The sequence below is a fragment of the Chenopodium quinoa genome, unplaced genomic scaffold (genome assembly GCF_001683475.1).
Source record: "Chenopodium quinoa cultivar QQ74 unplaced genomic scaffold, ASM168347v1, whole genome shotgun sequence".
Taxonomy (NCBI): Eukaryota; Viridiplantae; Streptophyta; class Magnoliopsida; order Caryophyllales; family Amaranthaceae; genus Chenopodium; species Chenopodium quinoa.
The window spans coordinates 15,896-148,610 of record NW_018742669.1 but is presented as its reverse complement, the minus strand read 5'-3'; the positions used below and the strand labels follow the sequence as shown (position 1 = coordinate 148,610).

At 34.6% G+C, this 132,715-nt stretch overlaps 11 protein-coding genes, 1 long non-coding RNA gene, 1 other non-coding gene and 3 pseudogenes across 18 annotated transcripts; 10 read left to right on the top strand and 6 right to left on the bottom strand.

Annotated features, from left to right (window-relative positions):
• Window positions 1-3,295: 3,295 nt before the first annotated feature.
• On the bottom strand, window positions 3,296-5,710 carry LOC110722287. Its single transcript, XR_002511566.1, has 3 exons — window positions 5,339-5,710; window positions 4,640-4,695; window positions 3,296-3,539 (listed from the first exon to the last, which is right to left on the bottom strand). It is a non-coding gene; the product is annotated as an uncharacterized LOC110722287 (long non-coding RNA).
• Window positions 5,711-6,771: 1,061 nt separating this feature from the next.
• LOC110722302 (protein HESO1-like) lies at window positions 6,772-14,339 on the top strand. The gene is made up of 9 exons (XM_021901575.1): window positions 6,772-7,358; window positions 8,745-8,908; window positions 9,283-9,447; window positions 11,345-11,523; window positions 11,602-11,697; window positions 11,907-11,976; window positions 12,802-12,926; window positions 13,237-13,347; window positions 13,442-14,339. The coding sequence occupies exons 2-9, from the start codon at window positions 8,770-8,772 to the stop codon at window positions 14,006-14,008; spliced, it is 1,452 nt and encodes a 483-aa protein (XP_021757267.1). The 5' UTR covers window positions 6,772-7,358; window positions 8,745-8,769; the 3' UTR covers window positions 14,009-14,339.
• A 136-nt stretch (window positions 14,340-14,475) lies between these two features.
• LOC110722301 (probable methyltransferase PMT11) lies at window positions 14,476-22,817 on the bottom strand. Its single transcript, XM_021901574.1, has 9 exons — window positions 21,946-22,817; window positions 20,190-20,339; window positions 19,797-20,067; window positions 18,596-18,706; window positions 18,017-18,176; window positions 16,316-16,573; window positions 16,057-16,179; window positions 15,636-15,713; window positions 14,476-15,149 (listed from the first exon to the last, which is right to left on the bottom strand). Exons 1-9 carry the CDS (start codon window positions 22,612-22,614, stop codon window positions 14,942-14,944), a joined length of 2,028 nt encoding a protein of 675 aa, XP_021757266.1. The 5' UTR covers window positions 22,615-22,817; the 3' UTR covers window positions 14,476-14,941.
• Window positions 22,818-24,559: 1,742 nt separating this feature from the next.
• Window positions 24,560-30,232, top strand: LOC110722300 (BTB/POZ and MATH domain-containing protein 3). Of its 2 annotated transcripts, none has more exons than XM_021901573.1 (4): window positions 24,560-25,281; window positions 25,870-26,218; window positions 27,607-27,915; window positions 29,585-29,677. In XM_021901573.1, exons 1-3 carry the CDS (start codon window positions 24,860-24,862, stop codon window positions 27,892-27,894), a joined length of 1,059 nt encoding a protein of 352 aa, XP_021757265.1. In that variant the 5' UTR covers window positions 24,560-24,859; the 3' UTR covers window positions 27,895-27,915; window positions 29,585-29,677. The 2 variants fall into 2 exon arrangements, with proteins under 2 accessions (XP_021757265.1, XP_021757264.1); XM_021901572.1 differs by having other exon boundaries at window positions 24,561-25,281; window positions 27,607-27,877; window positions 29,585-30,232.
• Window positions 30,233-43,929: 13,697 nt separating this feature from the next.
• Window positions 43,930-49,308, top strand: LOC110722299 (ultraviolet-B receptor UVR8-like). Of its 2 annotated transcripts, none has more exons than XM_021901570.1 (11): window positions 43,930-44,756; window positions 45,210-45,283; window positions 45,375-45,459; window positions 45,547-45,678; window positions 45,777-46,013; window positions 46,258-46,500; window positions 46,750-46,793; window positions 47,817-47,999; window positions 48,156-48,246; window positions 48,714-48,757; window positions 48,846-49,308. In XM_021901570.1, the coding sequence occupies exons 1-11, from the start codon at window positions 44,531-44,533 to the stop codon at window positions 48,966-48,968; spliced, it is 1,482 nt and encodes a 493-aa protein (XP_021757262.1). In that variant the 5' UTR covers window positions 43,930-44,530; the 3' UTR covers window positions 48,969-49,308. The 2 variants fall into 2 exon arrangements, with proteins under 2 accessions (XP_021757262.1, XP_021757263.1); XM_021901571.1 differs by having other exon boundaries at window positions 44,151-44,756; window positions 46,264-46,500.
• Window positions 49,309-50,030: 722 nt separating this feature from the next.
• LOC110722285 lies at window positions 50,031-53,027 on the top strand (annotated as a pseudogene).
• A 2,878-nt stretch (window positions 53,028-55,905) lies between these two features.
• LOC110722298 lies at window positions 55,906-59,531 on the top strand (annotated as a pseudogene).
• Window positions 59,532-62,490: 2,959 nt separating this feature from the next.
• Window positions 62,491-66,435, top strand: LOC110722297 (mannose-1-phosphate guanylyltransferase 1-like). The gene is made up of 5 exons (XM_021901568.1): window positions 62,491-62,624; window positions 64,576-64,734; window positions 65,017-65,079; window positions 65,183-65,422; window positions 65,515-66,435. The coding sequence occupies exons 2-5, from the start codon at window positions 64,624-64,626 to the stop codon at window positions 66,184-66,186; spliced, it is 1,086 nt and encodes a 361-aa protein (XP_021757260.1). The 5' UTR covers window positions 62,491-62,624; window positions 64,576-64,623; the 3' UTR covers window positions 66,187-66,435.
• Window positions 66,436-69,154: 2,719 nt separating this feature from the next.
• On the top strand, window positions 69,155-71,193 carry LOC110722296 (uncharacterized protein At2g39795, mitochondrial-like). The gene is made up of 3 exons (XM_021901567.1): window positions 69,155-69,525; window positions 70,156-70,508; window positions 70,611-71,193. The coding sequence occupies exons 1-3, from the start codon at window positions 69,247-69,249 to the stop codon at window positions 70,768-70,770; spliced, it is 792 nt and encodes a 263-aa protein (XP_021757259.1). The 5' UTR covers window positions 69,155-69,246; the 3' UTR covers window positions 70,771-71,193.
• Window positions 71,194-71,499: 306 nt separating this feature from the next.
• Window positions 71,500-81,335, bottom strand: LOC110722294 (delta-1-pyrroline-5-carboxylate synthase). Of its 3 annotated transcripts, none has more exons than XM_021901564.1 (21): window positions 81,034-81,335; window positions 79,432-79,506; window positions 79,211-79,314; window positions 78,811-78,913; window positions 78,569-78,703; window positions 78,426-78,479; window positions 77,875-78,152; window positions 76,998-77,148; window positions 76,727-76,891; window positions 76,503-76,580; window positions 76,230-76,319; window positions 73,864-73,950; window positions 73,620-73,706; window positions 73,440-73,536; window positions 73,228-73,331; window positions 73,053-73,128; window positions 72,825-72,981; window positions 72,654-72,722; window positions 72,365-72,431; window positions 72,206-72,276; window positions 71,500-71,845 (listed from the first exon to the last, which is right to left on the bottom strand). In XM_021901564.1, exons 1-21 carry the CDS (start codon window positions 81,082-81,084, stop codon window positions 71,764-71,766), a joined length of 2,181 nt encoding a protein of 726 aa, XP_021757256.1. In that variant the 5' UTR covers window positions 81,085-81,335; the 3' UTR covers window positions 71,500-71,763. The 3 variants fall into 3 exon arrangements, with proteins under 3 accessions (XP_021757256.1, XP_021757258.1, XP_021757257.1); XM_021901566.1 differs by having other exon boundaries at window positions 78,462-78,479; XM_021901565.1 differs by lacking the exon at window positions 78,426-78,479 and having other exon boundaries at window positions 78,542-78,703; window positions 81,034-81,334.
• A 6,282-nt stretch (window positions 81,336-87,617) lies between these two features.
• Window positions 87,618-95,674, bottom strand: LOC110722293 (protein YIPF1 homolog). 2 transcript variants are annotated; one of them, XM_021901563.1, is made up of 6 exons: window positions 95,158-95,674; window positions 94,666-94,684; window positions 94,466-94,549; window positions 92,405-92,570; window positions 89,256-89,514; window positions 87,618-88,244 (listed from the first exon to the last, which is right to left on the bottom strand). In XM_021901563.1, exons 1-6 carry the CDS (start codon window positions 95,209-95,211, stop codon window positions 88,053-88,055), a joined length of 774 nt encoding a protein of 257 aa, XP_021757255.1. In that variant the 5' UTR covers window positions 95,212-95,674; the 3' UTR covers window positions 87,618-88,052. The 2 variants fall into 2 exon arrangements, with proteins under 2 accessions (XP_021757255.1, XP_021757254.1); XM_021901562.1 differs by having other exon boundaries at window positions 94,645-94,684; window positions 95,158-95,670.
• Window positions 95,675-95,818: 144 nt separating this feature from the next.
• LOC110722292 lies at window positions 95,819-96,976 on the top strand. The gene is made up of 2 exons (XM_021901561.1): window positions 95,819-96,159; window positions 96,423-96,976. Exon 2 carries the CDS (start codon window positions 96,426-96,428, stop codon window positions 96,903-96,905), a length of 480 nt encoding a protein of 159 aa, XP_021757253.1. The 5' UTR covers window positions 95,819-96,159; window positions 96,423-96,425; the 3' UTR covers window positions 96,906-96,976.
• A 4,247-nt stretch (window positions 96,977-101,223) lies between these two features.
• On the bottom strand, window positions 101,224-101,297 carry TRNAV-CAC. Its single transcript has one exon. It is a non-coding gene; the product is annotated as a tRNA-Val (tRNA).
• A 760-nt stretch (window positions 101,298-102,057) lies between these two features.
• LOC110722290 lies at window positions 102,058-103,540 on the top strand (annotated as a pseudogene).
• Window positions 103,541-104,576: 1,036 nt separating this feature from the next.
• Window positions 104,577-115,024, top strand: LOC110722289 (folylpolyglutamate synthase-like). Its single transcript, XM_021901558.1, has 16 exons — window positions 104,577-104,812; window positions 105,033-105,175; window positions 105,362-105,427; window positions 105,758-105,867; window positions 108,196-108,256; window positions 109,588-109,671; window positions 109,792-109,848; window positions 109,935-109,995; window positions 111,136-111,182; window positions 111,501-111,578; window positions 112,063-112,227; window positions 112,319-112,615; window positions 113,092-113,170; window positions 113,559-113,708; window positions 113,922-114,082; window positions 114,165-115,024. The coding sequence occupies exons 1-16, from the start codon at window positions 104,803-104,805 to the stop codon at window positions 114,222-114,224; spliced, it is 1,629 nt and encodes a 542-aa protein (XP_021757250.1). The 5' UTR covers window positions 104,577-104,802; the 3' UTR covers window positions 114,225-115,024.
• Window positions 115,025-115,352: 328 nt separating this feature from the next.
• On the bottom strand, window positions 115,353-127,411 carry LOC110722291 (serine/threonine-protein phosphatase PP1). The gene is made up of 4 exons (XM_021901560.1): window positions 127,009-127,411; window positions 119,278-119,837; window positions 118,958-119,189; window positions 115,353-115,835 (listed from the first exon to the last, which is right to left on the bottom strand). The coding sequence occupies exons 1-3, from the start codon at window positions 127,220-127,222 to the stop codon at window positions 119,001-119,003; spliced, it is 963 nt and encodes a 320-aa protein (XP_021757252.1). The 5' UTR covers window positions 127,223-127,411; the 3' UTR covers window positions 115,353-115,835; window positions 118,958-119,000.
• Between the last annotated feature and the right edge of the window lie 5,304 nt (window positions 127,412-132,715).

Genomic DNA, 132,715 nt, shown 5'->3' with positions numbered 1-132,715 from the left:
TATCATTTTGGAAAAAAAAAAAAAGTGAGCTTTGTTCATATCAACATGGAAGGATAGTTTCCATGAGAAAAATTCATAAGAAAAGTATTTTTATTTTTGTCAAAATCAATTACGATAAACTGATATCCCACCTATTTTATTCAATAAAAATTAGTAATAAGTCTAATAAGTAATAACCAACAAACTTATAAAACAATCTACTTCGTATATTAGAAACAGCATCAACCACAAACATTAAACTATTCAAGTGAAATGATAAAAAAAAATACATTTTTCTTACCACTTACAAAACATTAATTAGTTCAATCACAAATATTCGTTAACTATTCAAAATTTCCAACCACTAATTTCTATCCTTTAATCCTCAAATTCTCATGAAACAATCCATTTAAACTTTATTGTAGTACAAAATACAAATTATGATCAGTTACCAACCAAAATGTTTGTTTTTAAGGTGCCAACAAACTTTTTTTTTTAACAACATTTTTGTCTTTATGTCATAATCTATATTATCTAAGGTAAAGCTATTGTCTGAATAATAATTAAAATTAATATATCAAACCTATCATTTGTAACCCTTTCGCCACTGTCAATCAATATGCTTCCATCTTTATTATTTTATCTTATTTAACCAATTTACAAAAATTTGATTATCTAGCCCATTGCACAGTAACCCTGAGTTTCAAAGAAGTCATCAATTCCAACAATAAGAAATAACAACTAATTAACATAATAAAATATTATAACAAAGCAACCAACGATGCAAAGGCTTATAATTGGTTTCTCTATAATTCATCAGCATATCAACACGACATTGATACAAATGTCCCTAATCGGTAAAACTCATTAGCTTTTTATTATTATCTAGAATAGCAACTGCATACATCATGTGAGATTGTTCATACAAAAATATATAATTTGTTTACTTGGAAGAAATTAGCACCATGACCAATGAATTTTTCGTTTAAGTACTTAATCCACGTATTAATATCATCCTCATCCTTATTCAAAATTAAATCAACATTAAACAAAATATATTAAAAGTATTCATAAATTAACAAATTACGTGAATCTACCTATATATTATATTGCACACATAATTATGTTAATCATGTTTATTAATAGGTTATTCCCGATTTTATACTTAAGAAAATCTTTTAATTTAAATCCAATATATTAAACCTAATATAACCTGTGGGTCTTGTGTGTATTCTGGCAAACATATTTGAGACAATTCATTTTCTTGCTATTGAAGAATTGTTCATGATCAAATGAGCCAGGAGTTTTATGATTACATAGATTCTGTGAAGCTTACTGTTAATGTCAGAATTTAATACATGCATGGAGTCATTTTAGTTACTGTATATTGTATTATCGGGGGACGAAAATGTTTGGGAATATACTTGGAAAGATTATATAACTGTGGAATTCACTTTATTAATATTTAATTATTAAAATTTCTACGAGTATGCAATGAAAGATATTAAGAATGTTTTTTTTTTTGGAAAATAAGCTTCGTCAATTACTCAATTATCTTGAACTTATACCCGCTTATCTATGTAAATATTAATGTTGGTTTACCTAAATCTTTAAGATTCATTTAAACATTTATTTACACAATTTTGTATAATACGTTTATCTTATTTCATAAACTATAAGTACATCCCTTATATATTTACAGATTTCATAAAATTGAAATGATTTCCTTCAACGAACAAACGAATTTATGTGATTATCGAGAATAATATTTGATTTTTTTGGTTGAAATTTCTCATATTTCTCAAGAAATGGTCAAATAATAAGAATCAATTTTTTGTTGTCAATGATGTGAAACACACTAGTAGCTTTTCATCGGAACTCGAACCATTATGATGATCAAATTATCTTTGCGCAAATACTATGAACTCGTTGAGATGAATTTTTTTTTCCATCTCGTAACTCGTGAGTATGAAAGTGGTAGAAGAATGGTAGTTGATTGAAAATTATGTATCAATTTATTTATTTAGTGAAATTACAAAGCAATTAATGAGAGTTAAAAATCCTAATTGGAGAAATTAGCCGATTATTTGCCTTTTGGGTGATTTGTTTTATATATATTTTTTTTCTTTTTCTTTCTTCTCTTTCCTTTTGGACGATTAAGGGCATGTCTAGATTCGCTCAACTAATTAAGATTGTAAAAGTTAAAAGGGAAAATTTTAATCAAGGAATAATTACAAGAAAATTTTAATTAGATGTAATTCAATTATTAGATTTTCTATGATATAACTAGTTCTTTATTGAAATATATAATATACTAATACTTAGTTAATTGACAAGATTAAAGTAACACATTTGTTTTTCACAAAATCATATCAATTGAATTTGTAATATGTTGACCAAGCCAACTACTACTTCTAACTGGCAAACTTTTTCTCTAATTTCGCTGAAAATTAAGAAACACTAGAAAATATGAAGATTTTTTTTTATTTTTATTTTTTTTTTTACAGGAAGAATAATATCATTAATAAATTTTTATATTAAATTATACTCCTTTCGTGTTTTAATTAGTGTGAAACACTTTGATCGGCGTATAGTTTTAGTTAATTTAATTGATTTGAATAAAATAAGAGGTAAGTGAGATAGTTGAAGTGCTAAAAAATTGTAAAACAAAAATAGTGAAGTTAAATTATTGAAAAATAATGAATGTGAGAGGAAAGAAATAATAATAGTAGTAGTAGGTTTGGGTGAAAACCATAAGAGGTAAAAGATATAATATTAAAATGTAGTTTTTTTGCCAAAAAAAGAAGTGTAATACTTATTAAAACATGGCCGCATTTGGTAAGTGTAACACTTCAAAAAACACAAAGGGAGTAGAAAACTGGTAAAGACGATGGAGTGAACAAAGCAAAAAAAAATTGAATTAAATTAAAGAAAATGTATGGTTGAAAATAATCTAATTAATTTGTTCAATATTTATGGCCTAAACGAAAAATAAATAAATAAATAAAAACCTAAAAGAAGAGAGAAAAGGAGAGCCGAAGAGGGGCGGCTAGTTTTTCTAGCTTTAACGTCATGTTAGATGAAGGATAATTTCCATGTGAGAAATTATTCAGTCCATTTTTTTTTTCCGTCTAAAGTTAATTATAATAAACAAATACAAAGTTCTAACACCCTAAAAATTCCTTTCCTTTAAAATATCTGTTTTGCCCTTTTAAAAATATGAAGTAGGAAAATCTAAGACATTACCGCCACCGTGAAAACGACTAAGGCAAATATCAAAGACACACAGCGGAAGACTATCTTTTAAAAACTCAAATGAAATAAAGTTTAATAAAATCAACTTAAATTTTTAAACCAACTTACACTAAAATAATAACTTGGAACCATTAAAGGCCCTTTAAACCAAAGTAAATATAAACATTAACTAATGTTAGTGTTAACAATTACATAAATGATTTAATACAATAAATAATAAATAAAGAAACATGTAACCCTCTTTGCTCAACTCCATTATGCTTGATATGCTTCATCACCTGAAAGCTTTTCTCTACTTGTCCCCACTACTCGCCATTAGAAATGGGTCGTTGTAGGGCCAAGATAAAGACAAGGTCAAACAAACATACGAACACACAATCAGCAATGCTGAGTACATACGCGTAATAAAACACACAGTCAGCAATGCTGAGTACATACACGTAATAAAACACACTAACATGCTTTCACCCTAACATCACACAACTTACCGTGCCGCACCTGTTTACAAGCATACAAAACATTCAACACCTAACTAGACCAATACCAATGTTCATTTAATTTTGATTATACATCAAACGGGTTTCCAACCAAATTCCTGCCTCAAATAAATTGAGGTAAACTACACCGGGAACTAACCGGGTAGGAAAATGTCACATGAAGTGTCTGGACGTCCTGCGCATAAGATAAATAAAAAGGACAATATAGCGTCCTATACTCGCAATAGAAGTCTTGGTTAAATATAAAACCCCATAATTCTCCCCATATATTCATACTCAAGGTATATATCTTCTAAGAGTTTTGGTCTTCACTTTACGTTGTTTACATATTATTATACTTAGTGATGACTCTCAAACCATAGCGCAATCAAGCATAATAAATCATTCAAGCAATCAAACATACCAATTTAATTCTTGAATAATTAGTGTCCCCATAAATTTAATAGTTGAACCCTTTTTAATCTACCTCAGTGTCAAAGACACCTTAAAAGCATAATGCGCCGCAAATCCTATCCATCGGTGTTAGAAACACCTTAAGTGCACGTAGGCACCGCAATATAATTTATTCCTGTGTATTAAGACACTTAAATAGCTCATTCCTCATGCTTATGCATCAATAAAAATTATATGAACCATAATAAAATTTCCTTTTCATATTCCAAACCAAATTAAACACTTAGTTTAATTAAACATGCTCATAATAAAAGTGTGGTTCATAACCAGATACCAACATAATTAAATCCAATCACCAATTCTCCATAAATAATTCATACATCACAAATCATTCACCAACATCAATCCAATCAACAAATTCCAACCAACACCTATCATGATACTACTTGGAATTAATTAAACAAAGTCTAGCATGCCTCTACGCATTCACATAATTACTAAGTACGCGAACGTACCTTAAATCATCTTTTCAACTAGCCACAATGCTTGAAATTACTCAACTTAAAGTCTCCTATAATACCAAATACATAAACTCAATTACTTCTTTGATTACACAAATTTCCAGCAATTTTTAAACATTTTAAAACCTCTCCAATAAGCTAAAATTTTGGTTTAAAACCTTTAAAACTCTTTCTTTAAGTGGGTAATTAAAACCACAAAGTAAAAACTCATTCATGGTGTTTATATAAAAATTCAAGCACACTTTTTTAAAATTTAAACCCCTCAAATAAATATGAAAATTCCATTAAAATCAATTAAAACCTTCTCTACTTATGAGTAATCAACCCCTTTTTATTAAAACACAAAAGTAGAGCTTAAAATAAAATTCTAGCAATATTAATTTATTAAAAACTCATTATAACTCCATAAAGATACAATCTTTAGCTTTATTATCACTTACAATCAATGGGTATATAAAACCCCCAAATTAATTGCAAGTTATAACCCTAAAAATCAACTCTTTTATAATTAAAACCCTAACTTTTAATACTTTATAAAATCTGAAATTAAACTCTTTATAATATGAAATTTATACTCTTAAATCATTAAAACACAATTATAAAACATACTAATCATAATTTAAAATTAAAACCCAAAATACACACTACATAAAACAAATAAAAAAAACAAGAGGAGAGAGAAGGGAGAACCACCGTGGGTTGTGCCGACCGGCGGGGCGGCGGCATGTGTACGGGTGGTCGGAGTTGTCGCCGGCGAGGTGAAGTGGCAGCAAAGTGGGCCGGTATGATGACATGGGACCAAGCTTGCATGAGGTGGCAATTTGCTCACCAATTCTCACGCACAACATCAGGGGAAACAAGGGAAAAAAAAGGAAAGAAAAAGAAAAAGAAAGAAAAAGAAGAAAAAAAAAAAGAAAAGAAGTACGTAGTAGTACTTCTACGTGAATCCAAAGAAAAGAAAGGAGGAAAGAAACAAAAGAAAGGAAAAAGAATAGAGAAAAGATAAAGTTACCTCTTTGACTTTTGTATGGGAAAATTTAGGGGTTTTGGGGGATATTTATAGAGTAGAGTGTAGAGATTAAGTTTGGGCCTAATAAGTAAATGGACTTTATTCATGAAATATTTGACCTATAAGGGTTTAAATAATAGAATTGGACTTACTTAAATGAAATGGGTTGGTCCACTAGGAGTATGTAAGGATTGTTTACATACTATTATTTGAACGAGCTCAAACAATTAATAAACGTTTAGTCCAAAATATATTTTACTTTTTATAAAACTCAATAATTTAAATACTTTAGCTTTTTAAATATTTAATTAAAATACTTGAGCCCTTAAAATATATTTTATAATTAATTAAATAATTTATAAAATACATAAAAAAAATACGGAGTATTACAAGAGTACCTTTCTATCTATTAAAAAATGAAAAAAGTAATACATAGCCTTTAGAGCTACATATAAGGAGCTAAGAATGGAAAAAATAAATGAAAATATAACATTAATTACATTGATTTACGTGTGATTTTGTCATGCATTACTCACAAATTCTCCAAAAAGACGGGTGTATATAAATTTATTGTAAAACGAGTTAAAGTTATTATAAAAGTATTTAAAGTTACCGTTTATACTGCAAGAGTTAAAGTTATTATTTTTTGTAATAATAACATTTATCTTACAAAAAATTTATAATGTATTAGATTAATCATATTAGCCTTTATAACATGTAATCATGAATCTATAAGAAATTACACATTAAAATAAAATTCAAACCAACGAAAAATTTAAATTTACTCTTTAAGTGGTTAAAGTTATCATAAAAATAGTTTAAGTTACCCTCAAACTGACCGTCTTATTATAAAATTAACGTACACCTGCCTTACACAAGAATTAGTGTGTATTACTAAATTTATACAAAATTAGGAAAGATAATAAATGTTTTTTCTTAATTTTTACTACCAGGGCTACATATGACATTACTTATAAAACGGTATTTAAGTTATAAGCTCGTAAAACAAATTACCCTTTTCGTACAATAATAAAAAAAAATAACTACTCCCTTATATATTTTTACTTTCACAGTCTCTATTTTACTTTTATTATCATAAATTATTTATCCATTTATAATATTATGTCAGTATTCTAAAACTCGTGCAATCACAAGTGTTGCATTTAAAAAAATTACTGTATATTAGAGAAACAAATATCAACTACTATAATTCAAAGTGAAAAAAAAAAAAAACATTCATCTTAGTTCTCACACTAGTTCAATCACAAAGATGCATCACTTATTCAAAAACTTCAACCACCAATTTCTTTCTTTCAATCCTCAAATTCTCATTTTAGTCAAGAAATGATCTATCTAAACTTAATTATAGTGCAAATTTCATGTGTTTATGTCTTAATCTACATTATCTAAGGGAAAAAAAACACTGATTTCCCCTTCTCTTTTTCTTCACAATCTGTCGAACATTTCTTAAGAGTTGTAATCACTTTACTTAACCTGAGAAAAAGAAGCAAAATTTATCATCTTTTTTCCCGCCCCACATTAAAAACTTTTATTTTCCCCTTGAAATTTTATACTAGTCCCATTTTTTTTGGGTGTATTACTTGTAGTGTGTTCAGAGTTCACACTTTCAGGGAGGAGGAGAGAGAAAGAGACCCACTCTCAATGGCGCTACTGCGATCAATCTAACCCTAACAAAATCTCTGAGTAAGTTTTTTACTTCTGGGTTTTGATTGAAACTTCGATGCATGCAATTTTGCTATTGCCCATTTAGTGTTCGATGAATTGTTTGTGTGAATTTCTCGAATGGATGTTCTGATGTTGGTTCAATTTCTGAATTTTTATTATTGCGGGAGTCTAAATTATGTTCTTATTGCTTAGTTGAACAGTGTTTCTAACTAATCAATTCTGGGTTTTTTTGATCGCTGCCAACTTCTTTGTTTGATTGATTGTTGCAAATTTATGCAATTTCGACTCAATTTAGAAACTGTCCGTAGTTTGGAATCGTTTACTCCGTATTTGTTTTGTTTTGTTTGTTTTTTTATTTAATTTTCTGGTTTAAAGTTGACTTCAAATTACTTGAATGTATTGCCTCGTTTTAGGGTATGAGATGGGAATTGTCGCTGTTTGAGAAGATATAAAGTATATTCTTAATTTCATACTCAGCTTAAAGTCCTACATTTTTATTTTGTCAATTGAGTACTAGATTTTTTCTCGAGGTTAAAGGAAAAGTAAACACTTCTAATTAGTTCATAGGAGATGCAAAGACAAGGTTAGAGATAACATAAATAGGGGAGAGGGGGTTGGGGGAATCCGAACGCGAGACCTACATATGGCTCCAAACCTCAGTCTTAATCATGAACCAAGACCTTATTGGCACTCTCAATAGTTTTGTCTCTACAATTTATTGTTAAAGTTAATAGCGTTGATCTGTTTGATACATTGATCTTAGGTGAAATTATCCATAACGCAGAGTTATGAACGAAGGGGTCCCTGTATGGCTGTATATATGTGAAAGTTAGTACGGAGTAGCAATATAACTGGGTATTCCTAAGCCAGTTGGTGGGCTTAGATATTCTCCGTATCTAATTTGTGTGTCATATAGTACTGAAGTGAAGTGTACCTAGTGCATTAGGGTGCATCCTATCCACAAGTTTTATGGTGTTCAAGCATTCCGGTGTCTTTTTGTAGCGAAGTATTCGAAGCTCAGCTGTCACCTGATATCATCCTCTTTTCATCTAGATCAGTCTAGCAGCTTTGCGTGCTTTTAGGTCCTTAATGGTTGGGGTCTCTCACGAGTATCAAATCAAGACATTCAACCGCTGAAAGATGATTAGGCTTTGACTTTATCTGAAGTATTCATCCGCTAATATTATGTCGTTGGGAGAGAAAATGCTATTTGAAATTTGATTTGCTTGATTGGATTTTGTAATTATTGAATGCATTTGGAATCGGGAGATTTGATAAAGGAAGCAGGCTACAATTATGTGTTGCTTGTAATGAGATTGTACGAGTAATGATTATATTCTCATGTTTGACAGCTTAAAGGTTATAATGCTTGAATTTCTAAATAGCCTGATGTATCACCTATAGGTTCAGCATCTTTTAGTCCTTTGAAATGGGCTCACAAAGTATGTTGGAGCTTACTCTCAATGAGATTCTTCATGTCATCAACCCCTTGAGAGAGGATTTGGAAACAAGAATGCAGATAATTGAGGAGTTACGGGTTGCTGTCAGCACAATTGAAAGTTTGAGAGGTAAGTGTTGGAATTTAGAAGGGTTGTAACCGTTCTGCTTCTATACTTATCTGTGTAGCTAATACAATGTTTTCTTATGCTCGGAATTGTTCTGCCTTTGTTCTGCCTCCCCCTTTCTTCTGTACTCTCCTTATTTTCATGATCCTTGCTTGCTTTTTTGGACATTAAGATCCGTGTGCTGTAACAGTAGTAAAGTTCTCTGCTTTTGTTTGGGCGATTAGGTATTTGAATGAACTGCTCAGAAAATAGTGGTTGATAATAATCTTTAAATCATGTTCGCATGAGTTGTTCTTTATCATTCTTAAGTACATATGTAGTTAGAAATGTTGGATTTTTTTTAGTTTTACTGATATGGGCTGAATTCCTGCTTTTAGGTGCTACTGTGGAACCATTTGGGTCTTTTGTGTCACAGCTATTTTCTCGCTGGGGAGATCTGGATATATCAATTGAGCTATCCAATGGATTATACATTGCAGTTGCTGCCAGGAAGCACAAGCAGGCTTTATTAGGGGATGTACTTAAAGCATTACGGAGGGCAGGTTATTTTCTGTAAATCATACTTGATCATCTTCATGTCTTTGTTGCTGATAGTGAACATCTGCATATAGGCATACGTATCTCGCTAATTATTGGATGCAATAGTTGCACAGTGGGCAATCTGTTGAAAGTTAGGTTATGTTTAGTTCATCTTATTTTTTCTTTTTTCTGATCTGATTGCTTGATTTGACTAAACTTTGACTTTATATGTACGCTAATCCATAAGGAAAAAATATATCAAATGGGGTCTTATTGGATTTGTATTAATGTGTATTTTTTAAATACTACCTCTGTTTCTGAAAGTTTGACTCACTTACTATTCATGGGGTCAAAATAAAATAACTTTTACCACATTCTATGTCTTATACAATATAAATAAATTAACATATGAGATCTTATTAGATTCCACTTATTATAAATTTTCCAAATATAAACTTTTTATAATTTTCACTTATACATAGCCGAAAATATTCATGGTCAAAGATGTTCATCGGAGACCGTGCAAATGCAAAGTGAGTCGAGCTTTCAGGAACGGAGGGAGTATGTTATATTCTTTTTTTTTTTTCATTATGGAATTAAAGATATTTAGCAATGAAAAATCGCACATAAAACAATGAAGTAGATCTAAACTTTTTTTCTTTTTCCTAATTTGATCTGTTGAACTTTGTTTTTTGGTTTGATATGAAATAAGCAACAAGTCCTTAAATAAAGTGAACTAAACATAGCCTTAGTCAATAACTAGCAATGGAATCGACAGTCTGTCACTAAAAGGAAATAGATTTGAAATTATGCCTGTAATTTTGAGTTCATTGAGAAATCAATTCAATGCAAGAACATCTAATTCTTTATTATGTGATGGCAGCGTTGCCAAGATCTCATAAAAGACAACCCATCTGTTAAATTGAAACTTGAGGCTTGCTGTCTAGGGTATATGTTACTCATGATAATAGGGAGAGGCTTGTTAGTTGTTACTATAATTATATGAGTTTGTTGTTTAGTATTTGACAGTATCGGATTGTTTAGGGGAAAAGAGTTTTTCTTTGAGATGTGAAATGCATATTACTTTGTATTAGCCTTGTGCAAAGTTTGTGGACAAGTAATTGTCTGATGAGTTTGGGTCTTTGGGATTATGGTCTTTATTTTGAACTCATATTTCACAACCAACAATTTATTAATGAAAAATAAGCTAAATGCTAGCATTCTAATTTTGACAATTGTTATGCTATATGCTGTCATATATAATGCTTACACGTGGACTTTTTTTTTTCTTTTCTGTGATAGTTAGCAATGGGTTCCATTTGGGAAGGAATTTTGGTTGTTGCTTTGCTAAGTGCTAATATCTATAAATGCAACTCGTGTTTTATAACGTCTTGACCTTGGCATCACTTGGGAATTGGGATCATATTGGGTTTCTGTTGTCAAACTAACTTTGATCTATGTGATGTAGCCTTAAGGCAAGAAACCCTGTCCTATGTGGAAAAATAAGTTTGTCTGAAAGTTGGCCATTGATAGATGATCATGAACATGTTATACAAAATCTCATAGTGTAATGTACAAAATGTAATAATTGACTCTCCTCTTAAAAATTATCTTACACTGAATTTACACCAGCCGCAAGGTCTTTGGGCAAATCTGCCCATTTGAGTAACCTGAAGAAATATAGTCAACACGTATGAGATTGATATAGAGAACCTGAAGAATTGTAGTCAACACGTATGAGATTGATATAGAGAACTTGTGACTTTGACTCTCGACTTTCTATGCCATGGCAGATTAGGCTGTGAGTTGCTGAGTACTGCCTATCGTGTATCTTAGTAATATAGAATATGTGAGAATATTGTTAGTGTAAGACGCTTGTTTATTTACCACCTTTTTTATATAGGAAATTTTGTTTTGCAGGCAGCTTTAGAAGATTGCAGTCTGTATCCCACGCCAGAGTTCCTATTCTGAAACTTGAGAGCAAATATCAGAACATCTCTTGTGATATTTCAATTAATAACGTGTCAGGGAAGATGAAATCTAAATTTTTGTTATGGATCAGCCTTATAGATCAGCGTTTCAGGAATATGGTTTTACTGGTATGATTGTTAACTACTTGATAGCTGTTTTATTCATGGAAAGAACCTTAGTTACAGGCATAAGACCTTTTCTTGTAGGTCAAGGAGTGGGCAAAAGCAAACAATATCAATAGTCCAAAAACTGGGACTTTTAACTCATATTCACTGTCCTTACTTGTTATCTTCCATTTTCAGGTATGCTGGTTTATTGAATTGCATGAATAGGTCTTTTGGTCTTGAGGTTTTAACTTTCATATCTTTTACGCACAATTACAATTAATTCATGCATGACTTTATATTACTGTGTTTGACTGTCTTGTCTAGTACAAGTAATTCACTATCATGTATGGGCATTACAGTATTCAGCAGACCTTGTAATTTATTGTTGTGGCCTTTTTGTGCAGACTTGTCTTCCAGCAATTTTGCCTCCACTCAAAGACCTGTACCCTGGGAACATGGCAGATGAACTTATAGGTGCTAAATAGTGTCTGTCTGGTATTTTAATTATTGAAACCCTCACCCGAACCCCTTCCAGCACCTTGAAAAGTTTTCCAGTCATATTATCATCTTAGAAAACTGATTTTCCCTCCCTTACTATGTATTTATTGGTTTTCTTGGAAACAAAAGCAAGCTATGATGTTGAGTATCGAGACCCTTTCACTTCTTTTTTCAGTGACATACTTTTTTAAGTGAAGAAAAGAAGGGAGCAGAATGGACTTAATAAAATCACTGTCATGTTGATGTAGAGTTATTTCTCAAGTATCTATGGCTTGATGGTTGTTCCATATTTCCGGATGTTAATAAGGATTCTGTGTCTTTGCTAAGTATAAAGTCAACAGTGTGAACATTGACCAAATTCCAGTACCTTCAACGGCTGTTGTCTTGGATAGGTTAAACAACCTTATCCTTGCAATGATGACCGGGTAGTTTCCGATTGACCCTTGTAGACTTATAGTGATACACAGAAATTGTAATTTTGTTTTTTGAGATACTCTAAAAATCTAAAATGGGTGATGATTTTCGGATGGGGGGTGACTTAGTTTGTTAGGGGTTTATGGTTTTTGTGATATGTTTTGGACCTATTTGCAAAATTCCCTGTTGTTTGCTCCCTATAAACGAAAAGGGAACAAAGAACAATTTTTAAGAACTATCTCTTTCTCGTTAGATTCTTTAACGTCTTTTTAAAACCGTAGTCAATTAGTAATGTACCATTTTAAGTTTTTGTCCTGAAATATAAGTTCACCCATAAATTTTTTATAAGTTCCCTGAGGGCATGTATATGTATTTATCTTTCTGCAGGAATAAAGGCTGATGTAGAAAGGCGTATTGAAGAAATATCTTTAAGTAATATTTCCAAATTTAATAAAGAGAGAAGAGTTAACCACAGCAGTTTATCTGAGCTATTTACCTCGTTCCTGGCAAAGGTATGATATGTCACTGATATGTGCCTCTGCTTCTTTGGACCTGTTGGAAGATTCACTGATTTTTTCATACCTAGATAATTTGGATTTCTACAGGAGGCAATCCCTTTTGCTCTGTTTTGAGCAGTTCTTGTTAGTCATTTCTGTATCAGGCCTTGGGAGAAGAATACACAAACTTGAAATTTAGACTTTTGCATCTGTTCTATGATCTTCATTATTATTTGAAGCCATCAGTATATTTCATTTGAGGTTAATGAGAAAAAATTTGGTTGGTTTTTCTGTTGATATATGATTATCTGGCACTGGTGTGCAGTTTTCTGACATTAGTACGAGGGCAACAGAGCTAGGCATTTCTACATACACAGGCCATTGGGAAGACATAAATACAACTACAAGATGGCTTCCTAAAACATTTGCCATTTTTGTATGCTCTCTGTTATTTCCCTTCTCTCTTTCTTCTTGTGCAGCTCTATCAAGAGGGGCTTAAATTTATTTATTGTCCTTATTTCTGATCACAGATTGAAGATCCTTTTGAGCAACCTGAGAATACTGCAAGAGCTGTTACCAACACTCAGCTGACAAGAATAGGTGAAGTGTTCACAAACACCTACCACAGGATTATTGCTCCGAATCAGACTCGAAATACTCTTATCCCCAGTTTAGTAAGGTATGAAATTTCCCATTTCTTCCCTGGAGCGGCGTTTGCAAGTCCAATGGCCAATGGTAGGGCTTATCCAAGGACGAATCACAATGCACGCTATAGCAGTAGCAGCAACTCATCCCTGCAATTTCAGCATCCGTTTCAGAGGACAAGGCAACTGAGTCACCCCAACAACATGACTCCACAAAAATCTAATCAAGTATTTCAAGGACAAGCATCTGCAAACATCCAACGATTTCCAAGGAATAGCCCTCGAAGTCAGCCTAAAAGAGTGGCCAGAGAAGCTGCTACGCCATCTGAAGGACTCGCTCAACCACACACACCACGGCCTGGCCAAGTCAATAATGTGGCTACACAGAAACCTGCTAAGGTATCTCAACGGCAAACCCAGCAAATTTGGCGGCCTAAACAATCTGATAGTTAGCAAGTTGGAACTCCCTTCAGTTTGATTTGGTTGATCAGGCTATTAATGCATTATCAAATTTGCATTCCACAGTGAAGAACCTTGTTTATTGCAGTTAGGAATGAATAGTGTTCATACGAAACTACAGTAAACTGATGGGAGTATCAAATTTTGGGAAGCCTTCCCAATAATAGTTCATAGAGAGGGGTCAATGTTATTTGGAAAAATTCCCATTAACATTAATCGGAATATAATCAGTGTGGCAGTGTTAAGGTCCAGAAACTTTTTTTTTGTACCCGTGGAATCTTGTTAGTGTTGAAATTTTGAATATACAGAGTATTTTTGCCTGGTACAAAATTGTTATTGTGAAAGCCATTTCAATTTCCCCAAGTTTTACAGTATCTATCAAAGTTGAAGTACTTGTAAAGCCATTTGTTTAATGACAATAAAATCCATGTATTCTCAATGTTAGGTAAAATAGACCATAACTCAAGTAGACAAATGGCAAGAATAAACTTATAAGTATCAAATTCATTTCAGGCATAAAGTAGTGGCTCGTAGATATTTTTACAAGGTTTTCCTAATACTCAATTCTAAAAATAAATAAGTACATGATTAGAAGAATTTAAATTGAGGTACAGGTTAAGCAATAGTTACACGATAAACCCCTGGCCTGTCGCCCTTTGGGCTTTTGAGTGTAATCATTCCTCACCAATTACAAAGAACTGCTCTATATAAATTAACTCATATACACTAGCTATTACAATGATCCTTTTGCCTGTTTTATCTCTATTTCTGATCATTTGTCAGCAATCTCCCAGTATGATTCCTGGACAGCCCGCAGCAACCCCTCATTAGGTCTCATAGACAAGCATGACAATTAACAGAGCTACCAGAACTTCCCTTTTTCAAACAAAATTTACTAGTGGTAATTTTTACTTCCTATACAGCTGACTATCTGCGCAACAGTTGCTTATCACATGCCAAGACCTTATAGCTAGCATGAGGTCCTTCAGACGTGTCATGGATAGCTGCTCGCCAACCCATTGCCTTTGCAATTTCTTGAAGTTCTTGGACAACAGAGATAGTGTCACGGATATATACATGACCACCAGGCCTTAGAATACGATCCATCTCAAGCATGATGCTAGAAACGTTGCACCTGAGATCAACAAACAATTGGCTGAGAAAAACAGACAAATTCATAGCTACAGAACTACACAAACATTGATCTCAAAAAACTGCTGAGAAGGGGACATTAACAGACATCAGACAAAAAGAAACGAGAGGTGAAATAATTTGCTTGCATAGGAAAAAAAATTACTTGCATGCTGGAAAGTCTAAAGAATCTTAACAGCTTGCTTGGCACAATATCATAAATTGAAAAAGTGGTATCATATGATGGGTAATTGATATGTAACTACTAGGTGGTGATTAATGTTGATAAGAAAATAAATACAGACACTATACCATGGGTCAATGAATAATAAATGCCGAAATTAATTTTCATCTATGTCCATGTACCAAACGAGTTGTAAAGGTAAGAGGCCTTAGAAAGCAAAGGAATTTGGGACATATTGTTTCATTACCAACAGCAAATTACAGTACAATTTGAGCAAATGAGCTAACTAATGGAAATGGGGCATACCTTTTCCGTTCTATGGCAAAGAGACCAGAGGCATGTAATAGATCATAAGTTCTTGGATAAGTGTCAAAGGGTTCACACCTGCAGAAGAATCATGCAAGTCATGATGTATCAGTATCACCACTGATATGTCAAATCCAGTAATGCTAATAACCAATGCTACAGTCTTTGCCCCTCATAAAAGGGGATGTAAGTAAGAAGATGCTACCAATTTATTCCTAGCTGAAATCTATACATGGCAAATTACAATCATAAAATCGCAGAATTAGCTCCAAAACAAACTCTATTATCATACCACAAGTAGCAAAATTGCCCTCAACACCACCCAAATAGATTTCCATATTACAATTGGCACTTAGATACCCATTAGAAGTTTTAGGACCAATAACATATAAACTGCAAGGTCAGCAACGATAATACATACCAGTCATGCATGACTCCAATCAGTCCACGGTCATTGATAACAGGCAACGTATTTGGCCCACTGACAGGAATCACATTCATAACCCAGCAATCTATACCAAAATCAATCAACGCAGCTGCAAATCTGACAAAATCATAGGAAAAAGAAAAAATTAGAGGAAAAATGCAATATGAATCAAAGTGCTCCAATCTAAGATCAAATAGAGCAAAAGGCTGATCAGGATTCCTGGAATTAAGAGAGAGAGAGAGAGAGATAATACCCTCCATAGCCGGCCCTCATGTCCAAAACATTTCTAAATTTTAAATTCTTCCAATGCCAAGCACGAACATAGCTTCCTATAATTTCATTCCAATATTTTGATTCAGCCTTGAAGAGCTCTTTCCTTGATATGTAGGCATCAATTTGGATACTCTGCAGTCTATCAGGCGGGGTGTGCAATCTTTCAGGCCAGTTAGTAGCATTTCCACCATAACCATTCTCTGGAAGACGAGTGATGCATGGCTGTAGATTTACATACCTAGTATGATCACAAGAACCATTGTCAAATAGTGGTTACAGGGAGTACCATATGAGGAGGATAAAAAAAAATAAAAAATAAAAAAAAGGCTAGAGAGAGAATACAACTTTTATTTGAGAAGTTATGCAGACACAGAATACTAATAAAACTAAGCTACAATCTAACCATCAAGAATATTTTGACAAATGAACAAATAACAATTGTCTTAAAACCCCCCCTTCCCTAAAGGTCCCTGCTGGCCAGTTTGATAAAGTAAGAAATGCATACTACAGAAATTTTTTGAAAATGATATATCCATCATGCCTCAGCATGATTGCGTCTGCATATATATTAGAAAAGATGATCTCAGCTAGATGCCTCATATGTAGGCTAACCATGCCATGCACTGCTATAATTGCACATAATAGTCGAGGGTTACATCTATTTGCTGGACAATGGTTATATGGAAAAGAAGCAAGTTGGCCATTTGGACAGATGAAAAAGGGAAAAGACAGAGGAATAAACAATGCACTAACTGCTTAAAATCAGTAATTCAACCCACCCACAGCTTTTTTTTTTTTCCCTTATATCCTACCACTGAAAACCTTTTTCAAAGCCCATCAGGCCATCAGCTTCTTCTCTTTAGATATGTGGAACTACACATATTACTTTCAAGAAGAAAAATAACACAAACGTAATTGGAACTACATATTAACAAAACTGATGTAATAGCAATTCATATCATGGGATACATCTGAAGGGAATATTAAACTCAATATGTCACCTAGTTGCTGCTACAGACAATTCTACATTCTCCACCCAGTACACAGTACAGTAGTACACACTAAACAATTTGTAAGGCAGTAAGGATATGCAGGACTATCTCAACTTGATATGCTATTCTCCATCCTCCACTCTCTCATTTAAAACCATACCTCTCATTCAAAACCATGTCTCAAGTGACTAGGCAAGATGAAAAATAGCTTGGGAAGGGGAAAAGCTCCAGTACAAGAGCTCACCAAGTCTATGTAAGAGCTCCTCAAAATACCCAATTTCAGGCAAAATTGGGGATCTCAAGAGTTTCACATGTAGAAATATTCTTGGAAAGCCACTCCAACTCTCCAATTGCCCCATTGCTCATAGCCTAAGCAACATACAAAAAAATTCTGATTCAAGAATGAAGTAACGTCTCATAGCCTAGGTAGCCAAGGGGTAACATTCATACATTTAATCAAGATGCAAAACATATCGCAGATGTCAATCACTAATTTCTTGTACATCATTTTGACGAGTTCATGCATGAGCACAAAACAATTTGACAGAAGACCTAGAGATGGGGTTAAAGCATCAGTTGAGCCAGTATAGATGCCAAAATAACCAAGACTCTGATATTTGCACATTAGAAATAGCGAACCAAACATTGTCTAAATTATCAAACCAAAATCCCAATTAAATCATACATACCAAACATTATCTGGATCATCATCTTTGTCACAGAGAGGAGGGAGAGTTCCAGCTTCACGGCTCAGATAGCAACTGTTATTCAAGGGCTTTTTCCATATCGCAATATATCCTTCCTTTTTCACCAGCTCCCAGCAAAGACGAGTAGTAAGGTTAACCATTTCTGGAGAAAGGGAAAAAGGAAAAAAAAAATAAAAAATGGCTTCAGATCATGGAAATAAGGGACTCATTCCTATATAGTAAAAATGCAAACATAAGAGAGGTATATATAAAAGGTAAGCTGCTCATGCTTTATTTAACAAAAAGGTTCTTTATAATGATAATTATTTTGACCACTTTGTCAGCCATATCAGGTTCCTACTTTCAGGAGTACAATTCTATATTACTGCTATAGATATAAGACAGCAAAGTTCCATCTGTCGGACAAACTACTTCGGATGAAGTTGGTATTAATTTGTATCAGATAAAACCGTTGTGCCATCTAAATGATAGAAAGCCTCACTGACATTGGAATACAATTAATTATTTACAGCAATTTCGAACCATTGTAGAGAAGGATTTCTAGGTCCTTAGGCCTCATACCTTTCCATTGTTCTTCTAAAATCGGTTCATGCTTATAAACTGGCTGTGCCGCCCATGCAAAGTAGCCTCCAGCCCGCAACAACCTATTGACCTCAATTAGAAGAATTCCATCTGTAACACACACACATTGACAGAAATTCAGACTATTAGAGACAAAATTCAAAAGTATCATAGCAATGTTACATGAAACAGTTTCATGAAAAATTATATTATCAGCTTCCATGCAAACGTGTTCATGCATTTCTCCTCTCTTAACAATTAGCATTGAGTTAAAGAGTGTGTTTCAACATCCCAGAGGACCCAGATCTGGAAAGCCTTTTGCACCAAGAGTCATACTCCATAACCCAAAATAGCACTTAAATGGTCTATAATGCATACCATCATGCCTTCAAGCAAGACCTTGCAAACGGAAATTCTTTTGCAACAAGAGTCTTAAGTCATAATTGCATATAGATTTTCTGAAATGCACCATCATGCTTTCATGCAAGACCCAGCTTCCACACAAACATACTGACACATTACATATACATAAAGATAGCAGTATATTTGTGATTGTAGTCATGCATTTAAAATACTAGCCTAGAATACTGATTTATTTTCTATTTTTGTTTGTCTCTAAAAGATGGCAACATTTCCTTTGCAGTTAACATTTTCTTCAATACAATAAGAGGGCGATGGGGAAATATATAAGGGATGTAGTAATTATTTATTTAGAGCACAGCCTAATATTTTGATCAGAAATGAATACTATTTCACATACAAGTAGCATATAACATACAATTATAGATTTTCTTTCCAGAAAACCACTACATATTGACAATTCTTAGAATTTCCTGAAGCCTTCTTCCAAACAACCATTTGAAGCAAAGCATTTAAAGCACAATGCTATCTGCACAATTGCACCAGCTGCAGCACAGCATAACTAGTTATATATAAACACTTCCCAGTGGGCCTACCAAACAGGTTGGTCAGGTAAGTTCCGGGCTGGGCACATTTAAATTCTAAGCAGGTCACATTTTTTGGGAAATAGTTAACACGATTCACAAAAGCTGCACATTGACGGCTAAGGAGCCACAGAGACATTACACATAATGATACTAAGGCTTCATGTGCTTGAGAGATAATCAGCAAAATTAATTATAAGCAATGTATTTGCAATGGATCATAATACCGTCAACCAGGTACTGAGGAAAATGCTTACCATCACGAGTCCAATTGATTCTGCATCTTGAGCAATGTATCAAATCATAAGCTTGACTTGGATATGGTAGGCGGCGAGTAGTAAAGGCAGCCACCATTGCTGGTACTCCTCGCTCAAGTGCGAACTGAATTTGATTCTCATGGACATCCTTAGGAGCAATTGATAAAGTGGTCACATTTCGTGACATTAGGTAAGCACCAAAGCTTGCAACACCGCATCCAACATCCAGTACAACACGGGTATGTTGGCCAAATGTAATTTCAGGGATCATCTACATGTATATAGACCGAATCAGACCAAAAAGACAGAATTTTTTTTATTTTTAAAATTTAGTTTAAAAAAAGAATTACTGTACTACATCACATGGATGTCAAAAACTGACAAGTAAAGCACCTGAGAAATCTGATCCAAGTATTGATCAGCACCATGTATAAATTGTGTTCCACCTCCAGGAAACTTAAATTTGTCCTTATCTCTAATCATCCAGTTTTGACCTCCTTTATCTTCGACAAGACGTGTATGAGGAACATTAAAATACCACACCTGCATTGTAACACATGACTTCATTATTAGACATCAGAACTCCTAAAATTTCAGAGAAAAGAAGAAAAGTTCCTATGTGCTATCATCTAATCAGGTAGCTTATTAACAAGCCATCAAGCCTCAATGACTGGCTAAATAAAACTTGATGAATGGATGGGAAACAATAAGTCCATAGTGTCTTGGAAAAACATTTATTTCTCTAATGTACTTTCTCCATGAACAGTTACACCAAGACCCTATCGATGTTAGGAGTTTCAGATATTATATGTTACTCCATTTGAGCATAGTCTTTAGGGCTTAGTTATATTCTAAAAATAAAAAAATAAAAAAAATAAAAATAACAAAAATAAAAAATAAAAACTGTATCTATCTATTTATTTTCTCCTAAATATATCATTTACTCAACCTATCATTAGATCAGTTAACATAAGATGAGAGGTGTCGAAGGAATTGAATTTTGATGATTGCCATGCATTCCTGGACACCAGCACTAAAGGCAACCTAAGAAAGTTCATTACAGGACCCCTTCAAGCCAATGAACTGAATGAAGTCAAAATCAAGGTAGATATTACTATCTTGATTGTTCAAGAGCACACTAGCAATTGACAAGCCCTAAAAAAAGGATTGTAATTTTCAGCAGGGCTATGAGACTCCCTATGAGCCTACGAGGTAAGATTTAGAGTATTGCATTCTATATTTCTACAGGATTAAATCAAAACTTCAAAACAAGATTTTGATATCTCCTTTCCTGACTGGAGGTGAAGTGACAGATAGTACAGGTCTTCCTGAACAAGGAGTAGGGAAACAGGCTGCCTAAATTTGATACTTTCTTTCATGAATTGTAAATGGCACCAAAGTAACAGTAAGATATGGATATCATGGGGCAAGGTTCTTATATGAGCCTTCTACAAGTTGGCCAGATTGAATTACATACTTTCCTACCAATGCCAGTTCCATCATATCACAAACACACCCTACAGGCCTACACTTGTTGTAAGTCATAGTAAAATGTCAGAATCCTTATAGACTAATACAATTCCTAGCTCTTTTAATCATAAGCCTTCCTTCATGGTCCTTAATTTCTAAAATCATTCTCATTTGAACTGACCTTATTAATCCAATTATCCACTCAGCATTCTCCTTTCCTCTAATAGAGAACGCCACCACTTCTACCCTAGTTCACCCCAAAAAATAGTACTCATATCATATCTCCACAGAATATAAGTTTATAACAACATGCTCTTCTGCCTAATCTGCCTTAGTTTGATTCTTCCCAACGAATCCAGCATTCTCTATTCGCTCACTCAGACTAAACACGAACTGCAAATATGTTTAGAACTTACTCAACACTGCTTCCTAAACTTTAACCAGATAGCTGAGGCATCATTCTTTAGAAGATAAATCGCGCAAACATGATTCATTCTAATCTGTTTTCTAGTTGTATCAAATGCAACAAAAAATCCAAGACATAATAACACAAGTCTGCAATTAGATATTCCTAAAGCACATCATCAAACAAAATTGCAATGTAGACTAATCAAATTAACAACAGCAATCCTAATCAAAAAAGCAAATCTTCGGAACTTAAATGAGATAAAAACCGAACCTCATCACGGCTTCTCGGCCAAGGGATCGGAATCTTGTAATTCTTCAGCGCCGGTATCAAACAATTCAACTCCTTACCTTTCTCCGGACAATGCCGCTCAAACTTCTCACCTTTCTCCGTCGAAACCAGTCGTTTAATCGCTTCTTCATTATCCATACAAGGAATATACTCTTTCAATTTATCATCACAAATCAGAAACTTCGAAACTCTAACCCTAGTTTCCGATTCCACAACCTCAGAATCACTTGAATTCCCCCAACTCTCAACCACACTCGGATCATACTCTCCGATCTCAAAATCCTCCGTCATTGTCCCATTCTCATCAACGATCCCGAATCTCTTCACCGGCTCCTCCGCCGGCGGCGGCGGAGACAACATCAATGACGGAGACTCAGAACCGCCGCGAACCGTGGTCGAAACGGCGGAAGGAGACGGAGAAGATGAGTTGATAAGAGAGACAACATCGAACGATTTGTTGAAATTAGGAGAGAGAGAAACAGAAGGAGAAGACGAAGAAGTGGAAGAGAAGAAGAGGAGCTGATTGTAGCCGACATCAGAGTAGTGCTTACCGATGTAGAAGAAAGCGATGGAGATGAAGAAGAGAGCAGAGATCTTGACGCATAAGGGCGATTTGAGAAGGTCGCCGCCATTGTTGAGAGCTCCTTTCATGGTTGAAGGTATGGAGATGGAGAGAAGAAAGGGAAGAGTGTGAGCTACTCTATCTGATTTACGGCAAATAGAGTGTGGTAGAGTTAATAAACAAAGTGGAGGAGAGAGAAAATGAGGGACTTGGGAGAGATGATGGTGGCACGTGGCGTTTTAAAAGCACCGCTGAAATCTATGCGGAGTACTTCGGTGATCCGTTCGCAGGATTTTGCTTATGACATCGTTCTGATAAACTCCGTAATGGTCAAATCGGAAAAAACTTGGTTTATCCATTAGGCTAGAATACTTGGCTAGTTCTCCGATTTCTAGGCATGAGGTCAGGGGTCAAATCTCACTAAACACATTTTATGATGGATTTCCCTTACGTTTAATATTCCTCTTACTCTAAATAAAATAAAATCGAGTAGAGATGGTAAAATCTAACAATAGGATTAATTATGATATTTTAGAGTAGATATAACATTGCTCAACCTCCAAAGTGAACAATTTTACTTACCTACATATTAAATTAAGAGGTCCTTAGTTGGATTATTTGAAATACGTTGGAATGGAGATTTCTACCAATTATGCGTAGATAACCTTTGCACATCTTTAATAATTGATGTTAAATTTGCATATATATAAATAATGCACGGAGTAGATTTTTCCCCCAAACTAAAAATAAAATGTTCAGCCAATAATACTAAAGTTAAGTTCAAATCAGTTGGTTGGTTTCCAGATTTACAATAACGATTAATGCATACAAAGAGTTAATAATTGTAACAATAATCACCCAACAAAACATTAACATATTATTAATTAAATTTATTGACTGTGTAAATATGTAACCTTTTAATAATTGTATTTAACACAATAATAGTAACAAAAATCAAATAAAAAGACAAATAAATAATGAAGGTCAATTAATTTGATACTTAATTAGTAAGAAATGATACAAAATAGGAAAATTTAACAACAACAGACCAACATTTGAGCAGTTATCTCATAATTGATCAACTATTAAATCTTCTCAAATTAAACACAAGTTTCATTTTTTTCTCCTAAAATGAACCCAATAGATCACCTTACCTGTTATACCAGGTAAAAATTCACTTGTCATTAAATCACTGGCCAAGTTTTTTATTTTTTTTATTTTTTAATTTTGATGATTTTTACAAAAAAAAGGAAAAAAAAAGTCGGCACCCAACCAATTCCCCCGACGCCGACGACCTTCAACTCTGTCGTAATTTTCGCCACCTACACCTTAACCTTTTCCACCATCACTTCCACCCACTGCACCACCACCAGCAACCATAACAACCAACGAAACCACCATACCAACCCACCGAAACCACCATACTAACCCACCGAAACCACCGTACCAACCCACCCCACTACCACCAAGATCCAAAAATCCAATTGTTTCCTACCCGAAAGTGATTTGGTTGAATGGTTTGGTTTACTCCGGAGGCAAGGGGAGTAGGGCCAACGGAGAAGGGGGTTTGCTCCAGCGGGGAAGAGGTAGTTATAGGGGGTTCCGGTGGTGGTGGGGACTGGTTCACGTGGGAGATCGGAGAAGGGAGAGGGGTTGATTCTTTTTTTATTTTATTTATTTATTTTTATATAGGTTTTTATTTTAAAAAAATTAAAGTAAAATTTAAAAAATGATCGTTGTACATGTTATCGGTCATTTGGGTTCATTTTGGGAGGAAAAAAATGAAATTTGGGTTTTTGGGAAGATTTAAAGATTGGTTCGTTATGGAAGAACTGCTTAAAAATTAGTGTGTTTATGTTAAATTTTCCTACAAAATATAAAATCAAATTACAAATCTCGTGTCCATTGTTGCCGAATGTATAATGTGATCTTGGACAACCATTAGATAATTGTTCGACAAATCGTGCCCACCACACCAACGCGGATGCAAATAGTATATAAATAAATCCCACAGGATCTCTCTATCTCATCTCATCTGCCCGTCTGCCCCTTTTCTCTTCTATAAATACGGAGTAACATTTTTGTCCCATTTCTTTTTTTTTTTTTGTATTTTCACAGTTTCCAACCTTTTTCAAAAACCCCCAAATTCTCCCTCTCTCTCTCCCCCCGATTCACTGTCGATCATCTAATTTCTCCTCAATTCAACGATTTCGATTCAATCTCCTCCCTTTAACCCTAGAAACCCTTAATTGTTTTCTCCCCTTTCCCCAATTTCGTATGCTAGGGTTTGATCAAAGGGTTTTACCATCGAAACCCTAGAATTTCCATGAAATTATGGTTAATTTCGATGCCGGCGAAGTTACTACTCCTTCTTCAGACCTCAAACGAACGGAAAGCTCCGATCTCTCTTCCTCTAAGTCGGTAATTGAAACCGTTAATGGGTCCCATCGTTTCGAAATCAAGGGGTATTCTCTTGCCAAAGGCATGGGTGCTGGAAAATACGTTTCGAGCGACATTTTTACGGTTGGTGGGTATGATTGGGCGATTTATTTCTACCCAGATGGGAAAAACCCAGAAGATAGCTCAACCTATGTTTCGGTTTTTATAGCGTTAGCGAGTGAAGGGACGGATGTTAGGGCGTTGTTTGAATTGACATTGGTGGATCAAACTGGGAATAAGAAACATAAGATTCATAGTCATTTTCATCGTGCTCTCGAAGGCGGGCCGTATACCTTGAAGTATAAAGGGAGTATGTGGTATGTTTGCTCTTGATTCTTGGTTATATTGTTTAAGTTTTGGGCTTTTCTTGGTTTATTTGTTCTGTTTGTGTTTTGAGTTTTGCCAATTTGAATTTTTTTTTTTACTATTGATGTGGGAAATTGAAGAAAATGTTGTATAATTTGGGATTTTGGTTCTTGGATGTCAAGATTGTGAAAGATTGATATTGGCAAAACAATGTTGGTCTGAAACTTTGCAGTCAGTTGCTTAGTGGCTCAATTACACCAAAATATTGAAAATTTAAATTAGAGCATTAGTTATGTTTGAAAGTTTGGTGCGGTAATATGGACAATTAAACAAGTAGCAAATATAGTAACTCAATTTTGGTTTAATTTACAGCTTATTGCAGTTCAAGATGATTGGTAGGTGCATTGTTTTATTAGCTTTATGTATGGATTGGTGATTGGGTTTGTTTTGAATTTGATTACAAAAGTTAGGAAATGTACAAATAATTCTGTGGTGGTAATTTTTCGAACCTTTGTATGATAGGGTCCTGCTTATGCCTTCTCTCGGTTCAGAGGCATGTTTTCTTGCCTGACCAGTCGTGGGATTTTCACAATTTTCAGGGGGTACAAGCGTTTCTTTAGGAGAGCTGCTTTGGAGCAGTCTGAGTTCCTGAAGGAAGATTGTCTGCTATTGGAATGCACTGTTGGAGTTGTTAGAAGCCGGATGGAGAGACCCAAACAGTATAGCATAAACATGCCACCATCTGATATGGGTAGTTCTTTTAAGGATTTACTTGATAATGAAATTGGGTGTGACATTGTTTTCAAAGTTGGGGATGAGAAATTCAATGCCCATAAATTGGTGCTTGCTGCTCGTTCTCCTGTGTTTAGAGCTCAGTTTTTTGGACTTGTTGGAAACCCAAAGATGGATACAGTGGAGGTGGAAGATGTTGAGCCTTCTATATTTAAGGTATGTTTGTGTATAATTGTCATTTCAATGTTTCAGCAAAGTATAAGCACGTGTACTGTATAAGCCCTTTTGTTTTCTTTATTGTCGCGTGCAAAAGTTAGTGCATTTTTGTTTCTATCATGTTGGTTGTCGAATTGTGTCTGCCCTTTAGCGTTAAATTAGTGTGGTGTGTGTGGAATTCTTCTTTGTCAGCCTAGGTATCGAACTTGATATGGACGTGATGTGTTATCTAATTTTGTTTATAAAATTTGAATATTAAGTACTTATGTGGGATTTGCAGATCTTTACTAGAATACTAGCCAATGTACATTTTGCACAAGTTCAACTTTTCTTCACACCTTTTTTTGGGTAGCTTGACTCTTACTTTTACTTTTACTTTTACTTCTTTTTATCTAGTTAAGTATGGCTTACATTTAAATCTAAACTGTGTAGTTGTTAACAGTCATTCAGATTTATTTCCATTTAAACAAAATGAGGGAATATGTGATCGACAACCTCAGTACTTAATCTGCCTACTTTAGCTTTCCTTCAAGTATTTTTAGAACTTGCAAAAGTAGGGTAAGATATTAAGATTATTACTCTGTAGTTACTACACAGGAAGGCCTTACTATATTCCTCATCTGGGGGCTGTTTGGGATGCTTTTCCTGTATTTATCTCGTGCTTGCTAGACTAAGGACTTACATATATTGTTCTTCATCCCTTCATTAGCCCTTATTTGACCTGCCTGTTGTTGAGTTTTGGGCAATAAAGTGATATCATTTGTATGAGTATATGACTATGTTGTAGCTATGTTGCGCCACATTGTTGCCTAAGTAGATCAATGGTGATGATGAAGTGTCAATTTTGACTTGTGTCAGTACAATGTGTTTGTGTGTGTGTGTGTGTGTGTGTTGGGTTGGGGGGGGGGGAGGGGTGGGTGTTGGGGTGTGTGTATTGCCAGACTACTATGCTTTTCTGCTTTAGAAACATAATGTGGGTCGTGATGAATTCCTTATATCATAGAATGGATATGGAGAGTATGAAATAGAAGAAATTAGTGTTGACAATGATGTTCTTTGGAATTTACTTTTGGTGGATGTGGAAATGAGCTTCTGTTGTCAGGGTTGTTGTAAGTGTAGCTATTCATGTTCTATTATTGAATTATTTGTAGCCTCATATAGGAAGGAAATGATTAATAGGGACTTGAATAGGTAGGGGGAAAATGCCAAGGATGACTGAGCTAAGATGTCTATAGATCTTTTTTTTTTTTTTTTTTTAAATGTCAATTGTTCTTATTTTGTGTTTATTGTGCACATAAGCTTTTTTTGTTTTTTTTTTTCCAGCGCTGTGTCATCTTGACACTGGTCCATTTAACCGTCTTTAACTTGACTTGTCATCTGATTTGCAGGCCATGCTTATGTACGTATACTCTGACTGCCTTCCTGATGTATTTGATATAATGGGCTCAAATTCATCTTGCTCGTTTGCCATCATGGTGCAACATTTGTTGGCTGCTGCTGATCGTTTTGGTCTAGACAGACTGAAAATGTTATGTGAATACAAGTTATCTGATGAAATTACTGTTGAAACAGTGACTACAACTCTCTCGCTGGCGGAGCAGCACAGATGTGTGCAGCTGAAGAGAGCCTGTTTAAAATTTGCCGCAGCAAATTTGAATGGTGCGTCTACCCTGTAGAATCTGATGATCTTGTGTCAGGTCAAATCTTTTTAGATTGCTTTAATTGTTTATTCAATGGTTGTTTGCACCAAAGTGAACAAACAGATCTGAGTGAAGATTCTCAACGTTCTTAATATTCAGTGATGGTTTACTGTAATCAATCAATCAATCAAAGCCTTAATCCCATAAGTGGGGTTGACTACATGAACCAAAAGTGATTATTCCGTAATACATCCTGTAAAGGAAACTGAATTGCACTAGAGAGGTTGGAATTTTGGATGTTCATTGGGTTTATATAGTGTGTTGTGAATTGCCCTCGGATCCTGTACAGGTAAACAATCACGGTTCCAGGTTTTTTTTTTTTCTATCTAGAGTTCCTGTTCCTTGAGAGTAAAATAGAAGTATTGTAGGTTATTGGCAGTATATTCACCTAGATGTTAGGTTTCTTTTGGATCAGTAAACAATTTTCTACCAAGCATATAGTTGATGTAACTGGGTAGATATGTTGAAAGCCAAACCCAACGGCAGGGGTGATGTTATGTTGGAGGATGTGAAAAATAGAAGATAAAGGATGATGGTTGGCACTAGATGATTGAGTGGCGTTCAGACTAGGATATGGTTGCCATGAGTGATGAAGAGTTATGTGTATAGGTGATGCTAGATATTAGAATTATGCTATTAATGTGAATTCTCCATTATTGGATTGAACTGACCTTCAGTATCCTTCTCAGTGGTCCCCTGAAGCTATTTAACTGGTTCTCCAAAAAATCTTAATCTTCTAACAGCATAGTTTTTGGTTTTTTCTTGTTTACTTCTTTTATTTGAAATTGTAGTGCTGGAGCCTGGGAATTGATATTGTCAATCCCTTTAAAATCGGGGTTGTATAAATTTATGAGTTCGAATGCATGTGGGCAATTCTTGTATGGTGGAATTGTGGTCAGAGGGTCTTGATGACAGAATATGCACATTCAGTGAAGAGTTTGTAACTTAGCAGCCCTTATTTAATACTGGGAGCTTCATGGCTTGCGAAGGTGCCCCTTAGTCTTCTGATGTTTTTGAACTGTACAAGCCAAGCTGGACAACTATGGTAAAAACACCTTTTGTCGTCATGGTTTTGATAATATATCTAAGCTTTGTGCAGTGCTCTCTGAATGTGGTTCTCATTTCTTTGTCGTTATACTTGGCTGGATCAGTTCAAATTGAGGAATGCTGCTTTAAAGAGACCATGTGCTACTACTTGAAGTTGCTCATATTGGCTGTTATTGTTTGGAGATGGTGCTCCTGGCAGATGAGAGGGGAAGAGGGGGCAGCGACTGGGTGATCATTTAAGGTTTTATGGGTATTTTAATTAAGAGGTTGCTTATTTGTGGGAATATAAAACTGTGAAATCATTTAGGTTTGTTATAATGGTTGGAGATGGAGTTCTGCTGGTAGAAGATAAGGTGTGGTAGGGAACTGGGTGATCATTTAGGGTTCAATATATATTTCATTAAAAATTTATTTTTGCATAGAAGCGGCAGATATCTGAAGTAAGTGAAAATAAGGTGTGCAGAATGGAGTCGTGAAGTGGAACAAAGCCTGTATGATTTAAGAGTGGAACAGAGCCTTAAGTTGTGTTCCTAAGTTTCCTACTGTTTCTTTTATCTTTCTTTTTATAGGCCCTAATATTATTTACAAACGTGCTGTTTAAATTTTGTCTTTTTTTCAGCGGTGATGCATTCGGAAGGGTTCAGGTATCTGGAGGAGAGCTGTCCTTCATTGCTTTCAGAACTGTTGCAGACCGTCGCCTCAGTGGATGATACTGGTTTGCCCTTGAGCAAGAAAAGGAGCATCAGCAGCGTGTTTGCGCTAGATCTAGCTGCCACAGATAGAGGAATTCCTGCAGAATCAGTGAATGGCAGACGTTTCAGGAGACGCCTGTAGTACAAACCCTGCCGTAATAGGGCACAGATTTTAGTAACTTTTAGTGCTTTCCTTACCATCATAGCAATGAAAATTAAGATGGTGTTAATAGCAGGTTAACTTGGATGATGTCATGTTAATGCATCGGGTCTCTAATTTACCCAGTGCCCTGGTTTCAGTATAGAAAGTTTCTTCTTTTTTATTTTATTTTGTTGCAGTTTTTTTTTTTTTTTTTTTTTTTTTTTTTTTTAATTCGTTCCTTGGGTAAAAGTAGGATCGTGTTTTATATTTTTGTTGTAGATAGCAAAGGAGACAGTTTCTGACTGTTGACTTGATGAAGCATAGATGAGAAAATGTTACTCGTCGCAATGATCTTCTCTGTTTATCATATATGAATACGTTTGGTTGTCTGTCAAATATTTTTACTACTACTATCATCTTCTCAATTTGTTGATCTTACTAGTATTATCAATGGAATGTATTATTGATGATTCGACTAATCCTTATTTTGCCAGTGATGAGAATGTAAATGTGCAAGTATTTATAGCAATAGCAACATATTATAATTGAAAAGAACCAACATTAACAAAGAAGTTGAACCATTACCTATTACATTCCGCTATGTTTGGAAAAGTAGTTGAACAAAAAAAAAAAAAAACACTTTTATCCTTCTTGATGTTTTTCCATGGAGATTATGGAATATACGATGATGAAACACATATTGCCAAAGCTACCTAGCTAGTTGTATTTCTTGCTTTCGCCTAGTTAGACCAAAGGAAGGTGCCCATTGCAAACTCTCTCTTAAAAGCGACATCGCCTTTCACGGAGAGTCCATACTCAGCAAAAAGCCGATCAAGAGTAGTTTCAGGCATGTGTTGATAGTCATCTCTGGTGTACCTTGGGTAGTGAAGTGGCATTTGGAAGAAGTAGTTCTTTACCCCATTATTCTTCTGCCTATTGCTTTCCATGATCTCTTCTCAATTTCTGCTTACTGCCTTTATGTTTTTTTCCCCCTTTCTCTCTTTTGTTTATGAAATGATCACCATTTAAATTATCCTTAGCTTGTTGATTATTATATAATAAAGTGGTTTATTGGTCTCTATAACCATGCATGAACGAATGTAAAAGGCTCAAAATGCATGAAATTTTGTCACAAAAAATGGGTGTTGTACCATATATCTCTACCTAGCTCTTAGGTGCTACATGTATTGTACCATTTCATGCAAATTATATGTTTTGTTACCTTCTCGAACACACACATGCACGTATTGGAGCGAGAGAGGAAGTGTACTTTTGTGTGTGAGAAACATAAGTCTTACGTAGTATTCATTTGATCTTCAAGGAAAAGCATATATTTAGTCTTTTGTTTATGCTTTTTTAATGTGATATTGTAATACTTATCAAACTCGTTCAATGCATAATAATATTGAGTTTGATCTTCTTTTGTAAATTTGAATGTTATATATTGGTAACCTTTAAATTGGACCATTTCTAAATTTTTTTGGTCTGGTCAGGTTCGATACCAACTAGCTAAGTCTATTTTTATATTTGATTTGTTGTTATTATTATGGATTGGTTTGTTTATGAGTATTCCAAGTCCAACTACAATTATATTGTCTTTGCAACGTATCAACTAATAAAGTACATACAATTGGTATTTCATGCACATAAAACATAAGATTACGTAGTTGTACTACATAATAATAGATGTAGATTGGTGGGTCCTATAAAAGTTTCTTGTCGTACGTACAATTTATACCTCACCAAATGCGCTTTGGAGTGGAATTCCCTTATTTTTCGACCTCTTTCTTTTAATTAAGGGTTCGTTCTTGCCTAATAAATTCTTTTACAGGTAGGATTTTGGTCCCACGACACAATTCATCTCTCCCTCTAGTCCTCTACCTTACTAAAAAAAAATAACTATTTGAACCCTCTATTATTGAATACTAGATGGAATCCCGTGCGATACACGATTTTTTCATCTAATATTTTTAATTATTTAATTGATTGTATTTAATAATTTCGGACAAAATTACAAAAGTTTAATATTTTTTTTACTATAATTTATAATGAATTTATTAAATATAAATAAATTGTAAATATGATATTTTTTCCGTTATATAAAATCTTTAATGTGAAATGATAAATTTTTAATAATTTAAATCCTAAATCATTATTCATTGTTTTACCATATCTTTTATTTCGATAGAATTACCAACCTCGTCCACAACCAACCTACTACATCAATGGATAAATTGAACCGTGAAATGTTAGCCAAACTGAAATTGATATAAATTAAATCTATACATTTATATAATATAAATCAATATATTTACCAATAAATGAAAAATTGTTGCGATATAAAATCAAATCTATGCATTGGAATTTTTTCATCATCTCCAAAAATAACCAAAGTCATCCATATATTAAGTATACAACATCTAATCGTATGTCATTACATAAACAAATAATCGTTAAGTATCCTAATAAATACAATGTAACTAATAATTACAAATATAAATTTAAACATAAGATTTTAAAAATTACTCGGACATTGATGACCTAAAACTAACACAAAATTCACTTGATGGGGTTTTGTATTGATACGAAATTTTATTTGTGTCGCATGATGTGTTAGATCTGCATGTAAAAAAACATTTATTAAATAAAACATAAACATATAATCGTTGAGTATCCCAAATTAATAGCCATTGATGACCAAAAATTAACACAAAATTACTAACACAAAATTCGCTTGATGGGTTTTTTTTTATTGATACGAAATTTTGTTTGTGTCAATTTATAATGGTAGGTATCATAAATTTTAATTTAATAATAATTAACGAACAATTTGTATTTCTTATCATACATATTATCAAAATTTATCTTATAATGATAGGTATCAAACTTTATCATAAGCGTTTATCATTTAAATATTTCTTAGTATATTTTTTTTGGATTTCTGTAGTATTGAATTAATAAATTTATTTTTTCCTATATTTTTACTTTATTTTTTTGCATTAAAATAATTTAATTCGTGGATTATAATCTACGTGGCATTAAAATTTTAGATATATCAAATCTAATTCGTTACTTTTATCTAGGTGGCGACATAATTTTTTAATTCAAAAATAAAATACAAATCTTTCTTCATATTGATCGAAATAAGTATATTTCTTACATGGCGCTCCCAATGTTATTAAAAAATGCCTACTTTATATATATATATTTCTACTTTATTAGATTTTTGGATATTGAATACATCACATATCTCTAACACACAAGCTATACAATTCTTACTTATTTTAATTTATTTGAGTCTGACAATAATTTGAGTCCTACAATAATTTATGCAATAGTATGCATCACAACATGACCTACAAAATTCAATCGATATCAAACAGAGAAGTACGAATTGAAACGTCGTCACTTAATGCCTGCAGTATCGTGGTGTTTCCATCACAAATTTAACAGAAAATTGGCAATTCATAATAATATCATATAATTCATTTTTGATGACAACAATTTCATATGAGGAAATTACATCATCTTAGAAAATGGACAAGAAATTTATTATTGCATAATTAATAATAATTGTATGGGACCTTAGCTTATTTCTTCAGTATATAAATGGACAAGAAAAAAAAACTGTTCCAAATATTGACATACAATATGAGAATTGAGAGCCATAAACTATATGTTACATTATTTCACCACAAAAATGTTACATTGCTTAAATTTAGTTAGACCTTTCAATCATTGAAACCCTTATTTGAACCACAAGAAATCTTTACCAAATTATATATGGGCCAAAGAAAATGCTTCCTTTGCAATCGAATGATAAAATCTATGAACACGTTATGTTTTAAGGGAGTATAGTTATGGAAATTGATCGTACACATTCTTGTACCAAATCATTTAAGCCACGTACATGATCTCTTTACCAAACCATGTATGCATGGGCCTAAGGAAATTATTCTTACAAGTATGTACGTGAAATGCAATATTAGGTAACCCTTCTTGTAATGTTTAGCGTCAATTCATTCTTAAAAAGTACTCCCTAGATTTTTTTAAAAAATAGTTCTAATTTGGCAATGTGGCATACATCACATAAAATTCCACGTAATCGTGTGGGTACTTGTAAAATTCATTTTAATGTATAGTTTTCAAATGCGAGTATAATTTTTTTTTAACTTATATTTGTTGATAATTAAATACTTATATACAGTGTATTATATTGGTCAAAGTTTCATGTTGGCATAAATGTTGGTCAGAGTAGGCATTAAAAAAACGAGTATTTTGTTTTTCTTATGTTAATATTGGCCGTAATATTTATTAGTTTATGAGGGGAAACACCAAAATATAACTTCTTTTTTTTTTAATATATATATATATATATATATATATATATATATATATATATATATATATATATACTGCTTATACTCCCTTTGTTCCTGAAAGTTCGACTCACTTTGCATTTGTACGGTCTCCAATGAACATCTTTGACCATGAATATCTTCGGCTATATATAAGTGAAATTTATAAAAAGTTGGTATTTGAAAATTTTATAATAAGGGAATCTAATAAGACCCCTCATACTAATTTATTTCTATGGTATAAATTATAATATGTGGTCAAAGTTATTTTATTTTGACCAAATGAATAGCAAGTGAGTCGAACTTTCAGGAATGGAGGTAGTATATATTTTACTCTATATTATAGCATATAACTAAAAATATTGATAGTGAATGGAATGACCGGGAAGGCTGTATAGATATAACTTTATGTTTAGTGTGCCAATACTAAAAATATTAAAAAGAATGATGTCACTACTCTATCGCCTTAAATTCGGAATCTCTTTTACATTGCTGCTTTGCTATTGTGGCATTTCCATCCAACAATAATACGAATCAGAATAATACCAAAGGCAACCACTTGAAAATGAGTGGCTCCCAATATATTTACATGTTCCTGGGGGTCTAACTGTGCAAATTTTAGACTTTAGCTTTAAGGTGTGACTCACTCTTTTTTTAATTTTCTAGTCCCCACTCTCTCAATTTCAATTAATTCCATTTTTCTTGTGGGTTGATGATAATCCATGGAAATGATTGAATGCATAAGTTAGTGAATGTGACTAAAAAAATTTCAGGTTGGGCCAATGGGACACGATACAGGTTGTTAGAAGAGTTGGATAAAGACCAATCAAATTGGTGATTTAAGGTTATATTTTTTTAATTATTTACTCCCTTCATCTCCTTTTGTTCTTCCTAATTTTCAAAAATACTATATACACGTAAAATCTTTATTGTTTTTGCCCAAAAAAAAAAGAAAAAAATTAATCAAGATACCCTTATAAAACTTTTGTAATTCCTCTCAACTTTTGTAGGCAAAACAGTTACAAAATAAAGCTATATTGTCTATTTTAGGGCAAAGTGGACGACTTCAATCATTCAAATGATTTCCCGTGGTGTTGTGGGGGGGGGGAAACACTTTGAGCTCTTTCTTTTCCGCGTCTGAAAATTTCAAACTAGTAAAAAATAAAGGCTATAATTCCCGCTTTTGGAAAATTTTGGAGGTTTTACAACCCAGTGTCAAAAAATCTTGGAATTGCAGAGAATACATCTAGTGGTCAAATAAAATTGTTTGAAATCACATATGACCAATAGTTTGTCATATAAAGGCTCAGGTGGCTTTGAGTTAATTGAAGGTGTGTACAAATGAAAATGACTAAATTGACGGTTTGACGGCAAAGTGGATGGTTTCAACCACCCAAATGACCTCTCAAGGTGTGTGTTCCATGAAAAAAACTTTGACATCTTTCCTTTAATTTTCGGGTTCAAAAAAGTCTAAATTTGTCTTAAACTAAAGTCTATATAATACACAAAATTGAACCAATTTCAGAGATTCAGGACCCGATGTTGGAAAATCTCAAAATTGTAAGGGATGCATATCAGGGTCATATAATATTGTTTGATACCATATATGAACACCAGTTGGTCATATAAATTCTTATGGCGGCCTTAAGTTATGTTAGGATTTACAACGATTTTAATCAAGAAAATCACTTAAAACAATGTGTAGGACAAATCCTAAAATATATGATTACAATAAAGTTGTAAATATCATATACAAAACAATGTATTACAATCAAGTATTAGAATTGTCAATGAAATTATTGAAAATTTACAAAGACTACACTAGTGTGAAGAATCAAACTTGCTTTTCCTCCAAGCCGACAACATCAACCATGAATATGAGAATATCGATTACCACGTAAGTCTCAAACCTTGATACACTGTCAAAGGCGTGTATACACTTTCCTAAAGAGGTTTATTTTCCCCACACGGTGCTTGGGTTAAACCGGAAATCCTCTTTGAGATACAATTGACAGCCAATTTCGTTCTTAGCACTAGAAACGAAATACAATGAACAAATCACAAAGATGGCTAAGTTTCAATAATTTTTCTCAGAAAAGTTTGCAAGAAGTTTGAGAGAAAATGTGGAGAAAATTTTGGGAAGAATTCTGTAATCTGAAACTCTGTATCATTTCGATAAAAAACGAAAGCAATTAAAAGCCGAGAAAATAACCGCAAAAACCCGCAGACAAAGGAAGCGGCGCGGGGGCGCGCCTACCCAATTATGCCAGAATTTTGCATCTTTCCAGAGAGTTGGCGCGATTTTGACGCGGTTTTGTCGCGGGCCGCGCCAACCTTGCGCGGGCGCTCCACTCTGACTCTCTAAATCATCCAAAATAAATCAAATGATCACAATTCTCTCATACACTCTAAATCATTTAACAATCCTCCCCCATTTAGAGTGTATACCTTTTAAAACATTCTCCACTTCTATTCACTTAGCCACATCTCATGCATCAATGTTAATGTCCCTTCGGATTGAATTAACACCTAGTACAACACACTTAACGATGATCATATCCCATGATTTCCATATGGATTGAATCACACGGATATATCTAACCATTCGAAGGTGAAGTACACACCAGACAAATCGAATTAATCATCACTTGACACTTTTATACAGCCATGTGTTCGTATCTTTCATAAGTTCATCAAAGTCTATATGTCCATCTAGACTTCTTGAAACGGCTAAACTTCGAACTCATATAGGTAGGTTCTCATATACGTTATGGTGCCCTTGTGATAAGACACTTTCATTTAGGGCTCCTAAACTCTAAATCTTTAAGAACTTTAAATAGACGCTACCTTACACATCACAAGTAACATAGCAATATGGGTCATCAAATATTACTAACAAACAACAAAAATGCAATTCAACCACATTGAATCTAAGACTTGATGTTTCTTTAAGTGTTAGATTGGGTTTCACAAATTCTTGTTTTTGGACATAAACCCATTCCATTCATAGAAAATATGATGGAATGCCTTGGCATTGCCCTTGTAAAGCAATCTGCCAAATTCAATTTTGTTAGAACATAGTCAAGACTTATGACCCCATCATTGATAAGCTCTTTCACTAGGCTATGCCTAAGTGAAATATTCCGAGACTTACCATTGTACACTTGACTATAAGCCTTTATCAACGCTAAATTAGAATCACAATGGATTGCCACCGGTGGCATTGGCTTTGGCAATAAAGGCAATTTTATCATGAGATTCCTCAACCACTCAGCTTCCTTACTAGCTGAAGCAAAATCTATAAACTCCGCTGCCATAGTGGAATCTGCAATGCAAGTTTGTTTCTTGGAAGACCATGAAATGGCACCTCCCCCATACATGAATACCCAACCACTTACAGAAGAGTCATCCTCTTTGTAAGTGATCCAATTAGCATCCGAAAATCCTTCTAAAACCGAAGGAAATCCACTATAAGTTAGACCATAATCTAACGTACCTTTAAGGTACCTCAAGACCCTCCGAACTGCAAACCAATGTTGTGCACCCGGGTTACTAGTAATTCTACTAAGTTTTCCCATAGCCAATGCAATATCTGGTGTTGTACTTGTCATGTCATACATTAAGGATCCAATTATCCTTGAATATTCCAATTGGGAAACCGTTTTCCCTGAATTCTTAACCAATTTAACATTAGGTTCCATGGGGGTGTTCACGGGACACTTATCAAACATATAAAACCGTTTGATCATCTTATCAATATAATGAGATTGACTTAAGATAAGTCTTCCATTGTCCCTAATAATCTTGATGCCCAAAATGACATCCGCCTCCCCCAAATCCTTCATCTGAAAAGATGAGGATAAGAATTCCTTGGTCAATTCTACTTGTTGTAGACTTGTACCAAAGATAAGCATACCATCAACATATAGACAAATGATGACACCGTGACCTTTGTCATCAAATTTGCTATAAATACACTTATCAGCTTGATTCACTTTGAATCCAAAGGACAAAATCGGTGCATTCAATAATCTTATGGAGGTAATTCTTGCAATCGGTGCATAGGTATCGAAATAATCAACACCATGCTTTTGCCTAAAGCCTTGGATCACCAATCTGGATTTAAATTTCACTATGGAGCCATTCGGTCTCTTTTTCCTAGTGAAAATCCACTTGCAACCAAGAGGTTTACAACCGAGAGGTAAATCCTCTATGACCTAAGTATTATTTCTCATGATGGATTCCATCTCATCATTTATAGCTTCCTTCCAATATGCACTATCTTGGGAAAATATGACCTCGCTATAAGTCTTTGGGTCACTATCCACGTTGAAACAATATGGAGTAGTGGAACTAAGGACATCCCTAGACCCTTCTACTAAATATATTATGAAGTCATCTAGAGGATTCCTAATTTTCCTTTCCCTAGAACTTCTCCTCACTTGAGGAGTTTCAACATTCTCATTATCGAATGTACTTCCATGAGTTTCAAGTTGATCATTCAACTCTACTTTCTCCCTATCATTGGCACTGATCTATAGATCTTTCGGTCTACTCATTGATGAAAATCGATTTTCATCAAAAATTGCATCTCTTGACTCAATATCCGAATGAATCGATATATAGTCATTTTGTTCTTTTACATATAACCTATAGGTTTTGTATGCTCAGCATAACCTATAAATATGCAATCCAAGCCCCTTTCACTGAGCTTTCTTTTCTTTTGCCAGACACTCTCACGATTGCCCTACAACCCCAAACCTTGAGATACTTCAAGTTTGGCTTTCTTTTGTACCATAGTTCACAAGGAGTAGATTGTTTTCCCTTAGTGGGAACCCGGTTAAGAATGTGACAAGCTGTCAACATTGCTTCACCCCAGAACCCTTCACTCAAACCAGAGTAAGATAGCATGGAATTAACCATTTCTTCAAGAGTTCTGTTTTTCCTTTCAGCTACACCATTTGATTGTGGTGCATAACTCGTTGTTGTCTCATGAATTATACCCAAAGATTGGAAATAAGCCGGATCATAATATTCCCTTCCCTTATTAGTTCTAATTCTCTTAATTAATGATTCTACTTGCAGTTCTACTTCTCTTTTATAAATATCAAACTTTGTTAAAGCTTCATCTTTAGAATGCAAAAGATACACATAACAGAACCTAGAAAAATCATCTATAAAATTAATCATGTATCTTTTGTTCCCCAAAGAAGGAGTACTATGAAAATCACACAAGTCACTATGGATCAGTTCTAAATATTAGGACTTCTCTCAACTCTCTTAAAAGGAGTTCTAGTGATCTTGTTCAATATGCAAGTAGAACATTTATTAGGAGAAATATCACAAGAAGGAATCAATTCTTTCCTTGACATGAAAAGCATTTTATTGTAATTCACATGTCCTAACCTTGAATGCCATAAATCAAACAAATTCAAATCAACTTGATTAACATTGTCAACAACATTCAAACACATATCATCCATAACACAACTCTCTCTCAATGAGAGTTTAAACAAACCATTATCCAAATAACAACGACCTATGAATGTTACACTCCTAGTAATTATGCATCTATTAGCTTCAAATACAAGCTTATAGCCAAGACTATTCAGGGTAGGCCCAGATACAAGATTCCTACTAATTTTAAGAGCATACAAAACATTCCTAAGAATAATTGCAGTCCCCGAATTAAACACAAGCTCAACTTGTCCTCTTCCAAGAACCTTGATGGTAGAGTTGTTCCCCATGTAGAGGTCGTCTCCATCAACAACCTTTTGAAAGGTTTTTAACCAGTGTTTACTCTTGCACACATGCCTTGAAGCCCCCGAATCAATCCACCATGAGTCATCATCCTGCACCATAAAAATGTTAGGATCCATTGCATTTAAATCCAAACCGGAATTAAATTCAACCTCATGAATTGGATTACCTTTGGTGGGTGGGTCCTTGCTATCAGTAGCACGACCCTCCTTGGCTTTCTCCATCCTTTTCTTGAAAGAAAAACAGTCCTTCTTGCGGTGACCAACTTTACCGCATTCCCAACAAGCAAATTTGTTATTGTTTGCTTGCTTTTTGGATTTTCCTTTGGAATAATTATTATTCTTCCTCTTTCCACTAGTAGATGCACTAGCTCTCCCTTCATCTACCATGTTCTCAGTAGATGTAATAGGATTTTCATCCTTATCTCCTTCCATGGCACGAATCCCTTCTTCAATTTGAAGATGGGTGGCCAAACCGGACAATGTCATGTCCTCCTTTTTATGCTTTAAATCATGCTTAACATTTTTCCAACTAGGGGGTAACTTATCAATAATGCTAGAAACAACAAACAATTCATTCATAGCTATTCCATGTTGTTCCAAGCTACCATAGATACGTTGCAATTCATGAAATTGGTCCATTATGGATCGATCATCAACAAATTTAAAGTTATTAATATTGCTAACTAAAAAATTCTTACTTGAAGCGTCTTCCGCCATATACTTGCTTTCTAAAGACTCCCAAAGCTCCTTAGCCGACTTAATATTTTGATAGACATCAAATAAATCATCCTCCATACCATTCAAGATATGACCACGACAAATAAAATCATCGTTGTCCCATTTCGATCTTTCCCGAATGTTTTCCAAGGTCTCATTCTCATGTTCACCCGGCCTTGGAGTACTTATCATATAGGCAACATTTAGAGATGTAAGAAGAAAATACATTTTCTTCTTCCACCTTCTAAATTCAACACCATCAAACTTCTTGAGTTTGAAAAAATTTGTTGTTAATTCCTTCACACTAGACATACTTGATAAATTCTAAATTAAACCTCTTTAGATTGTTAGGATTTACAGCGATTTCAATCAAGAAAATCACCTAAACCAATGTGTGGGAACAAATCCTAAAATATATGATTACAATAAAATTGTAAATATCAAATACAAAACAATGTATTACAATCAAGTATTAGAATTGTCAATGAAATTACTGAAAATTTACAAAAACTACACTAGTGTGAAGAATCAAACTTGCCTTTCCTCCAAGCCGACAACATCAACTATGAACATGAGAATATCGATGACCACGTGAGTCTCAAACCTTGATACACTGTCAAAGGCGTGTATACACTTTCCTAAAGAGGTTTATTTCCCCCACACGGTGATTGGGTTAAACCGGAAATCCTCTTTGAGATACAATTGACAGCCAATTTCGTTCTTAGCACTAGAAACGAAATACAATGAACAATTCACAAAGATGACTAAGTTTCAAGAATTTTTCTCACAAAATTTTGCAAGAAGTTTGAGAGAAAATGTGGAGAAAATTTTGGGAAGAATTCTGTAATCTGAAACTCTGTATCATTTTGATAAAAAACGAAAGCAATTAAAAGCCGAGAAAATAACCGCAAAAACCCGCAGACAAAGGAAGCAGCGCGGCTGCGCCACAAGGGGGCGCGGGTGCGCCACCAGGCCGCGCTGGCACGCTTACCCAATTCTGCCAGAATTTTGCATCTTTCAAGAGAGTTGGCGCGATTTTGACGCGGTTTTGTCGCGGGCCGCGCCAACCTTGCGCGGGCGCGCTGAACATTGGCGCGGGCGCTCCACTCTAACTCTCTAAATCATTCGAAATAAATCAAATGATCACAATTCTCACATACACTCTAAATCATCTAACAAGTTAATGGGGAGTGCATAAGTTGTAAACGGGTAAATTAGTAGCTTAAAGGCAACAATAAATAGTTTCAACGACCGAAATATATTTTTGGGGTGTCTTGGGGTCTACGGGAAACACCTCTATCTATTTCTTTTTGGGACTAAAAAAGTCAAAATTGTCCAAAATTGAATAATATATATCCACGCTTTTGGCCAATTTGAAAATTTTTGCAAAATTGAAGTGAATGCGTAGGGTGTCCCTTGGGGTCATATAAGTTGGTTTGGAATCATTAAATCTATCAATAGGTCTATAAAGTCCCAATGATGAGTTTGATTCATTTGTGTGGTTATTTTTTAATTATGTTGCTTTACTGGTAGTATATCTAAATTTAAGATCTTTATATTTTATACAGAGTCTTTTTTTTAGAAAATATTTAATTCGATCGATCGAGAGAGATATGTTATTGGTACAAGTAATTATGTTGATTTCTAAGTACATATGATATCATTTCTCATTAAAACTAATGGTTTAGAAAATATTTAATTCGATCGAGAGAGAGATATGTTATTGGTACAAGTAATTATGTTGATTTCTAAGTACATATGATATCATTTCTCATTAAAACTAATGGCTAGTTTGGTTCTTTAATTTACTACTATGATTATGAAGATTTGGTGTTTGATATACTATCTCATATCTTGATTCATTGCTGGTGGGGGTGGGATAAAAACTTCTCCACCTTCTGATATAAATTTCTTTTCTCTTTTGGAACGATATGACCTTGCTTATGACTGGTATGTTGATTATTTTATCCGCCTACACAATAAGAAGTTATTGTAAGGTCTCGGACCATCATTTCTCAACTAGTTTTTTTTAGTAAATTCCCTTTAAGAACATCTGTCAAATACTTCAATCTATCTATATCTATCTATACTAATCTATTAAAAAGTATTTGACTTAGTAAATTCCCTTTAACTTTTATGATTTGACTTAGTATAGACTATTTAAGATCTATCTATACTAATCTTATAGATAGATATTTTTATAAATGTAAAGTGAGTTGAACTTTCAGGAATAGAGGGACTATATTAATTAAAGGGTAATTAATGCTATATAAGCATTAAATACACTCTTAAAAATTGTATAAAATTAGGAATTCATGACAAAAACACGTGTAAATCAGTTTAATTAGTGTTTATATTTTTATGATTTCCTAAATATATACAATTTTTTAGTGTGTATTTAATGCTTATATGAACTCATTTCAAAATATGACACAAAATAATGAGATACTCATATAAAACAAAGAGCATGCAACTATATTTAAAGTTAATTTTCCTACGTATATGGTTTTTTTTAAGAACTTAATTTCCTTTTACTTTGTGTTATACTCGTAATTGTAATTACTTTGCATTTTAAAGATATCTTATATAGATTTTGTGTAAATATCAGTTTTATAGCACTCCTTAACACCGCATGTTAATATATATCCACATCTTATCTCTAATCCTCTATTACGTACCCGACTAAAATTTAACTAATTGACCATGAAATTAAGCTTATTATCTAATTGATATGGAGTTTCCATTGTACTTTTTTGCATCACCAAATTGGGCAAAAGAATAACTTTGCAAGAGTAAGGTGTCACACCCACAAAAGTCTTATACCCCCAAATAACATCGAAGTCTTACCTCAAAACAAGATTAATTCAGGAGATATTTTAATGGGAGAAAAGTTATGTACCTATTGATACATAACAGGGGCATAATAATAACTTAATATAATAAAAAGGTGATGGGACTATATATTTTCACTTTAATTTTCAGGGTTTAATTATACCACTATAGTCATTTTAATACCATTACAATTTACAACTACTATTATACCATTTGGCATAATTTCACAATCTAGTGAATTAGTGGTATATATATTAGTTTCAAAAGTATACCATTATAACAAACTTTAGTGTAATTTTAACTATTTATATTACTATTATAAATAACAATGATACATTTCACATCTCAGAATATCGATATTAATAATTAAAATATTTACAAATTCTCGTGTTATTCCTCATTAATTCACCACCACCAGCTCACCAATTGACCAATTAATCCATCCTTTTACACGTGTCGATTGCTGAGCCCTCCAATTTAACAAATTAACTAATTTTCAAGAAAAAAAAAAGTAAATAACACAAGTACACAACAAAAAGCACATTAAACAAAAAAAATGATTGGAATCAGCTTGTGAACATTCAACACGTGTCAAGATCTTAGCTAAACTAAGCAGGTCGGCAGTCAGTAAAGTAGTAGTAACTCTAGAACGTACTCCACCCACTCTTCCAGAAACTTCTGGGAAACTCCTGGTCAGAATTGATCGAGCAATGTTGTGGCTCAGAATCTGCCACTTGTCATAATATTCCACATCACTATCCTACGTGGCACACGGGTTGCTCCGATAATGATACGCCCCCCTTTTTATTCGTCTCCTCCACCCCCAATTTCAATTTCTCCTAAATTAGGGCACACTTTCTCTCTCCTCTGAAATATTTATTTTTGCTCCTGTAAATCGCAAACTACAAAGAAACTGAGGTTTTTGCTGGGTTTTTTTGGTGGGGTTTTGCTTAAATTTTTTGGGGATTTTTTTTAATTTGATTTTTGGCTGGATATTCTGTTTATAATTTTTTTAGTTGGGATTTTCTCTGTTATCGATTTGGGGGGAGGAAGAAGGGTGCCATGAATGGTGGGGAGGGAGAAGGAGGAGGAAGTGAGATGCAAATGGAGGTAGAAATGGGGGAGGAGGAGAGAGAAAGAAGGGTGTATATGTGGGGGTATTTACCGGGAGCATTGCCGCAAAGAACGCCGTTACAGTCGCCGATTATTGTGAAGCTTCCGCCGTCGATTGGAACTTTCTGGAAGGATGTTTGTGGTGGTGGTTGTGGTTTCGCCATGGCCATTTCTGGTGCACTTTTCTCTCTCTTCTTTCTTTCTCTGTTTTTTTTTCTTTGTTGGAATTTGATCTTAGTGGATTTGATTAAAGTTGAGTGATTCTGCTTTCTAATGATGTTGAGCTACTCGGTTTTGATCTCGATTGTAGAGTTAGGGTTTTTGAGTTTGAATTTGTTCTGCTTTTGGGTAAAATGTGATTAAAGATGCTGGGAAAATGGCTGGATTGAGCATTTGGGTTAATATGAATTGACTTTTTTATGATCGAATTTAGCTTCTGGGTTAGTGAGGAATCGTAGAATTGATTTGGGTCAGCTAATTTTATTCAAAAAATGTGCAATTTTAAGAAAAAAAAAATGAGATTTGATTTGAGATGCAATAAAGTTAATTTGTATATTTTGATGTTGAATTTTGCAATGTGGGTAATTGTATGTTGCATTTTAACTGTTGAGCTGTGTTTTGAATCCAGATACTGGGAAGCTGATAACTTGGGGGTCTACTGATGATTTAGGGCAGAGTTATGTGACTTCTGGAAAACATGGGGTAGTGCACTAGTTTCTGATGCCCTAAATGCTACATTTTCTATTAAGATTAAGAATTTGTATTAAATGGGTGTAAAAATGTATTTTTCAAGGAAACGCCAGAGGCTTTTCCACTTCCTACAGAAGCTCCCATTGTTAGGGCAGCTGCTGGTTGGGCACATTGTGTTTCAATTACAGGTATTACTATTCTTTTGTGTTTTCGGGTTCGTGTTGGATCTCTATTTGAATGTATTGTCATTTAAGTTTTGGCCTTCATGGATTCAGACGGCGGAGAAGTTTATACTTGGGGATGGAAGGAGTGTGTTCCCTCGGGGAAGGTTTTCGGAGATTCTTCTTCTGGAGGAGGTTTAGAGAAGGAGGCGCTTGAAAAATCAAGTTCGATGTTTCCCGAACAAGGTAACTATGGATGGTTCAATTATTTATAGTGTAACAAAGAGATCCTGCTCTTTTGCTGGTTGAATTATCAGATTTGCTTCATAGATGATTTTTGGCAGTTAGCCCCCGAGGGTCAAAAAATGCTAGTGGTAGTGGGTTAGGAACCGGTTTTGACAATAAAGGAGCAGGAGAAGAAACTGCGAAGCGAAGACGAGTTTCATCAGCTAAACAAGCTGCTGAAAGCTCCACAACTAGTGAAGAAACTCTCTCAGCATTGCCCTGTCTAGTGACACTTAGCCCAGGAGTGAGAATATCAACTGTTGCTGCTGGGGGCAGGCATACTCTAGCATTGTCAGGTAAAATTCGAGCATGATCTTGCTTCTATATTTTCGGGTGTCATTGCAGAAACCAAAATCGAAAAAATTAGCTTGTTTTTATTGATTTCAGTCTTTAAACATAGAAAAATATACTGATGTAACCGGAAAGAATGATAGTTGACTAGTTAAACGCTTCGTTTGTTGTTAGCTTATTACTTTTGCAAAATTATACCTTAACGTATGTAATGTGATGAGACTGCTGATGGGTCTTATTTCCCTGAAGCTTCAGATGTAGGACAAGTGTGGGGTTGGGGCTATGGAGGAGAAGGACAACTGGGCTTGGGTTCAAGGATTCGAATGGTATCATCTCCACATCCTGTACCGTGTATAGAGTCTTCTTATAGGAAGGACGGACATTCAGGGTTTTCTCAAGGTGGCTTAAACTCGGATGGCCATGGATTTAGAGTTCCTGGGTCATACATCAAGGGCATTGCCTGCGGGGGACGACACAGTGCGGCAATAACAGGTGAGGATCATATATTTCACAATTATTGTCATCATAAATATGCAATGTGAGTATAAGTCAATGTGGACACAATTAGGGAGGCGTTCTACTGATTTCATATTTACTACTGATTTCATATTTACATAGCTAGTCTTGTAGCATTTTAAACATTATTTCTAGCCTAACTGCACAGTGGAGAGCAGCAGTTTGCCTGTACAGTATCGTTTTCTTCCTATGTACTAAATATTTCTTTTCGGTTATGTTGAATAGATGCTGGAGCAATCCTAGCCTTTGGTTGGGGCCTCTATGGACAGGTATGTTAAGAGATGCCTACTCTTTTCCTTACGCTTGTTACTGGAGTAGAATTATTGCTTCAGAAGCTTTGAATTATTTGTATTTTATGTCAGGGTGATGTATATGTACCTAGTGTAAAAAAGCTCAACTTTGAAAGTTGCCATGGTGAAAATCAGAGTTACTTATTTTGCAAGCACTTGTTATGGTGCCTTCTTGTAGTAGGGCATACTATTCTTTAATTTCTCTAGAAAGATTACGGTTTATTAGTTGGATAATTCATTTTAGCTGTCAAGATATTGCTTTGATTAGTGAAGCTATAGTAACCTTACAAAGCTCTTGTACATCTATGAGCATGTTTGGTGTAGAATGTAGTTGTGGAATAAATAACATGTAGAATTAAATGCTCTATGAAAAAGAGAATAGATTTCGGTTTAAGTATTAGATGTGATTGTTGCAGAGTTCTGAGTGATAGTGACAAATATGATTTGGAGAAGTATAAGAAAATAAGCTTGGGGTAATAAATTAAGAATGGAGCAGCCACTTTGGAATCTGCAACACCCAGATTGATGCATTGATCCTTCATTGTTATCAAACTTGTAGTCACCAGTTGACAGTGAGATCCTGTTTATTCTTGAAAAACTATTGTTCGAAACTGTTGCTTTGAATCCACTTTGACTAGCTAAGCCTCGCCTGAACAGAACTGTAATCTTAAATGGGTAATTAATGTGTCATTTTGTTAATGGTTATCAACTGTTTATTAATTCATGAGGGCATTTAACGTATCAACTTTTGCTTCCATTTTTTTTTATTATCTGTTGCATCAACTGCAGTTTGTATGATTATGTAGGTAAATAGATTTGGTGGAGAAAAAAGCAAAGTAGATGTTCAAGATGAAGCACTCTCTAGCAAGGGATCAGATGATTATATTCTTCTAACTTTATTGCTTTACCTTTGTTTTTATTGTTAGAGGGAAGGGAAGTCAATGGAATAATTGACTGCCTCTCTCGAGACATTCTTGACAAGTCATTACTGTGCTGTTGCAGTGCGGGCAAGGTGCCACTGATGATGTGCTAAGCCCTACTTGTGTATCCTCGTTGCTTGGTATTCGAATTGAGGCAGCTGCGGCAGGCTTATGGCACACACTCTGTAAATCTACGGAGGGCGATGTTTATGCCTTTGGAGGGAATCAATTTGGGCAGTTGGGAACTGGTTCTGACCAAGCTGAGGTATATCCTTTTCAGATAGATGATATATTTCCTTATGTTCATTATTATATTCATTCCTTTCAGATATGCTTTACTGCAAAATTTTGTATCTATTTTACATCTCTCCTGAACCAGTTTGTTTAGCATGTTTCTTATGATAGCATGTGTCTCTTTCAGACTCTCCCAAGGCTGTTGGATGCACCAAGCATAGAAAGTGTTAATGCAAAAATAGTATCTTGCGGGGCACGTCATAGTGCCATAGTTACAGGTATTTATTAAGTTGGCGTCTACTTTTTGCATCGCTACTGTCAGTCTTATCGCATGCCATTTTGCATTTAATCATTAGCCAATAGTCAGCGATTCAATGTTTATAGCTCTCAAGGTACTGGAAAGTTGTGAATTATGGAACATTCTTTATATTGTAGCATAGGTTTCTGTAGGAAAATGCTGCAATTTAGACAAAACCAGTAAAGATCTAGTGCCTCTTTTTGCATACCCTTCACAAAGACTTCTTGAACATTAATCTTAAACTGTTTCATCTGTTATAGCCAGTCAAGAGCGACTTGGTCAAGCTGCCTAATGCATTTAACTACCCATGCTGCATTTATATCTTGGAATGAACATATTATAAGACTAAGGGGCTGTTATATATAAGTATATGTTTCTAGTGGTATAGTAATAGTTATTATATTTACAGAGAATTATAATTTCTAATGTTGTGCTTTTTTTTTGTAGAGGACGGGAAAGTTTTCTGTTGGGGCTGGAACAAGTATGGACAGGTAAGAAATCTCGTCATTGTAGTTTACTATAGGATGAACGCTGGCCATCTCTTACTCCTTAAATTAACTTCTTGATAATGTTATGTAGCTTGGATTGGGGGATGCAATTGATCGCAATATTCCATCTCAAGTAAAGATTGACGGTTGTGTGGCGAAAAACGTGGCGTGTGGCTGGTGGCATACACTCTTACTAGCAGAGTCTCCCACTTGAGCTAGGGAACTTAGCTAGCCGTGGCTCAGTTTTGTTAGGTTAGCAGCTTAAGTTAAGTGATTGGGGTATTAAAGTGATTTATATGAATCTCTGTAAATAGGGAAGCATAGGCTCCGTTTGTATACAGTTGTGCGTGTGATCATTCTTTTCATGGGGTAGGCTTTGATATTTAGCTTCAGTCTCTTTGCTTTTCTGATGAAGACCAATGTACTATAGATTTTGGTCAATCCTGTACATTAGCTTATCTTGATTTGGCAACTCATGAAAACGCCATTGTAATCATGCAAGGGTGTAAACTATTGTCTGGGATTTCAATAAAGAGCACTTCTTGTACTAGTAAGGTTTTCTTCTTTTGTTAGAGGCTTGATGTACTAAGTAAATTTCATACCAACTTTTTATATGAAAACCAATGTTATAATAGTATGAAGTATCACACGATTATGGTAATAATCACAGAAAGTATGGTTGTCATCCATCCTTATTTGTGGCAAAATCGAATGCATCTAGCAGACTAGCACCCATGTTGGCAATGTGCACCTAGGTATATGATTTTATGACCCATATGTGTTGGCAATGTGCACCTAGGTTTATGAGCTGCCCTAGCTCAACATACTGTGGTGGCAGCAAGCCATTTCATGGTCTCAGATGCGCCATATAAATTTGTACGATCTTGGATGCGCAACGTGAAATTTCTACGTTCTAGAATCTATTTTCTTTATCTACTTTCGTATGCTATAGGGATAACAATTTTGTGTAATTATTGAATTTTTTCCTTTTCTAAACTTTAACAAACCATTCCGAGAGAATAATCTCGAGGTGTTATCTCGAAATTTTTTTTTTTTTTTTTTTGAGGGAATTGTTATCTCCAACTTTCATAACATAGGTGGTACAAGAAGGAATACCGATGTAGATGAAAGAAAGATGAAAGAGATTACTCCTTCCATGTTTTAATAAATGTTACAGTTTGACCGACGCATAGTTTTAGGCTTGACTTAAAATAAAATAAGAGGTAAATGAGATAGTTTATGTATTAAAAAATTATAAAAGAAAGATAGTGGGGATAATAGTTTATTAAAAAATAATGAATGTGAGAGAAAAGATATAATAAAAAAATAGTAGTGGGTTTAGGTGAGACTATGGGAGAAAAGAAATATAATTCAATGCGTAGAAATATAAACCCTACATTCCAAATTCATGGAATTTCCTACAATAATTCAATAAACTCCTAAAAAAGTAGCGTAAAATAAAAAATTTAGAACCTAAAATGCGTAGGAAAAATGGGGTTTGATCTAAAGGTGAAGTCTTGAAGAATAAATTTGTGAAGATGTTTGGATGTCAGCGCATGAATGGGAATTATTCAATCAATCTTTCTCCTTCTTTCACTAGTTTCTTATTGCCAGCTCCATTGCCTACCTGGCCTCAAGGTTTGTTTCTCAACTTTGTTACTCTTTTTCATGAATTAAATTCTCGTGTAAATTTTATGTTTAGTCTTCTTCTATAACTAATTTTGTATAATTGAGCACTTTTGTTGATGTTGAAAGTGTGAAATTTAATTGTAACTTTTAATTTTGGACAAATTTGGTAGACTTTAATGAATGATACTTTGAATATATTTGATTTTGTAAGAAATTTTCGTCGCAATATCTTGGCACTCCATGACAAAGTAATTTTTAAATCTCCAACCAGATACCATCTTTTAAAGTGGTAATAGATGATAATGAAAATTTACGGACTTGGGTGGAATGTACAAACATTATTGTGTATATAGTCATTATTAGACTATCATTGTATGTATAAAATTCATTACCACTACTACCATTTTATACCACGTGTCTACCAAACGGATTGTTAGAGTATTAGATGTTGTAAATTAATTTAACAAGGATGAAAGTACGCACGCTACGAGTAGTTTTGTATACTAGGTTAGTAATGTGAATTTCGAGACTCATTGTGGTTTAGAAATTATCTATTTTTCACTAACGATTGAACTGGTGGAGATTAAAATGTCATTAATGCCAAAAGTCAGCATAGTAAGGAAAACAGGATTTGAGAGAACTAGATAGAAATGATCAGTTCATAGTATTCTTATCAATTTGATGTGAATTAACTATTGTTCTTGTTAGAATCTGGCTCATACTAGAGTGTCGATTTGACATCAATCGTTGATTTTTTTTTACTAGGCCGAGGATTTGCCACTGGAACAATTAATCTAGGGGAGCTAGAAGTTGCAGAAATAACCAGGTTTGAGTTTGTTTGGGGCTCTCATCTCTCACATGACAAGCGAAAAGGTGTTTCGTTCTATAAGCCTTTAGGCTTACCTGAAGGATTTTTCAGCCTTGGTCATTACTGCCAACCGAACGGCAAGCCTTTGAATGTCTATGTTCTTGTGGCTAAGGATTCTGTGTCACATAATCGTAGCAGTGACTCTGATTCCATCTACTCACCAGCTCTTATGATGCCTCTTGACTATAGTTTAGTTTGGGTTTCGGATGATGGGATGGGGATTCGTGATCAACCTGGTCACTTTTGGCTTCCCATTCCTCCTTCCAGTTATAGAGTCCTAGGCTTTGTTGTGTCAACTCTGCCGGGAAAACCTGAGTTGGATGAAGTAAGGTGTGCAGAGAGGACCTTGTTGATGATTCTGAGACTTGTGGTTTATTGCTTGACATATTTTCTAAATTCCGAAAGATCTCTCTCAAAGTTTTCGAGACTAGGCCTTGTAATCGAGGCATGCTAGGGAAAGGTGTCTCGGCAGGAACCTTCTTCTGTAGTAGTACCCTGTGGACTGCAGGAGAAGAAATGCCTATTGTTTGTTTAAAGAACAAGAACTCAAAATGGCAGCAAGGAATGCCAACTATTGATCAAATCCATACTCTAATTCATCACTATGGTCCAATCATTTTCTTTCATCCTAAAGAGGTCTACTTTCCATCTTCTGTCTCATGGTTCTTCGTCAATGGAGCCTTATTGTTCAAATCAGGGCAGTCCACCGGCGAACCCATCAGTGCTGATGGCTCTATTCTGCCTTTTGGTGGAACAAATGATGGAAAATTCTGGATAGATATTCCTTATGATGATCGAAGAAAAGTTCTCAAGCATGGAGACCTTGAAAGTGCCGAACTTTATGCTCATGTGAAACCGGCTTTAGGAGGTACTTTCACTGACATAGCAATGTGGGTGTTTTCGCCTTTCAATGGACCAGCCACCCTAAAGGTTGGACCAACTAACGTTCCCTTAAAAAAGACAGGCGAGCATATTGGTGATTGGGAACATTTTACTCTTAGGATAAGCAACTTTACTAGTGAACTTCATAGAGTGTACTTCTCCCAGCACAGTGGTGGTCAGTGGATAAGTGCTTGTGATTTGGAGTTCATAGAGGGAAACCGAGCTATTCTCTACTCATCGAGGAGCGGCCATGCTAGCTTCCCTCATCCAGGGACTTATCTCCAAGGCTCCTCAAGTCTTGGTATTGGTATAAGAAATGATTGTAGTAGAAGCAACTTTTATCTGGATTCTAGTACTCAGTATCAGATTGTTGCTGCTGAGTATCTAGGAAATGATGTTACCGAGCCTTGTTGGCTACAGTTTATGAGAGAATGGGGACCAAAGATCGTATATGATTCGAGGAAAGAGTTTGACAAGATAATCAAACGACTTCCACGAGTGCTACGGGGTTCAGTCACTAACTTAATTGGCAAGTTGCCCGCGGAACTCTCCAAAGAAGAAGGACCAACAGGTCCAAAGGAGAAGGACAATTGGTTAGGGGATGAAAGATGGTAAAACATCAAAAAAAAAAAAAAAAAAAAAAAAACAACTTGTCAAAAATTATGTAGCTAGCTTAGCATTTGCTGTAATGTTGTCAATATACGTTAATTACTCAAATGATTTCACATACATAATTTATGCACAGATATACTTCCTCTATTTTGTTATTAGTTGACACATTTCATTTAGGCACGTTTACCAACGCATACTTTTAAATGTAAATATCTTTAGTTACGTATTAGCAAAAATTATGAAATTTCGATATTTGGAATATAGATATTGAGATGAATCTAACAAGATCCCACATGACTATGTATTTATTTAACGCTAAATCATAAAACAAAGTCAAAGTACGTAATATGAATAGTGCACAAAGTCAAAACGTGTCAACTAAAAAAAACGAAGGTAATATTGGCTTAGGTACATAGCTTAATTTAGGTCTTATGAGTCCGAGTGCATATTTTTGTTTTCTTACCGTGCTCTTTTAGTTTCTTTTTCATGTTCTTATTACCCTTTTAATTTCCTACATACTTTGCTAATTTAAATTTGGATATAATAATAATGATGTAAACGAGATTCGATTTTTGTGGTTACTTGAACGCTACCCGACTAAAGCATTACCATCCAAGCTACTCAACAATAATTTATTGCATTTAATTTTACATTGAAAACAATTAAATTATTCATTATTAAGTCTTGGGAATAAAGAAAGATGAAAGTTAGTCTATGGTCAATGTTCAACTTTGTTCCATTTCAAAGTGTCAATGATGCAATATTGCAGTATGACGCTAATAAAGGGTGTAGGATGAAAATATAATAAATTATGCATCAAGTCAGATATTATGGATTATGGTTAATTTTAATGCATGATACTTCATACGGAGTAGAGAATACTATAAATTCTCTCACATAAATATAACGAGTATCCAATTAAATTGTATCCTCAATTCGTCACTTGATGGATATGAAATGATGAAATGGGACAAAAGTGGTTAGGCTTAACTTTCAAAAGTCAGAATTCATAGATGGAAATCTTATAAATCATCACCCATATTTAATTAATCAACTACTTTCAACAAGATTAGTCAATTTGCATTGGATGTAATTAGATTAAGATATACGAAGTAGTAGTCAACATGAGCTAATAAGGTTTATGAATATTCATGTTTAGCTGTAATTCGTTTCATATGTGTCCTCTTTCAAAGATTAGGTGAGTTAAATAAATGTATACAGATATTATTATTTATTTTTGGTACATTATTGATTTCTAGTTTAGAAAAAGGTCAACAAACGGTGAAGCTATAAGTCAATGAACTTAAAGTGGGGTGATATATATTTGTGGAATACAGAATAGATATTCTTACCAAATTGGAATACAGCATAATGTGGGATGCAAGTTTTACTACAAACTTAAAGATTTCATAAGCGGCTTTCATGGTTGAACAAGCGTGTGTTTAATTTGACTAATGATTATTTGACTTTTGAGGTAATCAAAGTACCTTATTGGTCATTATTCAAATATGTGTCATGCTCTTCCAATAGATTAAACTAATTTGTAAACAACTTTGCTTCAAGTAAATGATGTATTGGTGTTTATAACAATGGATCGTTTATTAGGAGCAAGAAAAATGATGTATAATGATAATGAATTTGCTTATAACTTATTAAAGAATTGCCTCGTGATGATTAAAAAGACTTATAAATTATTGTTGTACATCGGAATCTTTAGTAAAATGGTGTGAAACTCTATGATGGTACGTAATCAATAACCTTTTTTTCTACTCAAATACATTTGAGTTCTAGAAAATGTTAATTTGAGATAAGTTTTCAAATGAGTTATTGATAATATATTGGATGTAAAATCAATTCCATGATACAACTGTTTTGATTGTTATATAGACAAAAACACAAAACTTATAAATGTAAATTACAATTAAAAAAAAAAAAGTTTCTTCACAAAAATTAAATTTTGCATCCAATGCTTACCAATTAAGTATGCTGGGATTAATATACCCCTAATTTAGAAAATAATATATGCACATGTATATTTGTTTTGCACGTTAGAAGTGTATCAAAATCAGTTCCCACTATTTTTTGCAAATTGTAGACGTAGAGTAAAGGAAGATATATTCCGCCATTAACTTATGTGCCTAGAGACTAGAACGTCCCTAAATACATTTCTAGAAGTAAACTAAAAATCTACTCACATTCAAATTACAGGTATTCCATACTAACAATAGTCATCCTGTTTTACTCTCCCCATTTCAATTTAGCTTATCTACTTCCATTCTTCATCCATCCCGATTTTAGTTTAAAACTGTTTTTAAAAGACAAAATTGGCCTCAACACCTTAAAATAATATAGATTGGGTGCAACTAATACTTCGGATGTTAACTAAGAGTTAGAACACCACCAACTATTGATTTAGGTGCAATGCGTGCGTGCCATTAATGGGTAATTTTGGGCACTCGAACTGAAATATTTCTGGTAATTGAAGGGCAATTGATGATGGTATGTGTTGCACCCCAATCAACAGTTGATGGTATTTATCTACTAGTCAATGTTTGAAGTGTTGACTGCACTCAAACTATAATTCAGGGTGTTGTGTGCTGTACCAATAAAATCATTTTTAAAATTCAAGTACCCCCACCAATAATTTGGATTGAGACAAAATAAATTCAAAACTACTTCCTACCTCAATTTCTTATTATTTGCAACAATTTAACATAAATTATGAGTAAAAAATGTATAATCGTTACAAATAATAGGAAGCGAGATAGTATATTAAATCTTACGCATCAAAAGATTTTGTACCACTCTAGGAGACTAGTAGAACCTTAAGGCTTTGTTTGGTTCACCTTATTTTTACTGATCTCGTCTGGTCTGATCTGATCTAATCTGGTCTGATCTGATCTGATTGTCTGATTTGACCAAACTTTGACCTGAAGTGTACGATAATCTATAAGGAAAAAATGTATCAAGTGGGATCTTGTTAGATTTGTAATAATGTGTAGTTTATTAATATGTAATTTTCACAATTTTTTTCATTACGAAATTAAGAATATTCAACGATAAAAAACCGCACATAAAACGATATTTTGATCTAAACTTATTTTTTCTGATCTGAACATACTTTTTTCTGAAATAAGTAAAAATAAGTTGAACTATACAAGGCCTAAATGTGACAAAAATTTGACTGGTCATCAACTTTCAAAAGTCATATTTCATAGAAAAAATAATTCTATAATCTATATAAACCTTCATGCAACCCATTTCATTTCATTAGTAATTTAGTACCACCAACTCACAAGAGTCGCAACATTTCCATCCCCAAATTTTCTCTCCTCTAAAATGCTCCACCTCCTACTGACGGTGGCGCTCCTCCTCTCCTCCGCAACAACCACCACATCATCCCGCGAATGCCCCCCGTGCGGCACAACCCGTGTTCCATACCCACTTAGCACGGCCCCCTCGTGCGGTGACCAAGACTACAAAATCCAATGCAACAACTCTACACTCTTATTCCCAACCTCCAACAACACTTACCCAATCACTTCCATCACACCAAACAATCAACGCCTAATAATTGCGCCCTCACCTTTCCTCCCCAACACCTGCATCACATCAGATATCTCCTCCCAAGGTGTCCAACTCAACCAAACGGCACCGTTTAACGTCACGGGTGACAACACTATTATGTTCCTTAACTGCTCCCAATCTCTCTTGGGGTCCCCACTTAACTGCTCTTCTAACAGCCTTTGTCACGTGTATGTTAACTCCACACGTGAGGCTTCCGCGTGTGTGAGAGTTCGCCTATTTGTTGTACTTTTCGTGCTGGGGGTGGAACGACGTCGTATTCTATTCGGGTCAGGGAAGCGGGTTGTCGGGCTTATAGAAGTTTTGTGGACTTGAACCCGAATGAGCCCGTGGGCCAGTGGGGTCAGCCCGGGTTGATGATCTAGTGGATGCTACCACAGGAACCAGTTTGTAGAACTCAGGCAGATTGTGCCGTTGATGGTGAGAATTCCACGTGTAGGGCTGATATTAACTCTGTGGGGACCAGTAGGTGTTATTGTAATTCTGCGCTTCATTGGGATGGTGTTAATGGAATTTGCAGTCAAAGTAAGTAATTAATGTTTGGGTTATTAATAATGTGAAAGTAGTGTTATTCCTAGGATTAGTTATTGATAATGTTAATTGTGATATTAATGATGGTTTGAAAGTTGCAGATTATGTTTGTGAGAAACAAGGAGGGTGTGATGATTCAAATAAGGCTGCCTTAATTGCAGGTACAACTTTTTGACTACTGTTCAAACTGCTATGTGCAATGCAAATTGCAAACGCAAGCACTCCATATAAAACTACGGAGTAATAAAGTACTCGTATTAGGAGAAGGTTCTATTTGGTTCAACTTATTTTATTGAAACTTATCTTATTCCGTATTTGACTGTTTAATTACTCTGAACTTATATTATTTGAACTTATTTGCAGTAAACATGAATGTATGTGACTTATGTGAGTGTGTTAAAAAACTCATTGATCAAAACCTTAATTCGTATGGGGTACCGTATGAAATTATTAATTACGGAGTATGTGAATGTATTTGCCAAATCATCCGCTAACTTAACTGTTAAAGTTTGTAATGATTATACATTTGTAATGAGTATACAAGGTCATACTTGAACTTTCATAGAATCTCATGTAATGTATATTAATTATTGTCCTATACGTGGCTAGCTATCTATACGCTTAAAAATAACATTACCTTTTTTTGTTTAATAATGTTCTTGCATTTGGTGAGTAAAAGAAGCTGAATTGTTAAAATTTGAGGATTTTAGAGTAGAAGATGGTTGAAGAATTGAAGAGAAGCTTCTTTAACTTCTTATTTATATATTATACTCTGCAATATGACAATTACAGGCTAATGTTTCTGAATAATACTAAGAGTAACAGATTAACAGTTACATGAAGTAATTAACTTGTGCTACAATTACATACACTGTAAAACAACCTAACAACTTTGGTACTAATCATGAAATTAGGAAAACATAAAAGTCAAAGAGCTGAGTACTAATAAGGTAGTCTCCACTTTCCAACATGAATATAAGCTAGAACACTGAAGTAATCTGTAGATTAACCATATCATTGATCAAAATTGAACCATTTAAGTCGGTAATTGATAGACTGTATTGTCTGTACAATATATGTGTATTATTAGTGCCGTATTTAATTTGTTAGTTTGTAATTGCGTTATAACCTTGAAGGCCCTGAACTATGTTTGGTTACATAAATTCAAGTATTCAATGAGAAAGGCGCGACAAATACTTTTTAGTTCTCACTCAGTAGATGAAAGAAATAAATTTGTGTCGATTATTTTTTATTTTATTAATGATAGTTTTTTTCATAACTTACCTGAAAGGCTGAAAGTATGTGAACTTATTTCGCCTGTTGAGAAATTTTGTACTGTCAAAATAAGTTGAGGATAAATACACCCTTAAACCTTCATAACAAACTCTTATGGCCATTTCTGCTGCTGGTATGTTTGACATTAACGATTTATTTTACTTTATTTTGTAGGCTTGGTATCAGGAATAGGAGGTGCATTTATTCTTGCAACCATAGTTGCAATGTATTACAAACGTCAACGCAGGATAAAAGAAGCTCAAGATCGCCTAAAGAAGGAAAGAGAAGAGGTTCTGAACTCTGGAGGAGGAAGAACTGCCAAGATCTTTAGTGGTAGGGAGATCAAGAAAGCCACCAACCACTTCTCTAGAGACCGTCTTTTAGGCTCTGGAGGTTATGGCGACGTTTACAAAGGTACCCTTTATGATGGCACACTTACTGCTGTCAAGTGTGCAAAGGTTGGCAACGCGAAAGGAACTGACCAAATCCTAAATGAAGTCCGAATCCTCTGCCAAGTTAATCACAAGAGTCTTGTTCGTTTACTTGGTTGTTGTGTTGAGCTTGAGCAACCTATAATGGTGTACGAGTATATTTCTAATGGTACACTCTATGATCACTTGCACGGGCATAAACCTGGAGGGTATAGCCGTCTTACATGGTCTCATCGTTTGAGAGTCGCTTATCACACTGCTGAGGCCCTTGCATACCTCCACTTCTCAGCAAATCCTAATATTTATCATAGAGATGTCAAGTCGTCCAACATTCTGCTAGACGAGAAATTGAATGCTAAGGTCTCGGATTTTGGGTTGTCAAGGTTGGCTGAGACGGATATGAGCCACATCTCTACCTGCGCCCAAGGGACCCTCGGATATCTTGATCCTGAATACTATAGGAACTATCAGTTGACAGATAAGAGTGATGTTTACAGCTTTGGAGTCGTATTGTTAGAGCTTTTAACATCACAAAAGGCTATTGACTTTAATCGAGAAGCAGATGATGTAAACTTGGCTATGTATGTGAAGAGGTTGGTAGATGAGGAACAAATGTTGGATGCTGTAGATCCTCTGTTGAAAGAGGGAGCTAGCACCATGGAGATAGACACCATGAAGGCGTTAGGATTTCTTGCCATTGGGTGCTTGGAGGAGCGTAGACAAAACCGGCCTTCCATGAAAGAAATAGCTGAAGAAATTGAGTATATTATCAGCATTGCTACAGCAAAGAAATCGTAGAGTAGTTGCACAACTTTCCTAGAGGATTATTTTTGTTTAGTTTCAGATACTGATTTCAATTAAAACTTTCGCGTGTTTGTTACTTTGTTTAGTGTAATTTTTAGTTGTTATATGATGTATTGGCTTCTTGGAATGGAATGCATTTATGCACAGCTTCCTTACTGATTCCTGAAATCTGATTCTCAGTAGGCTTCAACTTCATTTGTTTACAATATACTTTGATCAAGTCATGCTATAGTACACTCTTGACAGATCCAAAACCTCTGCTCATACTAGTTGTCTATTCAATAACAGTTAACAGCATAGACATGACTAACTGCACCATAAGGACGGAAGAGCTCGAGTAAGTCGTTCCTGAATCCTGAGTTTCCACAGGCCAGGAAAGGTTGTTCAGATCACTTATCCAGCTGGTCTCTCTGCCCAAGTTCTCATGCTCGGGGCCTCGGAGGGGCACAAGCTTACATAACTAGCAGATGAAGGTATTTCTAAAAAACAGTAAAGATGATTAACTGCAACAAAGCTGGTACAATTGGTTGAGTAACTAGTGGCTGGATGAGTAAACAAACTCAATTTTTATCAGCTCAAACTAGTCTTAGCATCTAACAGTACGGTATTGTGATTGGTTCACACAGATAACTTGGGCCTTTTCCTGGGCTTTACGATCATCATTGAATTTGTGCCTTGTCGACATATTCATCCATAAAGTATCACACCTTGGGCTCATTGAGTCATTGTTATGGTCAAGACTAATTTGCCCGTGATTGTTAACCATGTCGCCCACTCATAAATATGCACGAAGTACTCTATACGCAACTAATAGTCACATATTCTATTCAAAAATATATAATAAATTAGACATATTTTATATTTAGTGTTTTGAACACTATCTAAGAGAGGGATTAAGAAAACGTTACTATTAATCTTGAACAAAGCAAGTAACTTTCATTTATTTTATTGGATAGTCATATGCATGCAAGCAAATATTGTACTGCGTGGTCAAAGCTTAGCTTTAAAATCTTTTATCATATTGATTATTGAGAATAATTATTATACATCATTATTATACATTCATATGCTTATGAAAAAGGGATCAAGTATTAAATGCTTGCATGCATCTATAATGATTTATGATTGTACACATTATTATACATTTATATGTTGAATGTGCACGAATTATGAATTTATGGTAAGTGTAATGACTAATGAAACATGAAAGGTCCATCAAATGCACATTGATTTCATGTGAGGCAAGAAAACCGCCCACGGTTTGCATTAAGAGTGTTCTAGCTAGCTTAATTGTAGAATTTATTTGCGTATAATATACCAAGTGTAACAATAACTTGAAATGTCGTCAAAGGTCAAAGGAGTTTTGGTAAAGATCAACCTTTCTTGCTAGGTTCCAAATTAAAGGTGATACTTTAATATGGAGTAATAGTTTGTTTCATATAAGTGGTATAAAATGACATTTTGTATAGAATCACAAAATGACAATGAATTTATACAACTAATACAAGGGGCCGGGTATAATTTCTTAAGAAAATTTTACAATTATGTTCATATTTGCATAGAATCACAAATTCCTCTTTTCATATAAAAACTTAAGCTTATTCGCTATCACTTTCAGATTAATAATGAGGTTTTTGTAAAATTTGGTTTAAGCTTTACTATGATCATTAAAGTTATTACATTCATTAAAGAATTTTTGCATATATTTGGTTATTATTAACACAATTTATTATTTCTACCATATGAAATTGTTAAGTAGTATGTAGCAGGGACTAGGAAGGTTAGGTTAATTTGGTTCAAATCCACAAATTAATTTATAATATATGGTTGGTGGTTAAACACTAAAAGGTTTGTAATTGGGAGGATTGAGATTTGGCACCCTTCCTTCAAATCAAGGAATTTCCATTTGAGCTATCTCAAAATAGAGATGAGTAAATTAACACACATAAAATGGATGTTCCAATAATCTAGTTAAAGTACATACTCTATGATACTTGACTTTCAATTGATTCTATAGCGTTTGAAATTATGTATTATATGGAGTATTCGAGTAATTGATTTTTGTGGTCGTATATACTAAATAAATAAATGAGTAAATTTTCTAAATGATAATTTGTTTAAAAAAAAAAAACGGTATATATACATAAATCTTCTCTTCTTGATAAAATTTTGATGAATATATTGATATTTTGTGTCTCCGCATGAAAAGTTTACAAAGCAGAACATCAACTAACACAAATTCAACATCTAAATGTTTAGACCACCTAACTCAACTCCCTCGTTTAGAAAAAGAAAAAGGAAAAGGGAAAAGAAAAAAAGAAGAGAGTGGTGGGAAATGGCTAGTGCGCGAAGACCCGATAAAAGCCTAGCGTGGTGGGCTATCTCCCTCAAACTAATACGGAGTTAAAGGGATAAAGTATTTGGGAGTTTTCTTTAATACTCCATACTTCTTAGTTTGGAAATTATTGAGAGAGAAAACATAATAAAGTATATATTTTTTTTGGTGTTCATAATAAACTACTTCGTATAATTTAAACTCCCTACATTCTCTTTTGATTATAATGTTACGAAGATTATAAAAAATTATATTTTAAAATTATATATTACTGTAAGATGAATTTAACAAGATTATTCCTAATTAGATTACAAAAGATGATCAAGGGAGTACGGAGTAAATTACTTTTTGATCACTTATTTTGGATCACTTAACAAAGAAAATATAGTTTGTTGTACCATATTTTTTGTAAGGTAAGGAAAAAGACCCTAACCAAACAAAAATACTCACGATTTTCTTGATCCAATATTTGTGAACCAAGCTAATACAATAAGAATATATGAAAACAAAATTGCATGTATTATACATTTATACGTGTATATCATAATGTACAAATTATATACGGAGTACAAGTATTGACTTTTTTTTTAATTGATTTATTTTAATTATTTTGTTGGCTGTCCAACACTCCAACTAGTCAAATGGGAACTGGGAAGAGTAAATTTTAATCCATAAATTAAAAATCATAATAGAATTATACACCAAATAAAAAACTTGTAAGCGAGATAAAGGTAAAATTAAGCAGACCCACATATTAATTTTCAACTACTGGTATATAAATACAGTTCCTTCAAATTACATTTATTCATTATCTCCCCATTATTTATTTCATCACCATTCAACAATTCATCGACCGACACCTTCTTCCTCCAGGAGAGAGAAAGAGGGAAATCAGATTCACCCAATTGCTTCTCTCAGGTCTTCTAATCTCATCTTTTTTTTATATATTTTGTTTACCCTTCTAAATTATTAAGCAATTTTATGTTGTTGTTCTTAATCATGTTGCTGGATCTCTGGGTTTTCTTCTTAATTTTGCTAATTTTTTTGTGGGTTTTAGACATTTGAAACGAAATGGGCAATGCTGGGATTTGTGATTTAGTTTATGGGGTTTTGTGTGTTATCAATTTATATGATTTCTGTAAGTTTGGTGTGTTTGATCTTGTGGGTTGTTATAGAAATTGATTTTTAAAGCTTGAATTGGCTAATATGGGTAGGTAAACTATAGACGGGATTCGATCTCGGGTCTTGGGTAGTGATGCACGGATACGTCAAACAGGTAGCGTATCCCGTATCGGGTACGGGTATGTCATGATCTGGTTGACAGGCCTGTGATCATATCATCATAACAGTTGGGCGTAGCTGCTTAGCAATTGGGATAGGGAAAGGTTTGGAGAGTTTATCCTAATAGGTGCACAGATGAGTTAAGGACATTGAGCTGTAGGCTGTAGCCAGTACATTAAAGGATTTTGGAAAAGATATTGGCCATGAAAAATGATTATGGACTTTCTTGTGATTTTGTAGACCAAGGCCTATTGTGGCTTGATTCCTATGAAGTTGTATTCTAAATTCAAATTTCCTACTGGGAATTTTGTAGACCAAGGCTTATTGTTGCTGATGAATTTTCCTGCTAAAACTTTGAGTTGGGTATGTCTGATGTTTACTACTTGCTAGGATCTTTTTTTTATTTTTATTTTTTTTATTTTTTATTTTTATTCCTTTGGTAGTTAATATCTCTAGAATTAGAGGTTTATAATGAAAGTTGCTTTGCTAAAATGCCAATGGTAATGGCTGGTCAGTATTAAAAGGTAACATTTTTTGCTTACTAAATAGCAAAATATGCAAGGATCAAAAAGTGGCATTTGAAGTTGTAGGTAGTTATTTGTAAAGGTTGCATTCGGGTCGTTCGGTCTAGGTCTATTTTGGTCGTTCAATTTCCAAGTCTAGTTCTTGGGGTGGTGGCGAGGGTCAGAGGGATTGCTTTATATGGGGCTCGTTTAAGTAATATCTATTGTAGGCTGGAAGAGCTCTTGTAATTTGAAAAATATGAAAGGAGAATGATGTACCGTCACCGGTGGCCGGCGAACCTCCCAGGCCCGATCCACCTTTGATATCTCCACCACACTTTTCTCAGCTTCTCTCTTCCATTTTTAATTCCCTGTGTCTTCGACTCTTCGAGTTGCTGATTTGTGAATTTTTTTTTTATTTTTTTTTTGTTTATTTCTTTTTAATGTGATGTTATAATCATGGATTTATTTGATTTTTTTTTTTTCGTTTTAACTTTCTCTTTTGACACAGTAGCAGCTAGGCAGTAGGTGTATTTTGTTGTTAATTTTTTATTTCGTTTTAAATGGTTATGTGTTTTATGGATTTATTTTCTTTAAATTTGTGTTGTTTTTTTTTGAAAATTTATATGGATTTATATTTTACGGAATTTTTTTTTGCCGTATCTATGTCGTACCCGTTTTTTGAAATTTTGATTTTGCCATATCCCGTACCCGTACCCGTTTTTGTACCCATATCCGTTTCCGTGCAACTTAGTTGGGTATCACTCCTCATGTATTTGGTCTTATTGGGAGTGGCCAAGTGGTCTATAACCTCAAAAGGCATTGATTGTTGGAGGGATTTTGATTCTAGCAGATATAAATTGGTTGAGGGATTGGTCAAAGCAAGTCAAAATCTTTAAAATTGGGCAAATGTCTACTTTCAGTGTGCTCCAATAAATCTTCTGGTTTTGTACATTAGTACGTAGATTTAATTTTGATACTTGATGCTTATATTGCTTAATGTATAAATCTTTGCTCATTCAAAATGAAACATTCTGTTAATTTTATGCCCTGTTTCATTGTTTCATATGTTAATGTATGGTTAGGTTTTGATTTCAAATCATACAAGAAGGAAAGCAATTTAGTGATTCAAGATGAAGGCTTTGATTCTTGTTGGAGGTTTTGGAACTAGGCTGAGGCCATTGACACTCAGTGTCCCTAAGCCTCTTGTCGATTTCGCTAACAAGCCAATGATCATGCATCAGGTTTGTAATCTTCTCTATAATGAATATGTGTTCTTGGGATTTGATGTGCCTCTATGTTTTGTAATGATTGCCTGCATTTTTCCATTTGTGACACCTTAAAGAATATGTTGATCCTTATGTCATGTCACAATTTAGACTTCAGAATTATAATGCCAAATTGCCCAAATATCATGAATATGGAATATGGAGTTATTTGATCTATGTGCAAGTAAGAATTGTAAAAGCATTTTTGCTGTGAAAGACTAGTTTTTTCTCATATATTTCTACAATTATTATGCTCAGATTGAAGCTCTGAAGGCTGTTGGAGTTACTGAAGTGGTTTTGGCTATCAATTACCAACCTGAGGTGAATTTTTTGTGCTATGAAGAGTATGAACTTGGTTGCACACTTGCAGATGCTGCTATAGTGCCAAGTATTAACACAAATATATATTCTGTGCCTTTGACAGGTGATGTTAAACTTCTTGAAAGACTTTGAGGCTAAGCTTGGGATCACAATTACCTGTTCCCAAGAGACTGAACCTCTGGGTACTGCTGGTCCTTTGGCTTTGGCTAGGGACAAACTGGTTGATGAATTGGGTGAGCCATTTTTTGTTCTTAACAGCGATGTTATAAGTGAATACCCGCTAAAAGCAATGATTGAGTTCCACAAAAGTCATGGAGGAGAGGCTTCGATTATGGTAACAAAGGTACTTAAACTAGACTGCCCTCTCTCTTCATTTTCCGATAACCATTAGTGTGATCTTTTTGTCAAATCTTTAATGTTCTTGTAATCTAACAGGTTGATGAACCATCAAAGTATGGGGTTGTAGTAATGGAGGAATCAACTGGGAAGGTAGAGAAGTTTGTTGAAAAACCCAAAATCTTTGTGGGTAACAAGATTAATGCTGGAATTTACCTTTTGAACCCATCCGTCCTTGACAAGATTGAACTAAGACCCACTTCAATTGAAAAAGAGGTCTTTCCCAAAATTGCATCTGAGAATAAGCTCTTTGCTATGGTTCTACCTGGTTTTTGGATGGACATTGGACAACCAAGAGATTATATTACTGGCTTGAGGCTCTACCTTGACTCGCTGAGAAAAAATTCGTCACCAAAACTTGCCAGTGGCTCTCATATTGTTGGCAATGTCTTAGTTGATGAGAGCGCGAAAATTGGAGAGGGATGTCTCATTGGGCCAGATGTAGCAATTGGACCTGGCTGTGTGATAGAATCGGGTGTGAGACTTTCTCGCTGCACAATTATGCGAGGGGTTCGGGTCAAAAAACATGCTTGCATCTCCAGCAGCATCATCGGATGGCATTCAACAGTTGGGCAGTGGGCTCGAGTAGAAAATATGACTGTTCTTGGAGAAGATGTTCACGTCTGTGATGAGATTTACAGTAATGGCGGAGTTGTTTTGCCCCACAAGGAGATCAAAACTAGCATTTTGAAGCCGGAGATAGTAATGTGAGTCAGATAGCTCCTCCGACGAGGTAGATTATTCTCAGGAAGTTGTAATTTAATACTATTCATATGTTCTCCGTTGCATAATTGCATTTTGTTAAGAGTGAGTTTTGGCAATTTTTCCAATGAGCATCCCTATGTGAAGTGTGTATGTTAATTGTTAATCATTTATCTCACTAGCCCTGTGCCCTTGCTCCCAAGTTGTGTACATAGGAAAATAATTGTATTTCTATGGATTTTTCTGCGGTTCATCTCATTGATTTTTTGTTGTAATCTTTCAATAATACATTCTTGATTTCAAAATAAAATTTTCTTGAAATTGCAAATGAAATTTTAGAGCAGTGTAACTTCCATGCCCAACCAAACTCTACTGATTCAAAATAAATGATGTGTTTGGTAGTGGTGGAACCACAATTTACCCATCAGGGGTGGCCCGTATGCAATATTGGTTTCGTTGAGAAATGATCATTGATCACTAGTGTTTTTATTTTCAACTTTTAATAGGTATCCAAATCTATAGGTGATGCCATGCCCAACTAAAATTTAACATGTAGGCTATAGGTCTTGTTCATATTTGATAAAATAAGTTTAGTTCAATAAAAAGACAAACGTCAAAATCTTGAAACATCGCTATAATCGTGAAACCTTTATAAGCAGGAGTTTCATTGAGTAGGATATGATTTGGTACTACAAAAAGCATGGGACATTACATTTGGTAGTAATGCTCAAGTCTTTTGAGGACAGGCTGCTAAAAGTGGAAAATAAAAATGGTGATTAAAACTCTAATTAAAGGCCATTCTCCATTTTTCGTGTGTGACCAAATTTGCTGTGAAAGTGTCCTACCATGTGAAATGGCAACCAATGCCACCTCCCTTCTATTATTCTTTTTTTTTTTTTTTTTTTTTTTGAGGGAATCTATTATTCTATTATTACTGTGATTGGTTGATCCCTAAGTTAAGTTTTTTTTCATGCATCTCAACGTGAAGATGTCAGAACAGAAAAATAATAAATAAAAACTTTGTGATAATATTAGTCTTCAAAATTTTAATTACTGAATAAACCATTGATTGATTTTTAGATTTTAATAATACGTAGTTAGTTAAATTTTGATACGAATTATATAATTTACTTCCAAAGACAAATCTAAAAAATCTAACATATTTTTGAACACTTTAGATCTATTTAGTCAATATTTATGTAGATCATGTTGACATTTGGACTTTTCGATTTTTATTTATTTATTTATTTTTGACAAAGAATTTTGGAGTAGTTGTATACCTGTATTTGTACATTACTAAATTAGTTATGTTTGGAAGATTTGGCCAATTGGTCCCTTCCAAAAGCTAATCAATATTCTTAGGAATCTTAAACAATTTGTAGAATATTCTCTTTGGTGCTAGCGGCTACCCCTCCCCCCCCCCCCCCCCCTCTCACAACTTAAGGACCATTCATTAATCTCTCATTCAGTTTTTTAACAACCTGTAAGCACCCACTACCCAGTACGGGTGATATCCTATTCGATTTACACTTACAATTACAAAACTTACAGTACAAATCTAAAATTTTATTTCAATATAACACACGTATATTTTTTATGTGCATCGGTTTGACCGGACTAAGTTTTAGGAAATGAGTTGGATGGTGTAATTGTTTGGAAAATAACAATCATACAGAGTAGAATAGAGATACCCGTAATAAAAAGTAAGGGATGTGAGAGGAAAAATATTATAAAAGGGTGGAGACCATATGAGGAGTGAAATATAATTAAGAAAAATATAAGAGAAGAAGTTCAAAAAAAAAAAAAAAAATTAATACACTTAAAAATATAAGGCCGATTTAAAAAAGTGATACACTTAGAAAATTCAAAGGAAGTACATATGTATACACATGTTGACCTGTATAAATTTGTATACACTTAGGGCCTGTTTCGATTTACTGAAAACAAATGAATAGAACTGAACTGAACTGATTGGAGCTGAACTGAACTGAATTGTTTATGAGAAAAGGAAATTAGGAACTGAACTGAAATTATTGGAGCTGAACTGAACTGAATTGAACTGAAATAGGCTGAACATAACAAGCCCTTAGTCCTTAAGTTGTAGATCAAACTCCGATATTGATTTCCTTAGTTAAGTAATTCAATTGAAAGGTACGATCTGCCATGATATTTTACATACTTTGAATATTACTACCTTGTATTACGCGGTAACTTTTTATTTATATCGAACTTTTATACTCCGTCCGTCTCATAATACAATGTCTCTTTAAGTTTTTACGCGGAAATTATGAGAGTTGCAAATTCCTTAAAACTAATAATTAAAAGTACATATGTGCATATGGAGTTAGAGAGAGATAGAGAGAAATAAAAAGTACTCCGTAGTTGGGAATAATTGAAGAGATAGAGAGAGAAAGTATTAGAAATTGATGTTAAAAGTACAATATAAAAAAAAATAAAAAAAAAGGGAGGACAACTCATCGAAAAGAGGGTAATAAATGTCGAAAAGTACAACCTTTAAATAGAAAGAGACATTGTATTTTGGTTTTCCCAAAAAGGAAAAGAGGCATTGTATTATAAGATAGAGAGAATAACAACTATTAGAATAAATTTACAATTGTTGTACAGTTAAGGTTTGTTCTCTTCAGCTTAATTTCAGTTCAACTCCAATCAGTTCAGTTCAGTTCAGTTCCTAATTTCCTTCTCTCATAAACAATTCATTTCAGTTCAATTCAGCTACAATCAGTTCAGTAAATCAGAACAAACCCTTACAATAACTTTATAATGTAGTATAATATTTATACATTCGATTCATTTATGCGTAATAGATAACTGAATATATTAATGGTTAAAATTTTACATTAACAAGCAACATCGGTCAAACCGATATATTTATTTTTCGACAGAGTGAGCATCAAAATTATGAAATGACAATTTCACCCTCTATCCACCGAGCAACTCACTCGTAGAGTCGTAGCTTCTTAAACCCTAAACCTCCTCATTTCTTTCATCCCCATCATTTCCCTAAACCCCTTAAACCCTAAATCCTCTCTCTTTCTCCAAATTTCAACAATGGCGTTCTCTGCAATTCTTCGAAGATCTGCAAACAAGGCGGCTCCTCTTGCTTCTCGTCTTATCGGAGCTCAGAGGAACTTCCAATCTCCGGCCGTCGTCTTCTCCGCCGTCAAGCGCGCTTCTCTCTCTCCTCAGTTCCTTCGGTCTGCTGCTTGCTACCCCACCCGCCATTTCTCTTCCAGCGTCGCCACCAAATCTTCTTCGTCTAACAACAAGCTTCTTGATGTCCTTCAAAGCGAAATCAGTGTTGTTGAGGAGTCTGAGGAACACGATAAGGTCCTCTCATTACTTCTCTCTCTATGATTTGATTTAGTAATATTTCTGAAATATTGCGTTTGTGATTTTTGATTTTTTAGGGTTACTTTCGATTCTTGTGAATTGGGTTTATTCTTGATTGTTCTGGATACCTAGGAAATTAGATAAATTAACTTGGGTTTTCTTTGATTCATCTTTTCTTTGCCAATTAATTGTGTTGATTTGTCCAGATTTACATTATTCGAACTTTTTTATGCTTTTTAATGTTATTGGATTTCAATTTCGTGTGAATTTCTGCCATATATGTGTGGTTAGTTTATATTGATGCTAACCAAGTGACAACAACACACTCTACGATTTCGTGTTGAAATGTTGAATTTTATGATTGTATATTGTACTCCAATTGTTAGTTGAAGTAGTAGGAAGTTTATTCAGAATACATTGAACTTTGGCCAATGTATTTTATTGCTTTTACAATAATTACTGTGTATATAGATTTATATTGGAAAATGTTCAACATCCTTGACCACGAGAAGTCAAATGTAGCTTATATATAGGGGTGAAGCCTTGAAGGTAGCATGTGCTGTAATTCTTGAGCAGTATCCTCGGATTTGATACTGATGCTGTATTTTACGATTCATACATTTGTAGACTGTAGAGGTTCCCAAAGGCTTCCCTTTTGAAATTGAGGACAATGTTGGAGAGCAGACTGTGACCCTAACAAGACAATATGAGGGTGAGACCATTTCAGTTGAAGTTTCCATGCCCAGCCTTGTAACTGGTGAGGAAGATGAGGACGAGGACGAGGACCAAGATGACGAGGATGAAAAAGACGAAACAAGCACACAGTCCAGTGTTCCACTTCTTGTAACTGTCACCAAGAAGGATGGGTCGTCTTTGGAATTTGATTGCACTGCTTATCCAGATGAAATTTCAATCAACAGTCTCTCGCTTAAAAATCCTGAAACTGAAGATCAACTTGCATACGAGGGTCCTGATTTCCTGTAAGTTGTTATTCATGCTCTACAATTTGAGTTCTAATATTTTGAGCATTATATATGATGTTCTGTATCTCTAACTTGTGCATTTACTCGACTTTTCCTTAGTGATTTGGATGAAAATCTGCAAAAGGCCTTCCACAAATATTTAGAGATCAGAGGTATCAAGCCAAGCACCACAAACTTTTTGCATGAGTACATGATCGAGAAGGATAACAAGGAGTATCTTAGGTGGCTCAAGGACGTGAAGAAATTTGTTGAGGCATAGGCTTGGTCTATGGGCAGGAAATTGACCAGGAACCCGTCCCATAAAAGATTTTGATGCTAGTTACAAAATTGTTCTTGCTGCTCGTTTTAATACACAATATGTAAGAAACAAGCTTATTGAACGTATATTTTTGAGACTATTTGCTCCATTTCAGTAGTTCAAGCAAAATTTGTAGGATGTTCTATGGCCTTACTTCCCCAGTCCTTAATTGCCCTTTTTTGTTCTACTGGTGGAATTAGTTTCCAGTATTCGCAGCTTCAGGAAGTTTATGATGTGTATACCCAACAATAAGTGATTCTTAACATTGGTTTCTCTACTGGTTTCGTTATCACTTTCACTTTGGTATGCGCAGGGTTATGGCAAAATTAAATTTCATTTGCCAGGGTCTATTTCTAAGAGCATTAATAAAAACCATGTTTGTGAGCTGATGTATATGTGAATGCTTCATACTCTATTTATCAGCTGAACTTTTGGTACATTCTTCACAAACTTTCATTGTTTTGGTAATTCTCTTTATAGACCGGATTCTGCTGCCATAAAGCGACAGATTATCCTGCTTGGTGTATGAATGAATACTTTTCCTTTCCTTTTGGGAGAGCAGTTGCATCAAGGCGATATTGCAACATCAATACACCATATTGCGTTTACAGTGCTAATGCGGAAAATAACATACTTCGTGGGTAAATAATAATTGGCTGCATCAAACATCGCAAACAAGTTCAAGGAAGATAAGATAATTTTGCGTGTAAATAACTGAAAACCTTCTTCAACTAGATATTGTTTATTTTGATAAGGACACAATAAATAGCCTCTACAATAGTCTCAACTACACGGAGATGGGTCAGAAGTAGAAACTACGACATACATAGACTACCCAAAAGGCAGCGGGAGAGAGGACAAGAAAAATGCAGATCCTTTTCCCCCACACAAACTGCACTACTATGGGGGGTCGCTAAGGAACAATAATAAGTGTTAAACAAAATTTTAAAGAGTTTATGACACAATTGGAAGATCCTTGTGGGTATATACCACGCCTTTGTCACCGTCAACAATTTGCCCGCTTCCCTTGAGAATCCTGCGCAAGGGACAATAAGCTCCAGTCAGCAGCAATAACATTTCAATTTACATTAACAGCAGGAAGTGCAAAAAAGAGGTCTGTTCGTTTAGTATAGATCATAGGGATATAGAATCAGCAGTAATGCCTGTACATCAGTAGGACAATTAAATTTTGATATCCTAGACCAATCACCACCATTTCTCATAGCATAACATTAACAACATGAACACCAAAAGCAAAGCAAATTAGATACTATAACCTAATCGATGATGTGCGATAAGACATGCAATACCATCAAAGCCATGTTAATCTTAAGAATTACTTCTGAATCTTAGATAATATCGTACTAAGCTATTGGGAATGTTGGCATGGACATACCATCTTGTGGTCAATAGCCCCTCCACTCCAACTGGACCTCGAGCGTGAATCCTACTTGTACTAATCCCAACCTGTAGGAGATTAAAATATTGTGATATGAGATATTATTGAAGTGCAATAATATTTTTTACTAATTCAAAGAGTGTTTTGAGAATATACCTCGGCACCTAGCCCAAAACGAGCCCCATCACAGAATCTCGTACTTGCATTGTGAAATACAGCGGCACTGAAAGTTTACATAAAAAGCCACGATGAAAAATATATAATAACAATCAATCGTTCAAGCATGTTCTTATGTGTTAGTTCTTACGGGAAAAGTATCAAAATGCTCCAATTTTGTTAGATTTAAATCTAGGGCTGCTATGATAATTAAGATAAAATGCAAGGAATTAAGCACATAAGTATTTGGCACATAATTCTCAGCTTTGAACAAATACGATGTCCTTACCTATCTACTTTCTGCAAAAAAGCTTCCGCAACTTTCTGATCTTCTGCTACAATGCAATCGGTATGTGCACTGAAAACCCACAATGCAAAAGAGATTAGGGTCGAGATTCAGAATCACCTGCCATACTTAGAAGATTGAACTGAGATATGAAAAACATGGTTGAGAAACTACCTTCCATGTTGATTAATATGTTCAATGGCAGCATGTACATTATCCACTATTTCCACTGTACAAGCAGGAGTGTTGTACTCCTTGTGGAATGTTTGAGTAGCCGGAATATTCAGCTCCTGCAAGGCACTGATTCTTGGTCCACCAAACAAATCAACACCTGCAACACCAGTGTGTAAGTTCTGACTCATGTAAAAAGTACGAAGTAATTAGAATGACTGCGATGCATACCTTCGGATCTAAGATCACGAACAAGCTCGTTCAAGCCTCCATTCTGTAGCAGATCCTTGTGTACAAGCAGCGTTTCCTAGAAGGTGATAACAAAGCATGCCAAAAAGAATTATGAAGTTAAAGCTGAGATTCATCGCAACAAGATGCAGAGAAACTCATAGAATGGGAGATTTACCATTGCATTGCATGCAGCTGGGTAGTCCATCTTTGCATCCAAAACAACCCGCTTTGCCATATCCATATTAGCAGATTTGTCAACATAGACATGACAAATTCCATCTAAGAAGATAACCATGAAGATTGATCAGTGATAACATCTGGTGTCCTAAATAATAGGTCCTAGTAGATACCAAGGTTTACATGATTCAAAGTTAAGAATTAACTTACCAGCATGCCCAAGCACAGGAATTTTTGTTGACTCTTTAATCTGAGAAACAAGTTTATTGCTGCCTCTTGGAATGACAAGATCAATGACGTCATCAAGCTGCAGCAGCAATAAATGTTTTTTAGTAAGGATCATCATAGCTACCCCAACATAATTTTGGAAACATATATATGGTTATTTACCTTGAGCAAATCAGGAATCTCCTCTCTCGTGGTAACTAGACCAATTAGTTTCTCACCAACATTGCCTGGTAGAGCACCAGTAATAACCTGAAATCAAAAAAAAAAGTTCTTTAATATCTGAGATATTTGGCAGTTGTGCATACATTTTGTTTCCTTTAAACTTTTAACAACTAATAAAACAATTTAGCTTGAAAGCAAATATAAAGAGACATCAAAAGAGGAGAAAGGAGGGAGGGGTATAAACCTTGTGTAAGATAGCATTTGATCTCTTTGCCTCCTTTCCACCCTTCAAAAGAAGCCCATTTCCACTCCGCACGGCTAATGAAGCTATCTGAAATATAGGTTTGGAAAGGAGAAGGGATGGTTAGTGAATAACAAGGAATTATCATGCCACGTAAAATCAGATCACCATCTAAGCTATTATATTACAGTCTAATAAATATAAGATCCAACTGATTTCCATGTTTAATCTTGCGTGTTTTAAGAGAAACAATCTACAATATCGTGTATTGAAAAATGTTGCAGTTTTTTAATTTGAAAAAAAAGGCAGCGAGAGATAATTAAGAGTTGCATGTTTCTGAACATCTCATTACATCAGATTCAATCAGTAACAACCAATATTAAGTATGTGTATTTTGCTGTGGTGACAATGTCTTGGGAGTTGAGAGTCCCCATTACCAATCAAAAATTGTAGGCATTATATTAGTATTAGAAAGGGAAAATTCATATTTATCTAAATAATATATTACATTCTAAAATATAGCCAAGTTCATCTAATGATCATAATTCAAAGCCCAAAAGCACCAAATCAAAATACACTTTGTCATCTTAACAAGATGATCAGAAAAATTTGGTACATAATCTACCTTCAAAAGATGTTTTCCACCATTGCTTGGCTAAGAACACACAAACTCAAAGGCAGCAACACTTATTGCTTATTGGTCACATATTTTGTCAATAAGAGAATATGTACCCTTAGGACAACACTCTTTTTCTGCCATCAACTATACTAATTCGGCCTGCTTAGTAATGCACTGCACTCCAAGCCTTATGGATATTGCCATGAGATTCTAGGTCCACAATAAAGTTCAAGTCTGCAATTACAGCTTCATCGAGAATAATTAAAATCAGCTATTGACATTAACAGAAACAGCAAGACATGTTCATGATACAACAAGAACATTAAGCTCTTCTTCTAATTGAAGACGCAATTCTAAAGTAGCTTACTAGCATCTGGACATTGGAATGTATTTGGACCAGTTGAAACTTGTCAACTCCCCTTTCAGGATTTCATCTTTAAAAAGCCACTGAAATACATTAATGAACTTTCTACTCAAAAGTCTTGAAAATGATAATTTAATTCATATTGATATTCTTTATAAACACGATGTACAGCTCAACATTCATGTCAACAATCAGCCACTACATTGCACCAACTATGTGAAGTGGATACCCTAATTATCCACTCAAATTATCAATGAGAACGAGGAATTTTACCCATTTAACAGAGAATACAACTTTCCGCGAGCCCTGAAAATCAAACCAAAATCCTCGTGGTAGTGCCACCAATTTTCTACTCATGAATATAATAGTTAATATTTCCCTTTTTAACTTGGACATTTCGCTTCTCATGCCATGAAAATCATAAAGCAGGACACTTCTATGTTCCAGAAATTTGTCACATTACCTATGTTAATCAATTAAATTTATCTCAGCCAACTATCACAATTTGGACACTGCAGCATGTGCTGACACTTCAACTTGCATAGAATGCAGATTTTTCATAGCTTGGCTGAGTGCAATACCTATACACCTTTAAACCTACCCATATCCAACACTAGTATTCGTTGCTCAATAACATCCAATTGGCTACATCGGTCATATATCACTAATCTAGAGATGTCACATCAGGTAGGTCTGTCATTTATACAGGTGAATCGGACAAAATTGATTGATATGCCTTATCTACTCACCAGACCCATCAGATAAATATAACATCACAATCTAAGTAACTGTATTTGTGGCACAACTGCACAAGACCTTGCTAGCATATGTCAAGAATCGCGGCTATCATTCCCCAAATTGAGAAAACACCTTATCTAGTTAGGGCAAAGTCAAAACACCTTTTGTTATTTCAAGAGAATCTTAAAAGTACTAAACAAATGATGAGATCATATATGCGTCAAAAGTTCTCTAATAGGAAATTTGAAGACACCAGGAGATGTGATAATTTTAGCAAGGGATTGTTATGTCTGATGAAGAAATGCAATCGCTATACATGATTTTGCGGTACGACTTTAAAATATGCTACATAATGATCTATCACATATAAGAAAGTTGGAAATTCTCTATGCAGTGGCTCATAGATGGCCTTTGTTATTTCATTCCATGCTACAAACTGGCATCTTCATGCACCAACTGCTATTGTTATCGCTTTCTCATTATTGTATGCCAAGCCCCAAGCTAAACAAGAATTAGAAACCAAAAGACTATTTTTTTAATAACTGACAGGAACGGGGGGAAAAACAACAGTGTCAGTGCGAAGCTAATATAAGCATTGCAACTTTGCAGGGCATTATACTTGAGAACACCAACCAAAATGATACAAACCTGAACTAAAGCTTCAGGACGAGACTCGAAAACAATCAGGAGAACACCCAATGGACATGATGTCTTCTCCAAGACAAGCCCATCTGCAATCTGAAAGGTAGACATGAGAAAGCAAATACATCAGTATATTTTGCTGCAATAAAATTGAATTTTTATCCTAAGAGCACAAACTTCAGGTTCTACAGATATATCAGTTTGTCCACAAATATGTTCTCTGTCCTATGAGCATTATACAAAATATAGATCAAAGGTATGTATCAAAACCTCTCATACCTCAGTTTTCTTTAAAATTTGACCAATAGGCTCCTCCATATCAGCAAGGACACGAATTGATTTGGCAAGACTAGAAATCTGCATATCCAAAAAGCACATGATGAAAAAACTACCAGAAGAAAAGTGTGTGCAGAAACTCACATGAATTGTGGACAGACAGTGATATAGTAGACATGACAAGACCAAACAGGCCAATCAGATCAATATATAAAGCAGTATCTTGCCTTGCCAGGCTTCAAAGCTAACCGATCCACCAACGATCTATCATACCCAGCTTGTTGAGCAGCAGCAATGTCAGCATCATTTTCAGTCTTGATCAGTTCTTCATTGTCTTCCAGGGCTTCAGCTATGTCAAGCAGAATCATTTTTCGTTCATTTGTAGACAGTGCCTGTTAATTGAAATATTAATTTCACTTGAAAATAAATTACTTCCCAAAGTTGGGACAAATCCTAACCAATGTCCTGAAATTAACAACAATTGATGAGACAAAATACCTGAAGCCTCCTTGAACACTCTCTAGCAGAAACTGCCATCTCGCGTGCACCAGTTTCCTTAGCTGAAGCCCATAAATGAGCATCCTTGTGAAATAGAGTGCCAACACATTGGCCTTTGATTACTTTGAGAATGTTGTCTGTTGCCTTGCCACTTTCAAAGAAATTACAGAAAACAATCAGGTCAAGGGAACTTAATAAGAAATCAAGAATATCTTTCATTTTTGGTGTGGAATCCTTAATGACATACAAACTATGTTCTTATGAGATAGTATATAACAGACACTCTGTAATTAATCAATATTTTACACATGTAAATTCATCCCTTCCCATTATCTGACTACATGGGAAAACAATTTCTTACAGACGTCACCATTATAAAACATTATTATTTTTCATCTCCAACGAAGACCATAGTATTATAAAACATAAAACTGTACAGAAGTGGACTAATTTAATTGTTTCAGTGACTGCTTTTTTTCGTTCTTTCTAAAAAAAAATAATCATATAGCAGGTTTAGGCATTGTATTTCTGAGTAGGTCTTCAATGCCCTTAGCCATCATAAACAGAACTATAAAAGCTTGGTGAGGAGCACTTATGTTGCACTATTGCAAGTGAATGCAATTCACCACAGAAAGGTTATATGTACGGAACATGAGCACAATTCAGATTCCAAAGTACTGTACCATGAATCAACAATCAGAACATCAACTATACCATGGAATATACAGAAACAAGCTTTTCTCTGAAAAAAGCACCTAAACTAGTAAATGAATCAACAATGACACATTTGGACAAATAGTAATAAAATAAAATGAAATAAAAAACCCAGAGATCAGGGGCCATCAGACATCCAAAGGAAAATCACATAGAGCCATACCTAGCTATAATTACGGGAATTCCGGCAACGGCGGCATGAACAGCAGCTTTTACTTTGGCTGTCATACCCCCTCTACCCAATCTAGACTTATCTCCAAAAGTGATTTCAGTCTGATGCTTCTCTTTAATATAAGTGTGGATAAGCTTCGATTGTGGATCACTTGGTGGACCACTATAAAGACCATCCACATCACTCAACAAAATGAGGAGATCTGCCTTTAGTTCCAAAGCAAGCAAAGCTGCTAAACTATCATTGTCCCAGAATATACCAGATGAATCCTGCTCAAAGTGCTTACAATTAGAATAATGAAAGGCTGCAGAACAAACCATTAGTTTGAATTAAATAAATAAATATTCCTTCTAGTAAGTTCTGGATACTGCTCAAACTACACTACATACTCAGGTTAAGGAAATTAAAAGTGTAGGAAAAAATTGACTATCAGGTCTGCGGTATGTCTTAGGAGTTTCAGCAATGACCCAGAGATATGGCAAAACAAATTTCTCAAAGTAAATCCCAGTTAGCTTTAAAGTGAGTATTCAAAATGATATTACTTGTTTTGAGCTATCCTGGTCACGCGATACTTTTACCTTGTTTATTATACAACCCTGGTTAAAAGAAGAGAAAAAAAAAACCATCAATGAAAATTAAGTAATTAAACAGTACATACCTCATAAGGAGCTTTCCTGGTACTTACTGCATCATTTTCATTCAATACGGGTATAACTTTTGAATCCAACAACTGATTTACAGTTTCTGAAAGTTGTGATCTAAAATTTGGATCCCTAAAGTCATTATCCGTAACAAGTAGTTGGGCAGAAGTCAGATCCAACTGCAAAAGACATTCTCTCTACAATCAGCATATGATAACAAACACCAACTAAAGAAAAGCAGCTAATTCCACAAACATGGCAGATATTTAGTTACACAAATTTTGACCTGGCTAAATAATGCGTCATAGAGAGCCATGAGACCATTCTGCCCAACAGCAGCACATGCTTTCCCGTCAAGTTCAGCTTGTGGTTTTTGGAGATCAGCAAAACTGCAATATTGACAAATACCTTCAGATTACCAAGTGATGATCCATCTTCCGTGGATTATTATTAACAAAAAGAATAAAAAAAAACAAAAGGTTTATAAACAGATTTTCAATTTGTACAATATCAAGCATAGGAAATAATGCAAGAGTATTCACGCCCACAAAAATAGCTTGACACAGTACTCTACTAAATATTTATTATTACTTCTATAACATAACAATACAAACACTTCATGTAAAACATTTGGATACACAACTTCTAGGCAATGACAAGCTTTACAGAGAAAGAAAATCACAAACCTGCTGTTTACCAATTTTCTGAACCGAAGTCTCTGACGACCAGCACTGACAGCACCTGAACTCACCAAAATGACTTCATATCCATCAAGGTTTAACTCCTTGATCTGCATCAAAAAAATGTGGATCAAGTTTGAGTAAGCTCCATCAGATACAAGAAAGGTGAAAGAACTTAGGGATACTCAACCAGGGTAAAATTCGAAAAGGGATAGCAGTTCCTTCACCTGCTCACAAAGTGCACCTAGTCTTCCAAGTGCCATTCTCCCATCATCACTTCTAGTAACAACAGCAGTTCCAACCTGTTGGTATCAAGAGACAAGACCAAAAAACTCTGAGCCTGTTGAAATATTTGATTCAGAAGGAAGGGGGTAGAAGCTTGGAACATATCACTTGACAGACAAATTTAAAGTAGAATTTAAGCAAGAATTTCTCTTCCCCTACTTTGTGGATAAAATTCAAATCCTTATACAATAAATATAGCAGAAAGAGATCATCAATACTTAAAAATCCAATAACCATCATCTACTGATCCACTGAAGCGTGCAATAGATCGAGTTACAGAATATTTCATGATTCATTAGTTGTTAAACTAAACTCAAATTCTAGCTCCATGATCATCATATTGCTTTCTTACAATAGTTCAGGTTAGCTTCCACCTCTCATCCTTCAATTTCCCCATCGTTTTTTGAACAACACCATTAACTAGTAGTATTTAAATTAGTATAGGCCACAATTCGTGTCAATTAAGTTACATAATATTATTTTCTTATGATCCATACGTAGTACCATACTAAAAGGTAATTTATCCTCAACAAATGTATAATATACAGAGAATTATTAAGTATGATTATGATATTCAATAATTGGCTTTAAAATGATCTGAAACAAGGTGTGGCATATTATAATGGAACGGGAGGATTAATTCCGGTAATTTTAATTTCCTTAACCTTTGTCTTCTTCTTTTACCATTGCCTAACCATGAAAAAAAATCAGGAAAAAGTGGGGCCCAACAGTGACCCTACACAAGGATTCCGAGACTCGTAAACGAGTGATCACAGAAAGTTGCTACCTTTATTTCCACCACATATCAGTTAAATAAATGCTCTTTTCAAAGTTATGATTTTTTTTTTTTTTAAAAAAATTAATTAAAAAAAAAGCTAGTTCATCAACCACACATCACATCGTAACACACAATTACTCCTTTGACAAGTCAAATCACTGAAATTAAGAATATCCAAAACATAATCTCATTTATTTGTATGCAGCATTTTTTTTAGTGTCAATAACTCAATTTCGATAATTTTTATACCATCTTAGTTGCTAAATCTTTGTATACTCCTTATTTAGGATGTATGTAACGAGAAAATCAACTCAGGTACGACTTAAAACTCCATTTATAGATTTTTTAAGAAAAATCTATATTAAATATAAAATTTTAACATTTTTCGAAATATACGTAATTGTAAAATGAACCAAAAACAGCTTTCCGCCGCCAATAAAAATGCCAGTAAATAATGAACAATCAAAATATTAAGATTAAAGTGTATATAGACATAAAAATAAATTATAAATTAAATGAAAATGAGCATATTTCGAAATATAAAATTCATATTTAGTCAATGACAATGCCAAATTGGCAATAAACCCTTTTGCAATCAAAATATAGAAATTGAAAATTCGTAAAAAATCACACTGAATCAGCACACTATGAAAACATCGACAAATTGAATAATAAAAAAAAGAATCAAAACCGTCGTTAAAAACAAGAATTAGCATGAAATTGAATGAATTGAATTAAAAAAAAAAAAAAATGCAAAGAAATAGACCTTAACGACGACACGCTTAACATCCCTGACGAAGACTCTGGAAGCGTCCATTAGCAGAGGTAGAAGATGAAATCGGAGTGAGAAGAGTCCCGAATCGTGACGAGGCGACTGGGTAAAACAAAGCAGCTGATATGGTGGAGAGAGATAGGGGCAGAAAGGAGATGTGTGTGATAGAAATGGTTATGTTGTAGCCCACTTTATATATAAACCTCTAGTATAAATCTCCAAAAACCTCAGGTTTTTTTTTATTATTATTTTAAGGGTTTTCTTTTTACACAATTTTTTTTTATATAAGTAAAAGTGTAAATTATAAAATTACCTTAAATAAGTATTGTTGATTTATTTTTTTTGAGGAAAAGATAATTATAATGCCTTTGAATTCTTTTTTACACCTAATTTTACATAAAAGTAAGTATTGTTGATTTTCTCTCTAGGTGGTAAACTATAATTGGTGATTGTTGAAATGGTAAAAACTGGTGAGGTGGGCTAATCATAGAGGAGAGTGTAGGGTAAGACTAATGAGGGAGCTCATATGTGAGTAAAGTTAAGAGAGAAAATGACAAAGTCTAAGTCTAATGGTAGGATCCGTGTGATACGGGTATATCTTTCCCGGGCACATGGAATTTCCAAATGTGGGTCCCTTTTCTGGGTTTACAGGTTTAGGTACTTTTTGGATTGGTTTTTATTTTGGTTAATCGTCATTTTCTCGTAACTAGGAACACCTTCATCACTTTATGTGGGAGTTATAACCTAACTTGTTACTTGTGCACTTCGATGAGGATTATGCAAGTTACTCCGTGAGATAATTGTCACATTTTTACTTTGGTGTACTCTGATTTATAATAGTATGTCGTTCTAATCTTCTTTTAAAAAATAAAAATTTGTAAACGTAAAAATATTTCCTTTAGAGTAATTATTCACGTGTAATGCAATTATGCGAGTATTATTTTATAAGAAGTTTACAAACTTAGCTTGTTTGGATAATTAAAGGAATTTAATTTAATACAAATCATCTTACCCTAGGTAACTACACCAAAAAAAATAAAAAATCTTACCCTAGGTAAGCAATATCTATCGTTTTGATAGCATCGAAAAAAAAATATCTATCATTTTGAGAAAGTATAACTTAATTGAATTAACAACTACTCACTTGCTATAAACATAAACTCACCAATTCATTGTGTAATTTGATGTCGACCATTTTTCTAAACTAAGTTTGGAAAATAGAGGCATATAAGGAAATAATGCAATCCATTACTTTTGTCTATATAAAAATTGACAATTTAAAAAGTGGTTGATTTAAGTTATCTTATTTCTTAATAAAAAGTCAACTTTACTCCAAAAAAAAAAAAAAACAACTCTACATTTTTGTAGAAGTTACATCAATAAGACTCTAGTAAAGCTCAATTGAAAGTTGAAACCTCCAACATATAATTGATAGATCTAATTAGGGTATATTCTGTTCATTTTATATTCACTTATTTCAGGCCTAATAAGTTCAGTTAAGTTCAGATAAGTTCAGTTTAGAAAAAATAAGTTCTGATAAGGGTTACCCTAATTCAAATTACAATTAAAATAAATTTTGATAAGTTCAGATAAGTAAAAATCAAGTGAATAAAATACACCCTTACTCTAATACACTATCACTATACAAATACAGTCACTCCAAATAAAATAAAAACAAAGACAAAGCTACATTAATTTAAATGGGTTTACTTGACAAATTAAATTAAATTTGGTAGAATCACGATAGGTGTACGCCATATCAAGTATATTATGTCTAGAATTTTAATCCCTCTCCTCTTAAATATTGGTCTATTGTCCTTTATTCTTTATTTAATTTGAACCGTGTTTCAAAAAAAAATAAAAAATGAACCATGTTTTTAAAAGGTTCTCTATTTCTATTTTAATTGCATATAATATTCCCATAATTCCTCTCTACCTCTTTTTACCACTTTTATATATGGATATATGAATTTACTCCGTATATACTTACTGAATTCAACTCTCAATAAAGTAAGAAACAAGATAGAATAATCTTTAAGAAACAGATGAAGTAGAAGGAAAAAATTACTCCGATAAAAATACTTTAATATACTTTCACAGGTGTAGTCCTAGTATTAAATTTTACACCCCCGTGAGCCGTGACAAGGAAAATAACAGATAATAATCCATAAAAAGAATACGCGGCTTGGAATTGATTATTGTTAGGGTCAGGTCCTAGCATATTTTAAGAATCCAAGTGTATATTCTTCCATAAAAATCTAAACCGTGCAAGAGTCCTTGTGTATTTGACAACTAACCATGACCATGCAAGTGTTCTATATTACTTGGCTCACGGTTTATGTAGAACATGGTGGGGGATGCGCCTATAGGACAACATAGAGATTATAAGCCATGGTTGGGCTTTTTGCGTCATGATACGATTTTTGTTTTCTTTTACTTGCAACATAATATTATGTTACGGACTTTTAGAAAAAAAAATTAGATAGTTTAAAGATGGTAAATAGATAAATTAATTTAAATAAATACAAAATCGTACAAAAACCCTTTAAATTCCCGATGTTTAAAATCACTTCGTTAAAAATATGAGCATTGGAGTTGTATTGCAAGTAAAAGAAAAACAAGCATTGGAGTTGTATTGCAAGTAAAAGAAAAACAGAGGAAATATGTTATTACTGCGTACAACTATGATGGGCTGACTGACTGCCTACTATAGTACTGTGTATTGACAACAAGTAGGTTGTCAATTTCCAAAATAATCTTTAGATTTCTTTCTATGTTCTTGGCTCTTAGCTATACGCCCATACTCGTGGTTCTCTAATGATATGATCCATGGACCATGCATATGATTAAATTGAATTATGGTGGGGTTTCTAATCTTTAGTTATAGCGTGTATTGTGGTGGAACCAGAATCTTTTAAAAATGTGATGTGGATTTTATAGATTATTACAGGAATTACGTTACTCCATACACATACTGTAAGAAACTTCATGAAATTTGGCAAAAAGAAAAGGCTCTTAAATTTTTAGCTTATATGTCACGACTTACAAAGATGGTCAAAAAATTCAAAATAAATGAACATTATAAAATAGTGTTAAAAATTAAAGTGCAATACACTTAAACAAAAAGTAAGGAAGAAACATTGATTCGAACCCTTTTTTTTTTTTAAATAGTAAAGGTACACTTTGGCTAATGGTCTCTCTATCTAAGGAAATGAAATACAAAATTATGTATATTGACTAGCTATCATTGGAATAGTCATAAAAATAAAAATAAAATGATCATTCTAATAAGATTATTTAATTTACTCCAGTAGACAATCAACAATTAATTTAATTTCACCAAATATTTTCATAAACAATTAATGAGCTAGAGATCAATGGACTACAAAAACCAATACAAATATCTTCCATAATATATCTCAGGAAATAAAATAAAAAATTATATATATTGACTAGCTATCATTGGATTAATCATAAAAAAAATTGATCATTCTAATAAGATTATTTAATTTACTCTAATAGACAATCAACAGTTAATTTAATTTCACCAAATATTTTCATAAACAATTAATGAGAGATCAATGGACTACAACAACCAATACAAATATCTCCCATTATATATTTACATGCAATCAACTAGTCAAGTAAGCCAATAAGCCTACTTAATCACAAACTATGGCAAAACGAAATCTCATTTTACATGTGAAGTTATAACTTAGTAAGCAAGCCTTTTCAATTACAGTCAAAACAACGAATTAGTTGTATGAAATGAGACAAAATAATTTGGGTCTAGATACAAAATTGAATTAGCTTATCGAAAGACACATGTCTTTAACGTTATGTGTACATACGAAGTTTATCTGTCGACCATGCATACACGAAGTACTACCTAATAATTTGAAGGGTCTTTACCGTTTAGAAATCTAAAAGGGTGGCTTAAGTCATTAGAAAAAACAAATTAATCATTAGTGATAATCAACTAAACATTTCTAGGTAAGGTAAAAGTAGCATACACTTAAAAAGTCACATCATATCTCGGTACTCTCTTGTTTCATAATTCCATTAAGACTACTCATCTGCTCCAAATGAATTTTACCCATTTTCAGAGTTGGAGCAAGGAAAAAGTACGTGGAGTTGCGAATTTTACTCTGTTTCCTAGTTTTTATCTAGTGAGATGATCTTTCTATATTGCAATAAACGAGTCCGATTCTTTGTACATTTATGAATTTCTCTCTTTTCCAAAAATAATATAGGGCAAATTAAATGGACCGAAGGTCAAAGGGAAGGATTTAGAATAACGTAGAACTTAAAGATAGCTCTGGCCGTGCCTCATGCCAGGCCCACGTGGTTTGGGGTTAGTTAGACCTGGCCCATGAGCTTCGTGTTGTGCCTTGTCGGGCCAAAGTTTTCAAAAGGTTGGCCCGTGCACGGCCCAGACCCACGTGCCATCATGCCGAGTTTGCGTGCCTAAGCAAAATTACATTGATTTTAGCATGTTTTGTCGTGCCGGACCCGATCGTGTTGTGCCTTATCGTGCTTCTCCCTAATAAAGGCGGAACAGGCCTGACCCAAGGCCCACACGCACAGTACCGTGTCGTGCTTTTTTCGTGCTGGGTCGTGTCGGGCTTCGGGCCGGTTCGGCTCAGTGCCATCTTTAGTAGAACTTCTAGATTGATTAGCAAAGTATATGAGCCAAGTAATCACCCACATGTTGGATGATATGTGGTGTTAAGGCAAGTGAAACATAACACAACTCTAGTTCATTTTTTAAGTATGTAAATAAGCTTAATCATGATGTTACTCCCTCCATGTTTTAATAAGTGTTAGACTTTGACCAATACATAGTTTTAGGCAATATAATTGACTTAAATAAAATAAGAGGTAAGTGAGTAGTTGGAGTTTTAAAAAATTGTAAAAGAAAGATAGTGGGGTTAATAGTTCATTGAAAAATAATGAATATGAGAAGAAGAAAATAATAAAAAAAAAAGTAATAGTGGGTTTAGGTGGAGACCATAAAAAGAGAGAGATATTACGGAGTATATTTTTATGTAGCTTTTTGCCAAAAAAAAAATGTAATACTTATTAAAACACAACCGCATTTAAAACACGATCGCATTTAGTAAGTGTAACACTTATTAAAACATTAGCCGTTAAACAATTGTTTGTTATTGATTTTTGTGTATTGGTTGATTAGCAATTAGAATCTTGCAACAAAAAGTAGTCGTATCTGAATAAATCTTCTTGGGTTTCGCGTCTCAAGTACTACTTTCTCTCCTGAAGTCAGACTTTAATTATTGATGAACATTGCTTGAAATTATAATTAGACTTAGGAGTATAATTTATTCTAATCTGACGGCTAATGGACAAGAGCTAACTAAATCAATTAATTTCTCAAAAGTAGTTTAATAGCAATAGTACTAATGGTTGTCCGTTATACCGGCGATTTACTATTTATTTTCTTTCATGATTGGCAGGTTATGATTATGGAGATATTTTATGTTGTAGTAGAATTAGCTGGTTTAGGCTAGGTTGCTTGCAAACAGGAATTGATACGGGTACGAATACGATATGAACATGTGTTTTGTTTTGTATTGACATTCTATCGAGAAAAAAATACGAAGTAATCAAAGAAGATTTCATTGTACATTCAATGATTTGTACAAGTATATTGATTTTATTAGCTGATATTCAACTTTGATATTGGTGGGTACTGGGTAGTTAACCATCTTTTATGTCTAAATGTCCATCTATTAGCAATTAATAATTCTTACAATGAAGTATAGTAAATGTATTATAGGTTTTTTTTTTTTTTTTTTGGGTGAGTCATAGAGCGTATGGTTATGTTTGAAAGTATATAAGTTGTTATTTGCAATACGTAAATACAGATAAATTTTATGAATTCCATTCAAATGTTTACACCTATCGAGTAATGTCTGTTAGTTGTGATTTGTTTGTAGGTGACATGTCAGATACAAATATGCTGGTTCAATTTATGTTAGGAATGAGATCAATGAAACATAGTTGACCAGACATGAGGCAACTTCAATTAGGTATTCAAACGAAAGAAAGGTATTTTAACTTTTTATGTACTAATGTGCATCCTTCCTCCAAAAATTTGCGTGTGATTTTGGGCGATTTCTCCAATTTTTATACTGCATGCTGGTGTAACCTTCTGGACTAAGATTTAATCACTAGTAATTAAAAAGGAAAAATAATAACAATCAAAAAGAAGACAAAGCAATTTGGTAATTTCGCACTTAATTAATTTGCTATGGTGTTAAAATCATTTCAAGTACAAAATATGTATACTCCCTTCGTTCCTTAAAATTGCCCCAATCCATTATCACCGGGTAGTAAATAAGGTAGTGGAAAAACGTAAGCACCATGTTAAATAAAATGAAAATGGGACAATCTGTTAGATACGGTTCAAAAAGGGAAGGAAATTAAATTTATTATTACGTTGCAAGGACTATAATAGTTGGTTAAAATTCCTCAAGCTGCTAGTTTCTTAATAATGCAAGACAACCATCTTAATTCAGTGACAAAAATCCCAAAAAGGAGGAAACAAGACTAAAAGAAGCAGCAAAACAATTGTGTACAAAGAATCTAGTCATTTGTAAATGCAATATACTGACTTCATTCAGTTGCTCAATGAAGTGAAATCTATTTACATAAAATTTGTAGAAACCACGAGAAAATAGTAAAATAAAACACTCCAAATGAAGAAAACTGCAGCAAGAAGAAACAATTCCTAATCTGCTACCACTTACATACACTATTGTAAGTTCCCGATCCTATATTGACGCCTTTTTGGAAACATAAACAATTATCAACAGCAAAAACAACATTAACAACAGTAGCAAAATTGTTGATTTTTTTTTTTTTTTTTTTGGAAACGATGAAAAATAGAACATCTGTCATGACGTGGTCAGAATTGGTTTTTTCACAAGCAAATTCCCTCTCCAAAAAGTCAATCTTGGAAAGATGAGTCGTCGAATTACCAAGAGGAATTTCTATGTGAAAAACCAGACCTTGATGAAGAGTCCCAAAGCAAATTGCAACATGAATGCAGCCACCAAAACCACCATGAGATCATTCCCCTCAACATAAGTCCTGAGGTTTGACGCAACAAAGCAAGCTGAAACACCACTCGCTAGAAGTATGATCACCCATCTCAGAAACTCCAGAGGAATTACCAACAAGAACTGTAAATCTCAACACGTTAAAATATCAGGAAGTAAATTCTCAAATACGTGGAAATAAAGTGAGTCGAACCAAACAATTTGACTCACAGTTTGATCTGAAAATAAAACCAATTCTATGGTAAAAGCAAAGGATATCACTGTTAGTGCTAGAGTTTCATAGATGGGGCTACATGTCATGCATCAAACTTCCATGTCTTTGTTACAAAAGAAAACAAATGTTTTACATGGCCTGCATTTTGGAGGAAGGACAACTAAAAGGCCATAATTTTCCTAGGTCTCGATTACATTATAGGGAATCAATATGCTTACTAATCAAGTCATACTTAGTATACAGCAGCCTTTGAGCCAATTGGGTATAAAGTGTCCAAAAGCGGTATCCTAGCTTCTTGCCAAATGAAGACCCTATTGATAGTACAATAATATTCTGGAAGTTCAAATACAATGAAAATGAAGGCAGCGAATCCAAAAGGCAGCAGACACTTGGCACTGTAAAATGACTAGCTCACCACTAATATAGATTGATTTCTAGGAAAACACTCCCTATGTCCCACAATGAAGGTCTAATAAACTTTTCTCAAATGTTCAGGAATAATAAGTGATAATAAACCAATAATGTCCAGGTGTAGTGGAAATAGAAAATGAGGACTTGGTGAACTTGCATTAAATGACTAAAGAAAGCCACCAAATGGGACAAAAAGAACTAGAAAGGACAATAGTTGTTGGGAGTCTTGGGACAGAAGGAATATTGGCTAACAGAGGCACAGCAATGCAAACAAAAGGACAACAATGACTTCACAAGGTAGTCTAAGCAGACTAGAATTCTTATTGACAGAAATTTTGCATTGCAGAAGAAGAGTGCCATTCTGCACCTCCATGTTTTGTTTGTTGAAAGGAGAACAGAAAAATAAAATCTAAACAAAGAAAATCAGGCAATATGTACAGAGTACTCATGCAAACCTAGGACATGAACATTTATATAGCAATTGTATAAACATGATCATGGAAACTTACACAGCTTAGAACAAAGATGAAGAGTGAATAACCCCACATGCACCAGAAGCGTACAACACTGGCAGGCGAACCCAGATACTGAAGCAAGAAATAAAATCCCAAGGGCACTACAATTGCATAGCCATACACTGCACTGGCAGCCAAACTCATAAAGCTGACATCAAAATTCCAGGACGAACTCCCTATTAAGTAGGTGGCTAAATTTCCAAGAGACGCAATCACAAAGACCAAAGTTGTGGATATCCAAATAAGCCCGTAGCTGTAAATAAAGCAAAACATAAGCATTAGCAACCCCAAGTCAGAAAACACAAGATGGAATTTACAAATTTCTCCCACACAGATGGTTGTCAAAATAGAGGTTGAAAAAGATTAGGCATGAACTTCTCAGCCTAATGAGAGCCAAAAAAAATATGATACATAATTTTTGTGTTGCGCAATCATCAACTATAAGGTTTCAGTAAAAAAAAAAAAAAAAAAAACCAAGAAACATGCACAAATAGCTAATAAATTAGGACTTAGAAAAGTGGACAAGTGAAAGTAGCTGCTCTTTCACCTGCTTCCAGGCATTCTGCCTGCTTTCAACCTGCTTCAGCCAAGGAAGGAACTCACCCACCTATTTATTACATTGAAGGACCTATGCGGATCCCTAATTTTACATTTCATAAACTTTGAAATCAGGTATAGAATTTAAGGTTGATGGTCATTTTGGTTTGTGATCCTAACATCATACAGGTGCTTCAATACATTTGCTCTAGACATCTTTTGTGACTAGAAGACACCTACTTGAAGAATAAACATTGTTTATGAATTTGTCGTCTTCTATCAAAAGTTGGGGCTGCAATTTCACTAGATAAAATCAAGAGGCCATAAGGAACTAAGGGCCAAATCTCTGTGACTGCATGACTTTGACGTCTACCTTATAAAAAAAGTTGGGGCTTGGAAGTTAATAGGCCTTTCCCAGTTCAAGAATAAATTCCGATTAAATCTCTAGTGCAAAGTTGCTTATATCTGGTGCAATACTCATGTTTTGTGAAAGGGTGCTCTACCTCACTATTTTGTTAGTCTGGTTTATCAATTATACTCAGAAGAGTTACCAAGATCGTAATGGAGGAGACATGTGTTGAGCTTTTAGAATCAGATCCCATGGCTTGTTAGGAAATTAAGTTTGCCTCATAACTGAGATTTTATGATTTGGCTTTTTTGATCAGAATCTGCTGTAAAGAATGGGCTGAAAGGAGCTATGTTACAGGTCTATTTACAAATAACAACCTTACAATATTCTGAACTTCTGATGCACAATTCAAGTGTGCCATAGAATAATGATAAATCACACTACCTAAGGTGACATGAAGAAGTACACGGCAATTAAAGGCCATATTTTGAGTATGTTTGAAGATTTTCCATGGCCTGCATTTTGGAACCATCATTTATCACCTTATGCACGTGACCATTCTTAGCTGTATAGTGCATACCACAACAGAGACTACATTGTAATGAAATCTTCCTCTCATATAAGCTTCAAAAGAGAGCCCTTTAATCTCTAAAACAAATGTTTTCCTTTTGCAGTGAATATTATGTCTTCCACCCTCATCAACCATGATAATATTATGTCTATCAAATTCAATACTAGTCCAGATGAAAATTATCAAAACATATCCTGTCAGATGTCAACAAGAATTAGCCTTGAATAGAAAGATTTTTACCCAAAATCCCATTAACTATAGCTAACACTGGAGCTGGCCTGCAAGTAGATCCTTGACCGACCTGACCCTAGCCCTAGATAACCCAATAGTCAACAACCTGATCATCAGTCAGATAGTTCTAGTCCAAATCACTCATTTCATGTAAACATATGTAGCACTAGCTGAACTGCACCTACAGCCCTACCAAAACACAAAGCACAAAAGGTCTTTCAAATTCACCATCCAAGGGCTAAGCAGATTAGATTCCCAACTTTACTCCATTGTCAGTATCCTCAAAGAACTCCACCCCAACAAAAACAAAACACCCCACTCAGGTTCCTCGATGCACCAAACTGACCTAAGATTGTTACCATTATCTACATTTGCTGCCACTATCATAGGATAAAAATGTCAGTGGATCTTTTCAATCCCACAAACATACAAATCGAGGACCATCACCCTGCTATAGACTCCACATCTCTCAAAGAAAATCAAGTTGTATACAATTCAAATGTGCTTCAATTCTTCATAGTCTAAGGCTCTCAGCAATAATGTCCCATCTTCAAGTTATAAAAATCTGATTAGATATAACATGAGCACATTTCCGGAGGACAAGATTCAATTACTAGATTTCACCAAAGGTCATGCCACAGACCCAAATCCCAATCTAGGAGCAACCATGGAATAGGCACTGGAGTATATAAAAATCAGGAAGCTGCATAATATAATTTGGTCCCTCAATATGACTGCACTTATATGCCACAGACCCAAATCCCAATCTAGGAGCAACCATGGGATGGACAAGTCGCCCATAGTCACATGGCAAGCTCCGGATGCAAGTATAACAAAACTTTATCCTGATTTAACTCACAACACCCTCAGTAAAACTCAACCAAAGCTGATAAGTAGGTTGCTTGGAGAAGCTCAGTCTTCATCAAACTAGATGTCAACAGGACAATTACTTATCAATTATGTTTGTTTAGTGCACCAGACCACGCCAACCACATGCATAGGTGGTAACACTTGATACAGATCATATCAAATTGCCCGTCTTCTTACTTAGACTCTATCAAAAAGTCATTTGGTTTACAACACATGGAGCTAATGTCAAAGCAACCAGCAGATGTATCTAACTTCATCCATCATGGTAATTGCCTACTCTTTGCAAGGACCATCTAATTCATCAATGGTCCACAGTATCAAATTCATGCACCATACAGAAAAGTTACTTAAACCATGCTTATACGATCCAAAGAACAACAGATCTTCCAAATGAACCTGGTCTTCTAAAAAATTACGAGTATATTTCATGGCAATACAATGCCCAAATTTTTTTGTTTTCAAACAAGATAAAGATGGCAAGTAAAAAATAGGCAGATCAAATATGGGAAAAACACACAAGAATCAAAGCAGCTCAGTCTGTTTGCTGGGGGTGAAGATCAGAATCAAATAGAAGGTGATACTCACAGATCAGGGTTTGCATCAATCTTGCTGAAGAAATCACCACTTCTAGGATCTAATGAACTCAGCAATCTATTGATTACGATGTCTGTGTCCACATTGAAGTACTGTGTGTATGAGTAGACGTTAAACACTCCCTGCCAGTTGTTTGTTGGTGGTGGCCCACCTCCTTCTGCAAAACATGCAAGAGAGGTCAATGCATGTCAGGAGAATAAAATTGCAACTTTTTCAATATTCAAATACATCAAAGCTGGATAGACTTTGCAGCTAGATAGCTATTTATACAGCTCACTAAATAAGAAATTGTATTTAGGTGGCTGTTGAGAATATTGACAAATTTATACGATACAATCAGCCTGTTGGTAAGTGGTAATAAATGGTAATAATGAGAATTGATTTATACTTAACTATGTAAAAAAAAAAAAAAAAACTCAAGTAATTCCCATGGAAATCCTAATTCACCACAAATTATATCTTTTTCTTCATAACTTGGGGAGTGGCATTGAGTGATAATGGGTCTTTATGAAGAAGTTTGGAATGTTCTCAAAGGTTTTTGATCGCGAGGGATGGAGGAGGAAGATTTTTATGGATGACTATACGGAATAATCACTTTTGGTTTATGTAGTCAACCCCACTTATGGGATTAAGGCTTTGATTCATTGATTGAATATGTGAGCACGTATAAGAGTAAAATGTCAAGCTTCTATGTTATAATAAACTTCCACAACTTCGAATCAATCAAATCCCAATCCATAGTCATCACTAATGAGATTGTCCAAGGAAGAAATTAAATCTTGCAAAGTGGTATACTTTAACATGAGGGCAACACATTGTATCAACATTTATTCCACCTTACAAGCAAGTAAGTGAAGCGTGATTCTTAGTTATTACAACTACCGAATCTGCAATTTTAAATGGTAATTCCTCAAGGTCATAACAGGTATTTTAACAAGTCAAGTTTTCTTTATCACTTTAGGAGCCATCATCCCTTACTAGTCCAAGATGAAAGTTCTCAAAGGTTATCCCTTCCCTAATTGGTTATAATTGCCCATGATAAGGGTGACATACTCTTCAATCATTGAAATTGACACAAATCACTGATATCAGTAGCTCAAAAAAAATATATATTAATAAAATATAAAATAAAATAAAAAAGCTATATCCTTCTCATTTCCTCACCAACAGCTCTAAATAAATGCCTCCAATGAACCAACAAAAAAATTGAGGTTTTAAGAATGGCGATTTCCAACAGAAGTAAAGTGGTCGTCTATGCAGACCAATTGAAACAGCAAGAGTCTGGTATCACCATCCTTGGTAATATCAGTTACGAGGTCGAACCAATTTGCTAGTTGGCTTATTCATACTCCATCCATTCCAATATAGATTCCCAAAATTGAATCCTACTAACACAATTCTTAAAGCTCTTATAGTCTATCTTTCCTACAATTTCACAAATCCTTAATTTTTACTTCCCCTTTTCTTTTTACTTGCACATGGGCACGTAATTAAAGGAGGAAGTTTGAGATGGAAATGGACATGTTACTTGTAAAAAAACTACCACCAGTAAGAGAAATGGTTTAGGTTATTATGGTTTCAATTATTTTAATTAATTTGTCCATTTATCTTATCTAATCCTTCCTCCAAGTGCATGCCCGTGAAGTGAGTTGCAAATAAAATGAAACAGAGGAAGTATGTAAAATTGCTTTGATTAGAAAGTAGTTAGCAATGCCCTTCAGCGAACTTATGGTTCTGAGTTTGAAAAGCAGTGCCTTCATCCATTATACAATTTATACAGAAGTTCATATAAGGCAAGTCTTAAAAACGGTACTGCCTAATCTCAAAATTCACGTAGTGTCACGAAAGATTGATTAATCTTAACATATACTTATCATAGATAGCAGTATTACTAAACACTCAAAACCAAAATATATTCCTTTAATAACTCGAACCAAAGAATCTGATCACAATCATTAATCCCATTCTATCACCCCCAACAAACATGTCTGAAGCACTTAATGTCAAACACGATATCTAACGAAAGTAGAAAGATGATTGAATATGGCATACCACTAGAACTTGGTACATTCTGATATCCAGGTCCTTTGTCTCCACCTTGATGAGGAGGGAATAACTGCAAATTCGCTTGGGGCGCTACACGAGTTAAATCAAATTGGAAAATTGTTAATATAACCCTAAAAAAAAATGAAGTAAAAAACTCAACAAGATCAGTTCCTAGATTGCCATACCCGAGTTCGCATTACCCTTACCTTCTTCAGCTACAACAGCCTGCCATTAAATAATTAGTCCAGTTAATCACATAGTGAATACCTAATTTATGAAACATTTAACAATTATAAGATCATATTATACTGCATAAAACCACATCAAAAACCCCAAATCAATCTCAGTACATAAATTTCATCAATTACGCCCTAAAGATAGTCAATATCTCAAATAATCATCAAAAACTCCCAAATTTTCAGCAAATTAAAATATAATCTTGCAAAAAATTGTAATTGTTCGATAATACTCAATCAAATGAAGAAAAATCAGCAAAATTGATCAATCACTCAACGCATATGGAAAGGGACATGGAATTTCAGTCTTTTGTTCGATTTACATGTAAAATCTCGAAGAAATGAGCTACATTGTACAAAAAAAATTAAAGAATGAATTGAATCGAACAACAAAATTAACATAAAAAATGAAATTAGGGCAAATAAAAAAGATGAAATAAATTGAGCGAAGAATTAACGTACTGGAACTGAGCCAAGTAATTGGCTTGTTGGAAGATTATTGTACTGTTCATCCATTGTCAAACTTCAGATACAGAGAGAATTTTGGGAAGAAAACAACAACAAAAATGGTGAAATTTTTTTGATCGAGATTCGAGCTTTTGAACAATTATATTTATGGCTGATAAAGTCCCTTTTCTTGCGTTTCTTGTTGTTAATGTCGAAGAAGGGAATGTACAAATTGACAAATTAGATTCTTTTTTTTAAGTAAAAGCAGTTTTTTTTTTTCATCTAACAACAATAAAATCCAGAGATCATTAAAGTAGTAGTTTTTATTAGTTTTCCATTATCATTAATCATGCATGTGGTTGTGTAAAACTCCCTCAATACTTAAAAGGAATTGTCTGGTTTTTTGTTTTTTGGTTTTTTTGTAATATAGGGGTGTTCGCGGTGCGGTTTGGATCGCAAAATTGGAATTTATATTTTTTTTCAAACTGCACTCCTAAAAAACCCACACCAAACCGCACCGCAAAATACGATTTGGTGCGGTGTGGTTTGCGCTTAACCATACTTTTTTAAAATTATAATTATTCTTTTTAAAACAAAACTTTTATTTTATTTTGTAATTATTAATTTATAATTCAAAGGATATTTTGGATTTTAACACCTTACAAAAGGCTGAAAATGTTTTTTAACACCCCCCAAAAAAAAACTTTTATTTTAACACCTCCCAAAAATATAAAAGTTGGAAGTTAACACCAAAATCCATCTTCCGTTAACAGAACTGTTAGTGGGGCCCACCCCAACGGATATATTTTTAAAAGATCTGTATATAAGAACCATTCTTCCACGATTCTTGCACGATATATAAGAACCATTCTTGCACGATTCTCCCCCAATGAACGAAATCGTTGTTCTTATTGAATAGCAGCAGCGCATTGCATTGTTGCACGATACTTGAAACAATTCTTTCACGATTCTTCCACGATTTTTGAGAAGAGGAACAGATTGAAGCTGCTGAAACAGGTGAGTGCGGTCAATTGTTCGGTTGTTTGGTAATTATGGTTTAAATTCTCTTCAATTATTATTTGCAATTGTTTCGTACTCAGATTAATGGTTGGATTATGTTATGTACGCATCTAAATGCCCAATTGCGAAATTAGGGTTCGTCAGAAATTGAATTTGGGGCTTTTCGTATTATGAAATTAAAAATGAATTTTGTTGCTGTCAATGTTAATTCGTCAGTGTACAAATCTGTAAATGTGACTGTCGATCTAAAATTGATGCAGATTATGTCGTTTGTTAGCTCTTCCCCTCCTGAGGCCAGAAAATGTAAGTGTGGTGTGCCAATGGCCAAGCTCACTAGCTGGACAAGGGAGAATCCAGGCAGGAAGTTCATATCATGTAAGTTTTATGACCCAATAACAGAAACAAGGGGTTGCAAAGCTTTCGAATGGGTTGATCAACCTGATGGAACAGATTGGCAAACAGGGGTTATCAACAACCTGTTGTTGGATAAGAAGCTGCTAAAGGGTGAAGTTAATGAATTGAAAAGGGAAGTTGATGAAATCAGTGGCCAAAGGAGGTGCCTACTTAATGAAGTTGATAATTTGAAGATGAGATGCAAGGCCTTGAACGCTGACAGGAAGAGAATGAACAGGGAGTGCAATGAAGGGAAGGTGTCTTCAATCAGCTGTTTTGGTTGGGTGGGCATGGCCATTTGTATAGGTTTGTCAATGGGTGTAATTTTCCTAATGGCTAGGGGTGTGTAATAGTAAGCTGTATTAAGTAGTTATAATTTCTTGTAATGACTTGAAGTGTTATAAATATGTCTTTTAATCAACCTATTTATGCCTTGTCTAAGTTCCTATTTATGCCTTGTCTTTTAATCAACCTATTTAAACATGTGAAACATTAAAACATGGGAAATATGTGAAACACTAAGATAGTTCAAGTACAGGTTGACAAAAGAACCTTACTTCAACATGTTTCAATGGCAATCAAAGCCATGCAACCATTACAATTCAATATCTAATTGTTCAAATTTGTTAAGGGAAGCCACTAAAAAACTAGCAAGTTACATAACCAGTCATGAGTACATAATAAAAGTTTGATATTGTTCAACAGACATAATGTTTGATATCCAGCATGAGTACATCACTGAGTAAGGTTGTTGAGGGATTGCAGCCTGGCCCTTGTTACAACACCTGTGGCTGTTGTAGGCTGACTTGAGGAAGACCTTGTCTTTCTTTTTGGTTGGCTTGAGGCAGGCTGACTTGAGGAAGGCTGAGCTGAGGATGGCTGACTAGAGGATGGCTGAGCTGAGGAATGCTTAGCTGAGGAAGATTGTGGCTGTGGGCGCTTGCTGAATGGCAGACAACCTTCTTGCTCTTGAGGAAACTTTTTGTTTCCTATGCTGTTTGGTCCAGCCCCAATTGCACTCTATGACATGCATATAAAAATAAAAAGTCAATGGAAAAGACACATACATATATAAAACAAAGGGGGAGTTGGTGTAATGCTTGTACAAGCAGGCATTCTACAAGTGTAGCTATTGAACTCACAGCCACATCTATATCTACACTGAACTGTAATCCTTTTACTGTCATTATGCAAGTAGTAGAACTCATACCTGTTTTGAATGGCATGAAGTCTTAAGGCCCTCCTCAAGACTGAAGCATTACTGAATTTCTGATTTAACTTCAACTTGATTGGGTTGTCAAAGTCCACATCAGCATTAAACCAAGGAGCATAGTCCTGTTCCTCATCAGATCCACACAAACTCCTTGAATCATCTGAATCAACATCACTTTCTGGATTCACCTTCGGTTTTCCAACATCCAAATCATTTCTCAACTCTACTCTCTTATCTTTGCCAACCCTGTCATCTACTGCACTCTCCAAACCTTTCCTAAGGCTCTTGTTCACTTTGGCCAAGATCTCCTTTGACCCTTCAATATACCATTCCTCATCCCCTTCATCAAATTCTTCTTCACCAGGTTCCCAATCTTGTCCCTCATCACTCAAATCTGAACTTGAATAACCAGATCCTTCACATCCATCATCCTTTTCTTCATCAAACCTCAACACTTTAGCATTAGCTGAGGCTTTCCTAGGTGGACTCTCCTCCCTTTGTTCAGTTTCTGTCTTCTTAAACCTAGGGCTCCTCCTAATAGTCGATGTATTTGAACTTTCTACCTTCTTATCCTTTTTTTTTGTCTTTGCAGGATTGGGTTGGGCCTCTTGTATGGGCTGACTAGGAGCTTCTGTTGTTACAAAAACCTCAACATACCCCTCTTCATTTACTGTCTCCAAAAGGCCCTTAACCTCTTCACTGTTAACTAGTTCCCTTTTCCCAGTGTTAAAGGTTTTCCCCTTCTGCCTATACCAACAGCTGTAATGCATAGGCACATCCATATCACCATTAACAAAACCATGAATTGCAGCTGTTCTAATCAAATGCACATCCAACTTAGATACTTGAACCTTCCTCTTCCAGTAACACCAACCACCACACCAACACAGCAGCTGCCTGTTTTTGGTTACTCTTTTAGGGACAAAAGCACCTCCCACTCTAAGGCAGATGTCAACCAAACTATCCTTGTCACCCATTATCTACCCACCAGTGAAAAACATATAAAACATATTAAAAGCCATGTAACTATACATGCACAATACGAATAAACAAATCCATCACAGCCACACAAACAAACACATAAAAAAATTGAAAATAAACATATACAAGCCAATGTAGGTGCTCAGTAACATAAATTAATCAACAAACCACACTTGCTAGTTTAATTAACAATAAACCACCTTAATTAATCTCTACTTTCAATTACGAAATCCAATTAACCTAAGTCGCATAGTCAGTTACAGAAATTGATTTATCAAGGCTTTCCTACTGTGGTCCCAAAATTTACCCTAATTACCCAATTATTGCAAGGTTTACAGCAATGAAGCACCAGTAATTGACGAAATTGCTATCAAAGGAGAGCAATTTTACCTTATTTTCTGTGAATTTCAAGCGGCTTTCGCACTTTTGTAGTTGAAGAAGATGATGAAGAAACCCTCCTGAGCTTATCTTCTCCAACGTTGACACCACCCTACACTCCACTTCTCAGCCAAGATCTCCTTTGGTTCAAAAGCGAAATCAATGAAGGTTCAGAAAGAATTCAATGCAGAAGGTTGCTGCGAATTCAATGAAGAAAGAAGTTTCGTGTTTTGCTGGGTGAAAATTGAAGTTCAAGCCAATTTGTGGGACCCACGTTAAATTTCCGTGACGGAAATCGTTAACTGGTGTTAACTTCCAACTTTTATATTTTTGGGAGGTGTTAAAATAAAAGTTTTTTTTTGGGGGGTGTTAAAAAACATTTTCAGCCTTTTGTAAGGTGTTAAAATCCAAAATATCCTAATTCAAATATTAAACTCTTTTTTTAACCTATAATTAACTAATAGTCAAAGATTAGCTTATATAATTTAGTTCTTTTATATTTTTTAAATAAAAATATAGTATAAAACGCATTAAAGTGTGGTTTGCGGTGTGGTGTGGTTTGGTCTAAATATTTTTGAAAACGCACCAAGTCGCAAACCGCAATTTGGTCATTTTCAAAACCGCACAGCAATTTTCAAACCGCAAATCGCAAAATTGCGGTTTTTGCGGTTTGATTTGCGGGTTTGGTGCGGTTTAAACCGCACTCTGTACAAGCCTAATCATATATGTCATATAATAAATTAAAAATTAGTCAAACTTATTAAAACTATGATAATTTTGAAAACAGACAACAGAAAAGTGTAAACACCTTTTTCTTGTTTCCAGTTTTTGGTTTTTTGTTTTCAAAAATACGGAAAACTAAAAACAAAAAACAATGCCAAACAAACCCAAGTATTCGTATTATATAGAGTACCATTTAATTTTTCACGGTATCAAAATATACGTCTTAAAACGTACATGTTTTTAAAAAATCATAAAATTTTGACATTTTAAACGTAAGCATTGAAACCATTCTAATAAGATCTAGCATGAGCAATATGACTATGTTTTTTCTTATAGATTAATGGGAATATGTCAATCTGAATTTGTGGTTAAAATTCTTAAAGTTTAACCCTTTTTTTTAAAAAAAAACAATAGAGTAATTTGTAAGAAGAGATAGAGATAATATACTGAAATTTATTATACACACGCGGGTGCACCGTACATCCAAGGTTAGTTTTTGCTCTTATTTGATGATTAAATGAAAAACAATCATCAAAATTAGAACAAAATATTTATGGGTATACGGTATACGGTATACCCAGCTGTACATAACAATCTGAGGTATTCAAGATTGATGGGTTTATAAATCGGTTTGAGTCAACTTCATTCGAGATACTAATGAGTTGGATCAAACAATATGCATGTAATTCTTCTTGATGACGATAATGGTGCAAAAGGAAATATTGAAAAACAATAAACAAATTTTTAAAGTCGGTCTTGACTCGCACACATTGAACTAGCTTGAGGATTCTAGTTCATTAGTCGTTTCTAATCTTCAATGTTCATATATTTTGAGTTTGAGCTTTACCTATATAGTTCATTTGATCACGCGAAATCTCTCGTGTACCAATCAGTTAAATATTAAGGTAAAATTGTTATTTTTCTCAATTAACAAATTAAAATAGATAATCATCATTTTTTTGTTTGATTACAGAAAACAAGCAATTATACTCATTTACATAATTTGAACTATTGGTAAATCTATTAACTTCAGATTAATAAACCTTACGTTTTTTTTTTTTTTTTTTTTTTTTTTGAAACAAGCAACCTATATATAGTAAAGTAATATAGTTAAGTAAGTGACACGTAAATAATGTGTTTGGACCTTTCAAAAAAAAAAAAATGTGTTTGGAAAGCAGACTCCATTAGTTTTTTTTTTTTTTTTTCCTTCTAAAACATTGATTGTTTGCCTCGTAACATTTATTAACCTTTACCCCCAAAAAAAAAAGTCAATTAACACATTTAATTATCAATGCAACATTCATTGATCATTAATTCATTACAGTCACTTTATATTTAATGAAATGCATAAAAATAAAAATGGTTTCAAAAATTGTCTGAGCCCGGGTTCGAACCGGGGACCTCTAGTGTGTGAGACTAGCGTGATAACCGACTACACCACCCAGACTGATGTGCTATGGACTGTTAAGTTTATCATCAGTAGTAGAAAAAGTGGGTTTAGCTTTATTAAACTACAAGAATCTTGTTTGGTAATCGGGAACACATGGCAGACTGTTACAGGTTTTACATAAATTAATTAAAAAACAATGGGGAAAATAATTAGTGTTAGTGATGACCACGATTAAAACAATTTGTAAAATAATGAAGATAAGGTTGCTCCTGTTGATTTGCAAATGCATGATTGCATGCAATTGCAAAATTATCCGATATTTAGTTGGTGATATTCAAGTTTTTAATACATCGGTAGTATTCTTCCACCAACTATAGAAGACCCAAGCTAGATACTGACAGCTTGATGACAAATTGACAAGTTAATAAAAAAGAACCTTCGAGTATGAATAATGAATACTCATATTGATTAATCAATATAATGACATTATATATCAATTTCTGAGTCGCGATAAATAATTTATTCATACTCCCCCATTTAAATCAAATTTCGTTTATATTAATATTTAATTTGATACACACATGCATGCAGGTTTTCTCTACGCTCCACGCACGACTTATCCACCAAAAACATGGGTCATATTCATATATATTCATACATGAGACATGTGCATGGCAGCAAATTATCGTTCCCGTCAAAGCATAACAGTACGGGCATACGAAAGAATAGTGTTATAATTCCATGGTTAAATTAGACCGAATTCAAGACCTAACAAAAAGTCAACACTATAATATGAATAATTATCAATTACGTGCTAAAATTAACATTATATTATATAACATTCCTAATTAATTACATATACTTCATGACTTGATATTCCTCCTACCACATCATTCATTTTTTCTCCACTAATTAATTATATATACTTCATGACTTGATATTCCTCCTACCACCTTATTCATTTTTTCTCCACTAAAAAAAATGGACATTCTTCGTCCTACACTATTACTCTCCTTCCTCTTCCTCTTCCTCATCCTCTTCCTTCAACCACCAACCACGGCGGCCAACTCCGTCGTGTACATCTCTAAAACCACCTTATTTTCCGACTACGAAAAAATGATCACTAACCTTAAAATCTTCATTTACCCAACACCTAACCACCAGCAATACGACTCAACTCCTTTCTCTCTTCTTCATAACTCTCTTTTAACCTCTAACTTCCTTACTCACAACCCTAACCAAGCTACTCTCTTCTTCCTACCTTTCCCTCCTTTGTCCACGCGCTCCCTCGACCGCCACATTCAGCTCATCCGAACGTCATTCCCTTACTGGAACCGCTCCCTTGGGGCTGACCATTTCTACTTTTCTTGCCAAGGGGTCCTAGCTCTAGTCGAAACATTGTCGAGTTAAAGAAGAATTCTATTCAGATCGCGTGTTTTCCTGTACCCGCGCGTGAGTTTATCCCTCACAAAGATGTCACCTTCCCTCCATTCACTCTTCTCCCACGCGCTCTACAAAGTGAGGGTGTTCCCACGCGCTTATTAGGGTATTGGAGGTTTGTTGAGGTACAATCAAGTGTAGAGTTGGTCAATGGGTTAAGGAATGATGGCGAGTTTTTGATTGAATCTGATCCGTCGGATGAAGGGATTTTTATGGAAAGGGTTCAAAATAGTAAGTTTTGTTTGTTTGTTTATGATGTTGAAGGGTTGGAACGATTGAGTGTGGCATTAGCACAAGGGTGTGTTCCGGTGGTGATTAGTGACCGTCCAATACAAGACCTACCGTTAATAGACGTGATTAAATGGTCCGAAATCGCATTGTTTGTGGGGTCAAATATGGGGTCAGACGAGTTAAAAAAGGCGTTGATCCACATGCGAGGATGGCACGTATGATAAGATGAGGCAATTGGGCGTAGCGGTGACACAACATTTTGCATGGAATGAGTCGTCACCAGAGCCATACGATGCGTTTCATATGGTGATGTATCAACTATGGGTTAGAAGACATAGCATTGGATATTCTAAGTGGGAAATAATGTGAGTAAACGGCAACCGCCTGATGTGATCATGAATCATGATCATATATTTTACCAAACCCCTTAATTAATTGCTATTAATTAATTATAATTACTTAGTTTGGTGGAGTAATATTTGATTTGTTGTTGGTCGTGGAATATTCTAGGGTAGAAGAATAATGGAGTGGAGAAATAGGCATGTGGTGATGTGTAGATTGGGTGTAAATGTTATGTTCGTTGCATTTGATTTTTCATTTGAATGACCTAATCTATACTTCTTTAAAAGCAATTGGTAAGGAAGCAAGTCTCATCTACCATATCAGTTTAAACTAAAACATTTGGTTGCACTATATATCCACCATATATACATTTTAGTTCTACTTTGAAGATCTATTGGCTACTAGCTATGTTTATTTCAAAGATTTCCCTCACATATTGTAATTATAAAAAAAAAAAAAAGAAGACATGGCCTATCACCTATATTTGCACTATATATGGTTGTGATATTTGGTATATGTGAATTGTAAGATGAAAAAAAAAAAGAAAAGATTTGAGTTATGATAAAGTTATCATATGAAGTGCAAGTGAAGATAACCTTATAGGAAAAAATTACTACTCCTATATTTCACTTTCACTCACCACACCACCCATTAGTCTATATTATCCATCACTTATCTAATTAAAAACCACACTAATTATTATTAATATTAACCTAAATTGATCATATGAAAATCTCAACAATACGCCACTTGACTCTAACTCCCTCATCAACCATCGTATCACCATCTATATATTATTATGGTCTTTGCCACACCACAAACCACACAACAACAAAGCGAGTGTAGATCATAATTAATTTGCTTATGGTGAGAAATCAAAAGAATGACCCGGTTACTACCTTATTGTCTCACTGCCTTGTCTCAGCCAATATCAGCTCTCTCACCTCCTTCCCACTCCCAAACCCTGTATTCCAAAATGAACTCATCTTCTACAAAAATCTTCCGCTGGCTTGGGCCTTCTTGGAGGAAGAAAAGTCAAATCACGCTTGGATACATCTAGAGGCAATTTATACCACTTGCATTTTCTATCAACTTTTCTAAAATAAAATTGTACTTCATATATGACTTGTGATCGTCATATTTCACTCATACTTATGTCCAAACATCGAATAGACGAATATGCCAAGAAAATGCCATGATATGCTTCAAATGACAAACAATCAACAAATTAACCTAAAAACGAACTACAACCTCCCATTTCTCCACTTCTTATTACGATCTAGTTGGAGTTAAATTCACGAATCATGATTGTCATAAAAATTAGCACGACATCTCTGAATTGCGCCCACCTCAAATAGAATATAGGACATCAATTCAAAGCCACTTTTAACTTTTGTCGTTTAATCAAAAGCAAATCTGCGGTTAAAGAACGAAACTTTGTGTAGGCTTGCGGCAGCAGCCACTCTTGTTGCTCACTCCTTTATCTAATTTCATCTCTTTCTCTCTCCTCACCAACCTCCATTCACTCAAATCCCAAGCTTCATTCATCATGTCAGCAGGTAACAATTTATAATTTTGATGTAATTTTCTTATCATACAAGTTAATTTCTATAATGGGTAATTATATTTCTGCATAAACTATGCATTACAATGAAGAATTGCATTAAATTTTATCTGGGTTTCTCTAAAAATGCAGTCTTTGATTCAATTTGTTCAACCTTCAATGAAACTTCCCCTGTTTTTTAATTTTTTTTTCTGGGTTTTTTCAATTAATTGTAGAGGGTGGTGATGGATTGGCGAATCCTAAGCCGTCGCCATATGAAGAGGCAATGAGTGCGTTGTCATCTTTGATTACTACTCGAACTCGTGCTGAGAAGAGCAATAGCGGTGATCGCTTTGAGTTGCTGTTTGATTATATTAAGGTTATACTTTTGTTACTATGCTATTTTTCATTTCATTATATGTTAAAATAGGTGACTATGATTATATTAAGGTTATAGTTTTGTTATTATGCTTCATTTTCATTTCATGTTTGTCTCAAAATTATTTGATTTTTTTTGGGATTATTAGGGTAATGATGTATATTGGATTTGGGTGGGATTTTGCAGATATTGGAGTTGGAAGAACCAATTTCTAAGTTGAAGGTTATTCATGTGGCTGGCACCAAAGGAAAGGTATTTGTCTTCAATCCTTTTATGTTAATTAGACAATGAATTTTTCTAAACGAATATCTATGTGTCATACACTCATACAGAAACATATCTCCGTGTCATATGGAAACGTTGCAATTAATTTGAAACCGAGGGAGTATTTCTGAAGTGATTTCGCATTTGTGGTTTGTTGGGGTTACTGAATTGTATAACAAAATGTCTTTAAGCGGGCTGCATTGTAGTCTCTCACAAGTCAGCTGTAGGATTACTGATCTTTCATGTCATTAAGAGAGAAACAATGAGCTTGTGTTATAGACATTAAATGATGATTCTTTTGTCTGTCCATGTGCATAGGGTTCGACTTGTGCTTTTACTGAGTCCATATTACGCAATTGTGGCTTCCATACCGGGCTTTTTACATCCCCGCACTTAATTGACGTCCGCGAAAGATTTCTATTAGATGGGTAAGTTATAACTTAAAGGTTCTTTTCATTCACATTAACTGTTCTAAAATTGTATGAAGTTGAGTCATGCTGTACACGTTTATGTTACCTTGTAAATTGACAAGCATAATACCAGCCACTACCCCTTTTTTTTTTCCTAATAAAATAGTAAGATTTTATTTTTCATTCCAAAACCCTTTATGTTTCAAGTTCTTTTATATCTTTCATGGCTAATTATATTTTTGTTTGTATGTCATGTTGACTGAGTGCTATTCTTATCATTGATCAGCCAAACATGCCTTATTTTGTAGCTTTGTCAATTATCATCATGAGTGTGGATTACAGTGTGAAGTCGCAGGGTGGGGAGGGGGGATTTATAATATATTTTTCATGGTTTCATGGAAGAAATGAACTTTTATGCGGATAAGCTGGTACAATAGGTTCTTTAGGGATTCAAGGGCCAGATAAATGAGATGTTAATGACAGTGAGAGCTGTTTTGGGAAAATAAAACTGTTGGAGAAATAAAAAAAAATTAGAGGAGCTTATTCTTCATTGAGAAGGCTTTCTATGGAAATAAATATGCTACTGATGTGATTGACAGTTGGAAGGAGTAAACAATCATTCTAAGTTGCTTAAAGGGTTTTTTTTTTCCCCCTTTTAATTGTAGGGACTTAGAGACTAATGAGAGTGCAAGATGTTTTTGGACATATGGTTCATGGGTTACGCACTTAGGAATGGTTAAGGAGAATTTTGTGAGGAAGTGGTTTCAATCTTTGATATGTAGCAGGACAAATCTCCTTTTTCTTGATGGGATTTATTGTGGTTTTTTATGGATTCTTGGTAGACCTGTCGAGTTGATCTTATGTTTCATTTACAGTGCTTTAGTTGTTAGCGTCACAATATAAATAGGTAAGAAGATGAGAATTTTTTTTCATCGATAGTCTTATTATAGTGTTCATAAGAACGCAAGTGGGGTTTTCAGAGTTTCGGTAGCCTGGGATGTTTATATCTCAGCTGTACTTTTCAATGGTGGGTTGACTGCTATTTGATACGATCTTAGTGACTAAAGTGGTGGAAGAGATTCAAATATTGAAGTTGATTAGGATTTTCATTAATGGTGTTGTTTGGTATGCCATTGATACGTTAGTTGGGAGAAAAGGTTTTGGAGGTGATAAAGTTGGTGTACTGGGGACTTCTTCATTGGTATTTCATTTATTTCATTTTCATGTAATCATGTGAATTGGGGGGGTGGGAGGGGGGGTGGGGGGACACTGGGATTTTGGGTCTGGTTATCAATGTAAGTTTCAGGTAAGAGAAGCCATCCTACGGTGATTTTGAAGATTGATTTAATTTAAGTTTATTTGTGGAGGCCAGATTGTTTTAAGGTAAGTAGATTAGGATTCTTGGATCTACTTTCCTTTCCAAGGCTTCACCTCAAGATAATCATGGATGCTTTCATCTTTATCTGAATTATGATATTTTGGGCTTATGCTCTTTAAGTACTTAGCTACAAAATTAAGCCAATTCAGATGGTAAGTCTGTTTAATGAAGTTTAGTCTCTCCCTTATTTAGGCGTACCTTTCAATAATGGAGAGGTGAGGGGTTTGTCATCCTAGTGTCTTCTAATTTAAGGTCTTTTTGGAATTATGTAGTGCCTTAATTTGAAAGATAAGTAACGAACTGACAATTGAAAGTGTAATAGCTTTTAACTTGGAAGGGAAAGATCTGCTTTGCCTATAGGTTTTCCTTAAAATTTGTACCATGTCCTATTTTCCATTTTTTGTGGATGAGCTGGTAAAGTTTCCTGCCTTTTTATTTCTTACACCAATCCAATGTTCCGTCCTCATCTAACTTCCCTTGGACGCCTATATCCTCCATCTTTGGAGTCTAAGCCTTATGTACCTGAACTTGAATTAATTAGTCATTTGATGGAGAATGTGTTGGATAAGCAAAAAATAAATTAATATTGGCACTATACTCTTTCAGCCTATAATTGCCATATTTGCTAAAAGGGAATAACATCATTATGTATTATCACAATCAGAATTATGTATAGTGTTGCTACTGGGAACTGATGGTTTATATTCCTGTAGGCATATGTTACTAAGAAAGTAGCCTTTAGGGAAGGACCTCTATAATAAGATGAACTGTGAAATGTGTGCTTCTTTGTTGATTTGGACAACTCTCTTCTTCTACTCATGTTTTCCTCTTTATATTCGTGTGAAAGAAACAGGTTCTATTAAATGGAGTTTTTTTTTTTTGAAGGGGGGGGGGGTGTTTGCATGTGTTATTTCACTTGTTATTTAAGCAGTACTCATTCACTCATGAGGCATTGATCTCTTTTGTAGTGCTGAAATATGTCAAGAAAAGTTTTTGGCGTACTTCTGGTGGTGTTATGACAGGCTAAAGGTATCTTTTAAATCTTCTATGGACTGAATTTATCATGCCCCTTCGTACTTAGTATTCCTCCTTTTCTGTATGTTAAATGGTCTTTAGTTTCATATATCAGTTTATTAGTATTCTCTTATACTTGTATAAATTTCTTAGTAATTATTACCATGTCACACTTAGGCATAAGCTCACTAAGATGATACATGGCTCACTTGATGCAATTCCCTTTATGATGATTAGGTGAGTTTGTATAACCTTTAAAGGTTGTAGCTCAACTTTTCCTTAGCTTCTCATGTTCACCAATTTGCCCTTGTGTTATGTAAAGCTTTTGTTCTGTGTTTGTCTTGAATGTTTCTCATCTTGAGCAACCTAGAGCATCGGACAAGCTTTAGGACATATTCATGTTTTGATTTTCAATTTTCACATAAATTTTTTGATATAATATTAACATATGTTGTTACTGTGAAGGTTAGGGTGATCAAACTCAAACTCATGTTATTGTGATGTTCAACCTAATTTGTAAAGGAAAAGTATTCTTCTCTGAGCAATCATTACAATCATGATATTAGAAGCTAATATCTATCTTTTGGACAAAATGTAACTAACCAAATATATGCTTCCATTTGCAAATTGTGCTACAGCAATCAGGTGGTTTCAGTGAGATATTTGTAGAACCACCATGCCCCTAGGTTAACTAATCGTGTGTCTTGTGTGCAAACTTAAAGGGTTTTTTTTTTTTTTTTTTTAAAAAAAAATAATCTAAAAAGCAACTTATCTGAGATCATCCTGTTTCTAACTTGTTGCCTTTTTATACCTGGACTCTTCTATAATTGTTCCAATGCAATTTTCTCTATTTCTTTTTCTTATTTTTTTGGGGGGGGTGGGGGGTGGGGGAGGAGGGGGGTTGGAGCTGAGGCAGGAAAGGGTGAAGTTAATAAATTTCTTAGTCCTCGCAATAATTAACATTGCATATGTTGCACTGCTTCATACACAATTTGTTGTTTGCAAACTTGCAACGGGTGACATCTTGAATTCTTGACTATCCTGCAATGCTTTAATAAATCTGATCTCTTCATTCTTCTGTGTCCACTCCCATCAGAGTCAAAGATTCACTATTCCTTGACTATTGGATTTTAATGAAGTAAATTATAATGCCTCATTGAACTTTGCATTTGTATAAAATTTATTTTGAATTATCATTAGATATTTCATATAGGATCTTTGAAGGTAAGGCTGTTTACGTTTGACTCTCCTTGCCTTTCTGAGGGTGGGAGTGTCTTTGGATGCATTGGGGTCATGATGTGTTTTCTCTTCACTCTTGAAGCAGTTTATGTGGTTGTTCTGTGCAGGAAAAAGCTACCAATGACATACCAATGCCTACATATTTCCGCTTCTTAGCTCTTCTTGCCTTCAAGATATTTTCTGCAGAGCAGGTAGATTATGAAACATCATCTAATCGTTATCTCTCTCTTTCTTTTGCTAGTAATATTATCTTAATTTGATAGATTGAATAATATTACTCAAAGCCTTAAATTACAAGCTAAAATTTGCAGGTTGATGTAGCTATCATGGAGGTTGGGCTGGGTGGAAAGTTTGATGCAACAAATGTGGTGCGATTTATGCTTCATACATCGCATGTAGTGTGTTTATGTGGCTGCTACCACCAATGTTGATCATCCATGCTCTCATTTTTCAGGTACAGGCACCAATTGTTTGTGGTATATCCTCCCTTGGATTTGATCACATGGAAATACTAGGTCAGTGATTTTGTTCAAATTTGTAAACAATTGATACTGTAGATGTTACTTATTTAAAATTGCCCCAAACTGCTCATGCTGAAGGGTAAAACTTGAATAACAGCTGTTGATAGAATATTTGCTCTAAGGAATCTGATTTATTCTCATTAGGTCTGCTTGGGCTTGATTCTTGCTGGCAAGCACTTAAGGCATCTGCCAAATGCTTTTGAATGTTCCCCCTTGTTAACTGTACTTGTCAGATGCTATGTTTGAATCTATTGAAGTGACATTGACAGATGTGTTCTTTTTCAAATTTAATTCCTCCCACTTTTAGCAAGATATCAGCGTTAGCCTCTTGTGGCCTCCAAACATGAATTTCCCCATCTCTTAAAACAATATATTAAAGAGATTTGTTCTAAGAATTCCTCATCTGCGTTATTCTCATATCTAATGATTAAAGTATAAAAAGTATTTATTCTTTTATATATGCGAACTACTGTTGGTCATATATCTGTATTGAAAAATAAAAGAAGTTTTATTGCTGCTGGTCGTCCACACCTAAGCTACGTAATCTGTTACTATTGGAATTTGAGTCTTTCTGGTTCAACTTGGATAAATGATAGATCTTTAGGTATATTATGTAAAAAAGGGAATTTTTTAATCACACTATTTAAAACCCATATAACAAATTCTACTAAGCTGAGTACGGAGATTTTTATGGTAGAATAAGTCAGTTGATCTTTCAAAGTAAAATGATAGAAAGATGCATGACATATGTACAAGGTACAACCATAACCTGATGGGACTTTTGCTGAAGCAGGGCTGAAAATGGTAGGATCCATGCAACTTTTCCAGAAATAGAGTGAGAAAGTTATACTAAATTCTCCTCCTATCTACTTGTAGTTTTGTTTTAGTTGAGATGGTACTAATTAAATTTGTAGTATAGGACTATAAGTTTATGTGGATTTTTTGTTATGCAAGTGATTTGCTCTTGATATTTAAACACCTTGCTCTTGGTGGGATCAATGTGTACCTACAGCTATTTTAACGAACTTGCATGATACAACTGTGTGATTGATCATCATCCTTCCTCCCGTTGTTTTTTGGTTTTTCTATATGTTCTCCCTTTCTTATAGTCTTCTTTGTTTGACATTGCTGTAGGAAACACTCTTGGACTAATTGCTGGAGAAAAAGCTGGCATTTTCAAGGTGTCCATGTGTTTCTTCTCTTTATGAAATTAGTCATGTTTATTTTACTTTTTAGGTGACTTGAGCTGGGAGGAGAATTTCTAAGGCTCTGTTCTCCCCACTTATATTCACTTATTTCATGTCTAATAAGTTCTATTATTAAATTTTATGTTAGATAAAATAAGTTAAGATTTAATGAGTTCAGGGCTCTATTCTCCCCACCTTATTTTCTCTTATTTTAGGTCTAATAAGTTTAGATAAGTTCATTAAAAAAAAGTTAAGATTAGTGAAACTCAGGTGATCTCTCTCTCTTCTAACAACTTTGAGGTTTTGTTGCAGCAAGGTATTCCTGCTTTTACTGTGCCGCAGCCTGAGGAAGCAATGTCTGTACTTGAAGAAAATGCCTCAAAATTGAATGTGAGTTGAATTGTAGTTATTGTCGAAGGAAATTATATTCTTATGTTTATTTCTTGTCTACTTTCTTACTATCCTAAAAGGCTTGTCATATTGTTGGATAGCGCGGATTGCAATTTAGAACACTTGTGAGAAATCGTTACAATGTACCTAGAGGAAATAAATCTGCAAATTCTATCTTTTTTGTCCTTTTTTTTTTTTTATGTTTATGAGTCATTATTTAGTGTTATGAAATTAGGTGAAGTCCACTAGTTCTAAGAATTTCTTGCATTTCAACAGAACAGCCAACCTTTATTCTCTTGGTGATTAAAACAGGCGTCTTAGTGATATCTCTGTGGTTTCATGTTCCTAGGATCTACATCTTTTTGTAATTTGGCTCGAGTACAATATACCTGTAAATTTATTAAACAACTTTTAATCTTAAGGCATGAAATATTTTAAGTAGTTCTGCAAATTTGGGTGATTGATCAGCAAAATCTTATTGCAGGTAAATCTTCAAGTAGCATCTCCATTAGACCCTAACTTGCTAAATGGCTTGCAACTTGGTCTACATGGTGAGCACCAATTTGTAAATGCTGGTCTTGCTGTTTCCTTGTGCTCTACTTGGCTTCAAAGGACTGGACATGTTGAAGTCCCCTACCTTCTAAACACTGTATGTCCGCATTAATCATGAAATTTGTTAAGTGGTTCAATTTAATTTTTATTCATTAATCAAATTATCTATCTATTTTGGTGTGGATCAGAGCTCCTTGCCTCAGCAGTTCATCAAAGGGTTGACAACTGCTAGTCTACAAGGAAGAGCCCAAATTGTCCCTGATCAATATATCAGCACCGAAGGTCATGGAGATTTGGTATTCTATATGGATGGAGCCCATAGTCCAGAAAGCATGGATGTTTGTGGAAGATGGTTTTCGAATGTCATCAAAGAAGATGAGAAACAAGTTAGCTATGTAGAGCATCCACTTTCTGACAATTCAAGCATATCTTTTGAAATGGCACATAGTTTTCACAATTCTGCTTCAAGGAAAAGCTCAACTCAGGTAATGGTATAGAGTTTACAAATCTTCAGTTGTGCAGTTCGTTTGAAAATGACTTATGGAAGTTGGACATACACTTGTTTTGCTACTTGCAAGACATAATGTGGTTTAGGTAGCCAATTCTATTTTTGTAGTTTAGGTAGCCAATTCTACTTTTACTTTTGTTTTGGCAGTCGGTAGCCAATTCTACGATGCTGATATTTTATTATTTTCTGCCTTTAGTTTTCTGCTGCATGAAATCATTTCGTGCTTTATGATTAATCAAGTTACATTGCTTTGCTTGTTCTAATGGTGTAATAAATAGGGAGTAATAAAAGTCAAACTAGAACTGATTTCCTTATTTATCTAAAAAAGGGGAAGAATGTTTAATTAATATGAATTGAGACAATAAATTTCAGAACATTATTGATACTTTTTGGTGTATATTATACCTGCCAATGAAATCATGGAAAACTAATTTGCTATTTTCAAACTTGCAGATATTGCTCTTTAATTGTATGTCTGTACGGGATCCCCAGTTGCTTCTACCACGTTTAGTGAAAGCTTGCACAAGTCATGGTAATAGGTTGAGCAAGTCAGTTATCAATTTAATTGCTTATTTACCCTAGCTTATGTGGTATGAGAAATTGCATAATCTGTGTCTTAACATGCTGAGAGTTCATTTGCCTGCATTATTATTTAAGCTTTCTACATTGCTATGACTTGATGGAAGAAACCCCTTTGTAAATGTTATTATCTTGTCTAGTAATTGTTAGGGATTTTTTTGACATTTTGCTGAGATTAAAGATATTGTAATAGTTAGCTGAATGCTTTGAAATAATAAAAGCATCACTATATTCAGTAATTTAGCTTCTTAATAGATTGTTATAAATTGTCTCCCATTAATTTTGGAGTAGATTTTTTTTGTCCTGGTTAATTCACTAAAGCTTATTTTAATGATGATCAGGTGTGCAATTTAAACAGGCGTTCTTTGTTCCAAATATATCAGTATACAACAAGGTCGCTACTAATGTGCCACAAACAGCTACACGAGCTGATTTATCATGGCAGTTAACTCTCCAGAGAGTATGGGAAAGTCTTGTTAATGCGGATAAAGGTGGGATCACCCCTCACATCCTCCATCAATTGTCTGATTTTGGCCCTTGTGCTTTATTTTTGTGGACTTGAAACATAATTTGCAAGATATTGTGAGCAAGATAATGAAGACAAATAATGCAGAATAAAATAAGCATTTTCGATTTGGTTGTATTGTACCTATTTGAGTCTTATGAGTTCTTATATGTGAATCAATGAATCTTTTCAACTGTAGGCGGGTCTGCAAAGGATTCAGACCTCAGTCCTGATGAAGCACAGGATGAAAAGGAGAAGGGTATAATCAGTGGTACAAACAGCAAAGTCTTTCCGACACTTCCCTTGGCCATCAAATGGCTGAGAGACAATGCCCGACAAAATCAGTCTGTTCGTGTACAGGTAGAACAAGTTTTTCTTTCTGATAGCATCTTACATTACCTGCTCGAGCATAACTTTTAACTTGTATGAGCTAATATTTCAGGTCCTAGTAACGGGCTCCCTGCATTTGATTGGGGATGTTTTGAGATTAATAAGGAAATGAAACACAGATGAGTTTTCTTGGTCCCTTGCATTTGTATTGATTGGAGTCAAAGGTTTTTTTTATGGACTCAATAACCAGCTTGAGAAAGCCATCTGAGATACTGCAAAAGCTCACATTTTTAAGAGCAGCCTACTTAACAGTTCTAGCCAATCTTTAAAAATTGGCACACTTGGCTGTTGACAGGCAAAGATACGTAGCAAGAGAAGACTTCTGATGCCTACAAATGTGCTTTGCCACAGGGTAATTATGAGTAGATCCAGGCTAACAATCTCTGGAGTTTTTATATCAGTTAGTATCGTTATTTTCTGAATCACCAGAGAAAAAGGAAAGAAAAAACTGAAGATTTCTCAATTATCTTTCATTTTTTATTATGTTCTATTTCTGGTGTTGTAATTTTAGTGTTTCATTGATTACAAATCTTTATAAACATGAAACACACCCATTCTCATCATATTTCATTCGAAACAATCATCTATTATGCAATTTTGACAAGCTTCCTAGTTTTTCAGTAACATTATTCATTGAACCTTGATTTGGTTTCATAAATATGATTAGTCCGTGGTTATACCAAGGCAATCATCTTTGCTACAGATCGTCAAGAATGGATGTTTGGTAGATTTACTATTATGATTGGACCTCAAACAGTAAATCTAATTTTTTTTGGGCCAGGCTAAGTTTGGTTAGGTCTACTTGTACTCCGTAGTTCTTAATACAAGTACTTGTAACATTTAGACTTTTACATTTGCTAACAATAACTTAATAGAGTGTTAGAATGAATAATAAAAAGTTGATATTTTGAATTTATACTTGTAACTAATTTAACGTTTACATAATTATAATTGTTTTCCTTGTATCTCAGGTAAAATTGTGTAGATAGTATAGATTTCATCAATGGCTATTCAGCACCATGTATCTTGGGAAAGTAGATAGGAGGAGCTGAGGAGTTACAAGTATATAAGATACCCTTGACAATTCGAGAGTCAAGTCATTCCCAGTATCAGGAAATACAAATCGGAGTCTCAGAAAGGTCACAGAAGTATGGAATACCATTTCAAATAGGCTTGGTGGTTTTAACAACTCCAGCACTGATGCTATCTTCGGTCTCTACTCTCTAGATGGACAAGATCATCAGCGGCCATAAGTGCCCGGAAAGCTTTTCATAGTTCTTTGTAGACCTTACATTAGTGTCCAAAATCACAGCTGATATTTACATCAGTCTCAAACAACACTGATATATTTTAAATCACATAAGAATAAATCAACTAAACTCATTGCACGAGGTGAAATTGCGAATTCACAGGGGCTTTGAATTATCAAGCCAACTCACATTACACAAATTCTCTAATGGGTCTATCTTTAATGAAACAGTGACCCACAAATGAAGCTAAGAGCTACCACTACACATATACAAGAAACTGAATTATGGTATTGGCACCATCCGGCATTGGAGAGAAGAAGAGCCTACGTGAGGATTTCATTATTAATGACTGCATCCTTCTAACCCAAAACCTTAGTCACGGATCACCAAAGTTGCAGGAGACATAGCAACTTCCCTGTACTCGATAACCAGCAAGTCTATTACTTGTGTCTTCATGTAAGTTCTTCCATCAACTAGAATGCAGAAGAAGGCAATTAGTAAGTACTGGCAACATAAAAATACTTGCTGAGTAGCTGTGGGCATGCGGTTACAAAATTATACAAATAATAACACCTACATCAATCATATAAAATGAAAAAAAGACAAGGACGGGGCAAAACTAATTAGTAATTTTCTCACATATGACATCAATGCTGCAGTCATTCTCTTCACTAGCTTCATAAATCAAGCAGAGGAAAACCCTTTCATACTCGACTTATTCATGAAGAGAATAGGTTGAATTGGCTAAAGTTAGAAACATAGTGTTCATACCCTAAAACCTAAAATATAGCTCCTAAGATTACAGAAAGAGAAGAAACATAAATATAGAATTCTATTACACAGAAACAATCATGGATCTAGCCTTCTAGGCTATTAAGCAGTTATGCTCTTCATAGTAAAAGACTAGCACGGATATTACTTCCTCTTTCTCTTAGTACCTTTTCCAAAGATAATACAACAACAACAACAACAACAACAACAACAAAGCCTTAGTCCCAATATGATTTGGGGTCGGCTAACATGAATCGTCATAAGGAACCATACGATATAAAGAAAAAGACGTAACAAGATGATCATTTGAAAAGTTTGAAAAAAGGTGAGTAGAGTGAGAAAAAGAAAGTGCATCCAAGAAAAATTAAGGGAGTTTTAAAAGAGAACCAAGAATAAGATTTAAGAAAGTTTTCAAGGAGTGGTTAAAACGTTGGAGTAAAAAACATAAAGGTTTGAGAAATTTTTAACAAAGGAAATCAATATAGTTCATGAAACATAAGTGGGATAAAATAATAAAATAAAATACTAAAATAGATTTAGAAAGTATATATATATAATCACGGCATGTCGATGATGTGAATTTTCTCCATCCACACTGCCCTATCCAACACCATATTTTCATGTCACTCTCAATCACCCTCTTCCAAGTTTTCTTAGATATTCCCCTACCTCTCGCGATCCCAACACTATGCAATTCTTCAAGCCTCCTTACCAGGGCGTCACTTGGTCTCCTTCTTAATGGCTAAACCATCTTAACTGATTCTCCTTCATCTTGTACTCAATCAATGTAACCCCTACTTTCTTCCTAATTATCTCACTCCAAAAATAATAAATAAAAAAATTATAGTGACTACTCAACTATCAGACCAAAAAATCCATTGTTGTTATTGAGCTCAGTTACTCTGAATTCTCAACCATAAGAATTCAGGAATCTAATCCAAAAACTTTGAATTTAGCTTGCTCAAGGTCCTCCATTAAAATACATATGAAAAATACAGTGTTGTTATTTACAATCCAGACAGAATGAAAACATCAACAGCTGTCTAAAGAATACCTCAATAATGCTTATCATGAAGTATAAGATCATGTGTTCCTCATGATCAATCAACCATTTGCCATGGAAAAAGTACCCAGCGACCATAGTACATTAGTAGATGCTAAGCTTTTAGTTAACGGTTACAGGTTCATTACACACTACAGTCCAGACTTTTTAAAGCACAAAGAATGGCATAAAAAAGTGATGATGACATTAAATGCATATCCACAAGAAACCTCAGAGCTCAGCTACATGCACGTGTTAGTCAAAAATGAAAGGCAGTTTCAATTTGGATTTGCAAGAGCACAGAGACCAAGAGATGTATAAACTTAATGATTTAACAGAAAGAAAGTTGGAGCACGGAATAAAAACAGTAGAGATGACATCATGACGATGGCCTTAGACTTCTATATTTCTGATACATCTTTTAAGGTCCAAACTTTCTTCCAGCAAATTTTAACAATGACAAGCTGGTCCAGCTTACCTCCATGAGAAGAGAATAGTAACTCCTAGATGTCAATAAATTGATAACTCACTATTCAAGGACCCAATAGCCAACAGACAACTATAATACAAGATACCAAGACCCATTGACATAAAAATTAACTCAAAACCCACCAATATTGGCAACTAAGGATTCATTCTTGGCACCAAAGGCTTCTCTTAAATTATTGGCTCCAATCAAAACTTATCTGAACCAGGGTGGATGGCGCTCATAGGTACTTATTGGCCCTTACACAAACTTAACTTAATTTTCCTAAAACTTTTTTCAAGATAAAAAGAACAAGATATCAGTCTAGGAACATGTTACAGATATAATTAGCTTTGGAGCCAAATATACGAGGAATTAAACATGTAGATCACTTTTGGTTCATGTAGCCAACCCCACTTATGGGATTAAGGCTTTAATTGATTGATTGATTGTTTGTTGAATTGGGCCAAAATTACCAACTTGCCAGTATAATACACCTTTTCAGTTCAGGGGGTTGGGGGTAAATAAGGTAACACTAATTACCCTACATGTAGCATGTACATGTCAAAGTAGGAGTATTTGTGAGAAAGAGAGAGAAAACCCATATTTATTACTCTGAGTTTGAATTATTACTCCCTCGGTTTGTAAATGTTTTCCCCACTTTTCATTATGAGAACTTTATAATGTTTTGCACACTTCTACTTTATTCTATATTTGGCAACCCATTGCTCCTCTCTTACCCCACAATATTTACACTTTTCCGCCCACTCTCTCTTCATTTACCTTTTTCTTACACTCACCCACCGTTTTATTCTATTTATCTTACTTAATCCACCTTCCTCTTACAACCACTCACTTTTATCAACCTTTCCTGTAAACAAGACTACAAGAGTCAACGGTGAGTAAAACGTTTAGGAACAAAGGGAGTAAAAAATTGGAAAACCATACATAATTGGCTAAAAGAGTTCAGAATTCTCAGTGGCTAGTATACATAACTTTCAAGTTTAAACATATATTGGCGATAAGCACGTCACGAAACCACACACACACACACACACAAAAAAAAAAAAAAAAAAAAAAAAAAAAAAAAAAAAAAAGTGGAAGCGTGGTCATAAGGTCAACTGCAAGGACTTCACAATACCAGACTACCAGCACCCAAATTTTAAAACGAGCAGTAGCAAGGTAATAGAGAAAACAGGAAACGCCACTTATATTAAACCCAGGTATGATCATCAAATATACAGTTTCAGTATAAGCAGTATGGAAATGAGACTTAAGACCACCCAGTTCAAGGTAGAGAAAGAAAAACAACGTACCCTATCAGACCAAAGGTACCGTAAGTCCATAATTATGCAGGAATCACATTTTTGTCGACATCAAAAATTTATTCTTCTTCTCTGCTGGCTTGAGAATTTGAAAAGAGCACATCAGGTTCTCGTCAACACTCATCATCGCTCCAGCATTATCAAATTCACCACAGTAATTTGGGGCTGAAAATATAGTAACCAGCTGCCTATCCGCAAAGAATTCATAACCATCTTCTACCACCTAAAACCAAGAAAACCTTTGAGCAAAACAGCAATTTGACTCTCAGGAAATAAATAAAAGGAACTATCCAAAAAGAAAAGGCAAAAACCTGATGTGCACGGCAGACCAGGTCCAAATCATGCTTTGTCAAGAATTCCGACACCTTATCAGCACCAAAGGTGTAGGAAACTCCTCTATCATTCATTGCCCATCCCTTAGCATCATGACCAGGATCTGCCCAGAGCAAGTCACAAAGCAGACCTGTATCAGGTACAGCAGTAGGGCGAGGTAAGCTTCTAATTTGGTCCATGTTTTGCAGGTCTGGAGAAAGTCCACCGTGCATGCACAATATTTTATCATCTATTAACGCAGCAACCGGGAGACAATTGAAGCAATCTGTGAATGTCTTCCAAAGTCTCACATTAAACCGTCTCTTGCATTCATCATAAAATCCGTATATCCGATTAATGGAAGCACACTCGTGATTTCCTCTAAGAAGGAAAAAGTTCTCAGGATACTTGATCTTGTAGGCAAGCAGAAGACAAATCGTCTCAAGACTTTGCCTGCCACGATCAACATAGTCCCCCAAAAATAGATAATTTGCTTGAGGAGGCAAACCACCATACTCAAAAAGCCTTAACAAATCACTGTACTGTCCATGAATATCACCTGAAATACCAAAAGTTGGCATTTGCAAGATAAATTTCCAAAATAAACCAGACAAGAAGTACTTTTCCAAACATGTTACAATATTCCATTTCGAATTGCAACAACAAAAGAATTACACATTGACAAAAGTGAAATGAGAAACGGTGCAACTAAAACAAACAAAGTAATAATCACATCAAAAGCACACAACAATAAGCCTAAATCATAAAATTGAACAATATCTGCCAAACCCAAGTCTAGTTCAAAGGTCAATATCCACCTAGGGAACCATTTTTGTAATGCTTTGCACTCATATACAGGTAAGCCATTCTAGATTGGAATGGTCAACTCAAGCAATTGTAAAATCCTTCCAAAGTTCAGCTCCCACTAACTCAAGCAAATCCCTATATATATATATATATATATATATATATATATATACAAAAAAAAGCTTTGTCCAAAAATTCAGGGGCCCAAAGATAAATAAAAGTACACTGGAAAAGGGCACATTTACAAGGAAGCATAGTAAAGATATACAAAGCAATCATACATATTACATAGTATAAATTATATACAATGCTAAACACTGCAACATGCTACTTTGTGACATGAACTGCCTAAACAACCTTCTTTAACTCTCATCATATTCCAACAATCACATATGACTATCCTCCCTCTAGTTTTGATCCGTCCAATTTGATTGTTTTCTTAGTTAATAAATACATATTAAACCAATTGTCCTTTTGTTTAACCCGCAATGCCACTACACGGTGGAATCTGGCCCAATATTAAACTCTCCTTAACCAGTATAATTAGCCTAGCCAATTCAAGCCATTATGTTACAAACTTCTGGACTATGCTTCCTTGTCCTCATTGGACTTCTCCTCATTCTTCTTCTTCTTCAATTTCCAACACTCGACTTTGATATGACCCTTCACATGACAATAGTTACAAACTTTTCCTTTACCAAAATTCTTATTACCACCATGAGCAACCAAAGCATTATTTTGAGTTGGATTATTAGATTTATTAACCAATTTATTGTCAATTAAATCTCTGTGGGTTAAGGCATCTGTAACATCCTCTAAACTCATATCATCTCTACCATACAATAAAGTATCTCGAAAGTGCTTATACGGAAGAGTTCATCGATGGAAGCAACAATAAAGTATCTCTACCATACAAAATCGATGTTTTGCAAATCCATAATAATAGAGAAGAATTCATCTAAATAAGACTTAAGCGGTTTACCTTCTTCTAGACAAAGATCATGAAGTCTAGATTTAAGTAGTAGACGGTTGGTCACGCTCTTTGTCATATAAAGTGACTCCACTTTAACCACAAACCCGCATAAGTCATCTCCTTGGCAACCTCTCTCAAAACATCATTAGAGAGATATAATTGAATTGCTGAAAGAGCCTTCAAATCGATCTCCTCCCACTCATCCAACGTCATGCTCGAAGGCTTTTTGGATTCATCTTCGAGAGCCTTGTGAGTTGTGACAGCCACTTTGAATCAAGATGGCTTTCATCTTCAATTGTCATAGGCCAAAATTCACTTGCTTATCGAATTTCTAAATGTCAAATTTCATTGGCATATTTTAATCAAACTAATCTATAAACACCTAAAACTCAAGACCTTAAAATGTGGCTCTGATACCAATTTATTAGGAAAATGGATGAGCATTGATTGATTTAGGTTATGTGTTTGATATGCGCAAAATAAACAACAATATATAAAACATAAATTTGAGAAATATAGTGGAAAATAGATGAGATGAACACATATATAAACGTGGTTCGGTCAACAAAACCTACGTCCATGGGGTAAGGGATAGTATAATCTTATTAGTTTTCATGGAGGATAAACAAGAGAGATTGGCATGGAAAGAATATCACCAATTTCAAAAATATGAAGGCAACACTCTAACCTCACAATATCCCAAGTCAATTCCTCCTCTCCAACAAAAAAGACTCTTGATCATTTATCATTATCATAGAACTCTTAACACTCAACAAATACTCCACCATAACTTCCTGCCAATCTGCGACCAACGTCAAGACCACGCCACTACCACATCAAATCCCTCCTTTCCACCACCACCACCCTCAAACCACCTACGGAGATGCAGCGAAAGCATAGAACTCGTCCCGGTTTCCTCGCGGTAAGAACATTTACTTCTTTTTATGTTTTTTTTTTCGCTAATGGCACTTGTATTCTTACTGCCTTTTCAAGACACCCGAGAGAGTGCTCGTAAGAAGCTCTGAGGCCTACGACTAGCGGTTCCTTCGGCTTCCGAAGAGGCTTTACACATTTTTGAAATTGGTGATATTCTTTCCACCCTTTTCATTTTCTGCTTTGTTCTTGGTGTAGGCTGTTGAGCTTCTGAAACTTGCGATTACCGACGTGGGACCCCGATTGCTAAAAATGGAAGCAACAGTATTAAGGAACCAAGAGCAGAAGCAAGCCAAGAAATGGGAAGCGGTATCTTCGGCTTCCGAGCGCCCAAGTCGAAGAGGCTTTAAACCACCTAGAGGAGGTATATATATACACATTTTTGAAATTGGTGTTATTCTTTCCACCCTTTTCATTTTCTGCTTTGTTCTCTGTTGATCATCTGAAACTTGCGACCGACAAGAGTACTGTCGTGGGACCCCAACTTAAGATCCTGCTATAAATGACAGAAACTGAATTTAGGAACCAAGAGCAGAAGTATGCCAAGATTGCCAACAAATGGGCCGAAGATCTTCTAGTGTCGTCGGGAGAAATACTTGAAACCTCTACTTCCTTGGTCCCTTTTGGGGAAGATCCCGAGAGTGCTAGTGAAGATATCCTTCAAAATTCAGCATAGGAAGTCTTGCCGTCTACCTCGGTCGACTGGGTTAGCCTCGGAATTGTGCAGATCTAGTATTTTTCATGCCGTACTTTTTGCTCATCTCTTCATCTCTTCTGTATCCGGTTTGCCTTGTACAAAAATCTATTTTTGCGTATTTGTATCTCGGCAACTTGTTTTCCCACGTGTGGGCGGCAATGAAACATATTTATGTAGTATATAGGACTTATGAGAAAGTCTACAATACATGACAAAATAACGCTATGTACTATTAAAGAAAAATTTGTAAATACTAAGTAAACCTTTTGGCCATCTCTTTTATTATGTCAACCTTTTGATTATTTATAAATATGTCAACTTTTTTTTTGAGTAAATAAACATGTCAACTTTTGATTATTTATAAACATGTCAACTTTTTGAAATTTTCAAATAAAAAAATGAGTTAATATTTTAAACCAAAAAAAAAAAAAATGAGTTAGTTTTTTTTTTTCCAAAAAAAAAAAGATGAGTTAGCATTTTAATGTGTAATTTCAAAAAAAGCTGAGTTAGCTTTTTTTTTCATAAAAGAAGTCCTTTTCATGGTTAATTTTGGAAGAGTTATGAGTGATTGAGTGGTAGTTGAAGTTGGATATCAGAAGTTACATAGAGGATGAGTTTAAATGCTCTTCTACTTTACTTTCACTGTCTATTGCCATTAAAGCCATTTGTTGTTTAGTATCTTGAGCCGCGTGTGCATTCGTTGTGTTAGGAAGATGAGAGGTTAATTTATCTAAAATGGGCAAAACAGAGGAAGCTTGATTAGGTTTTGTAGGCTGATTTTTAGGTAGCCAATAGGCAGAAGATAGGGATGACAATGGATCGGAGGTGGGTCAGGTGATGCTTTATTCGCCTCCACCCACTAACGATCCATTCGTCATCCAATCCATGCATCCACCTAATTTATCTTCATCCACATCCGATCCATCTATCATCCATGGATGAATCGTGTGATACTTTGGGTGAAATAAAATATATAAATACAATTTTGCACTTTCATAATTAAGATAAAGATTTGAAAAAAGTGATTAATTAATTAAAACTTTGATACATCTTTTTAATATTGGCTCCTTTTTACTAACTTAAAAGTACATGTTACTTCCTAAACCTTGGAAATGGACATTATATTATTAATAAAGATATTTATTTATATATATATATATATAAATACAATTTTGCACTTTCATAATTAAGATAAAGATTTGAAAAAAGTGATTAATTAATTAAAACTTTGATGCATCTTTTAATACTTGCTCCTTTTTACTAACTTAAAAGTACACGTTACTTCCTAAACCTTGGAAATGGACATTATATTATTAATAAAGATATTTATTTTTATTTATATATATATATAGATTTAACGGGTGGATGGATGTGGTCAGATTGGGTGATGGGTTGGATGTATCATCACCCGAATCCGACCCGTCACTCAACTCATCCATCATCCATCCGTCACCCGCTTAAGTTCGGGATTTCATCTATATATTTGGATTGGGTAGATGGTTATCCATTGGGTTTGGATGATATTGCCACCCATGGCAGAAGAGCTTTGTTTGGGAGTTCATCAATTTTATAACGTTTTTTTTTTTTTTTTTTTTTTTTTTTTGCTTCCTTATTTCCATCTTTCAAAACCTTGTTGTTATCAATTTGGGAAATGGGACCAGCTGGTTTGCACTTTTTTTAACAAAAATCTTTTCCTTATAACGAGGGTCTATGGACCATCAGGACCCAAATCTTGAGTGGTTTTACCAATAGATTTATCACAGGGCTCCAAATCAAGCCTTTTATCCAAAACAAGTATTTGACTTTTTAAAGGCACATCCTTTTCCTTTACAATAGCCTAATTAGACTTATCCTTAGCACTAGGATCCAAATTCACTTTTGACATGTTACCAACATTATGATCCTTAACACCATGCACACCTACTAAAGCAAATGTTTGGCAATTTTTCTTAACATGGCCCACCATAGCACATGCAAAACATAGATTATATCAAAGAGATGATACACATACAAGTATACAACCATTGTATGTGAGCCAACATACAACACCAATTAAATATTGCCAACTCACCAATTTTCCTTTTATAACACAAGGAAACCCTACTTTAATGGGAGGTAATTTAAAATAAGAATTTGGGGTTTTGTAAGCTATGCCCTCGAGATTGTCAAGTTTCTAAGATGTGTCAATGCTTTTTCAAAATTACAAGTTGTGACCTTCAAGTTAAGGTGTTTAATCAACCATAACCTCTAGCGTTAACTCGACGTTAATCAATCAATCAAAACCTTAATCCCATAAGCCTTGTTAACTCGACATTAATAATTGTAAAAATTGGGAAGAAATAAGAAGCGGATGAGAAAAAAAAAAGTACACCGAGAGCTTGACATATCAATGGTTGCTTTTAGAAGAAAGAAAAAAAGTAGATAAGAAAAGATGGGAAAAATGCTTAATATTAATCCCCTTATATAATTGTAATCCAATTTGGGCGTGAAATTTCTCTCCAAAGTGGGGTAATTAAAATTTGACACAACTACTAACGTTGGGTTAATATTAGAGGGCACGGTTGAATAAACACCTAAAGTTGTAAGGCACATCTTGCAATTTTGAAAAAGCATGGCACACCTTAGAAACTCAACAACTATGGGGACATAGCTTAGAAAAACCCAAAAAAAAAATTATGGGTGGAAATAAAAAAAATTATGGGTGGTAATTCAAAATAAAAAAAAATTTGGATAGTAATTTCAAAAAGCGAGTTATTTGTGGGTGGTAAAATACAAATTTTCCGAATAAATAAGAAAATTTTGATTTATATAATATTGTTTATAACAACACACTTGTATTTATTTTGTAGAGGTGAGTGGGGCAGTTAAAGTATTAAAAAATTATACCAATTATTAAAACTAATGAATGTGATAGGAAAGAAATAATAATAATAATAATAATAATAATAATAATAATAAATAAAATAGAAATAAAAAAGTAGTGGTGGGTTTGGGTGGAACCATAAAAGGAGAAAGATATAATATTAAAATGTACGAGTAGCTTTTTGTCAAAAAAAAAAAAAAATAAGTATAACACTTATTAAAACACGATCGCATTTGATAATTATAACACTTATTAAAACACGAAGGGAGTATTGAAATTTATTTTTAGATGGAGTGCTATAATTACAGAATTAGACTTTTAGAGTCATGTCATTAAAATTGACTCCTAAATTAATATATATCAAGTAGATTAAATTGATTGTATATTCCCTATGGCCTCTATTTTTTAATACTCTTGTTTGAAAGTCTATAATTATTTACGATTCGAGGGAATCTTCCTTTTTTCTAAATTTTTAGAGCACCTTCGAGGTTCAATCCCCCCTAACGACAATTGAGGAGGTTCAATCCCCACTAGTGACAATTTAAGAGGTTCAATCCCCACTAGTGACATTTTCCTTAAGTCTTGTGCCCATACTAAATGATGCAATTAAAAAAATGGAGGAAGTATATTTGCTTTCAAGTAGTTTCAACCAAGTTGCCTACTACGTGCGTAGAGAGGCTTAACTAAGTAACTAGTTTACAAAAATGTAATTCCCTTGTGTCACGGTCCATTGTGAAAGTCTAGCAGCATGCAGCCCTTATGATCCGCACATAATCATTTATAGAAAACTTAAACAATCTAATCCATAAATACATTATACAAAGCTGCAACTTGCCACACGAAAAAAAACCTTCTTGCCTTTTCAATATTCCATATGATCCTTAAGCAAAAACAAAATTCCAATAAAAATCAATTTTTCCTCCACCTTTGGACATCTCACTGCCTTACCCTTAAAACTGCCAAGGCAAAGTGACCCTAGTTCTTTTGAAAAATTACAGCAAATATTGTATTCGTACTGTTCCCCGACTTCCCACAAGCTCCTTAAAATTAGCTGGTAGGAACTTATCTTAGCAAGGCTCCGTCAAATTAAAAGCTCCTTTTCTAGATCTAACCATCTTTACAAACAAACCCCTCCACCAATTTTCTCAGTAAACCTTGCACATCAGTTTCATTATCAAACTAATGCCACAAACCCAAATATCCAATGCACCTTCTCTCCCAACACGAAACCCAAATTAACTCAACGAAACAACATTTAAGACACCAATAACAAATCACCACTTCATCATTTCAGCATAAACAAGTAAAACAACCCAGAAAACCTCCTTCAGATTGATAAATATTGAAAAAAAAAAAAAATCAAATGCAGATTAAACAAGCCATCAAAACCTAAAATTAAACCCTACCAAATTAACTAAAAACATCAATTGCAAAGATTAAAAAGGGGGGGGGAATACCGCAAATCTTGATGGGGGCTTGAAGTTCGAGAAGATTAGGCTGATTAATGAAGATTTCACGAGCAGCAACGCAAAGCTGACGGATCTCAGTCTCCGACAATTGAACCTGTTTTCCAGGACGAGCAAGACGAACCTCCAAAAGGCGTCTGATAATGTCGTCTAATACAGTAGGGTCAATACCTCCTTGACCTTGATTACCTACTTGCGTCGCCATTTTTATCAAAGAAGAGAAGAATTTGAGCTTTTTTGATTGAAATCGATGGTGAAAACTGAAACCCTAGAAATTTGAAAGGAGGAAAAGGGGTTGAAGAGGAGAGAGAAAGAGAAAGAGAAAGAGCGCACTTGCACTTTCTCCCTCGCTCTGAGAGAGAAAGACGAAAGAGGGAAAAGTATTTGATTGATTAATAAAAAAAAAATTAAAAATTGATATTTTTATTTACTTCGTATTATTGTTGTTGTTAACTCTCATTTTTGTGTTTTACGTGGGATGATGAGTGGGTCCTTTTGGCCTTTTATCATTTACTGGTGTGTTTTCAAATCTTAAATCTGGGAAGGTACTTTTGATTTTGATGGATAATTTAATTTTTGCAAATTTTAATGATCTTGTATGAGATGTGTCGATACATAATTGTTGATTGAAATTGTCGATATGGAACTATTTAATTAATTTATATAAATTTATATCATCCAAATCATTTGCATCTTAAGTTAGCTTGATTTGTATTATTATCTTTGTGTATTGACGCTGAATATCTTTGTGTAAGGCTTAGAGGTTTGGTTTTTTGAACTTCTATCACAATAAGTTCTTGTTGTATTTTGTAATTGTCATAATGTTATTCCCATGACTAACAATAATTATTATCATGTTATTAAATAGGCTAATTCAACATGAGAACGAAGTTATAATTCATAAGATCATACAGCTAAGAATTCTGCGAGCACTTGTTTACTATGAACATTCCTCTAGGTAAGTTCAAGCATTTTACATAATCTTTTTTCTTTAAAAAAAAAAAAAAAAGTTTAAGCATTGCTTGATTATCTTGATTGATCTTTACAACTTGTGATAGTAAAATGACAATTTTATTTCCCTAAAGATTTGAGGCAAGTTGGGGATTCTTGAGGGTGGTGCCCTAAATTGATGATTTGTTGATTTAGAAAGCTAAAACTTGATTCTTAAGGTTGACAACTGTTTTTGTTGATCCTCGATTGTCATGGTTAGTACCAGTTCATGAGTGGTTTGAGTGACTCGTTTTCTTGTTTGACATGTTTTCAAAACTTTTATATTTCCATTAAAAATGTATAGTGGGAACTTACATAGCTTCATCTCTTAGAATCATATATCATAATTTATAAATGATATATTTCTTGCTCGCTTAGCTAGTTGGGTTGACATTCACAAGGTTTTAGTCAGATAAAGTACCTTCTTTTTATCTAAAACAATCCCACGACAAACAATAAGTATGTACTTATTCAATTACGTACTTGATCGATTAATTATGGCATTATACCAAGCATTTAAACCTGGTAGTATTATCTTTTGGTACCCAAAGTTAGGCTCCTTATAAATAAAGTTCAACATAGTAAATTTAAGCTCCCCTCCCGATTAGCTCAAGTAGTTAGAGCTCTCCTTCCGATTCCAAGAGATTTTGAGATTGATTCTCATTATCTACCCTTGCGACTCTCAGCAAGTTAAATTAGAGAGGAAAAAAAAAAGGTGAAATTCAACCAAAGTAATTTATTCAAGTGAGAAGAACTTTATACTCTGTAATTTATTTTTTTATTGAAAAAGGATAAAAATAAAGCTTCAATCTAACTTCTTTTTTTTTTTTCTTAGTCGAAAGTCCATTAGCCATAATAGTATAATACGCGGTTTTATCCTGTGAGATTGAGAGGGATGTTGTCATTTCAAAGTTTCAATATAGTTGTACCACACGCATCAAAGTTTCAAAGGCGGCCACATGCCAGCTTTTAGAGATTGATTGATTGATGATTATGATCCATGCATCATATTCTCAATAGTCAAGGATTCAAGGCCATGAAATAATTTGCATAGTCTTGAAGCTTATCTATCATAAGACAAAGATGTAATAAACTGAACGAGCAATAATAAGTCAAGTACGTGTTTGCAAATATATGTGTTTTATTTTGGCATGAGCCAACGCATTACTAAGATTTAAGACATACTAAGATTCAAGACATAGTTATGATCGGTGCAAAGTCCTGGTCAAAGCATAAATTAGATGATTTGATCTGGCCATCAAATATGTCTCCCGGTCTCTTGGGATGCATGGAAAACATCTTAATGTCTAGCCTTATCAGGTCTAGAAATTTTCTTCGGATGCTAAATCGAAGGCTTCCTAAAAATATCATATTTAATCGTTATTCTTTAGACAAGATGTCCATGGAGTCGACATGGATGGTAAAGTTGAACCAACACCTTATTACTTCGTATTTATATTTATTCATTAGAATATTTCAAATGAGCAAATAAGCCAAAAAAAGCTTAAATATACCATGTACGTACTGTATGTAATACTCTTTACAATCCTTGTACAACAAAAATAATTACTCCGTATATTATTTGAAGTTTTAGTCACATGATGAATCTATTCAAATGAAAAAAAAGAATTAAAAATTAAATATCTTCCTAATTTAACTCCTAAGTAATGCATGTCAACACAAGTATCAGCCTTTCCCCACAAGAAAATAATGCATTGAAACTGACAAGTTCCTATAAATTGATGTTACAATCACATGATATATATAAGTTCTCATGAAAATGTAATTATATGATGATATTATCCCAGACTCCCAGCACTTTGCATGGTTATCAAAATGCCTACAAAACGGTGTGATCGCATGTGCATTCTACTTGTCTTTGGCCCATGCATTAGCTTACATATTTGGGAAATTAATCTCAAAGATAAATCATAAAATTCATATATAGTGCTTTCTTTGTAAAGGAACTATCTATATTTCCTGTGTGGCAAAAACCATCTTATAGCTATAAAACAACACCATGGTTATAGCTACAAAATAGTCCATCATAATCTCGATTAATCTTAATTGAACTTCATGCGGCTCTTAAAATCACATAAAGTTATAAGGAGCAATAACCAATTAATAATCATGATTTGGCCTTAAAATAGTAGAAAAAAAGAGTGAGAAAATAAATATTAGTAATATTAATAAGAAAAACCCACCTTGTTGCAAGAAAACATTATATAGTGTACAATATTTAATTTACTAAAAAAAATGAAGGTCTGCACCAAAAAAAAAAAAAATTGAAGGTGATTTTTATTTTGGAAGAAATATAAGATGGTGTATTACAAAGAAAATATTGTTGTATAGAATGTCCGCTAAATAATTTTTTACCCTTTCTTATGTATTTATCGTTTTATATGTAATTTTCCTTAGATTTAATTTGTTTAAGTAAAGAAATTGCATGTACTACATAATCTTTGCACACACATATATACACCATATACTTCCTCCGTTTTTATTTACTTGCAACACAGCCCTTTGACACGTATTTTAAGGGAGATATTAGACTAAGTAAACACGGATAAATTAATTCACGAAATTTTACCACCAATAAGAAGAAAGGGATAAGTTACTACGGTTTAAATTTTCATCGCTTAATTCATTCGTTTACCTAGTCGAAGCACCTCATAAAAAAGCTTGATAAAAAGGTGTTGCAAGTATAAAAAAATAGAGGAAGTATAAGACATTGGTTGTGTTTGGTGAAAAGCTGAAAGCTGAAGTTGATTGTGTTAGCTAATTTTGACTATCTGATTGTATTAACTGATTTGACTAACTTATTTTATTAGCTGATTGTACAAAAGTGTTTGGTAATAATTAAATAGTTGATTGTTTACAGTTGTTTGAGTATGTGAAATGACCAATAAGCTATTGTGGGGATAGGTAGTTGAGATAGGATTATAAATTAAATGGGGGTATAAGTGTTATTTCACCTTAAATATTGAATAAGCTAATGGAAAAAGCTCCTACAATAAGCTTTTTGTAAAAGAGCTTATTTAGTGGAATAAGCTCTTTAGACAAGCTTTTCACCAAACACTTTAAATTAGTTTATTTAATAGTCAATAAGCTAATGTTAGTCAAATAAGCTAATTTTGCTCTAATAAGTTGCTATCTACCAAACACAGCCAACGTAACTACTTATCCTTCCTATTTTTTTTGTAAAAAAAAATACTTGTCCTTGTTTTATGCAGTAGTAGGACCCGAAACAACGCAGAACATTTTCAAGAGTGTCCCCTATATACTATCAACAGAGTAGATATTTGTTAGATGGCTTATGGTTGTGAATTCATAAAGCAAGTGCATGCGGCATTTCTATAAATCTTATTGATCCCATCCTTAAATCCTTAAACATACAACATAGCCTACACACATAGTACATAGGAGAAATAATTTTGTACAACGTTAGTGTTTGGGTCCAATTTAGCCCAATTGGGCTTAGGCATTAAATGATCCAATTAAAAGCCCAAGGTCAAGGTTCATCTCTCCAATTGTGCTAAAGTCAAAGATCAGTCCTCAAGGCAAGCCAATGGGGCTAAGGCCCAACTTCTCCATGTATGCAGAGGTATAAAAGCCATCAATATTACATTTGTACATTCATTCAAGCAAAGCTTCAAGCAACTAATTCTCTTGCATAGTGTTCCCTTTCTACGCACTGTACTGACTTTAGCATCGGAGGGGCCTTCCTCGGCAACACCCCCGAGGCTAGTTTACGTGTGTTTACTGTGCAGGAAACCTTCGGCCCAACATTACTTGGATCGAATCTAGTCTTCTCCACTTCATCGGACCTTCGACAAGGTCCCATTGTTTTCACCCGAAACAATTTGGCGCCGTCTGTGGGGAAGACTTTCAAAAATCTTTAAGCCAAATTTCTAACCAAGATCATCTTGCAATTATCTTAGTAGCAATGGCTAAGAACCGCAAGAGCAAAGGCCTCCGTCAAGGAGCGGGCGAAAAGCCTAAAACCCCTACACCATCACCCTCACCGGACAGGAACTCTCCCAAGGGTGCCAGCTCGGGGGGAGGATCATACAGGGAGGATTCCCTTTCTCCCGTAATTCATAACTCTCATCATAGGCTGAGTCACTCTCGGTCTAGCAGGGGTGAGTCCGATCATAGCATGACACATTCAGTGCCCAAAGCCAACCATCGACTGTGCGCCCTCATTCCCATACTCGGCCGAGGACCCCTTTGACGGGGCCCAGCTCGGAGGAGGTGGCAAGAGCGCTGGCAGTGCTCATGGAGGCAATGAGGGCACAAAATATGCCACCACCTCGTGACCGAACTCCTCCGCATACCCGGCATCAGCGGAGGAAGCTAGACCATGATGGTGGGAAGCTTCCTTCCTTCCGGGAACTGGAAGAGTGGGAAGAGGATACCTGGAAAAATGAAAAAGAGAGGAAAAAGAACCCTCAATTTTTCAAAGGATCCTCATCCTCCCGACCAGAAACGCATAAGAGCAGCAGCTCAGCTTCTCGGCCAGAATCTACTCACCGAGAACAACCTGAGACTGTTCGCCGAAGCGTCCTCGACCGACTCGGCGGCAAGGAACCGAGCGTGCACAGTCGCCTCTCGTTCCCTGCGGCCGAGGCCCAGACTTCCCAGCCAGGGACGAAAACCACTCCTACCTCTCTAAGAGGGCGGAGCGCGGTCCCTTCGGCCAGGAACA

Bases quoted from the DNA above. Each gene is read 5' to 3' on its own strand.
- LOC110722302 (XM_021901575.1), top strand. From the start codon at position 8,770: ATGGGCTCACAAAGTATGTTGGAGCTTACTCTCAATGAGATTCTTCAT. The intron at 11,698-11,906 runs GTATGCTGGTTT...CTTTTTGTGCAG, and splicing joins TTGTTATCTTCCATTTTCAG to ACTTGTCTTCCAGCAATTTT. The intron at 13,348-13,441 runs GTATGCTCTCTG...TTCTGATCACAG, and splicing joins CTAAAACATTTGCCATTTTT to ATTGAAGATCCTTTTGAGCA.
- LOC110722301 (XM_021901574.1), bottom strand. From the start codon at position 22,614: ATGAAAGGAGCTCTCAACAATGGCGGCGACCTTCTCAAATCGCCCTTA. The intron at 20,068-20,189 runs GTGCTTTACTTG...ATATACATGTAG, and splicing joins ACTTGGATCAGATTTCTCAG to ATGATCCCTGAAATTACATT. The intron at 18,707-19,796 runs GTAAGCATTTTC...TGTGTGTTACAG, and splicing joins AATCAATTGGACTCGTGATG to ATGGAATTCTTCTAATTGAG.
- LOC110722300 (XM_021901572.1), top strand. From the start codon at position 24,860: ATGGTTAATTTCGATGCCGGCGAAGTTACTACTCCTTCTTCAGACCTC. The intron at 25,282-25,869 runs GTATGTTTGCTC...CACAATTTTCAG, and splicing joins AAGTATAAAGGGAGTATGTG to GGGGTACAAGCGTTTCTTTA. The intron at 26,219-27,606 runs GTATGTTTGTGT...TCTGATTTGCAG, and splicing joins TTGAGCCTTCTATATTTAAG to GCCATGCTTATGTACGTATA.
- LOC110722299 (XM_021901570.1), top strand. From the start codon at position 44,531: ATGAATGGTGGGGAGGGAGAAGGAGGAGGAAGTGAGATGCAAATGGAG. The intron at 45,460-45,546 runs GTATTACTATTC...TCATGGATTCAG, and splicing joins ACATTGTGTTTCAATTACAG to ACGGCGGAGAAGTTTATACT. The intron at 46,014-46,257 runs GTAAAATTCGAG...ATTTCCCTGAAG, and splicing joins GCATACTCTAGCATTGTCAG to CTTCAGATGTAGGACAAGTG.
- LOC110722297 (XM_021901568.1), top strand. From the start codon at position 64,624: ATGAAGGCTTTGATTCTTGTTGGAGGTTTTGGAACTAGGCTGAGGCCA. The intron at 65,080-65,182 runs GTGAATTTTTTG...TGCCTTTGACAG, and splicing joins CTATCAATTACCAACCTGAG to GTGATGTTAAACTTCTTGAA. The intron at 65,423-65,514 runs GTACTTAAACTA...GTAATCTAACAG, and splicing joins CTTCGATTATGGTAACAAAG to GTTGATGAACCATCAAAGTA.
- LOC110722296 (XM_021901567.1), top strand. From the start codon at position 69,247: ATGGCGTTCTCTGCAATTCTTCGAAGATCTGCAAACAAGGCGGCTCCT. The intron at 69,526-70,155 runs GTCCTCTCATTA...ATACATTTGTAG, and splicing joins AGTCTGAGGAACACGATAAG to ACTGTAGAGGTTCCCAAAGG. The intron at 70,509-70,610 runs GTAAGTTGTTAT...ACTTTTCCTTAG, and splicing joins TACGAGGGTCCTGATTTCCT to TGATTTGGATGAAAATCTGC.
- LOC110722294 (XM_021901564.1), bottom strand. From the start codon at position 81,084: ATGGACGCTTCCAGAGTCTTCGTCAGGGATGTTAAGCGTGTCGTCGTT. The intron at 76,320-76,502 runs GTATGAGAGGTT...TCTACCTTTCAG, and splicing joins AAATTTTAAAGAAAACTGAG to ATTGCAGATGGGCTTGTCTT. The intron at 73,707-73,863 runs GTTTATACCCCT...TTTTGATTTCAG, and splicing joins CAAATGCTATCTTACACAAG to GTTATTACTGGTGCTCTACC.
- LOC110722293 (XM_021901562.1), bottom strand. From the start codon at position 95,211: ATGGATGAACAGTACAATAATCTTCCAACAAGCCAATTACTTGGCTCA. The intron at 94,550-94,644 runs GTATGGCAATCT...TAACTCGTGTAG, and splicing joins TAAGGGTAATGCGAACTCGG to CGCCCCAAGCGAATTTGCAG. The intron at 88,245-89,255 runs GTAAGTTTCCAT...TGAGATTTACAG, and splicing joins TCATCTTTGTTCTAAGCTGT to TTCTTGTTGGTAATTCCTCT.
- LOC110722292 (XM_021901561.1), top strand. From the start codon at position 96,426: ATGTCGTTTGTTAGCTCTTCCCCTCCTGAGGCCAGAAAATGTAAGTGT.
- LOC110722289 (XM_021901558.1), top strand. The intron at 109,849-109,934 runs GTGCGATTTATG...CTCATTTTTCAG, and splicing joins AGTTTGATGCAACAAATGTG to GTACAGGCACCAATTGTTTG. The intron at 111,579-112,062 runs GTGAGTTGAATT...ATCTTATTGCAG, and splicing joins AAAATGCCTCAAAATTGAAT to GTAAATCTTCAAGTAGCATC.
- LOC110722291 (XM_021901560.1), bottom strand. From the start codon at position 127,222: ATGGCGACGCAAGTAGGTAATCAAGGTCAAGGAGGTATTGACCCTACT. The intron at 119,838-127,008 runs GTATTCCCCCCC...TTGGTATTTCAG, and splicing joins AGCCCCCATCAAGATTTGCG to GTGATATTCATGGACAGTAC. The intron at 119,190-119,277 runs GTTTTTGCCTTT...TCTTGGTTTTAG, and splicing joins TGGTCTGCCGTGCACATCAG to GTGGTAGAAGATGGTTATGA.